The sequence below is a fragment of the Emys orbicularis genome, chromosome 9 (assembly GCF_028017835.1).
Source record: "Emys orbicularis isolate rEmyOrb1 chromosome 9, rEmyOrb1.hap1, whole genome shotgun sequence".
In the NCBI taxonomy this organism is placed as follows: domain Eukaryota; kingdom Metazoa; phylum Chordata; order Testudines; family Emydidae; genus Emys; species Emys orbicularis.
In genome coordinates, this window is record NC_088691.1 from 17122385 (window position 1) to 17244280 (window position 121896).

The 121896-nt window shown below is 41.8% G+C and overlaps 1 protein-coding gene across 1 annotated transcript; it reads right to left on the reverse strand.

Moving 5' to 3' along the window:
- Positions 1 to 52216: 52216 nt before the first annotated feature.
- Positions 52217 to 117133, reverse strand: SMARCA1 (SWI/SNF related, matrix associated, actin dependent regulator of chromatin, subfamily a, member 1). The gene is made up of 24 exons (XM_065411231.1): positions 117026 to 117133; positions 109169 to 109255; positions 104855 to 105021; positions 104014 to 104114; positions 103799 to 103899; positions 101245 to 101424; positions 95457 to 95612; positions 95040 to 95171; positions 92429 to 92497; positions 90424 to 90533; positions 89221 to 89447; positions 88004 to 88125; positions 87253 to 87405; positions 82655 to 82787; positions 81940 to 82088; positions 80971 to 81090; positions 78843 to 78953; positions 78575 to 78688; positions 72098 to 72220; positions 68657 to 68789; positions 66611 to 66729; positions 66033 to 66245; positions 54392 to 54502; positions 52217 to 52887 (listed from the first exon to the last, which is right to left on the reverse strand). Exons 1-24 carry the CDS (start codon positions 117104 to 117106, stop codon positions 52816 to 52818), a joined length of 3084 nt encoding a protein of 1027 aa, XP_065267303.1. The 5' UTR covers positions 117107 to 117133; the 3' UTR covers positions 52217 to 52815.
- Between the last annotated feature and the right edge of the window lie 4763 nt (positions 117134 to 121896).

Below are 121896 nucleotides of genomic sequence, written 5' to 3' on the forward strand. Positions count from 1 at the left end.
GAAGGGGATTAAGGGTGTGGGCTCTGGCCGGGCGGCACTTACCTCAAGCGGCTCCCAGAAGTGGACGGCATGTCCGGCTCCTAGGCAGTGGGGCCAGAGGGTTCTGCGTTCTGCCCGCATCCACAGCTCCCATTGGCCATGGTTCCCGGCCAATGTGAGCTGTGGAGCCAGCGCTCAGGGCAGGGGCATCGCGCAGAGCCCCTGTGGCCGCCCCTGTATCTAGGAGCCGGACATGCCAGCTGCTTCTGGGAGCCACGTGGAGCCAGGGAGCCTGCCTTAGCCTTAGAAGATCTCTTTGTTAAAGTAATATTTGCTAACTACAACGCATGCATTATACGCCAACCGGACTTTTAGTAGCCCGGTCAGCAGTGCTGGATGCCTAGCAACCCTAATTTCCCAGTGGGCATTTAATCCAGTTGACAAGCTGCTTGACACAGCTGGAGCAGGGCAAATAAGCCGGAGCAGGGACCAGTATCTGGCCCATATAATTTTTGTCTCCAACATAAGTTAGTTGCAAACATTTCTCTTGCTCCAACAGTCTGAGCTTGGAAGGAATGAGAGAGGGTAGTAATTCCCGCCGCAGCTGGATAAACCCTCCTTGTCACAGCTGTAACAAGACATACACGAAGGAACAACATGGAGCAAAGTGGAATAATATTTAGACCAGAATGTCAGTTTCAGGCACAAACAGACATAGTGTGGAAGCAGCTGCTCTATCAGTTAGAATTTTCTAATAAATGATTATGAAGACTGACACCTTGGAAGTAATTAAGTATTAGATATTTGTAAGTAATTACTGCAGCAACAACATAAAACGTGCTTATTTTGGGAATGAGGAATTATCAGTAGCTCCTGTTGTTGTGCAAGGTTTAATGATTCATAACAGTTCTGACACCAATGATTATTTTGATTACTCCAGATTTGCAACTTTCCAAACAAACTAAGAGAGGCAAAAAAATTGTTTACAATCTAGAGTGAATTCCATCATTTTAACTTTTCTTAAGTCATATGGAGCATCCTAGAGCAAGAGACATGCGGAGGGCAGGACAAAAAAAAACACTGATGATATAAGACACTCAGATGAACAGCAAGCATATTTCAGCAAAGGTCTATTCTAATGCGCATTAAAGTGCAATTAGGCGCAGAACAGTAGCTATGTAAAAATGTCACCTTCTTATTAAACTGACCTGTTCCCTGTGTGTGTTAGGAGTCATATCTGCTGACTTTACAGATGAAAACAAGCTTTTATTCCAGTTAACCCTGGAGACTGATCTGAATTTGGTTCCACTCCTCTCACTACATTAACTTCCAAACTGTGATCCAAGATTAGATTACAGAATCTTTTTGATTAAGTAAAGGATGTGTAGCTTGATGTTCACATCCCAGGGGGAGTTTGCAAGGCTAGCAGCTAGAAGTGGCAGGTTTAATTCCGTTCTCACTTGCACGGCTGTCAATCCGGAATAGCCCCATTGAAGCCTTCGGAATGGCAGTGCTATAAAATGAATGTGAGGTGATAATCTGGCCCATAGTCCTTTATTCAAAACCAGGAAATGTTATCTGGAAGTCACCAAGAGAGAAATGATTGGACCCAGCAGTGTCATTTTTACAGGTGTCCTTTTTATTTTGTTGTATAATTGTCCTGCTAAGCGACTATAGATAATTTATGAAGTGGTTGCAGGACACCACAAACACACGGATTCTTCGGATTATGATTATACACTGATGAAGAGGTTTGCACAGAAAGCATGTCTGTGAGGGTGCCGTTTGTGAGATGAATGGCCACACAGGATTTCAGTGAGGCTGGTATGCTGCACACTGGGACTATTCCAGAATTCAGAGCAGCAGCAAAGACCAAACTCAGATCTTCCATCTCCAAAAAGCACAGGCTTCTGCCACTGGAGCTAAGGAGGATCTCCATCATGTCTAGCAGTATTAGCATTAAAGCAATTCTCATCCCATCTAGTCAAGGATACCGGTGTGCACACCGGCATATTACTCCACCTGGGGGGAAATCCCCTCCTGCACCAAACTAGTGGAAGGGAGAACATTAAGTTTAAAGAATCCTCTTGAATGACAGTGCAGAGAAATTAGCGGCTGTGCCCATGGGCATGAGCATAGCTTCATAACTAGAGCTGGGCAGGAAACATTTTACCCATCCAGCCCGAACTTTTGAGAGTCTGACAAATTTTTCCAGCCCTGAATTGGGGGGGAGGGGAGGAATGTCAAAATCTTAGAAATTTTCACAAACCAAAAGTCAGAAAACACTTCAGATCGGGTCACCTGAAAACTTTCCAGTTCAATAAATTCAAAATATGTTGATTTTGACTTTTTCATTTTAATTTTTACATATTATTAATTAAATTACAACATGAAAAGTCATTTTGAACGGACAAATGGAACATTTTCATTTCACTTAAAATTGTCAAAACAGGACAATTTCGAAATTTTCTCCAAAAGGAGAAATGTGTTGAATCTGACCCTTTCCTACAAACAATTTTGGTTTCAACAAATGGGCATTTTCCAAAGGAAAAATGTTTTGTCAAAAAATTCCTGACCAGCTCCACTCAGAATGGGGCATCCCCAAGGATACACGGAGAATCTTAACCACAGGTCAGTGGATCTCCGTGCATACTTTTGCAAAACCTGCCCCTTTAGGGGCCTCCTTTGGCAGCATGGCCAGCTCAGTGGTGCCACCATTTATTTATTACCTACTTGTCTATGCCACCTACCCCCTCACCCTGTCCCATCATGGAGTTAGGAAGAAGACACAGGCTGGCCTGAGACTTAAAAGAGCAGCATTAAATAATGTACAATTTGATGCCTGTTTTGCTGGCAGGTAATCACCATGAGATCTGAGCACCTCTTCCAAACTAGTATCATCATTCTTTTTCTCCCCCCTGCAAGGAATAGAGAGGAACATCCAGCCCCTAGATAGCATCCTTCCATCCCCATTAACAGACAATTACAATAGGCATCAAATGAGAGAATAATGATTTGTCATTTATTTTAACGTACTTCCTGGTAGTTGTTGATTTTTTTTTTTAAACTTACCATCTGTGCTTATACCATGATAACAAGGCTGGTGTTCACAAAACACTGCTGTTTCTTTAAAGGCCCAGAACTGATTTAAAATCTAAATTTATCCCCATAGCTGAGAATATCACCTCCAGCTACTAGTATACCTTCCTTGGGAGCTAGCCCAACAGTAGCTGCTAGTGAGTTGGACTGCAATCCCCAAACCTGTGAAAGAAAATCTCTCCAACATTGCTGGGTGCATGAATGCTTTCTGCAGAAGACTGTGTAAAATGCACCAGTAATACTGAGCTCCTTTTACAATTAAGACATAATGAGGCCCAAGGAGATTTTAGTATCAATAGATTAAAAGTAATGGCTGGATTCAGGCAGCTGGAATTGAGACGCACTCTCAGAGAGAGTGCTCATGTTTGTTTTAACCAGCAGACATTGGGATAACCTTCTTTTTAAAATCCCCTGACTCTAATAACGGTGCATTTTTCCTTAGCTACTTTTTTATTTGCGTTTACTCATGAAAAGCTTTAGCATCTGCAATACAAGGCAAAAATGATTAGAAAACGGATGAAAGCTTGGGATTAGGGTGCGAGTGAATTCTCTCTAGATAAACATTTCAAACCTGCATCTAAACCCTGCTTTGGAGGGGAATTCAAAGTTTTATTAAAGATCTGTTTGGTGCTCTTTGTCAGCACATACTCTAGGCAGAAGTCTGAGATTACCATCATGCTGAAGTAAGCAGTCGAGTGGTTTAAAAGGGACCAGATGCCTCTCTTCAGAGAGGAACGCTAAGGAAGTTTCCCAAATATATTTTCAGCAGAAACAAACCCAGATTACACTAGCAAGGTGGTGGATTAATTTCATCTTCTTCAAATGGAAGCACTGTTAAGGATAATGACTTTTAAAAATACAAACAAAACTAAATGACATTTTCTTGGCTAGCAATAGCTCTCGGTGCTCAGAAGTAAGGAGTTTTTTTCTGATTTTGGGGTGGGCAGGGATTTTCATGCTAACTTTAAAAGTCACCATTCTTCAAGGACATGACAAACTAGGGCCTAATTTCCTACTTCTATCTCTGTCTGAGGAGTTTCATTAATGAAACCCTTTGTGACCCCAAATGGAAAGGTATGGGTTATCACATGAGAGAGAGAAATAATAATATCCAGTGACCTGGTAGTGAATAAGAAACTCTGAATGAGATTTTTTTTTTTTTAATTAATTCTGTTTGAAGTTTCATTCTATCCTAAAGTTAAACAGAAAGCATGAACCTACCAAAATATGGAAATAAGCTTGAATTGTGTTTCAAATGGTTTTGTTCATATGCGGTGCATGTTCCCAAATTTCTTATTAAGCCACCGAGGCATTGTTCCATTTGTTAGATTATTTTAAGTTACTCAGAATGATTAAGTTTCTGGTGGAGTTATTTGGACTTGAAAGGCACCTTTATTTACCTCATTTATCATGTACGGCAGCATTCTGCTGAAGTGTGGAGGTAAACAATTTTAAATAGCTAGTCTTTACGGCTTGGAATGCAGTCATCTTGTCTATCTTGACCACAAGTTTTGGGGAAAAAAGCAGATTTAAATGGTACCAATTACTGTTTTATCTGTATTTCAATCTGAATTAATAATTTACCATTAAGATCAGCAATAGAGAAATAGGGGAAGATAATAAATATTCATTCATCTTCAGTGGCTTGCAGGTTTTTAGCAAAAACATTAATAGAGATTACAAAAACAGAAAACAAAAATATAAATGATCCAGTCATCAGGAATGAAAAAAGCTGCCTTCCAAGTACATCAGACAATACTGCACCCTCATTAGTCTTGTGTATTTACAGTAATTCTTACTGTGGAGAAAAATAATTTTCCTGGTGTTAAACAATAAATGTATAGCAGTGCCTTCCAGAAACAATAGTGTTTGCATGCTGTAGTATTAAAAAAAAAAAAAAAGTCCTGGTCAGGTTCCCTCACTTTACTACTCCATTTTTAGGCTGGGGTAATTCCATTGATTTCAGTGTATAGCTTTTCCTTAAAATTCAGTCAGAGTGAAATTTCACTTCCATGCAGACAGCAAACACAAGGCCTATGTGTAATTCACTGTTCAGGCACTCAGATACTAGGGTGATGGGTGGTAGTATCCTAAGGATTTTATACTACCACTTATCACCCTAGTAGCTGAATGTCTAATACAGTGAGTGTTGCTGGTTCCCTTCTGTACGCAGCCAGGGCCTTTAGCTCAAGCTGTAGAAACCCATGCTTCTAACTCCCAAGGTCCTTGGTTTCAACTCTCATCACTAGAGCTGGATAGGAAGAACCGGATTTTCCATTGTGCAACTTAGAAAAAAAAAAATCTCCATTCGAAAATAGAACAAAAACATTTGAAATTTCTCACAGAATTAAATTCTGAAAAAGTTTCATTTTGAATCCACCGAAACATTTCATTAAAATCGAGACGTTTCATTCCAATTTCCACTTTTTTAAACTGGCACGTGTGTTATACAAAACAATAACTTCATTTCGAAAAGTCATTTTGAAACAAAGACATGGAATTGTTCCGTTCTGAAAATATCAAACTGGGGTGTTACGGGATTGCAATGCTGCACCTGGGGGCTTGTTCAAAATGAAACTGTCCAAATCAACATGGGTTTTAAATATTTCGATTCCAACAAAAATGACATTTTTCATCAAAAAGTTGTGTTATCAAAACATCTCCAACCAGCTCTACTGGTCACAACCTTCATCGTGGCCTTTATGGTACAGCCACACTGAAATTTTATAGTCCCTCTGCCAGAGCCTCGTGAGCCTGAGTCTGCTGACCCGGGCCAGTCACAGGGCTTTTACTGCAGCCTACACAGACCCGGAGGCCTGGTCCACACTAACCCCCCACTTCCAACTAAGGTACGCAAATTCAGCTACGTTAATAACGTAGTTGAATTCGAAGTACCTTAGTCCGAACTTACCGCGGGTCCAGACGCGGCAGGCAGGCTCCCCCGTCAATGCCACGTACTCCTCTCGCCGAGCTGGAGTACCGGCGTCGACGGCGAGCACTTCCGGGATCGATCCGGGATCGATTTATCGTGTCTAGACAAGACGCGATAAATCGATCCCAGAAGATCGATTGCCTGCCGCCGAACCAGGAAGTAAGTGTAGACGTACCCTAAGTCCTCACCTCCGATATCCAAGAACTGCCTTGTTCCATTTCTCTGCACAGGGCTGAATTTCACCCTCTTTGCTGCAATGTACAAGGTGCTGCTAGAAGACACAGCTTTTTTAAAACAAAAAAACAAATTTTCCCCCAAATAATCCGTTGGACTGCATTATTACTGTTTGTGAGAAAATGTGCATTCATGTCAGAGGAGGACTAACTGGGACTAACGTTGCTATGAGTCGGGCACAGCGCTGGCTCACCTCCCTCCCCACAGTTCTGCAGTGCTCCTCAATCCCTCCTAGTCCAGGTCTATCCCTCTACACACTCAATCTGCAGCGTTCCCCGCTTCCCAGTCCTGTCCCTCACAAGCCAAGGCGGCTCAGTTCTGAGTCTTCAGTTCTGGACCTCTCCTTAGCAGAAACTAAATCAAGCAATAGGGCTGCTACCACTTCCTTTGAGGAGTCTAGTTGATCTCACCATTAATAGTTCTTTCCTGATATTCAGCCTCTTCCTCACTTCCTTAAGTTTTATCCCATTAGTCATCATTATAACCCCTTGCACCATTCTAGACAATTCCTCACCCAGTTTCCTTTCTGTATTCCCGTTGCTTTTGGCACCCCCTTTCTAGTCTCCAGGTTGCCCTCCTCCACCTGCACTTTTGGGTTTTTTCCCCATACATGTTCTGGGCCTGGGCCTGTGTACAAGGGATTCAGTGCAGTACGGCTTATCTGAAAGATGGTGTGTTTATCTAAGGCAGTGTTTCTCAACCAGGGGTTTGTGTACCCTGTGGGTATGCAGAGGTCTTCCAGGGGGTACAGCAACTCATCTAGACATTTGTCTAGTTTTACAACAGGCTATATAAAATGCACTAGTGAAGTCAGTACAAAATACAATTTCATACAGACAACAACTTGTTTATACTGCTCTATATACTATACACGAGAGGTGGGCAACCTGTCAGGCTAATCTGCTGGCGGGCTGCGAGACAGTTTGTTTACATTGACCGTCTGCAGGCACGGCCGCCTGCAGCTCCCAGTGGCTGCGGTTCGCGGTTCCTGGTCAATGGGAGCTGCGGGAAGCGGCGCGGGCTACAGGGACATGCTGACCTCTATATAAATCCATGGTACGTCCACATCTTGAATACTGAGTTCATATCTGGTTGCCTTATCTCAAAAGATGATGTACTGGAATTGGGAAAGGTACAGAGAAAGGCAACAAAAATGATTAGGGGTATAGAACAGCTTCTGTACGAAGAGAGATTTAAAAGACTGGGACTTTTCAGCTGGGAAAAGAGATGACTAAGGGGGGATATGATAGAGGTCCATAAAATCATGAGTGGTGTGGAGAAAGTAAATAAGGAAGTGTTATTTACTCCTTCTCATAACACAAGAACTAGGGGCCACCAAATGAAATTAATAGGCAGCAGGTTTAAAACAAACAAAAGGAAGTATTTTTTCACACATCGCAAGTCAACCTGTGGAACTCCTTGCCAGAGGATGTTGTGAAGGCCAAGACTATTAGAGTTAAAAAAAGAACTAGATAAATTCATGGAGGATAGGGTCCATCAATGGCTATTAGCCACGATGGGCAGGGATGTTGTCCCTAGCCTCTGTTTGCCAGAAGATGGGAATGCATGACCGGGGATGAATCACTTGATGATTATCTGTTCTATTCATTCCCTCTGGGGTACCTGGCATTGGCCACTGTCAAAAAGCAAGATACTGGGCTAGATGGACTTTTGGTCTGACTCAGTATGGCCGTTCTTATGAATTCATCACAGTTGCCCTCAGTTGCAGTTTTTACTCACACACTCACAGAGACATCCATCCTGCACTAGCTGTTATATCCCATAGATTAGGTGTAGCTCATATCAGCCATCCCAACTACTAGGGATGGACAGCTACCCATCATGCCTGCGTGTTAAAGCTGGTCTGTACTAGTAGATGGTGGTGTTTATAGTAAGAGTTAGTTTTTATTTCTGCAAGAAATAATTGCAGTCTCTGGAAAGAAACAGCAGATCTTTGCTGAAAGAGTTTACTATAAAGGCAACCTGTATGGATGAGTAGGGAGAAAGGAAAAGACACCAGCTACTCTGGACCACAGCTGAAAATCAAAGATAGTTGGGATAAATGAAAAATAACCTCCACTTCACCAGGGTAAAATTTTAATAATGCCCCCCCAAATGTCAGTGTTTACATCACATATGTTCATTTCTTTAACAGGGACCACCATCAGCACGGCATTATAATGGCTATCAAGCACCACAGACACTAAACTGAAGCTCAGACTTATTGCATTACAGTGGATTTTAGGTACCGCAGCTTCTCAAGGGCAGAGACGTAGGGTCAAGAGCATAAAACCCACTGAACAGAAGTCTAATTCCGGAGCCGGCAAAGGCACAGATCTCTCTCCCCATCCCCAAAATAGATTCAGAAATTGAAATGAATCCTCTATTACAGCTCAGCTTCAGTCAAAGTGGAAACTGTGACAGTTTTATTACCACCTTATCAAGTGACTTCATGGTAAAAACAAAACACATATATTCCTCTAAAACCCATTTATCCAGCTAGGATTCAATAGTTCTATGGAGTATGCTCGTTTAATTGAAACTTGTTTCCAGCATATGATTCTAGGACTGTCTACTAATCTGGTATATTCACAACACCACACTGAAGTGTGTCCTTTTATTAACACTGTCTACCTCCCACATTCATAGTCCCCGTTTCAGATAATGTTCAGGCACTTTCCTTTACACTTTTACAAGCTCAGGAAATTACTTTTCTATTTGGGTTAGCTTCAATTTTAAACTTTATTTTTTGAGGAAATGGTTGTCATCCTGCAGCAGAATGACATGTATACCTCTCGTTATGTGTCTATGCTTCTGAATATGCTATTTAGGCCTTTTCTGTACTAGGAAAAAATGTTGTGCTAGCCAATAGACTAAAATCCTAGTATAGACCGGGCAAGTTCTGGTTGTATCTTGGGTTCACCTCAATCAGATACACTGAGGTCAAACTACAACTTGCCCTGTCTACACGAGGATTTTATAATGTGTTAGCTATCACACTGTAAAAACGCACCTTTCTCCCTAGTGCAGACACACCCTTGGATACATTGCACCAACAGTGACTAGTATTTTGTGGCACCTTCCATCTAAGGATCTCAAAACACTTTACCAATATAAATTGGCTGATTAAAGAAGACACTCTGAGGCCTTCTGAGAGATGTTAGTAAACCCATCTAGAAGAGTAAACAGAAATATTCCATCAATCAAATTCTCTGAGTTACACTAGTGTAAATCTGGACTATCTCATCTGATCTTTGGGACCTGTTCAGGTCTTTTTGTGATGGTGACACAGCTTTATCCCAGACCCTGTCATCCTTCTCTGCTGTGGGTTGGCTGGAGGTAAAAATAAAGGGGGTGGAGCCAGAAGATAACATGCTCCACTGCTCCTCAGTTGATGGAAGAGAAGGGAAAATGTCTAGTGGACAGGACATTGAACTGGGACTCAAAAGATGTGGATTTAATTCCCAGCTCAGGCACAAACTCCCTGTATGACTGTGAGCAACTCACTAGATCTTCCCTGTGCCTCAGTTTTCTATCTGTAATATGGTGATAGTACTTCCCTACGTCAAAGGGTTTTGTGAGGCTAAATCCATTAGTGAGTGTGAGGTGCTCAGACAAGGGACACTCTAAGTAAGTACCCCTAGAGATAGAACAATGCCTGGGAAACCAGCCAAACCAGCACAAGTTACAGCAGCTTTGACTTGCAATGACCACCTTTTCCTCCCCACCCCTCACAATGCCAAGAAGCCAGCTAGGGATTATGCCCACTGAGTAACTGAAAGAGAAGACAGTTACCTTTTCCGTAACTGGTGTTCTTTGAGATGTGTTGCTCATGTCTATTCCACAATAGGTGTGTGTGCTCACCACGTGCATCAGTGCTGGAAGTTTTTCCCCTAGCAGTACCCATAGGGGAGCACCCCAGCGACTCCTGGAGTGGTGCCTCCATGGCGCGGTATAAGAGGCGCTGCGCGCTCCCCCCACCCTCAGTTCCTTCTTGCCAGACAACTCCAACAGAGGGGAAGGAGGGCAGGATGTGGAATAGAAATGAGCAACACATCTCGAAGAACACCAGTTACGGAAAAGGTAACTGTCTTTTCTTCTTCGAGTGATTGCTCATGTGTATTCCACAATAGGTGATTCCAAGCTATATCTGTTGGAGGTGGGAAGGAGTTCACAAAGTTTCGGGATGGAGCACAGCCCTGCCGAACCCGGCGCCATCCCTGGTCTGGGAGACGATTGCATAGTGCGAGGTGAACGTGTGAACTTAAGACCACGTGGCAGCCCTACAAATGTCCTGAATGGGTACATGAGCCAAAAAGGCAGCCGATGAGGCCTGCGCCCAAGTCGAGTGCGCCTTCACAATTGGTGGTGGAGGGATTCCCGCCAGGTCATAACAGGTACGGATGCACAAGGTGATCCAGTTGGAGAGCCGCTGAGCGGAGATCGGCCAACCTTTCATGCGCTCGGCCAAGGCGATGAACAGTTGCGAGGACTTTCTAAATGGCTTAGTCCGCTCCAGGTAAAAAGGCAGAGCCCATCTCACATCCAGCGTGTGGAGGCGGCACTCCTCACTGGATGCATGGGGCTTGGGGCAGAGGACTGGCAGAAAAATGTTCTGACCCATGTGATAGGCGGAGACCACCTTCAGGAGAAACGCAGGGTGTGGACAGAGCTGGACCTTATCTTTATGAGATGAGGACCTTTGGCGTCGTCTGCCTCGGTCCCGTGGGTGTTCGCTCCTCGAGGCGAAGCGGTGCCAGGAGTCTCAGTCACACGGAACCCAACCAGACAGCCTGGTGGGCGTCAAGGGCGATCCATGTGGACTTTGCCCTGAATGGACGCTGGGTGGCGAACGGCGTTGGGAACATTCCCTCGACCGAGACTGGTACCAAGCCGGGGGTGACTGCAGAGATCCCAGTGGCAGCTTGCCTCTGGAGCGCGGGGCCGACATTGGTGGTGCTCCTGGTACCGGCATGGACATAACATCCTGGGCCGCCTGCAGGGCCTCCGGTTGGAGGGCATCCGGACATCCGGGGAGGCCTGCTCCGAATGGGCCGGGCTACTCCACTCGACTTGAGTCAGAGGCCTAGAGGCCGCTGGGGATCGAGGACTGCCCGACATGGGTCTAGCCTCTGTCCCGGGTTTACTCCGGTGCCGCGGCGAAGAAGGCCTCTTCCTAGCCCTCTTGGCATGCCCCGTGGACGGGGAGCGGCGCCAACTAGTCGATGGCACCGGAGGGTCACAGCGTACCGACACCACAGTGCCCGGTGCCAACTCGGAGCCGCAAGCCAGAGCCGGGGTCAGTGCCGACTCCATCAGGATAGCCCGGAGCCTAATGTCCCTTTCTCTCTTGGTCCGAGGCTTAAACGACTTGCAAATCTTGCAGCAATCGCTGAGATGGGTTTCCCCCAAACAGCGTAGACAGTCCACGTGCGGATCACTCAGTGGCACAGATCGCCTACAAGTGTCGCACAACTTAAAACCCAGGGCACGGGGCGTGTCCCAGCCCAGGCGCTCTAGCTAAACTAAACAACTAACTAACTACAGGTACCATACACTGAACGAACAAGCAGTTTTGGGGACGAGCTACAGCAAAGCTGGAGCAGAGCAGTTCTAACGCACCTTCATTGGTGGCAAGAAGGAACTGAGGGAGGGGGGAGCGCGCAGAGCCCCTTATACCGCGCCATGGAGGCACCACTCCAGGGGTCGCTGGGGCGCTCCCCTACGGGTACTGCTAGGGGAAAAACTTCCGGCACCGGTGCATGTGGCGAGCATGCACACCTATTGTGGAATACACATGAGCAATCGCTTGAAGAATTTAACAGGACTTGCTCAAGATCATGTAGTGACTGAGTCAGGGGCAGAACTGAGAACAGAACGCAACAGCAGTAACTTCCAGTCACCTGTTCTAACCATGTCTATCTCCCCTATCCTTGTCATTTCAAACATCAAAATCTGCAAGACAACATCCAGATTTGTGACAGGAACGCATTTATTGCATGCAATCAACATGCGCTAATTAGAGATTCTAAAAATCACACAAGTTAAGAAAGATCCTAAGGTAAATAAAATGAGGTTTTTATTAAAACCAAATTGCAAATGAAGTCGCTGATGCTTGTGCAAATCACTGAGCTGCTTTCCAGATAACACTAGCATCCAAAACATCTAGGGCACACATTTCACTTCTGAAAGCTAAGAAGCTTTTACTTTAGTGTGTTGTTTCCACAATATATTATTAGTGTAAAGGATCTGATGTTTCATATGTGTGTCTTTGTCCACTTCCAATAGCAGTGCCAAGTGCATTTATTTGAAGGACATTATTTTAATGAAGTCATTTATGCCCTTAAAATTAATATGTCAGAGCAGTTAAAGTCTAGTGACTGTAACCAAACCAAATAATGTATAATGGAGAACTGTAATGAGATAGAAAAAAATACAGCCAGAAGTCAAGGTTAAATAGCTAACTTTAAAAAAAGAGAGAGAGAGAGAAAAAGCAAAGACAACTTCAGTTATGTGTCCCCTTGACATAACATAAAAGGAAACTACTATACTGTCATCATTATCCTATATACCACAGCCAATTAGGATTTATGGCTGTCACTATACTGCACACTGGAGGCATCCAGGAGTTACAATGATATAAGTGTAGATAAAACTTTGGCTGTTTGGTTCTAGAAGCACAGTCCCCGAATGCTTGATCTGTAAGAGAATCCCCTTTCACAGTGACAATATTAGGGCTTATATCACTGACTCTGGCCTAGGTCTGACATTCTATCCAGTAACTGGACATGGAACTCATCTAAATTCAGCATGGTGCAAAGCTCATGCTTAACAGTGAGTTGTGAAGGAGTACATTTTACACACAAAGTCTATCAAGGTAAAACATGCATTAATACTGCAGAAGTGTTCACTCTTTAGCCAACTCTCTAAGCCAATTAGCGAAGGAACAGCTCTTAATACAGTGAGCAGAAGAAAAATGTTTCATTCATCACAAAAGTACATTCATTTTTGTTGTAAGTCAGTGAAGCCTAGTATTGCTGCAGTTTCTTAAGCTAGAAGAGTTCTGCTTGAGCCAGTGTTTCCCAGCTTCTAATAATGGACTGCTTCTTTCCCTCCCCCCTCAGAAAAAATTAAACAAGTCATGCCCCCTCTAGCCCTAAATGGCAAAGTGAGTAACCAAAGTACATTGTGCAGATATTCATTGTCCTGTCCTCCCTTTTGCTTTGATAGCAGTGAAATAGTTAACCATGTTGACATTTAAAATCATCATCAACAGCACCTGAGTTAATCCCCAGTGAAATGAATGAAGTATTTCATGCTTCAAAGCTAGTGTTTCAGGCACTCTGAAAACTCAGGTCATGTTCTGAAGGGCTTCTTTGCTACTATAACAGCTAAAGACTAACAACAACAAAAAGAAAGCTGGGACCCTGGAGAACAATTGAAAGAACTTTTCGTGCCCCCTATCCCTGCTCCAGCAACCCATGCAGTTAAGACTCCTCCTTCAATGTGTACAATAATAAATATATTACTGAGCCACTAGCTGTCTCTGCGTGCTATACAGAGCTCTAGGCTCGGCATGGACCCTTGTAAATAAAAGAGACAATGCTGGGACTAAAGCTTTGTAGAAACCTGTTCAGGTCTAGAGTTGTATTTGTTTGGCTTTTAATAAATGCCTGCCTGTTTAAGAAAGATTGATTCCACCTATCATGCCAGGACAGAGTCCAACTATAGTCTATGATGTTCTGTATATGTACATGAGCTATTATCTATGAAAAGCATGTTATAGGATTGGACCTATTCATCTGTTTGTGCAGCTTATTTCTCTCTGTTTCTTGCAATTGTTCATATTAGACGATTTCTTCACCATTAACACAGGACCATGTTCATTTCATAAGAACTTCAAATAAAGATACAGGTAGGGCTGTTTGCATTTGCTGAACTGAAGGATTTTCACATGGTCTGTTCCTTGGAATGTAGAGTTCACTAGTGTGATCAACCTCATCTCCAATCCAATGTTACTGACACTCTCAGAGGTCTCTCTTCAAACTGGGGTAATGGCCTCCTGAGCATTCATGAGGCAAGGAAATGTAATTTAATTTGTGATTGCATAACCCAGTCACGGAAGCCAGCAAGTAGCCTGAGTTTTCATTTCTTTCGTAGTAGACATTTAATTATATGATAATTACTTACAGCTTGCTGCTCAGATTCTACTTTTATGAAATATAAATTGCACTTCACTCAAAAGAGCAAGATGAGCATTTAAAAGGCTTCATTAAGTAAGTTTTAAGATTTTTCTTATGACTTTCTCTAAGCTCTAGAATAGAAAGTAGATGTACCTGTAAACAGAAACTTGTTTCACAGAACAACAAAGCAGAATTCCTAATGAAACACTGAGACACATGAGCTTTACAAGAAAAAAAATTAACTTTTAACATACACTTGCTTAACAAACCAAATATTGCCGTCAATCTGGTTTATGGAAAGGACAATAAGCAGGGAAGCCAATGATGCTAAATCACAATTTTATTACCAGGCTCAATATATTTTTTTTTTTTTAAGTCCCAGCTCCTGGAATCATGTGATTAAATTAGCTTATGCACTTTCATTTTACAAAACCAAATCTCACTCATGGTTGCATAGAAAAGTTTGAAAATGTGAACCCAAAAGACTCAAAAACAAGAAGGCAAATAGGAAGAACTCAATGTGTTTGGGGTTTTATTGTTTTGAAAAAAACTCTTCTTTTTTTTGTGCTTGCCTTGTGATTTTTGCACGTTTGGGGTTGGCAGTGTTGCTACGGATTCCCTGTCAGATCTCTCCAGCTACCTAGGGTTAGGCCAGATCATCAGTATGTGGATCTACAACCTCCAAGTGCTGCAGAAAGTCACCTGGCTGATTAGTGTAGGTGACATTCTTCCCTCTTGAGCTGGTACTAATCCAGTACCCCGACAGGATGCTATGGAGGCACTGTGTTGCCACAGGAGCTGGGACAGATTGACAATCAAGCCATAAATATATCCAGAACCCCCTTTTACTGAAGTATTTCAGTACTTGCCATCCCAGGCAGAACTGAGAAGTCCAGAGATGTGCCAAATTAATTTATTATGGGGGAAATCTATCTACAATATTCTGAAGATCAAACAGGGAGGATTTTTTAAAATTATATTTATTGCAAACTACTGCTGCATTCACTAAACATGAAAATACAATAAGATAATAAAGCTAATGCTCACAAGCTGCATGCAGAGTTCTTAGGGATTCTGTTCCTTGGGAAAAGAAGATATTCAAATTTGCAGTGTCTTCCTTTAATTGCATCAAGCTGCCATACGAAAGGCAATTAAGCCATCCTTCTAGAGTGCCTTGTCATTTTGAAGGTTTATGACAAACAATTTGTAAATACACTGACATTTAAGCCACACTTGGAGAGAAAGGCAACAAACAATAATGGCAAGTGGGAGCACTAACTCATTTCAAGAGTCTGCAAAACATATCAGTGAAAACCCTGCCCGGTCAGGGCCAGATTCTAGTCCCCTATAGTAACATGAGGCGAAGTGACCTGAATTCATATCAGTGTAATCAGATCAGAATCTGTTCCACAGTGTCTGTCGATAGGCACATCTACACTGCAAAGTGATGGTGTGATCGGAGCATTAGCAGGTAGACCCATGCAAGCTTTTGTCTAGCATAGCAGTGAAGACGCAGTGGCACAGACTTCAGCACGGGGTAGTTGCCCAAGTTCATCCTCAGCAGGCTTGCACTGTGGCCACTAGCCCACGCTGAAGTCTGTGCCACTATGTCTTCACTGTTATTGTTACCCACACTAGCTAGATTACTGCTAGCATGGAGATGTCTACCAGCACTACGATCACACCTTCACTGGCAGTGTAGATAGGGTGACCAGACAGCAAGTGTGAAAAATCGGGACAGGGGGTGGAGGGTAATAGGAGCCTATATAAGAAAAAGACCCAAAAATCGGGACTGTCTCTATAAAATCAGGACATCTGGTCAGCCTAAATGTAGATGTACCCTTAGTCCAAGCACCTCGCGATAAGGAACAGTATTTGTCCATCAGCTTATACTGTTTTTCCATCTTACACTGTCTCCATCAGCTAAAACAGATTGCAGGGGCAAACTGGGCCTCTTATTTAGCTGAAGAGAATCACTTTCTCACATTAAATATCACTGATTAGCAGCTGTTAATGACATTAGGTCCAGGCACAGAAATTTGCATAGAAATTGTTATATGGCATAGCCACTCCCAATGATCATATTGATTTCCCAATGCTTTTGCAGCAAACGCTGCTGCCTCTAAATTGATTCCTTTGGAGATGGCTATAGATAACACAACTGTTCAACTGTGACACCAGAATATAAACAGATTGAGATTCTATTGGCTCAGTTGACTTGGGAGAGCTATAAATACATACAGTCTTTCATGGTAGCAAAGTATGATAAGTAGTGCTGATATTTTAAGCTTAATATTTAATACATTCTCAAAGTCAAGGTAGTTTTACACTTTTCTATGTTCTACAGCCCAGTCCGAATAATTGCTTAAAATATGTCATCCAACTTTTTCCATCTACCCAGTACACCTGAAGGTCAAATTAAAATGAAGGTCAAACAGCAGTAATTTATTTCAAGAATTGTGGCTCAGCCATTATTTGCCACCTCCCTTTGAAGCTTCTGGCCTTATGTTACAATGGAGAAGACAGACAGCGTCTATGAAACAGAAGAGCACTTATAAAACCGCCATAGATTCAGGGTTTGTGGTGTACACTATGCAGACAAGTGTGCCCCATTCAAAAAATTAATCTGCAGCTATTGCGGAAAGAGATTTTTTTTTGTCCTTCGTCCCGCTGCCTGTGCTGGCAGCGACAAGCAGACATTTCTGGAGATCACACAACTGTAACTTCTGAGGCATGCCCATCATCTCATTCCCTGAGATCTGTAGCCATCTTCAGACAGTAAGTGAATTCAATTTAGTTTTTCACCATGACAGATTGTGGAGATACATTTTTCAAGGAGTCCCTAGCCAGTGGAGTGGCTGAGTTAACCATAACCACTCAAGTTAATATCTGGGTACAGTACAAGCACAACACTCCCAATTTACTGTCATTTGAGGTCAACAATTAATCAAATCAGAAAAACAACAGCAGTGGGTGAGAGTAAATGTGATGAAAGTTCATCTTTATTTTACTGAGTGCACAAATGGGCATGCCACGCCCTATCACTTCATTCTGAAGGGCGTCTTTCACAGTGGCTGCAACGCAGAGCCCTTAACACAGTTACGTAACAGCAAAGGAGGAAATTAAGAGAAGGGAGAGCAATTATATTTTCAGTTGAGATTTGAAATTAATTGGGAGGAAGTGGAAGGCTGTTCTAGATGGCAGTGCTAGAGGAACAGGCAGAGGAATAAAACAATTGAGGGCCTGATCCTGAAAATCCTTAGCCATCTGTATATATTCTATGGGGCCACATTCTGATACCTTTACTTATGTTGATCAGTACCTTGCTCCATCTGTGGTCCCACTGATATCAGCCTAATACAGGAACTACAGTTCCCAGTTAGCTACAAGCTTTTATTGTAAATGAGAAATTTCTGCAGCTTAGGTTTTGTTATATAATAGTCAGCTCTTGAAACTTTATTGTCTCATCTCCCCAAAACATTTAAACAATTCAGAAAGCAATAAATTGCAGCTACCTGGACAAAAAATACCAACTAGAAATCCTAAAAGTGCCCTGACCCAGGCTCTGGGAAGCAGGAAGTGAGAATATCTGAAAGCCAATGGGGCTGGTCAACATTCTTCAAATTGGCAACATACATTTTTGGTGATATCTTGCATTTTGACCACCACAAAAAATAAAAAATAAAAAAATAAAAAGGGGAGGAAAATGTTAAGACTATTTCTGTGACTATTTCTTCCTGCTTTCAGAAGGAGGAAGTGCTGTTGGGGGAGGGGGAGCAGAGAGAGAAGGGAGAGGACATTGGGGGTGGGGGAGGGAACAGGGGGTGTCTGGAGCTCCAGACAGAAGGGCTGCAGCAAGCAGGCCCTCACAGTGTGAAGCAGCCAAGAACCTGCCTGAAGCCTGGGAGGGACAGAGTGGCAGATCGTGGACACCCCAAGACAGGAGTCAGGAGTCACACCGTGCCAGGGAGGAATCGCCTGAGAAGGACAAACTGGAGCTGGACCCAGTAGCACTGCTGCTCAGAACTGTATGGGCTTGGGGCCGTGAATACTGGGGCTGGTGACTTTGCATTGGGAATAAGGAGGGATACTGTTAGCTGGTTAAGTGGGGAGGTGGTCACCCTGTGTGGCTTTGCAGAAAAGGCAGAAGAGGGCACCGGAGGGGTTTGCTGGGGAAAGTTTACTGGTGCCAAAGATGACCAGGAACACCCAAGACTCACCACTGGACTGGAACTTTGCCCAGGACCCCTGAACTCTGGGTGCAGACACCTTGCTGGGTGCCTGCCCTTTCAGACTGTGGTTCCACTGGGCCTGCGAAGCCTGTGTTGAATGCAACCCTGTTTTACCGCACCCCCATCTTTCCCCCTGTTGTTTTTCTCCTTTCATCCCTCTGTAAATAAATATTTCCCTTTCTTATATTCATTGTACTCATCTGGTGAGGGTGTATGGTCACAGTGGGAGTTTGGAACAGGTGCCCCTGGGGTGGAAGGAACTTTCCCTCCTGTGTTCCTGAGCACGCCTTCTCTCGGCCAGAGCTGCTGGCAGAGCAGACTCCATCTTGGCCACAAGGACACTAATGTTACACAAATTTAAAGGCCTAGTACCCAGAAAGGCATGCTGAAAAAAATGTCCCCATAAGAGAGGAACCATGCAGCGGTACAATTAGTGCAGACCAAGCAGTCACTAAGGAAGGTCCTCATTGGGAGAGGGGAGGTCTGCATTGTATATGTACATGCCATACCATCCCACCATATTTAATTTCTCCTGGGAAATCTCATTGGTACAGAATTTTTTAAAGAAGAGAAACCAGTGGGTTCTGTCTTCTTCTTTATCTGTGGTGAAGATAGAGAAGAACAAAACTCTGTAAAGAGAGGTTTTGGGTCACTGGTCTCCTCAAACCACCTTTCAACAAAGTTGGACACCATGAGAAATAATACTTATTTTTTAAAGGACCAAACATTAATGGTTAAAACTGGCTATCTACAGTACTTATATGGCCCCCATCCCCACAGTATCTGATTGCCTAACAAACTTTAATGTATTTAGCCTCAAAACACCTCTGAGAGGTAGGGATGTCCCATCATCCCCATTTTATAGATGGGAACTGAGGCACAGAGAGGCTAAGTGACTTGCCCAAGGTCATGCAAGAAGTCTGTGGCAGAACAGGGAATGGTGCCCACACTACCCCAGTCCCAGCCTAGCTCCCTAACCATTGGATAATACTTCCTTTCTAAAAATGGGGAAATTTTTCATCACCACTTCTGTGAAAAATTCATCCTCTCCCCCGTCAAAATTTTGACATAAAAAGATTGGCAAATAGAATTTAGAAAAATTTCAACCAGCTCTCGGTTTAAGGGCCTGGCCCTGTAAACACTTCCACACGAGTAACTCTACTCAGTGATATCACTAGGACTGATTATATGAGTAAAAGCTAAGGTTTAGGCCCCTGATCCTTCAACCCCTTATGTATGTGCTTAACTTTAGGTACATGAGTGATCCCATTCAATCACTGGCACCACTCATAAGCTTAAAGTTAAGCATATATCCAAGTGTTTGTAAAACAGGGACCCTGGCAAATGTAACTACTTATTATTATAGCGGGGTCTAGGGGCCCATCCGTACAAAACACATAGTAAGAGACAGTCCCTGACCCAAGAAGTTTATTATCCAATAGATAAAAGGTGGGAGGGGAAACTGAAGCATAGAGTAGTAAAGCCCCTCACCTAAGTTCACACAGTAGTTCTGTGGTAGCAGCGTGAATAGAACCAAGATCAGTGTGTTAGCCACTCAGTCGCAGTGCCTTTCACCCAATGGATTATCCCCACAGATCTCACCTTCCACACTCATTCCTCCAGGATGGTCCCCTGGTTTAGAGAATACCAAGCAGAGCACATATTTTGATGATAACTGTAAGACTGTGTGGTCTTTTCTCTCCTGGCTTCTCTCTAGCATACTGCTTCTCAAAGAGTAGTCCATGAATGAGAGTGTTCTGTGGAGCCCATCCTGGTGGCGTGAGAAATGAACCCTTTGAGAACCAAGTAGCAAGGATGTTCAAATAGGGTGAAAATCTTGCAAAGTGCATAAAAAGGCTGGAGAGCTGTTGCTCTAATGACACCTGATACTGCAGTTCTATTGAATTCAGCTGGTGTTCTGTGTCCAGAACAGCCCAACCAGGACCTTAGAGGATAAGCTGTAATTTAAATCTGTAATTAAAATAAAACTCCTAAACTGCAAACTTTTATACCTCTCAATCTGTGCTTCTACCTTTCTGTCAGGCTGAGGCATTTTTAAAGCCCATTGCAAGACATAACACTGCTCTCCTCCCAGGAAGTTAAGTGATAAGACCTCTGATAACATCTGTGATCAGACAGGTGTACTTTGTGCTCCACTGAAGAATGTCCCATTTTTCATAGTAGGATACTGCTTGGGAACCTCATTAGAAACCAAATTACAACCTGCATCAGATTTACACTAATGTATTGACATCTACAGCACTTGTTAAATGAACCGTAAATCCAATACTCTAAAGTCATTTTCAACTGAATCAAATCAGGTTCCAGTCAAAAGAATTGCAATTGTGATATACTTAATGCCTGGCACTTTCATGGTGTCTCTAGCTAGAACATTTCAGACACAGAGAGAAAATTTTAAACCCAGGAACAGTGCAAACTAAATTGGACACACTGCATGCATACTAAAGATGGTGCCAGGAGTCTAAGGACAATAATTGACTCTAATTGACTAGTTGGTAAAGCAATCCAAGCATCCACAGTTCTCTATAGTAATCTGCTTTCAATATACTTTATTTCCTTCTCTCTTAGTTAATTTATACCTTCTTATTGTAAATAACATTTGTTTTCATTTCCTAGAATCCATGCTAAGGGTAGGAATAAATGGTAAATTTTCAGAATGGAGAGGGGTAACTAGTGGTGTTCCCCAAGGGTCAGTCCTAGACCAATCCTATTCAACTTATTCATAAATGATCTGGAGAAAGGGGTAAACAGTGAGGTGGCAAAGTTTGCAGATGATATTAAACTGCTCAAGATAGTTAAGACCAAAGCAGACTGTGACGAACTTCAAAAAGATCTCATAAAACTTAGTGATTGGGCAACAAAATGGCAAATGAAATTTAATGTGGATAAATGTAAAGTAATGCACATTGGAAAAAATAACCCCAACTATGCATACAATATGATGGGGGCTAATTTAGCTAAAACTAATCAGGAAAGAGATCTTGGAGTCATTGTGAATAGTTCTCTGAAGATGTCCACACAATGTGCAGTGGCAGTCAAAAAAGCAAACAGGATGTTAGGAATCATTCAAAAAGAGACAGAGATTAAGACGGAGAATATCTTATTGCCCTTATATAAATCCATGGTATGCCCACATCTTGAATACTGCATACAGATGTGGTCTTCTCATCTCAAAAAAAGATATACTGGCATTAGAAAAGGTTCAGAGAAGGGCAACTAAAATGATTAGGGGTTTGGAACAGGTCCCATATGAGGAGAGATTAAAAAGGCTAGAACTTTTCAGTTTGGAAAAGAGGAGACTAAGGGGGGATATGATAGAGGTATATAAAATCATGAGTGGTGTGGAGAAAGTGAATAAGGAAAAGTTATTTACTTGTTCCCATAATATAAGAACATGGAGCCACCAAATGAAATTAATGGGCAGCAGGTTTAAAACAAATAAAAGGAAGTTCTTCTTCACACAGTGCACAGTCAACCTGTGGAACTCCTTGCCTGAGGAAGTTGTGAAGGCTAGGGCTATAACAGGGTTTAAAAGAGAACTAGATAAATTCATGGAGGTTAAGTCCATTAATGGCTATTAGCCAGGATAGGTAAGGAATGCTGTCCCTAGCCTCTGTTTGTCAGAGGGTGAAGATGGATGGCAGGAGAGAGATCACTTGATCATTACCTGTTAGGTTCACTCCCTCTGGGACACCTTGCATTGGCCACTGTCCGCAGACAGGATACTGGGCTGGATGGACCTTTGGTCTGACCCAGTATGGCCATTCTTATGTTCTAGACTAGAGGTAGGCAACCTATGGCACGTGTGCCAAAGGCGGCACGCGAGCTGATTTCCAGTGGCACTCACACTGCCCGGGTCTTGGCCACCAGTCTGGGGGGCTCTGCATTTTAATTTAATTTTAAATGAAGCTTCTTAAACATTTTAAAAACCTTATTTACTTTACATACAACAATAGTTTAGTTATCTATTATGGACTTATAGAAAGACCTTCTAAAAACGTTAAAATGTATTACTGGCACACGAAACCTTAAATTAGTGTGAATAAATGAAGACTCGGCACACCACTTCTGAAAGGTTGCCGACCCCTGTTCTAGACCTTTAACTCTCTATCCCCTCACAGAAGTAATAAATTGTATAACAAATGCAGGTCTAGTTGTGTGACTAAAAGGAAGGGGCGGGGGGTCATCACTGTATAGGGCTTGTTTGCATGGGGATTTATTCCAGAATAGTTAATCCTGATTAACTCCATGTGTGGATGCTCTTATTCCAAAATGAAAATGCCTTATTAGAAATTCTCTTAATCCACTTGAATTAAACTAATTCAGAATAAGGCACTCTAATTCTGGAATAAGAGCATCCATACATGGAGTTAATCAGGAAAATTAATCCACTTTAAATTCATACCCTACCTTATTCTGGATTAATTTTCGTGTATAGACAAGCCCATAAAGTGCTCCTTGTATTTGCTTAGGTACGGAGAGGTATTAGAACACTTTCTGTGCCTCAAGAACATGATTGTGCTTGAATTTTGTTGTTTTCCCCATTTAACTTCTTTTCAACTTGGCCTACAAAACCCTGAGCATGTGTGTGAGTGAAAGCAGCATGCTGTGCTGCTCTCTCTTTCCCTCAGAGGGCAAATGATTTCCCAAGAAATCTATCATAAAAGTTGTGTCCCAGATTCTTGGCTGTGCCCAAGGAGTTGTACTAATTTTGATGGAATAAATGTGCCCCAAAAGAGTTAACGGTGTTAACATGACCCTGTCACTGTCCACCGTTAATCAGCTTTAAACAAGGTTTGGGGTTTCAGAGAGACCTCAGCCTGCTTAGTACCATGGCAAACACACAATTAAAACCTTTTATTAAAGATCCAGAAAAGAAGGGGTGGAAAAGAGGGGGGGGGGGATTTGTTGAGGTGGGCCATTGTTCCTCTCTCCGAAGGCCCTATGTATTTTCACTAAAAAATACAGGAAAATGGAAATTTAATTGGAAATCTACATGGCCCAGATCTCAGCAGGCATAAATTGGCCTATTTTTGCTGGCTTGAGTGGTGCTTCGCTGCTCTACAGCCACTGAGGATCTGGAGCATTGATCATGATTTCAAAGATCATAGTTCTGGGTCTGGTAAATGAATGGAAAGATCTTTCTCAACTCTCTAGCTCTCTAAATCCTGGGCAGATTATCCGTGTTGACACTCCTCCTCCTGGCTTTGAGCTGTGCTGTCCCTATGGCATTTACTCTCCTAAAGAGGTGTTCATTGCAAAGGTGGCTGTAAGAAGGAATAAAAGGCCATGTTAAATTTATGCAGCCTACAAAGCGGTGACGCTGATAAGTCTGAAATCAATTGATGAGCTTCTATTATGAATAGAAATATCTCAGCAAAGATGGGGGAACTATCCACTGCCATCTCTTTGCAGGGGCCACATTATCTGAAGTGCTGAGGTATGCTGTTCGGCTGTGCTCGCAGACTTCAGGGGTCATTTCCCACTTGTGTTTGCTACTTTTCACATTGTAACATTGCTCTCTGACTGTCCATTGTTCCTTTCCCCAAAGGCCCTAACAGGAGGTCACTCAGCCGGTCGGTTTCAATATATTTTTCAGCCTGCTGACATTCATCTACAATGTCTTACATGAAATTGTGGCCATTCCACATATTGCTTCCTATTACGCTGCTGCTGCCTGGAAATATGACCTGTCCCTTATTTCACTGGGATGTTTCTTCTGATCCTCCCGAATCGTCCCTCATCAGGGCATTCAATATGTCCACTAGCCTGATGAAAACCAAGCCAAACCCAGGGGCAGATCCTCAGCTGATGGGGAGCCATGACAGTTACATGGGCTAAGGATCTGCCCCAGAATGTTCTCCAAGGAGTGTAGGATATTCCACACACCGTGGAGCACATGCCAGGTCCAGGTGGGATCAGGTGCTCAACTAGACTGAAGATGAATGATAATTACATTCACCTTGCTTTTCAACTGCATTTTCCTGATACCCTCTGAACCCTTCCCCTTCGTCTTTCTCTGTCCCACTCACTTTCAGCACAGCCAGTGCCCTTGGTCTGGGCTGTTATCGGTTGTTCTCTCCCCTTCAAACTATCATGCCAAACTGTGTTAAGTCTTATTTCAGTTACACCCATTTCACACTTGGGTACCTACTCTGACTTCAGTGGAGTTATTCCTGATTACACTCCTGATGGAAGCAAGATCAGAATGAGGCACTAGAAGTTCACCACTGTGCTGCCTAAAGAGTAGCAATTCTCTGCATCAGAGGGGTAGCCGTGTTAGTCTGGATCTGTAAAAAGCAACTGAGAGTCCTGTGGCACCTTTAAGACTAACAGATGTATTGGAGAATAAGCTTTCGTGGGTGAATACCCACTTCGTCAGACGCATGTAATGAAAATTTCCAGAGGCAGGTATAAATATGCAGGCAAGAATCAGTCTGGAGATAACAAGGTTATCACTAATTCTCTGCAGTGATCCTATCAGATGGGGTATACAGTGGTTTTCAACGTGGGTCTGAGGATCCCTCGGGGTCTGCAGACTATGTCTAAGATTTCCAAAGAGGTCTGCTCCTCCATTTGAGGGGTCCACAAATGAAAAAAGGTTGAAAACAACTGGGGCAGTATATGGGAAGATTGTACTGCCTAAATTACAGTGGATAAATTAAGGACATCACTCACTAATTTTAAACATTTTACCAGCATTAAATTCACTTGGAAAAAATGTTTAAGGGGAAAAAATTGGGCCTGATGCTCTGTTGCCTTGCACCTCGTGTAGCCAATTACAACAGAGCAAAATGGTCATCCTACAGCCAAGTCAGCATGGTACCATGACAGCCACCATCTTGGCTGGCACACCAGGGACTGAACTGGGGACTAAACCTATGAACTGCTACAGCTTGAGCTAAAGAGTCAAGGCTCTGTAGCTAGGCTGTAACAGTGTCCTCTGTGGATCGGGGCTAGAGGCAACCTATCACACACATGTACCAGTGGGTTACAGTAGCATATTACACCCACTTAGCAGTCACTTTGCACTGTGTAAAGGACCAATAAGGTGAAAGGCCGTGGAATTCCGGGAAAGCTTGTTCCATAGCATAGAGGGAAAATAGCTAGAGACTGCGCCCAGCTGTGGAGAGATAGATACAGAGAAGTTATAGAGTAGTTCTGAGCCAGATGCAAAAGAGTTAAGCACGGTTGGGGTGCAGCTATGCAAGAATTCAAAAGCCAGCAGCAGATCCAAAAACAAAGCCAATCTTAAACCGTACATGAAGGAAACACACAAAATATATAACAATGAAACAGGAAAGGAAAGTTGTTTCAGTACAGAACTCTCTAAAAATAACAGCAGCAAACAGGCTAGTAGAATAATGCTCTCATGGAACAGAATGTGAATAGAATCATGGTAACACAGGATCTTGCCCAGTTAAAGAACAAACAAAGCAAAAAATCCAGGCAGTGCTAATGTTTATAGCCATTTAATCAATGCATGAGGTCATGACCCCATCTCCAAATACCTTTGAGGGACTCTTCTGCCTGTTGAACTGAAGGCTGTGCTTCCATCATTTCTCCTAACAGCTTTTGGTCTTCACCCAAACTAATTATGCCCAAATCCATTGTGAGGGTGGATTTGACATTGATTAAGAAAAGTTCAACATTGCCCACCAATGATAAACAGGTTCCAGTGCATGCAGAGAATTCCCTCAACGACCTCCTCCCTGCACATTGACATAGGGATTTATTTTATTATTTTAATGCACCCATCATTATGGACTCTGGGCATATGACAAAATAGCACAGAGATACAAGCAGCTCCCAGTTCCTATACTGCCCCCAAACACCATAAGATAACCCTCCTCCGCAATGATCCACAGTCAAACAAATATTTGATTTAAAAGATATTGGATCTCAAGGTCAGTAAAGTAGGGCTCCATCCATGAGAGCAGGTTCTGCAGCCAAGAACACACTACTGAATAGGATGACCAGATAGAAACTGAAACTGGGAGTTATAATGGATCACAAATTGATATGAGTCAACAATGCGATGCAGTTGTGAAAAAGGCTAGTATTCTGGGGTGTAACAGCAGTGCCAATGGTAAGACACGGGAGGTATTTATCCCTCTCTCCTCAGCACTGGTGAGGCCTCAGCTGGAGTTGTGTGTCCAGTTCTGGGTGCCACACTTTACAAAAGCTGTGGACAAATTGGAGAGACTCTAAAATGATAAAAAGGTTTAGAAAACCTGGCCTAAGAAGAAAGGTTAAAAAAAACCTGTGCATGTTTAGCCTTGAGAAAAGACTAAGGGGGACCTAATCACAATCTTCAAATGTGTTAAAGGCTGTTACAAAAAGGACAATGATCAATTGTTCTCCATGTCCACTGGAGGTAGAACAAGAAGTAATTGGCTTAATCTGCAGCAAGAGAGATTTGGGTTAGACATTAGGAAAAAACTTTCTAAAAGTAAGGATAGTTAAGCACAGGAATAGGCTTCCAAGGGAAGTTGTGGAATCCCCATCCCTGGGAAATTTTTACGAACAGGTTGGACATACACCTGTCCCGGGGCTGATTAGATGACTTCTCAAGGTCTCTTCCAGCCCTACGATTCTATCATTTTTAGGACCTTCCCAGTGTAGAACAAGATGTGTATCTGATATAAAAAATGGATGTGGCTCCATTGACTTTAATGGCGCGTTGCCAATTTACACCAGCTGAGAATCTGACTCTTAATGCTGAATATCAGTCTTCTGCTGTTTTACGGATACTACTCGAATCAGCCCACCGCCTCTGTTTTTCTGAACTCTTCTCGGACTGAGTACTGAATTGTGAACCAGAGATGAGCAGACCTTACAATGGTCAGGATTACTGATGAGGCTTAGGCTTGGTCTACACTTACCCCCCAAGTCGAAGTAAGGTACGCAAATTCAGCTACGTGAATAACGTAGCTGAATTCGACATACCTTACTTCGAACTTACCGCGGTTCAGACGCGGTCCACACGCGGCAGGCAGGCTCCCCCGTCGACTCCGCGGTACTCCTCTCGTCGAGCTGGAGTACCGCAGTCGACGGCGAGCGCTTCCTGGTTCGATTTATCGCGTCCACACCAGACGCGATAAATCGAACCCGGAACTTCGATCCCCAGCCTTCGAACTAGCGCGGCAGTGTAGACATACCCTTACTAGATTCGTTAGTTAATGTGTTTGTATAGTGTCTTGAGCATGTAAAGTGCTAGACGTGGTATATGTAGGTATAATTCTGTTTTCCATCTGCCACACCTTTACATATAAAAAGTCAGCCTGCCTGTTTAAGGGGGCAGGTCTTTGAGGGAATTCCAGGTGAAGGGTCCTATAGATTCGAAGAGAATCCCTGCTTTCTATCTCCCAGACATTATATTTGTTATTTCTTTTTTTGTTTTCCTTCATTTAACTTAAAGTTACCTAGGCTGACAGTACACGTTTGGATCTTTGCATATGGAAAATGTAATTGTGCAAGTGCAAAGAATTATTCTTACTATCACTTGAAATGATGGGTGCAAAAAAAGCATTCTCAAACATTCCTTCTACATTTGAAGATTGTGTTTGCTTATGAGACAGAACATTAGTCTCAGTGGAAGATTAATTTGCTCTTTGTTGAAGGAAAGTACTCTTCAAGAAGAAAGTAAACGTTCTGGAGACAGAGCTCAGGGGAAGTGGTAATGAAATATTGTATAGTGCATTTCACCTCTAGGTCACTGGTTCAAATCCAGCCTTGGTTGGTAGTAACTGAAAACTGTTAACATCTAATGGCTGTTCAATGGTCTGTGTAATACGAGTTTCTGTGGTTGTGTCTACATTGCAACAGGCAACCTTATTGAGCCTCTTAGCTGTTAGGCCAAGGACTGAATAAGTAATGTGAGTGATGAATCTTCTCCATTTTAGAGAGGTTCTTTTCAGGATAGCATTGAGGCACGTTGTCAGGTGGGGAAACTTCCCCTTCTGCTGGCAGTATTGTACCTGACCTGTGGTTAAACAGATGATTTCAGGCTTCAGAGTTTGTCAACTCAGCATTTCTCACCAGCATTAAGTCCATTTTTAAAATGAATGTTCACATAGGCAGCTACCACCCAAGAACACCTGCCAGAAACAAAGCCTGATTCACTGCCAACAAGTCTTTTCCATCTCAAATCTCTTATATCTATAAATAATGTGTTGTTTTAAAGAAATATGTATTGTAGACTGCAGACAAGTCTGGTCACTTTCCACATGAGCTAGAAAAGACAAATTCTACCTGAAAGGGTCAGCCACAGGTAGAAACCAAAACAAAAACACCACCGTATGGTTTTGCTTAGCATATTCCTGCAACTAACAATAATGCTGCATTAATGTCTGATTCTGCATCCCATTCACATATTGAGTCACATTTACTCACATAAGTAATCCCACTTACTTCAATATTTAGTATATTTATTGTCTGAGGTTTCCCAATTTGAGCTGGAAACTGTTTTTGAGAACAGAATTCATAGTTGTCCTAGCGATCCTAGGGGAAAATAGTTGCTCTTTGTCTGAGTCCCAGCGAGGTTCAGCAACAGCCCAAAGCAGATAAAAACACCTGAGCCAAATCCTCAGGCACAGCTATGTGAAACCCAGTGCTGCTAGGAGGGAGCAGAAAAGGACAGAGGTTGGTATCACTAAGGTAGCTAAAATCCATCTTTGTGGCTCCCTAATTCTCGGGCCACCAGATGCCAGTCTGGTCCTGAGAAGTAAGTAAGAGCAGTTCAAGGCTACTCTATTTTTTCCCTGCTGTAAGGGGTAATTCAAGCAGCTAGGGTGCCCTATGCCCTAGACCCTAGCTACACCCCTTTTCACTATGTAGAGGGACTGGGAAAGGAGGGTGGAGAGCCAACTTTGCACCAGAACAGTGTAAAGCAGCCACAGCTGAGGGGAAAAGTGGGGCTGGATCTAGCCCTATGTGTTTTGATGACTTGTAAACAAACTGTGTGTGGTGGATCCTGCTCCTGTGTTTTATAAAACAGACACCCAGAGGAGGGATAGCTCAGTGGTTTGAGCATTGGCCTGCTAAACCCAGGGCTGTGAGTTCAATCCTTGAGGGGGCCATTATAGAGATCTAGGGCAAAAATCTGTCTGGGGATTGGTCCTGCTTTGAGCAGGGGGGTTTGACTAGATGAGATCCCTTCTAACCCTGATATTCTAAGTAACCAGTTGGTGAAGTGATTCTGTTCTGCACTATGGTCCCATAACAATTTGTGGGACTTTATTTGGGAGCATTAACTTCTACACACAAAATATGTCAGTTCTTATTATTCACTGTAAACTTGTCAGATATGGGTGGAGATATGCCCAGTAAAACTACAGAGACGGATATACTGCAGCAGTAAACAGGTCATTAAATAGAAACAGTAAATGCTACAAAACGTACTCGATCTTGGTCAGTTTTAAAGTACCAGACGGACTCTAAACCTGGAAGATGCTCAGCTCAGTCTAAATCCCCAATTCGAAATCCAGCCTCAGTTTGCTCTGCAAACAGATGATGAGAAAGTAGCCCTGTAAAAATTACACCAGAGCAACACAGCCACTAGCATTTAGCAACTCACATCCAGAGCAAGCCACCAAAACAATGACTGAGCTAGAAGACACTGAGCAGAGGGGCAGGGGAATGGTTAAACTACAGTAAGAGAATATACCTGAGATGGGAGAGAAAGAAGTTATTATTTGTACTATATTATTAAGATGGAAGGCTTTGCTTAAAAGTACTCTTCATGGCACAAGTGGTGTTCTGGTTGGAGCGGACATAGAGACAATGCTGCCAGTTTAGATGGGGATGAATGTATATGGGCCAGATTCTACGGCAGCAGCGCAAAGCAGCCCTGGGTGGGGCAGTTGATTCCCCTGACATAGGGCAATCCATGGATGGTGAATAGTATATATTTTTGTATTTACGGCCCTCTAAAAAATTTTGAATGGACCCCCCCCTTTGGAAATCTATTCTCGGACCCCTTAGACATAGCCCGCAGACCACCGGTTGAGAACCATTGGTATATATAAAAAATATTTACCCCAACGAGTCGCCTGTGTTCTGCTCCTGTTCGTTTTAGGAATCACAAAACAAGGCTTCTGTCTCTTTAAACTGCTGATTTCTAAGCACTCCTCAGGACTCCTAATAGTTTTCTCCCACCAGAGGTGTTATAAAAAAGTGGTCACAAAAAAATCTTCTCTCCCAGGGCACTGCCTGAAGGCTTTGTAAACACTGCTTCCAGCCTCTCCAGGAAGCTAGGGGAGAACACAGCAGCTGCTTTGGAGATTTTACCTGATCACATGGACGTCCACTGAGATTCTAACGACACCACTAGATTGACAGCTCAGTGTTTCTGGAAGGTGATGAACTTCTCAACAGGCCAAGTAGCCTCACTAAACTGCATAGAAATTAGGGATTAAAAACACTGATTAGGTCATAATTTCTGTGCTCTGCACTACCTTGTCTGCTTTGGACTAGTGTTTAGCTTTAAATGACTGAAGTAAGGGAGCCTTCACCCTTATTCCTTCAGGCCACTAATATTTGGGTTCTTCCTTGATCATTACCAGCACAGATTGTTTCCCACTCACATTAAACCGCACTGGCTGTTTCGTGTTACTTACACTTTGCTTTTTAGAGGAATTGTGACAGACATTGTAGCCAGGAGACTAAGGTTTGGTTTACACTTAAAGTTAAATCGACATAGCTACATCATTCAGGGGGTGTGAAAAATTCACACCTGTAGTGTAGACATGGTTGAATCCAGCAAGGGTAACCCTGAACTACTGACATCCAACCACAACAAATCAAGCTCACTGGAAGCATGTACATCATTTACATGTATAATTGTAACCTAGGCCATGTCTGCTCTCAGGACCTTTTTATACTGGATATATTTGACACTGGGCTAAGCCACCGCAGCACCATTTTACGCCAGTGCAGAGTATTTACATTAGAGTTTGCACTATTGTAGTGTAGCTATACTGGTACAAATAACCAGAGCGTAGTTAGGCCAATAGATCCACTCGTGTATCTCAGATCCATGTGCATAGGGACACCAAAGTATCAGAGTATCAAAAGCAAGTATCAAAAGCTCCAGCTTTTTCGCCATCCCAAGCAGCGAAGCGGGGGAAAAAAAAAAAAAAGCCGATTGGCAGCACTTCGGCGGCAGCTCAATGTGGAGGAGAGGGACTGAGGGATGCGCCCCCGAAGACCCAGACGTGCCGCCCCTTTCCATTGGCCGCCCCAAGCACCTGCTTGGTTCGCTGGTGCCTGGAGCCAGCCCTGTCTATCTGCCAGGTGGAAATGAGAGGGGGTTTTTCATTTTAAGATTGAGCCTTTGCATCTCCTGGGAACAGAGAGCCTTGGCCCCCTGGAGGAGGCAGTCAGCACCACACAGGATCTGGTCCTTGGTTTGTAGGACAATTTTGCTAACCTCACAGCAAAACCAGATGCTGCAACTGCATAAGTCGATGCATAAGTCTTTTTTCTTCCCAAATTGCACAAATTACTGTCTCACATGGGTATTTTGGGTTCAAAACCAGCCGCAACTTATAGAAACTTCCACCACTGCCCAGGACAGCAGCCACATGCTTCTTTACCAGACTACAAAAGGTGAACTACTACCCTGATTGTGTTAGCCTAGATGGAATAAAGTAACTTTTAATAAAGTGCACCGATGGCAAAGAAAAATTGATATGATCACAGAGCTGGTATAATAGGATTTAATTCTGCTTCAGATGTGCTAGTTTTAATAAAAAAGGATTGAGCAAATCTAAAATAAATTACACTGAAAGATCAGGCTTATTGCTTGTACGGTTCTGTTAACTCTTCCACAGACATTTTTAGAGACTGTATTTATGAGACCTTATGATTTTTGGAAGAGAGGTATAAAATACATCTGCAATTTTCCCATTATTTGCAACCTTCTTTCATTTTCAAGTGTCAGTTCTCAGCACTTAAATACAGTGCCCTCTAACAGAAGTAATCGAAAATGATGTGTTGTTTATGGAGTGATTTTGTTAAGCAAATTAGTGAAACAATCTTTCCTTCCCTTTGGAAAGCTATAAAATCCAACTAAGGGCTTTTTTTTACTGGAATGAGGCTTCATTTGTGTCTTTTTGTGACATTCACTAATTCTTCATTTAGATTCTAATTCACTAATAATTCTACTGACACGTCATCTATTCAACAGGGGAAACTGTTAATTACCCCCCTTGGGATTAGTACCTCAGATCCCAATCCTGCAAATTGTTCAGTGCCAGGTCTGCCTGCAGATAAGCTTATTATATTACTGATATTCCAGTACAGCCTAGGGGCCCCCATTGAGATATGGGTCCCATTGTACAAGGCACAGTTCAAACACATAGTGAGAGTTAGGAGTTAGGGAGAGAACAAGGGCAGTGGAAGCATGTGACCGTGAGAAGCAGACCAAGGAAAAGGAGGGTCAGTGAAGGGGAAATAGAACTCAGGAACAGGTTTGGGTGTTTGGATAACAAGGAAGGGGTGCAGCAGGTGGTCACTGAAGGGGAAAGGGTGAGGAAGAAGAGAAGAGCGGCTAGTCCCATAGAAAGAGGGGAGGAGTTGATGGAGACAGCACCAAATCTGGGCCCCGGGACGGTACAGGGTTGCATAAGAGGGACTGTAAGGGAAAATAGGAACGGACAGGGGTTGCGACTAGAGGGAACAGGGGATAGATTAGTAGATCGCACTGTCACCAGGCAAAGGCAGGTTTATGTGATTGGGGACTCCTTACTGAGGAGGTTAGACAGGCCTGTGACCAGGGCAGACCCAGAGAACAGAAGGGTGTGCTGTCTGCCGGGCGCTAAGATACGGGATGTGGACCTGCGGTTGAAAAGGATCCTAAAAGGAGCAGGTAAGAACCCCTTGATCATCCTTCACGTAGGAACGAATGACACGGCTAGGTTCTCGCTAGAGAGAATCAAGGGAGATTATGCCAGGCTGGGGAAGACGCTAAAGGAAATCGAGGCTCAGATCATTTTCAGTGGGATTCTGCCTGTTCCTAGAGAAGGGCAGCAAAGGGCTGACAGAATTGTGATGATAAATAGTTGGCTAAGGGAGTGGTGCTATAAGGAGGGCTTTGGGATGTATGGCCACTGGGAGGCTTTCGGGGACAGAGGACTGTTCTCTAATGAAGGGTTCAGGAATAGAGGCAGCGTGACAGAGGGGAATAAAGGAGGGGGGGTTGACATTACAGTACCCGAGGTAGAAGCCAAACGCGAACAGCTTAACAGGACTAAATCGGGCGGACCGGATGATCTTCATCCGAGAATATTAAAGGAACTGGCGCGAGAAATTGCAAGCCCGTTAGCGATAATTTTTAATGAATCTGTAAACTCGGGGATGGTACCGTTGGACTGGAGAATAGCTAATGTGGTTCCTATTTTCAAGAAGGGGGGGAAAAGTGACCCGGGTAACTACAGGCCTGTTAGTTTAACATCTGTAATATGCAAGGTCTTGGAAAAAATTTTGAAGGAGAAAGTGGTTAAGGACCTTGAGGTCAATGGCAATTGGGACAAATTACAACATGGGTTTACGAAAGGCAGATCGTGCCAAACCAACCTGATCTCCTTCTTTGAGAAAGTAACAGATTTTTTAGATAAAGGACATGCGGTGGATCTAATATACCAAGATTTCAGTAAAGCGTTTGATATGGTACCGCATGAGGAATTATTGGTTAAATTGGAAAACATGGGGATCGATATAAAAATCCAGAGGTGGATAAAGAACTGGTTAAAGGGGAGACTGCAGCGGGTCGTACTGAAAGGTGAACTGTCAGATTGGAGGGAGGTTACCAGTGGAGTTCCTCAAGGTTCGGTTTTGGGTCCGATTTTATTTAATCTATTTATTACTGACCTCGGAACCGAATGTAGAAGTGGGCTGATAAAGTTTGCGGATGACACAAAGTTGGGAGGTATTGCCAATTCGGAGAAGGATCGGGATATCCTGCAGGGAGACTTGGATGACCTGGTAAACTGGAGTAATAGTAATAGGATGAAATTTAATAGTGAGAAGTGTAAGGTGATACATTTAGGGATGACTAACAAGAATTTTAGTTATAAGCTGGGGACGCATCGGTTGGAAGTGACGGAAGAGGAGAAGGACCTCGGAGTCCTGGGGGGATATGATTGCTCTCTTTAAATATATCAGAGGGATAAATACCAGGGAGGGAGAGGAATTATTTCAGCTTAGTACTAATGTGGACACGAGAACAAATGGATATAAACTGGCCGTCGGGAAGTTTAGGCTTGAAATTAGACGATGGTTTCTAACCGTCAGAGGGGTGAAGTTCTGGAATAGCCTTCCGAGGGAAACGGTGGGGGCGAAAAACCTCTCTGGCTTTAAGATTAAGCTTGATAAGTTTATGGAGGGGATGGTTTGATGGGATAACGTGATTTTAGTCAATAAGTCAATAACGTGCCATCGCTGGTAATTAGTATCAATGGTCAATGTGGGTCTGGCTGGAGAATCTTGCCCAAATGCTTGGGGTTCTGCTGATCGCCATATTTGGGGTCGGGAAGGAATTTTCCTCCAGGGTAGATTGGCAGAGGCCCTGGAGGTTTTTCGCCTTCCTCCGCAGCATGGGGCAAGGGTCGCTTGCTGGAGGATTCTCTGCGACTTAAAGTCTTTAAATCATGATTTGGGGACTTCAACAGCTGAGTCAAGGGAGAGAATTATTCCAGGAGTGGGTGGGTCAGATTTTGTGGCCTGCATCATGCAGGAGGTCAGACTAGATGATCATAATGGTCCCTTCTGACCTTAAAGTCTATGAGTCTATGAGTCTCTGCCCCAAGGAACTTTCTCTTGCCTGTTCATTTACAGTGTAAGAGTTGGAGAGAAAACAGAGGAACAGACAGAGGAAGTAATTTATCAAGGTCATCCAGCAGCTTAGTTACAGAGCTGGGAATACAACCCAGCTCTCCTGATTCCCAGTGCAATGTCCTGTGCACTAGAACATGGGCATCAGGGTGGTGAAAAGCAGCTTGTAGAATCAGGGCATAAGTAAAAACTGAGGGACAAATCCCACTGTGCCATCACCAGGTGCAGCGCCACTGATTTCATTCGTATAGTTCCTCACCTTTGCCAGGGCTGTGAGATTTTCCGTAACTACACCCACAGCCAGTTGCAACAAAACCCGTTTCCTGTGCATCACCGAGGATACAGTGCCAGTCTTACACATCTGCAGCCCTATGTTCTTGGCTGCTTCCATGTGGTTTTATTCAACTCAGGTGCACATGGGCCCTGGCGCTGAGATGACTGATTAACATTTAAAGTTTTTATTTGAGGTCAAGCCTGACAATTGTATCATTTAGAGCTGGGCCCAGGACATAAAGGGCCTAATTCTCCATTTCAGTTACACCAGTTTTAAAACAGTGGTACTCCATTGAACTCAGGCATAAAGCTAACACAACAGAGCAGAAAATCACACTTGAAATCTCCAGCTGTATCTGCACTTTCAGGGGGGTTAGCTCCAAGGTTTTGGTTCAGTCCATCAGAAATGGGGCCAGCTGCAAGTCTGGATTCACACGCTATATCATGCCATCAGATTTTAATCAAAATACACTACTGGCTTCACTGAGAAGTTATGCTTAAAATTTCATAGTATGATGATGCTCCAGGTTTGTATCCAATTCCAAATTTTCTCAAAGTAGAGGTGTGTTAGGAGCTGTGGTTTTACTTGGCTCCATCTCGGTTATAATTGTCTTAATCTCATATGCCACTAAATTTGATAATGTACCGATAGCAGCTGATCATTCTGAAGATATTGGGCCCAGCTCTCTGGATTGTCAAATCTGCTATGTGCTGTTCCAGAAGCGCAAGGGTGTACTCAAACTTACTTAGCCAGGTCCGATATGGGGCTCCAGGATGATAAACAGCTACCATAGTGGAACCCGTGCCATCTCCTTTGCAGGACACATGGCCAGGATATGGCTGGGGCATCCCGTACATCTCCAGTCGTTACTATAATCTCTTGTGATCATTGGCAGCTGGAACAATTTACAGGAGCCTGGAGACTTCTCTAAGTTTCACTGGGAATTGGACCAGCCCATAGACAGCTCCTGGACTGGTACACGGAAAAGAGGTTAAACTCCACTTTTGGACACACTCCTCCTGAGTTGCACCAATCACTCCTTAGCTGCAGCACAGGATCCAGACCTTAACTTATTCTGAGCCTACTGGACTCTCCCATAATAATAAAATGCTATGTCTGCAACTTGTACATCTTCATGCTGTGGAAGAGGCAGAAGAGCGCTGAAGACTCTGAAAATCCAGCAGCACAGCTCTGATTTCATTTTGATACGAATCTACTGCAACATAAAACTATCTCCAGCTTTCATTATGAAGCAGGCCGAGGAATGAGCTTCCTTGCGTGGTGCTGCAATACAGTGAGGGTGCAAGGAAAAGCTGCACACGAACCGGCCAACATAGAATCAAGATACGGAAGTGTATGTTATACAGCTCCAAGGCAGTAGCATGATCATCTGTACCAATAGTAATGGGACGGTCCTGGATTTTTCTGTGATGTCCTATTGTTCCAGGAACTTGGTTTGAGACACCTGACACATCACAGGTTTTCATTTTTATCAACCATCATGTTTGCCTTTTATAACTTAATTTTTTTTTTTTTTGGTCTGAGATGGATTGCTGCACTGATTCGAATTCACTGTGTTTACCAGGTGGAAACAGGCAGTGGAACAAGAGTTCAGTATGAAAAGTGATTGCAACAAAGGAAAAATGAACAGTTAAACATGTTTATTACAGTAATGCCTAGGAACTAGCCAAGATTGGGGCCCCATGCTGGGAGGCACTGTGCAAACAGAGCAGCACACAATCCCTGCCCCAAAGAGCTTACAGTTTATTGGGTTCAGACACTTTCAAAGCTGTTCTTTTGCACAAAGTGAAAGCCAACCCTCAATACTAGTGCAGTGTTCCATGACAGTACTGCCAACGAATTTCAGTTCCTGGAGGAATTCTGTCACTGAGAAATGTGCTGCAGAATCAGAACCTGGCAGCAACACCACCTACTCGCATTGTTGTAAGTACACTCTTGTCTTTTGTATGGACTATTGTGTGACCCTAAGAGGTCTCAACACAAACTGTCGCAGTTTTTCTATGTTGAAAATATGGTCACCTTCACACTGAGCCATGTTTAGCGATTCCCATTGACGTGAATACTTTCATATTCCATTGGCTGGTTCACATACACCTTTCCCTTCGATATCATTGACTCTCTGACACACATCATGAGAGCTATCTATCTGTATCAGAGATTCAGCTACACACACACAGACACAGTGAGCAGCCTTTGTGTAGCACCTGCTATTTATAACCCGTACAGACGGCTGCTGTGATTGATGTGGAACCCTCTGATCTCCAGCAAGAACACAGTCCCCATCTGACAAAACTGACTCTTGTGCTTTGTCTTTTATTTTGATAGGTTTCCTGCCCGCTGGGCTCTCTCTCTTTTTGATCAAGGGCAATATGTCTTCAATCAATTAGTATCCTTATTTTGCTTTATTTTTAAGAGCACTAAGCCAGGCCAATGAAAGGGGTAAAAATACTGTAATTCCTCAACTTTTATTACAAGTACTAATGACTAATAATAGCAACACTCTCTGTAGCAACTCTCCACTGGAGGTCTCAGAACTCTTTACAAACTTTTATTTATTGGGTTTAGAAAACCCTACAAAAGTGCGGATTCCAGGTTCTAAGCACCCTCACTACTCTAGAACCAATATATATATATATACATATACATATACACATATATACACACACACACACACACACACACACACACACACACACAGAAGGCAGCTGCTCATCCTCACAACACACTATCAGTTTTAATTGGAATATATTTGAAACCAAGCTCACCATACAACCTGTGAAAGAAATCATTCTCCACCTCGAGAGATTGATGAGGATTCCCAAAGCAGATCCCCCCCCCGGGCCTCCCCAAAAGCCCATTCAAATATATCAGTCTTGCAACATTTTCAGGAGTCCAAAGATTCAAACTGTTTGGACCAGCGGTGGGGATCTGAATTCCAAAACTGCATTCTGTTGCCAGCCTCCTCCTCCCACATGAGCAATTCTGGAAGGCTCAGCTGAAGCTGCATGGCACTGGGGGAGAGACAATCTCACTGGTAAGATGCTCCCAGACCACTTACAGGGTAAAATTAATCCCTTAAATTTCACCTGGAAAGTAACAGGCAGCCAATAAAGCTTCACAACCTACCACTGAAGAATGAGACGTGTATAAAAGAATCACATCACCCATAAATGAAATGTAGCCCCCTTTAGGGTGGCATACAGCAGCTGTTACATAGCTCACAGCAAAACTAAATTATGGGGTTCTGAGCAGGAAGTGCCCAAGATACCATATCCAGTTACAACTGCTGGGGGAGTTTAGAAAGAGATAATGTATCCGCTGGCTTGGAATTAAGCTATAACACCTCAATTTTACAAAAAGCGTCATGGGAGTTCTAATTACCACCTGTGGTCAGAACCTTAGTCACAAATACTACTTCCTGCACTTCAGGTGCACAGCTTGTGGGGCTGCTTTCTGTGCTTCGTTGGCCCCAAAACCCCTGATATCAACCTCTGCAATCAAGGCAAAGATTAGTATTCAAACACTTTCCCTACCTAGCACACCAGCTACGCCACTGTAGCGCATCTGGTGAAGACGCTCTTTATGCCAAGGGCAGAGAGCTTTTCCATTGGCATAATAAATCCACCTCTGTGAGAGGCAGTAGCTATGTCAGTGGGAGAGGCTCTTCTGCCGACATAGCGCTGTCCACACTGGCGCTTAGGTTGGTATAACTTACGTCACTCAAGAGGGTGGCTTTCTTCACGCTCCTGAACAACGTAAGTTATACCGAAGTAAGTGGTAGTGCAGACCTGGCCTAATTCGCCTTTATACTGCTCTGGAACCTTCTCTTTGTTATGCCTCTTAGCAGTCACTTATTTAGACCATCGTAAGAGAGAGTTACACTAGTGTAAAATAGGCATAAGAACCAGGCCCATTATCTTCATATTGCTGCCTTAGAGCTAGAAAGCCAGAAAGCTGGTAGGCTGTGGCTATGTTGTGCTGCTCCGGTGATGCCAAGCAGCCACAGACCTGGCTCCTCTGGCAGTGAGCTGGGCTTTACGTAACCAGAGGGGTGCCAAGCAACTGGAACACATTGTTGAAGCTGGCTCTGATTCCCCACTGCCCTGCATTTCCACCTGAGCACAGTGAATACCAAATGCTACCAAATCAGAATATTAACATTACACACCGTGCAAACAACAGGGCCAAATCCACTAGGTTTGCATCACTGGCATGGCCAGAGCGTGGCCCAGGGTTGAGGCCACTTTACACCAGTGTAAATGCCTAGATGTGGTGCAATGTGGAGCTAGTCACAACATTTTTCAATGAAAAAAGGGGACATATTTTTCACTAAAATGTTCCCATTTTTCACCAGTTGTAGTGCAAGACAATGTAGAATCTGGTCCCGTGTCCATATAACGAACCTTTCAGCCTTCTAGGCCCCCTCGATTATTTTTCTAGGAGAGTTTCTAAACTCATAGGCCTGCCAATGAGCAATCTAGGGAATCTTGCTTTCTAAGAAAATCTTATTACCGTACAAGAGGTACATAAGGTAACTTTGGCCTTGTGTTTGTATTTCTGCCTTTCAGGTTTATGAGCAAATAACTTGCCCTGAATAGGCTTTGTGATATGTTTTTATGCTATTAAAAAAACCAAAGTCGGGAAAGACTAATTTTTTCATTTTTTGCCTTGTGCGACCCAAATCAATAATTACACCTATCGATCCAGGACATAAATTCAGAACACTAATTTACATTGAGTACCTTAACCTAATAAAAAGGCAACAACTGTATTTGCTGAAATTGATTTCCCTTTTGTTTTCAAGAGAAAATCTGCAGACCCGTGGAATAATGCATCAATAAGTCTTAGTGCAAAAAAAAGCACTTAATTATCAGCAAATATCACAAAAACTAAAAAACCTCTCTGAATATGAAAATATAGTCTGACCAAGTTCAATGGGGTTTAACACCAGAATTTCTTGTACCTCTACTAGATGCCATGATTCACATTGCACAAAAGCACAAAGTGAATTTAAGAGTCTAGTAAAATCGCTTTGTAAGGGAAACAGGTAAAATTATTTCAGTGATAGCTGCTTATATGGGTTGCAAAGTGTTACTGAAATATTTTGTTTTGAAAGGGTACCCTTTTTATTTATTCACACTTTTGCAGGATTCTGAGGACATAATTACAAAAGTAAGTCTTACAAACCCAAAATTCTATAGGGGCTAAAATGTTCCGGTGATGTTTATCAGCCTCTGCTGTACACACAGAATCCTATCGTCAAGTATCAATTAAGCTGACATGAATATAGAGTGAGAGAAATCACTAGAGGCTGGCTGTGGAGAAGTTTGGAGCATTTTACGGAGGCGTTATATCAGCTAACAACTTGAAATTGAAACTATGCACAGATCTTTGTAACGAATGAAATGTGATGCTGATTTTTGGTATAACTGCCTAGAAGAGTCAAATTCACTCCTTATGTCAGATCTATCTATTTTAGGGTTTTGTATGAGCTCTGGTAAGTAGACATTGGAAGTTACCATTCCCTAGTGAAAGCGACTTGCAGATTTTGAGGAGAAATCTACATTGTGCCATATAGTTGCCTAGACACAGGAATCTAGGCAAATACAGAGAGCATTTTAGCATTGCTGTGATGTGATGTGGGTGTTGAACATATTCCCTATGCCCAAATCCAGCAATGTCATGAAAATCAGCCACATCCTCAGGCCTGCACTGGTAAAAGAGAAACTACAGCAGCTTACCCAAAAAAGCAAAAATGTATTTAATTGTCTAAACAAACCACTATGGTCTTGAAGTTTAAGGGCTAGATTCTGCCTTAAGATATGAATGGACGCATCTCTCAGTGTCTTCAACAGTAGCTGCACTTATCTGAAGCAAAGTACTTTCGTTTTAAGTACTTTAAATTTCAGTTGAATTTAGTGCTCTTTAAAAATACAGAGTGAAGTCCTCAATCCACAGACCAACTAGAGCACAGGCAGTCACACAGCAAGTTTCCCCATGTGTGCCCCAGCCCTGACCTGGGGATGAGTAATTGTTTCCCAGTTTCAACCTTTTGCCCTTCTGCTCAAAATGCCAACGAAGGTACCACTTGTGGCGGTTTCTGTGTAATGAATAGGACCTGCATTGAGACCAACCCATTATTTCAGCGAGGCCTCCTGCTCCTTTTGTACTTAGTATTTAAAAACAAAAAAAGTTTGCATTAAGGGTCTGCTCTACAGCCTATTAAAGGAAATGGAGAGATTCCTATAGACTTTAATAGGCTAGATCAGGGGTTGGCAAACTTTTTGGCCTGCGGGCCACAGCAGGGTATGGAAATTGTATGGCAGGCCATGAACGCTCACAAAATTGGGGGTAGGAGTGCGGGAGGGGGGTGAGGGCTCCGACTGGGGGTACAGGCTCTGGGGTGGGGGCAGAAATGAGGAGTTCAGGGTGCAGGAGGAGGCTCCGGGTTGGAAGGGGGCTCCAAAGAGGATGGATCTAGACTGTTCTCAGTGGTACTAGATGACAGAACAAGGAGTAATGGTCTCAAGTTGCAGTGGGGGAGGTTTAGGTTGGATATTAGGAAAAACTTTTTCACTAGGTGGGTGGTGAAGCACTGGAATGGGTTACCTAGGGAGGTGGTGGAATCTCCTTCCTTAGAGGTTCTTAAGGTCAGGCTTGACAAAGCCTTGGCTGGGATGATTTAGTTGGGAATTGGTCCTGCTTTGAGCAGGGGGTTGGACTAGATGACCTCCTGAGGTCCCTTCCAACCCTGATATTCTATGATTCTAGGAGGCGGCTCCGGGTTGGGGTGCGGGGGGGTGAGGGCTCAGAATGATGGGTTTGGGGTACAGGAGGGGGCTCTAGGCTGGGACCGAGGGATTCAGAGGACGGGAGGGGGATCAGGGATGGGGCAGGCTGTTGGGGCACTATGTTGATGACTTTACTATAAAATGAGAATGCTTTATAACCAGTCCCTCAGTTTGACTGACACCTCATTAAAAATTTACTAGATTAAACTTCTTCCAGGACCCCAAATTATGTTAGAGTCAGTGCTTCAGCAAGAGAGACTAAATGTTATGATTATTTAAAACCATAGACTGATCATTTATTAAAGACATGGAAATACCCTTGGAAAAGCTGCATGAAATCTGATGGCAATCTGTACGTGCCATATTTTGCCTCATCTGGTTATATAAACTCAACAGTTCACAACTTTTGCTGTGAGGATTTAAGGCCTAAACTTTAGGCAAAACTCCCACTGCTGTAAAGACTGAAAGGTCAGCACCTACATTAAATAGTGTGATGTTCTTAGGGTTACTTTAATGAATTAAAATATCCACCGATTCAAAATAAATAAGGGTATTTATTATGTAAGGGAGATATTTCCAATAACTGAAAGTAGCAAAAATAAAAATATATTTGTAAATCAAAAAAGGCACCATGTATGGTGTCATCTTCTAAAATCGGAGTCCTGCCTTTGATTCAATGAGCTTTGGGATCAGTCCTTGAATGAGTACGATTTGCTTTCTCCTGAAAAGATATTAGTGGAGACTAAACGCATTAATCACTTACTGCTCTCTAGCGGTGCACTCATTCAGAAGAGGAGCATTGAAAAGGACGCATAGGAAAGCTTGTCTTAAATTGCCTTTGAGGAAACTGGATCTGTTCAATGAATAAAGCAGGTACTTCATTTTCAAAGGCTGGCAAACCAGCATCTATCACAAGTACTTGTATTCGTGTTAATACATTAATTAAAAAAATAGATTTAAAATATTCAGTCATTCTTAGAACTCTGGCTGGAAGCCCCTAGTGGTATATATAGTGGAACTTCAGATTTTATATAAACAAAAAATATCAGATACTATAAACATTTTAGGAGACAAACCTGAATTGGAACTACTCTGTACATAGAGATATCTGAGTCAACATTGCAGCATATTCCTATTAATTCTAAAATGAAAGTATGGATATTATGCATGTGTAAGAATATGCACATCAGAACAGATAAACTGAGTTCAGCACAAGGGCTTATCTATATAGTGCAGCAGTGCATACCAGAGGGGCGTCAACTGTAGAGCACTCCTAAGTTTTGTGCTCTGACTGCCCCATGTAGACCCTGATGCACTCTAAAACAGTGGTTCTCAAAGCCGGTCCGCCGCTTGTTCAGGGAAAGCCCCTGGCGGGCCAGGCCGATTTGTCTACCTGCTGCGTCCGCAGGTTCGGCCGATCGCGGCTCCCACTGGCCATGGTTCGCTGCTCCAGGCCAATGGGGCTGCGGGAAGCGGCGGACAGTACGTCCGTCAGCCCGAGCCGCTTCCCACAGCCCCCATTGGCCTGGAGCGGCGAACTGCGGCTACTGGGAGCCGCGATTGGCCAAACCTGCAGACGTGGCAGGTAAACAAACCGGCTCGGCCCACCAGGGGCTTTCCCTGAACAAGCGGCAGACTGGCTTTGAGAACCACTGCTCTAAAAGGTCCTAGCTGCATATTAACATAGTACTGGACTACATCAAGTCGCATGAGGTACCTTTTAACATGTCAACAGGGTCTACAAGGGACCATTAGAGAGTAACACTTTATAGTGCTCTAAAATTTACACCGTTCTGGTGAGCATTGCCACACCATGGAGACAAGCCTTATGTCTTTCATCAGGAATGGGTCTCTTCTTTAGAGTTTGACTCTGCAAAAAACACTGAACACTCTGGCCCCAATCTGGCAAAACACTTCTGTACATGCTTACCTTTAAGCATGAGTAAATTCATTAATGTCATTGTGACTATTCACATGCTTCAGTGTTTTCCTGGATGGGGACCAGAGTGCTCAGCTCCTAGCAGGAGCAAGCCCATAGTCTGTGGAAAACCAGGACCAATGTCTAAACCAATATGTAGCTGTGATTTTGCATTCTGCAGAATCCACTGCAGGCTGCAAAATTTCAGATGCCTTAGCATGTAAGGTCCATGTCTTTTTTATAGCTTTGGAATTATTTAGCGATCAGTAAATTTACTTAATCCTTTCATTGCACATGGACAAGCAGCATATATCTGCAGAAAGAGCCTTTGTACAATCCTGTGAATAGACACTGTCCATCTTGACAAAGCACTGCAGGAAATGAAAAATTGCCACAGCATGTTGCCCAAAGGTTACTTCCATCATGGCACTGAAGGGGTTCTGATTAATTTGCTTATACTGTACCACTCACTCCACATTTCAACGAGAACTGGATTCTTATTTGTCCTTCTATGTAGCATTAACACCAAATCAGCCCAGCAATGCTAATTCATCACAAGAGAAACTTCCTAGCTGATACGTATATCTACTAATGCAAATTGGGATAGCAAGAATTCACAATACTATAAAATTGTCAGTACAGAAGGAATACTATTTCTTCTCTCTTTGTTTTGTAGTAATACAAAAGCTTGAATTTTCACATGATGTATTTATTGGTTGTGTGTTTTGTTGTTGCAATCCCTAACCTAAGATCAAAAGCAAAATGAACTCAAGGATTCAGTATACCCAGTTTAAAACATTAGGTCTGTTCTTTTCCCTTCCAGAAATATACGTGCTGGACCTTTCCCTGTGCTCCACTCTCCCATGTCACATGAATAACCTGAGCTGTAGAAGGTGCTAAACAATTGCAGCATTTATATTCCTTTCCCAAAGACTAGCACCTCCATAACACACACACACACACACACACACACACACACACACACACTCCAGATGCCTGCTCAGTGGGAGACCTGAAGTCATTCCTGAAACGCTTCATATGGCACTGCCTCGTTTCTCTATTACACCACTTATTTAATTTTATCTAAGGGCTCAGAATTTTCAAATGCTCCTCGTAAGAACTGGATGTAATACAAGTTATTCATATTCAGTATTTTTTTCTTAAGAAAATACTAGTTAAAAGTAGGAAGATTCCTTTAATTCAGTCCATCTAAATTTGAGTCCCTGCAGCACATGATTTAGATATTGCTAGGTGCATATTGTGTACACCTCTGCAACAACAAAAGAAAAAAAAATGATCCATTTTACTTTAATCCTGACCAGCAGCTGTTAGCAATTTTCTTTAGTTATCACTGTGGGACATGATGGATGGGACACTCCATTTGCTGAGGAACTAGTTTATAATACACAAGTGTTCTCAAGGACTGTGGTTCAACAGCACATTTAGTCTAACCAGGAACTACAAAACACAATAGAGAACAAAGTTCCTTCCTTGGAGCAACTATCATTCTTCAGAGAAACTGTGCTGTCTGATCAGGAAGATAATCTCTAGAACAACTGCACGATCTTGTGCCATTCAGCTGGTATACTACATCAGTCAAAAAAAAAAAAAAAAAAAAAAAAAAGTGCATAGCCTCATGTGGCAAGTGATGTCAAGACCACGATATAAAGGAGCGAGAAGAGTTCCAGATATTAGTATTATCTCAAGTGCCTGACAGTTTGCCAAGCAATAATGCATCATGAAATTGGCCATGCAAAAATATATATAAATGAAACAAAGCAGATCGAGAGGAATCGAGAGGACTTGCAGCCAAAGGAAACAGGGGATAGACTGGAGAATCGCACCATCACCAGGAAAAGGCAGGTCTACATGATTGGGGACCTCTTAATGAGAAGAATAGACAGGCCTGTAACCAGAGCTGATCCAGAGAACAGAAGGGTGTGTTGTCTGCCAGGTGCTAAGATACGGGATGTGGGCCTGAGGCTGAAGAGGATCCTAACGGGAGCGGGAAAGAATCCACTGATTGTCCTTCATGTGGGAACAAATGATACGGCTAGATTCTCGCTGGAACGTATCAAGGGAGACTATGCCAGGCTGTGGAAGACGCTCAAGGAAATCAAGGCTCAAGTGATCTTCAGTGGGATTCTGCCTGTTCCTAGAGAAGGGCAACAAAGGTGTGAAAAGATTATGATGATCAGTAGATGGCTCAGGCAGTGGTGCTATAAGGAGGGCTTTGGGATATATGGCCACTGGGAGGCATTCACAGACAGAGGACTGTTCTCTCAGGATGGACTTCACCTGAGTAGGGAGGGAAATAGACTTCTAGGATGCAGGCTGGCACAACTGATTAAGAGAGCTTTAAACTAGGAATTTGGGGGAGATGGTTGGGAGATGTCCAGGTAATCTCCACGCCGGATTTTAACATTGAGAGGGAAGAAAATGAAGTAAGAAAGGATACAGACGTGGGTAGGAGAATGGACATAAGGAGGAAGGGTAGTGTAGATACCAGTCTAATAGGTGACACTGGCAGTAGAATGTCTGTGCCCAATCGGGTAAAGAATGTGAGCTAAGCCAAACAGCAAAAATCAAGATGTTTGTACACTAATGCGAGGAGCCTAGGTAACAAAATGGAGGAACTAGAGTTACTGGTGCAGGAAGTGAAACCAGATATTAGAGGGATAAACATGGTGGAATAGTAGTCATAATTGGAGTACAGGTATTGAAGGGTATGTGCTGTTTAAGAAAGACAGAAATAAAGGCAAAGGTGGTGGAGTAGCATTGTATATCAATGATGAGTAAAGAAATAAGAAGTGATGGAATGGAGCACCAGTGGCTGGCGGCACAGCCACGCACCGCACAGCTCAGAGCACCGGGTCAGGCCGGTCTCTGCAGCGGCGCTGCCCCAGGAGCTCCCGCCGCTCAGAACATTGCGGGCCGTTGTTTGCCCACCTCTGTACTAGAGCCTCCCCTGGGATAGTGCTTGGGGTGTGCTATTGACCACCGGGATCTGATTTGCATATGGATAGAGATCTCTTTAACGTTTTTAATGAAGTAAATACTAATGGGAATTGTATGATCATGGGAGACTAACTTCCCAGATATAGACTGGAGGACAAGTGCTAGTAATAATAATAGGGCTCAGATTTTCCTGGATGCGATAGCTGATGGATTCCTTCACCAAGTAGTTGCTGAACCAACAAGAGGAGATGCCATTTTAGATTCAGTTTTGGTGGGTAGTGAAGACCTCATACAAGAAATGGTTGTAGGGGACAACCTTGGTTCGAGCGATCATGAGCTAATTCAGTTCAAACTAAATGGAAGGATAAACAAAAATAGATCTGTGACTAGGGTTTTTGATTTCAAAAGGGTTAATTTTAAAAAAATTAAGGAAATTAGTTAGGGAAGTGGATTGGACTGAAGAACCTGTGGATCTAAAGGCGGAGGAGACCTGGAATTATTTCAAGTCAAAGTTGCAGAAACTATCAGAAGCCTGCATCCCAAGAAAGGGGAAAAAATTCATAGGCAGGAGTTGTAGACCAAGCTGGATGAGCAAGCATCTCAGAGAGGTGATTAAGAAAAAGCAGAAAGCCTACAAGGAGTGGAAGATGGAAGGGATCAGCAAGGAAAGCTACCTTATTGAAGTCAGAACGTGTAGGGATAAAGGGAGAAAGGCCAAAAGCCATGTAGAGTTGGACCTTGCAAAGGGAATTAAAACCAATAGTAAAAGGTTATATAGCCATATAAATAAGAAGAAAACAAAGAAAGAAGAAGTGGAACCGCTAAACACTGAGGATGGAGTGGAGGTTAAGGATAATCTAGGCATGGCCCAATAATATCTAAACAAATACTTTGCCTCAGTCTTTAATGAGGAGCTTAGGGATAATGGCAGGATGACAAATGGGAATGAGGATATGGAGGTAGATATTACCACATCCAAGGTAGAAGCCAAACTCGAACAGCTTAATGGGACTAAATCGGGGGGCCCAGATAATCTTCATCCAAGAATATTAAAGGAACTGGCACATGAAAATGCAAGCCCATTAGCAAGTATTTGTAATGAATCTGTAAACTCAGGGGTTGTACCGTATGACTGGAGAATTGCTAACATAGTTCCTATTTTTAAGAAAGGGGGGGAAAAAGTGATCCGGGTAACTACAGGCCTGTCAGTTTGACATCTGTAGTATGCAAGGTCTTGGAAAAAATTTTGAAGGAGAAAGTAGTTAAGGACATTGAGGTCAACGGTAATTGGGACAAAATACAACATGGTTTTACAAAAGGTAGATCGTGCCAAACCAACCTGATCTCCTTCTTTGAGAAGGTAACAAATCTTTTAGACAAAGGAAATGTAGTGGATCTAATTTACATCGATTTCAGTAAGGCATTTGATACAGTTCCATATGGGGAATTATTAGTTAAATTGGAAAAGATGGGGATCAATATGAAAACTGAAAGGTGGATAAAGAACTGGTTAAAGGGGAGACTACAATGGGTCATACTGAAAGGTGAACTGTCAGGCTGGAGGGAGGTTACTTGTGGAGTTCCTCAGGGATCGGTTTTGGGACCAATCTTATTTAAATCTTTTTATTACTGACCTTGGCACAAAAAGTGGGAGTGTGCTAATAAAGTTTGCAGATGACACAAAGCTGGGAGGTATTGCCAATACAGAGAAGGACCGGGATATCATACAGGAAGATCTGGATGACCTTGTAAACTGGAGTAATAGTAACAGGATGAAATTTAATAGTAAAAAGTGCAAGGACATGTATTTAGGGATTAACAACAAGATTTTTTGTTATAAACTAGGGACTCATCAGTTAGAAGCAACAGAGGAGGAGAAGGACCTCAGAGTATTGGTTGATCACAGGATGACTATGAGTTGTCAATGTGATATGGCCGTGAAAAAACCAAATGCGGTCTTGGGATGCATTAGGCGAGGTATTTCCAGTAGAGATAAGGAGGTGTTAGTACCGTTATACAAGGCATTGATGAGACCTCATCTGGAATACTGTGTGCAGTTCTGGTCTCCCAAGTTTAAGAAGGATGAATTCAAAACTGGAACAGGTACAGAGAAGGGCTACTAGGATGATCCGAGGAATGGAAAACCTGTCTTATGAAAGGAGACTCAAAGAGCTCGGCTTGTTTAGTCTAACCAAAAGAAGGCTGAGGGGAGATAGGATTGTTCTCTATAAATATATCAGAGGGATAAATACCAGGGAGGGAGAGGAATTATTTAAGCTCAGTACCAATGCGGACACAAGAACAAATGGATATAAACTGGCCATCAGGAAGTTTAGACTTGAAATTAGACGAAGGTTTCTAACCATCAGAGGAGTGAAGTTCTGGAACAGCCTTCCAAGGGGAGCAGTGGGGGCAAAAGACATATCTGGCTTCAAGACTAAGCTTGATAAGTTTATGGAGGGGATGGTATATGTGATAGCCTAATTTTGGCAATGAATTGATCTTTGATTATTAGCGGTAAATATGCCTAATGGCCTGTGATGGGATGTTAGATGGGGTGGGATCTGAGTTACTACAGAGAATTCTTTCCTGGGTGTCTGGCTGGTGAGTCTTGCCCACATGCTCAGGGTTTAGCTGATCGCCATATTTGGGGTCAGGAAGGAATTTTCCTCCAGGGCAGATTGGCAGAGGCCCTGGGGGTTTTTCGCCTTCCTCTGCAGCATGGGGCACGGGTCACTTGCTGGAGGATTCTCTGCACCTTGAAGTCGTTAAACCATGATTTGAGAACTTCAATGGCTCAGACATAGGTTAGGGGTTTGTTGCAGGAGTGGGTGGGTGAGATTCTGAGGTCTGACTAGATGATCATAATGGTCCCTTCTGACCTTAAAGTCTATGACTCTATGCAATGAAATGAAGAAAAGTCTATCTTTCTCGTTGCAAGACTAAAAACATTAATTAGCCACTTAATTCACCAAAGATTCAATTGATTCTTCACATCATTTCCTTCCCCTCCCTCCCCGTTGTCTACTTGTTTTTATAGCTTGAGGCAATAAAGTTGTGACATGGGAGCTGGAGAGCTAATGTAAAGGCGGTGTCTTGCTCCCTAAGACTGTTCATAGTGATGCCTCATGATTATTTGTATGTTGTTACATAACCATTTTTCAGCCCACCTTGTTCATCCCTGGCCTGGGGAAAAAAGAGCTGGTGGAAGTAGGATGTCAGTTGCTCTAGCTGTCTAGCATAAAGCGAAGATTATTTGAAAAGCTATTCTCCTTGTCTTAGAGCCCTTATCTTATGGGGCCCATTTGGGTTACATTACAAATATAGATTGACAACCATCACAAAGCTGTCTTTGGTATTAACTCCTCATAATAGTGAGGTGATGATCTGGGCATTTTACATCAATAAATAGATTTAAAAAGTGCAAATCTTACAACATACAAGACTCAGTAATTGACTCATGTCCTGCTCCCAAACATGAATGAAACCAATAAACTTCCAAAAGCTTAACCAAAAAACAACACACATTTTATCCTGAATTGTCTCAAACTCAGGTTGTGGCAGAGAGAGGTGCTGTGCCTTTGCTGAGAAGTCCTTGTCATCAGCCTCGGAGAGATGAACTGACAGCAAGGGCAACCCAGTTGATGGTAAATTCCACAAAGGCATATGGGTGGAGAATCAATATCTTTACACAACTGTGTCCTGTATCACAGAACTTTACAAACCCTGAATTTTACCCATAAACAAAACCAGTCAGTGCAGAAGTCTATTGGCTCCACCCACGCAAGAGAGAAGCTGCTGCATTCTACACTAGCAATTCCTTAGTAGTCCTCTTCTAAAGTAGCACTGAGTAAAGTACATTGCCTTAATCAAGACAAAGTTATACGGGCATCTCTCACTACAGTGAGGTCCACATTAGAAACCAAACAGTGACAGCCTTTGGGAAATTAAAGAAAGGCAGTAGGCCCAGATCCTCAAAGATCTTTAGGTGCCTAACTCCCATTGCTCTCTGCTAATCTAGGAATGACAAAGGAATCCAATATGACCAGAGACTGTGAGCCATCTTGAAAAAGGCCAGGCATATACACCACAGAAAGTGTGTTCAGGACTCTTGCCCATTCATCCAAATGGAAACGCTGAAGAGGAGCGTTACCCCTATTGTTTCCTAGTGCCTGATGTGATGAAACTAGGGTAGAGGGCGCAAGCAACTGTTTTATCATAAACAGGATTTGCCAGCTTGATTCTGCAGCTGGACAGCAAACCAGCCCACCAACATGCAGCTGAGTTACTTTATTCCTGAACAAGTCCTTAATGTAGTAACCAGTACAGCTTAGTAGAAAAGAATTACTGCAATAGACCCTGATCCAGCAACGCACATAAGCATGCTTGTAGTCCCACAGGAATCTGTGGGATTACTCACATGCTTAAAGTTATGCATGCTCTTAAGTACCTTGCTGAATCAGGGCCTGAGCACACAGAAAAATATTTTTTACAGATATTTTTCTGCCATGTCTTCCCTCCTAAATATTTCAGACAACAATTTAAATGTAATGTTGACAGCAAGCATAAATGCTAGTTTTTATCATTTTTCCTGCTCCATATCTTGATCCTATCCTAATACTTTAGAAACAAGTATCTGGCTGACCAGTTGTTACGCTAATGTTCACATACTACAGAGCAGGTAGAGCTGATACACAACGCAAAACAAACAAACAAAAAGGGTAAGAGTATATTTCTCCTCAAATCACTTTAATTTCCCACAGCCATATAAATTTAAAGTATGAAACAACAATACAGCTATAGAATCTAGGTTCTCTTTTAAAGCAGCAGCATATAAAACATATAAAAGCTAAAAGCTCAGCACGAGCTTCAAAGAACAAGGACTGAGTGAATTTTGCTGAAGACATGTAATTCACAAAATACGATACACTAAAGCAGTGGTTTTCAACCTTTTTTTCATTTGCAGACCCCTAAAAAATTTCGAATGGAGGTGCGGACCCCTTTGGAAATCTGCTTCCCCCCCCCCGAGCTCCGTGGACCACAGATTGAAAACCACTGTTCTATGGTAACGACAACCTTTCAAAGACCCCTTAGTCTGGAGACCCCAAGGGGCTGCGGACCACAGGTTGAAAGCCACAGCACTAACGTACTGGAATGCATAAAATATAAAGCTACACATTATTTAAGTAAAGAAAGGCATTGTATAATATACAAAATTTGCAAAAATTAAACCATGAGATTTTTCTGAGAGTACCATGAACACAGAAGCTGGCAATTAACGTTTGTAGATAGAAAGAAAAACTGGCAGTTTTATATTTAGCATTCAGTTTCTCCACTTTACGACTTCACTTTCTTAGCATCCTTCTTCCCAGAGCTCTCTGTTGCTGAATCTGCTTTTCTTTTCTGTGACTAAAGAAACAAAAACAAACAGTTTTTCAAATGTTGAAAAATATGAAGGACATGACTATTCAATCTGAAGACAGAGGTTCTAATTTACTATGCAATGTATATTTCAACCATTCATATTCATAGTGCACAACAGAGGGCAAAAGAGAACCCCCTGAAAAAAAGTTAAAGTTAAAATAAGCACAAGGGCCTGATTCTGCCACACTTTTTCATGATCAGCAGTATCTTACTCCACAAAGAGTTTTATTGGTTCAGTATTACACATCATGAACAAAGGTAGCAGGGTTAGGCCCCTGGTTTGTGTATGTGGCTTTGCTTGTTCTATTTAATTCATCTGAAGAACTATTTAATTCATTACTTATCAAGTATCTTCCTCCAGTAACTAGTATTTTAGAGCAGTAGTTTTCAAACATTTTTTCTGGGGACCCAGTTGAAGAAAATTGTTGATGCCCGTGACCCAACGGAGCGGGGATGAGGGGTTTGGGGTGTGGAAGGGGCTCAGGGCTGGGGCAGAGGGTTGGGGGTTGGGGGGTGGGGGTGGGGCCAGGAATGAGGGGCTCTGGGTTTGGGGGGGCTCTGGGCTGGGGATGCACACTGTGGGGTGGGGCTGAGGGGTTGGGGTGCAGGAAGGGGTTCCAGGTTTTGGGGGGCTCAGGGTTGTGGCAAGGGATTAGGGCATGGGGTTGGGGCGCAGACTTACCTCCGGCGGCTCCCGGTCAGCGGTGCAGAGGCAGGCTTCCCGCCTGTCCTGGCGCCGCGGACCGCGCTGCGCCCTGGAAGTGGCCAGCAGCAAGTCTGGCTCCTTGGCAGAGGCATGCAAGCAGCTTTGCACGACTCTTGCCCACAGGCACCGCCTCCCCTCCCCCGTGGGAGTCTGTGCTCGGGGCGGGGGTAGCGCGCAGAGCCCTGTGGCCCCCCGCCTATAAGACGGACCCGCTGCTGGCTGCTTCCTGGCCGCAGCGCGGTGTCGAAACAGGTAGGCACTAGCCTGCCTTAGCTGGTCAGTACTGCTGATGGGACTTTTAACATCCCGATCGGCGGTGCTGACCAGAGCGACCCAGTGCCTGACATGCTGCGACCGAGAACTGGGTTGAGACCCAAAGTTTGAAAAACGCTGTTTTAGAGGCTGGATAACAATGTGAGGTTAAAGTTTATGTAACACTATCTACTTACATCTTGTTGGGGTGTCGGGAGGGGGAATATTTTCTCAAGGAATTCATCACACTCAGAAGACAGGTATCTCTATGCTACCTATATGGAAACCCTTTAAAGGGAATCAAAGAGTTGAAGTTCTGATCTTCAAGAGAGTTATTACCCACATCTCCAGGGAGACAGAGATGGACACCTATGGTATGCATGTAATCTCTTTCTCGGCCAACTAAAACTTTCATTTTGAAGAAAATCGGAGGTTACAATTACCTTACTTTGCACTTCATTTTAACTAGACAAATCAATAAAATGTTGAATCATGCCCCATTAAGAGGTAAGTAAATGCTGATAAATTTACCGCTGGAACTTTTGTTCCCCTTTTCTTCTTTTCAGCTCTCTCTTTTTCCTCAATTTCCATATTTTCTTTTTCTATCAATGATATGAGAGTATTGCAGCGTCTTTGGAATTCCTAAGAAGGGTAATAATCAAACATTAAATTCTGCAGCAGAGACTGCATCACTATATACACTGAAAGTCACTAAGGATTTCAAACCATCCTGAGACATTTTCAAAGGTGCTCGATTCCAACAATATGAACCAGATTATCTGAAGTGCTCAGGTCCCATCAAAAATTATGGGAGTTGTTGGGTCCTGAGCATTCTTGAATATCTGGCCACTTCATTTAAGTGCCTAAATGGGAGTGAGCAGTTTTGATACCCTGACCCTTTATTGTTTATTTAAAAGCATCTAGATACAGAAAAAGGTGCTGGTCATGGTTGTGATTTGAACAGTATTTCTATAGATACCAAAGAAGTAATGTGTCCCTATGCGTCTCACATACATGAATTTGGCCGTTTCTTGCGGTGCTCTGTAAGCATTAGCACAAGGGGTTATGAAATGAAAAATATTAACTGACATTAAGCAGTGGTAGAATATCTGAGCATGAGTACTAATTGATTATTATTAAAAAGTTTATGTAATAAGTTTATATGACACCGTGTCCCCTGCTCTTAAGGACTTACAGTTTAAAACAGAGAAGGTAAACAGGAGACAAGAAACAGGACGTCATTTATAACAGCGAAGAGATTTCTGGTAAGAGGAGAAAGGAATGAAGGATTCATAACAGAAATGGTTCCAAGGAGGGTTAAGACGGAAGATTTGATTGGGGGCTGCCAAGATAGGAAGCAAGACACTGTTCCAAACTTATGAAAAACATGACATGAGCTGAAAGATGCAGGAATGAGGGAATTATGTATGTAGGTTTTTGAAGGTGAGGTGATATGGTAAGAGACAGGAAAGCCAGCTCGTTAAGTGAAGTAAGGAGGGGGCTGTTGTGGCAAGAGATTGCAGTCTAAATAGCCAAAGCGTGGGGAAAAGCAAGCATTATTATCCCCATTTTACAGATCAAAGTGTTAATTTCTCTTTGGCCCCTTGACCTGCGCAAACATCTGGTTCATGAGGGTTCCCCATACAAAAGATACTGGGTTACAAGGTCAAATTGTGATCGGTTAGTGAAACTTCCTAGAGGAAGAGAGGAGGACTCACACCAGAGATTTTCTGACATTCCCTGGAATGGAAAGCTAGGTTCTCCTGCAAAGCCAAGTTTTGGTTTCAGTGTGAAAGTGGAGAGAAAAAGCAAAGATTCACTAAGCTAGGACCAATGTACTAAATTTAGCAAAAGGAGCAATTAAGCCAAATAGCTAAAGATTTATCTGATTTAGTCTCCTGTATATCAAAGAACATTCTGATTGTTACTGCACATTTTCTAAAGCTTTCTGTAGACAATGCACATAGCCTTCTCTAGTACTGAACTGAGCTCCCAGATAGATCTACAGCACTCATGTGAAGATTTGAGACAGTAAAGTCAGTTTACTGCAACAGTAAACCCGGAGAGCACACACAGCCTCAATCTGGGCTTTCATCAGAGATTTGGATTTTACCAGCCAATTATCTAAATATAACACACCATGAACCCCTTGAATCCTTATGGATGGTAGCTGCTACTTTGGTTAGAATCTTTTAAATTCACAGAGCTGTGGCAAGACTGAAAGGATGGTCTCTGTACAAAAATGCACTGGCTGTTGATCAGAACTATCAAACACACAAAAAAGATATGAGGCATGGGTATATGGAGATGTGTCTAGAAGACCTATGGATGCTAAAAAAAAGCTCCCTTTTTTACAGCTGCTACGCAGACTCAAGCTATTCTAAATGGAATTGTTTGTTCTTCTAAAAGCAGTTTAGCCATTTGAGATGTAAGACTGCCCTGAAGCCTCTTGAACGCTTTGGCACTAAAAATAGTGTAGACAGGTATTTTTTGTCTTTCTCGGAGGAGCTGGATGCTCTTGTTTATTGCATTTGTGGGGGACGGGGAAGAATCCGACAGATAAAGTGAAAACATTTCTTAAGCTTCACAGAGGAGAGAGAAATTCTATACTAACGATGGAAATAATCTATTCTCTGATGTCTCGATTTCCCACTCAAAAAAAAAGGTGGGGTGAAAGAGGTCATTCTGCCCCCAATGAATAAGTGGGGTAAGGGACAATCAGAGGTTTGCATGTGCTGGAATACAGGCCTCCCAAAGATCTTCCCGGCCCAATTAGTAATTAATGTAATACATAGACCCACAAGAATTAGCTTTAAAAAAATTATATATGATCTTCTGACAAAGCCTAAAAGAGTCTTGCTTGGCTTTACTTTTAGTTTTAATATTTACTGTGGGGGGGTTTTCATATCACCAGCAGGAAATCTGCCTCCCTGAATGGGAGACTGATAACCCAATGTTCAGAACAGAGTTCCTGAAGGCAGCCTCCATGGAAAGGGAGAAGGCAGCCCGTCAAGTTTCTTAACATAAGAACAGGGCATTTCCTATGGTGAAGAACTGTTTTTTGTCCTTCCTGTGTCTACAGGGGAACTGATTTCTGTGGTTAGGCTGAGCAGAAGGGGGCCGAGGCCAATAGCAACTGCAGAGGAAATGGCTTCACTGAAGATCTTGTTGAGGTAGCTTGCCAGCTCCAGATGCAAGGCAACAAGGGATACGGTCAGATGGCAGAAGAGAGGCCAACAACATTTGAGTATATCTGTGGTATCAGAATGTGAAGCAGCCAACACTGAGGGTTTTACCTTTTTCCTGTGGATACTGTCAGAAGTTTGTGGAAGCCTGCTGATTTATGAAAAAGGGAGGGAAACCCCCCATTTTAGCCTCTGCAGCAGCATCCTGGCTCCCAGCACTTCCCAAGGCCTTCTGTATCCAATAGATGGCCATTTTAGACAGAGCAATTTGTAACAACCCTCCTATTTTTCTGGTGGAGGAAGGTTCTCTGTACTTGGTGGTATCTTCTGAAGCAAAAAGATTCTCCTAAGAAGAGTGCTGCTGGTCAGCTTTCGTTCCTCACAGAGGAGCAGTGACTGGATTCTGTGTGCACCGAAAGTAGTTACTGCTTATTCATCTGTTTATCAATCATTTGGTGGGGTGGGGGAGAGGAATCTCATTACCTCCTGCAGAAACTAGTACTTTCTCAAAGTCCTCATATACAGCAATGCAAATTACCTCCAGTGGTTTATACAATTGAAAAGAAGCTGCAGATTATTGTGCTAACTATTCTAAACATAGGAAAACAACCCAGCTCTCAAGGGACATGGGGGTGGGTGGATACCACTATCCTACAATTTCAACTACAGATAATGTCAATTTCCCTATGATGCATATAGCCTCCACTGATTCACACTCTTGGAGACTATAGAACTAAAAAAATGTCTTTCTAAAAAGGACTTTTTGGCTTTATATCTGCTTAAAGCCTGAACCGATAATATGAATGAAAAAATGCACCACCTCCAATGAAATTATGAAATCCAGTAAAAGACAATTTTAAAGTGGGAAATGATCACAAAACATTTTATCATTAAAATAATACAAAATAGTTTCTAAATAACTTAAACTGAATAAAATAGATAACATGGCAATATTCAATACTACATAAGGATAAAAAAGATTAAGAAAAAGCAAAGGAGCTACAGGGCACTGTACATTAGTCCAGTAACCCTTCACATCTGAGGACCTAGATTCAAGTCTGAACTTAGATTAAGAGTGAAAGTTTATTAGTCAAATCTCTGGATGTTCATATCACTAAACTGCTAGATTTTACATGACTGGCACAGGAGTGGAATTGCAATGGTATGGTATATCTGGGGAGTGGGGATATAAGCTATGGGTAATTATGCACAATCCTACCCATGCTATGCCTGCCTCAAACCAGCATGATGAATCCCTCATTTTGAGGGCATTACATTCATTCACAATTTTTAAATACAAAACAAGAAAAATGGGAAAAGAACTGAAGCCTCATCTTAGAAATAATGCACACAAAATAGATCTACCGATCTGGGAATCTTTCTGCAATGCAGTATCTATGTAGGTATTTTGAGTTATTTTTAAAAGTATGCCATGATACTACATTGCCTTACTGCTCTCATATGGCAGAACTAACTGGAGTCTGCAGACCTGTGCACATGGCTTTTATTGAACAAACTCAATTATCAAGTAGGAAATACATGAAGATAAGCATTTGGGAAGGGGTTTGGACCACTTATCGTACTTTTTCTGTCACATAGCCTCTTTTGCAGTTTCCTCAGTCTACCTAGAAAAGGCAGCTAAATAATCTTTTAAACATGTACAGACAATAGGAAACTTAAAAAGACTATGCCAACTTCAGTGCATGCCATTATGCTTGGACTGAGCACTACTTTTTGAACTTTTTGTAGTAGATGGGTCACTATTAATATACGCAATACCCCCCTTTCTATATCAATCAGTAGTCATAAAGCTGCAATACAACAAGCACAGAAAATATCAGTAAACTTGGGAGACTTATTCAAAGAGATTAAAGACTCCACATTACATTTCCTGTGCACTGAAAATCCTAGACACTAAGACTGCCTAAGTCTGAGTGACAGAAGGTCTGAATAACTTCTCTATGAAAGTCAGGGTCAGGTGAATAACAAAGGGCAAAGGAATTGCATACCACATTTGTGTGCCTCAACCTGACTTTAACAGACGGTACAACCTCAACGTCAGACATTGAATCAAGCTCCTGCTAAGAACTGCATTGAAGTGGGATACTTCAAAGCAATGTTCATAATCCCAAGGGGGAAATCACTTCATTTGGACTTCTACCCTCTTTGATACTGCAATGAAAAGAGTTACATTCCACTGAGCTGCCAACGTTAAATTGTTACCATTTAATCACTTCTACTTTGTGGGTATCAAACACAAACATTTACTTAGTATAAACTGTTCATATATAAAGGTTACAAGGGGGGGGGGGAATTAAATATTTGACTAGAAAGATATGTAATAAAACCCACCAGAATTCATACAATCAGAAGAAAAATCTTCTGACCACCAGTTCTTTGTTACGTGCTATCTTTGGGCTACGTTGTGCCATTGGTGCGACTGTGAGTAAATGTTCAACATTGGGCTACGCTCCCCAGAGGGAGCTTCTAGAACATTTACACTCAAATAGGCATAAATCCCTCCCAGAGTTTCCAGATGTGCACATAAGGGAGGGTGAGCTGCCTCTCACTTCTATCCATAAAACAAACCCTCAGCACAATTGGGGGTGTGGCTTATGCCACCTTCACGGCTCCAGAATCCTGTTATTTATAGCAATCTCATAGATGGTCTAAGTTACGTATAATCGTCCCTGGCTCCAAGGAGGTGGGTTTCTGTTGAGACGGTCAAGTTAAAATGCTAAAGGAGAGAGAGGGAGACTTTAAAAACAGCATTCAGCACTATTTTCCCAACCTAACACCACTGTAATCAGTGGCAGGTTGGCCACGGATTCAAAATACTGGGGTTGGGCGCTTGTTCCCTCCCACCCAATCTGTGCAGGGAAGGTATCCTTCCATGTGTGCATCTTCTTCCACCTATTCAAGAGAAGAAAAGGGACTCAGCTGCCTCCACTGCTTCACACCCACCCAACAGGTCCTGTGGGAAGGACAGAATGAAGGGTATAAGTTGCTGCCCTCTCAGCTACTGGAGGCAGGTGGCCAAGTGGGGGCACAGAGCCACATGAGGACAGGGTGGTGCAGGGACACATGGGGATGGGGGCAGATGTGCCTGACTAAATGAGAGAGGCTAGGGGTCAGCCAGGGTCGGTCTGCATGGGGGAGGCTCCCTAACCAACTCTCCTCCTCCCCCCCAAAAAAAACCAAAACACACACCTGTTCCATACCTTTCCCACCCAACAACCCTCCATGTTCACATCCAGTCTCCTTCCCAGCAATTACTTCCCTCTCCCTTAGCTCCTCCATTACCCGAGTCCCCCCAAGCCTTTGCACTGCTTCTGAGGGCTGCAGGAAATAAGTTTCTGCACTGTAGTTTAAATTAATTACTTAAAGTTCTGTATTAAGATGCCTAGTAAGGAATGTATTTGTCAAAACACATTTCCTGAATCTTTTTTGTTGTCTGTGTAGTTACAAACCTACTTGCTGACAGGGTATTTTGAAATAAATTACCAAAATAATTAAAATTGGTGTGATTATATTGTGTTATTTTGACAAATAAAATATGCAGAATTTTAAAATACCATGCACAGAATTTTACAACTTTTTAGCACAGAATTCCCCCAGAAGTAATACACATACCGAACCTGTGGCTTTCACAGGTCACTGTATGTAAAATGTACATAAAAGAGTTCTTTCCCCTTGTTAAGTTCTGTTCCAGTCATTTATTAAGGTTTTTAAACTGCACAGATTTTTCTTTGCACTCATTTTGTTACCGAATAAAATTCTACTATTTGGAAAATCATTCATCTTTATTAATTCACAACAGATGCTGCAGGGTGCCTAGCAGTTTTGAAAGCACCCACTGACTCCTTAATATATAGTATGACAACTCATAGGATCAATGACAGCATAATAAGCATAAGTGTGTAGCTAAAACCACAAAATTAATAGGTGCATTGACAGTGTTATATTCATACATAGCACCACACAAATTCCTAATAGGCCCCAAAATAGCTGAGCCAGGTAGAGCACAGTCCATCAGAACACATTACTGTGGCTCACTGTTAAAGAGCTCTTTCAAAGCCTACCTGAGACAGATAGCTCTGTGTTAGTGCTTCTAATAGCCCTTGTGTCTGGCTTTTCAAACTCAGTAGACAGCCACTCCATCTCCACTCCTGCAGCAGCTTGTTCCCCCCTTTGCTTCAGGGATATTATAACAGGCAGTTACAACTATTGAGATTTTTTCCCCACTGAGATCCAGTCTTGTGAGTAACCACCACCAGCATCTACCAAAAAGCACATTTAACTGTCATTCTGCCTCTGGTGAGAGGGTAGCTGAATCTTTCCTTGGTGCTGTTAGGTGTCTGGTGTATAGCTTCATGAGCCAGGGGAGCAAGGGGTCCCCCCAGGTTCACTATTGGCACTTCAACATCACCAATCTTAATTCATGAGTCGTGAAAGAAAGTCTCTGCTTGTAGTTTTCTGAACATTCCTCTGTTCTTAAAGATGCAAGTGTCAGGTATCTTCCCTGACCAGCCAACACCAATGTTGGTGAAGTGTCCCCAGTGTATCAATGCCTGCATAACCATAGAAAAGTAGCCCTTTGTGTTGATGCACTACGTGGGGCAAGGTTGTCTAATGCCAAAATAGGGATATGTATGCCATCTATTGCTCCACCACAATTCAGGAACCCCATTGCTGCAAATCCAACTACTACGTCCTGCACATTGCTGAGTCACAGTCCTGCATAGCAGGAGACACACTTGCATGGCAATGGCCCCAGCAGTGGAATATCCAACTCCAATTTGATTTTCCACTGACCAGTAGCAATCTGGCATTGCAAGTTTCCACTGTGCAATCGTTACTGGCTTCTCCACTGGCAGTGCAGCTCTCCTCCTGGTGTCCCTGCGCTGGAGGGATGGGGTGAGCTCAGACAGATAGATCCAGGAATGTAGCCTTGCGCATCTGAAAGTTCTGCAGCCACTGCTAGTCATCCCAAGCCTGCATCACAATACAATCCCACCAGTCAGCGCTCGTTTCTCGGGCCCAGAAGCAGCACTCCATCTGCAGCTGCTCAGTGAATCCCACCAACCAACCTTGAATTGACTCTCACTATGTCCCACAGCAATCTGCCCTCCAAGAAATCCTCAGGTTCCCCACTGATTCAGTTCTTCTTACGCCTCTTCAAATACTGGAGGATCGTGCGTCCTGTGTTTGCAACGTTTATGACAATAGTGCCGAGCTGTGCAGGCTCCATGTTTCTGACAGCGAAGACGGCCATTCGGAATTTTTTTTAAAGGCAAGAAAATTATGGTATATAGATGACATTATGGGATGGACATAGTTGCACTTGGGGAAGTTAACCCCTTGCTCCCAGTCACCCCCGGCGTGACTCATTTCTCCCCCACCATATGTTGCCAAAACTTCGCAAAAGACAATGCGCTGGACGATGGCAAGTTGAAAATTGGTATACTTACTTATGGTGCACTGCATTCTACTGTGCATCAGTACAGCACTCCTGGTGCGTACATGCAGTGCCAATACAAGGAGCCAAGTAAGCAGGTGCAAAAGAGAGATACTAACTGCAACAGCTTTATGCCAATGTAACTTGCATTGACCAAAGTTTGTAGTGTAGATGTGGCCTTAGAAATTGCTGATGGGAGAATCTGATTGGCCCATGCAGATAAGCTTCTGCCAGGATATTAGATGCTTCTACTAGAAGCTAGAATCTCCATCATGAATTTTGTCTTCAACCTCATGTGCTCTAATATGGAATAATCCATATACTGTATTTTTCTTACAGGGAGTCAAGTCTTGAGGGAAAGGCTCTACTGCCCCTTGGTCATTTCTTTCAAGGTCATTTGATATTTCTTGTCCAGGTTGGAAAGAGGAAAAAGAATTTTGTTCGCTCTTGTCATAGCTACAAAAACTAGGATTGCAACAGAGAAAGGAGGAGCACTGAATCATCACTGTTTGCACCACTGAAGATAGAGAATCTATCATGAGAGTAAAAGGGCATAGTCAAGCCAGAAGTTGTGGGGACAAGTCTGGACTATCTCCTATATTTACAGAAAACAGGCTCTCGGTCAGTCCAAAGGTCTTGGACTGGCAGAGAGCTCTTCCTCTGGAGAAATGCAGAAAAAAAGTTTCAGAGAACAGGCACAAATTATGGCTTGGTGAGAATAACTATGATTCAGTAGGTCATGGTATTTTCCATTCCTGAAGAATGAACACAAATAAAATAAAGAGGAAGATAATAATTACTAATCCTGAACACTTAAATAAGTCTTTATGCAGTTAAGAAAAACTATTGTTTTATAGAAGCTCTCACTCTGTGAGCTTAACCTGGGTAGGCCATCTGCTTAGGGAATAAAGAAATGCAGCAGAATTTATATTTGTTTTCTGAAGAGAAATCTTCAGAAGGAAATGAATAGGAAAGAGAAGATGGAGGAAAATTAGGCTGTTTATATGGAATTCAAGAGACATCTAGTGGCTGGTAAGATACAGTGAAGTTTTTCTTGGACCAATATATAACAAGTCCTTTTCAGAATTAAACTGCCTTGCCTACCCTATTTAACACAAGTTTTGGCTATAAAATGCAAAATAAAATAAACGTCACCACCACTTCAACAAAAATCAGGATTTTCATATGCAAACAGAAACTACATCACTAATGAAACCCTAAGCATATCATCATGAGTCTGACAGAGTTTTGAGAGATTAAGAAAAATGAAAGTAATAAACGTTAAAAATAATAATTACCTCTAAGAAGGTTTAGTTTAAAAATATTAGAAGGTTATGAATAGTCTGTAACTGGAAGGGGGCTTGCAGCCCAAACATTACCTCTGATTTTATCTGTGTTCACTATGTATTGTTACTACTCCTTTATAGCCTGTATACTCATGCATTACTGTATTATAATAGTAGAATAATCAGCTTAATAAATAAACTAATTTTAATAGACTAAGTTTGAAAAAGACTACTTAAACCAAAATATTCACTACATTTTGGGTCCCTCAATTTCTAACCACTCACCACATTTCCACCCCCTTGTGTGGCCAGGAGAACAACTACTATATAATAAAACTTGTGACATTCTGGCCTATGTTTTACCCTGATAAATTTACCCACAGGAGATTAACAGGCACGTAGAAATAATTTAGCTGACTAAATTAGGTACTATAGATGTGACCCTGTATGTTTATAGTTTTAAAATCCAACACTACCTGAAAAGGAAATTTAAGTTAGTAAAAATGGTAGCTTCCAGTAGTTAATAAGGGCAGATTTGGAAGGTAATCAAGGGGCGAGGGGGATGGTTGAGGGGATGAGGAATACAGGGATAGAAAATGTTGCTGGTAGTTGGTATCTCAAGCAGACCATCTTTGCTGTGTAATTATAAGCAGCTGTGGGAGTAGTCGGGGGCATTTATGGCCTTTTTCCTACTGAAATGTACTGCTCAAAGACGTGTTCAAAGCCCTGGATGGGTATTTTATAAATAAATAAACCCTGATGGTGCTGCATGAACATGGGAGGCTGGGTTTGCGATCACTAGAACAACAGGTTAAAAAAGAAACATCCAGGTTTGCATATGGAACGGTACCAATCTCATCTGGCCATTTTGTAGCATCTAGTCACTGATCTGCTTTGGACAACAGGCTATGGTGGCCAGGCACAGACTGTGTGATGTGCTCCTTTCTCTGTTATCAAGGAGCTCTGCTCCCTGTCCCCCCCCCTTTTTTTGGGCAGTGGGAGGGTTCAATTCAAGGAGCCTTTGTGAGGGGATAGATACCAGTGATCCCTTACTTCTTCCTCCCTCCCTCCTAACAACTACACTAGTGCCAAGGACAATATGGCCTGTTACAAAGGAACTGTTGTGTCCAAACTTCCCAAGCTCTTTTTGCAAACAACTAAAATATGAAAATTATTTTAAAAGTTGTGTCCTCATCTTTGTAACAAACACTTTTTCACTAAAATAATGTTATGTTTTCTCTTTATATTGGGCTCTGTCCTGCAATGTTTACTCAGGTAAACCTCTCACTGAAGTCATTGCCAGTTGTGCCCAAGTGAAGACTGCAGGACCGAGACTACAGTTGCACAAGAAGATTATACTGTCCTACTCTGAGGTTGATGGGTATTTTAATATTTGTACTCAGCAAGTCTTCCCCTAGCATTGCTACTAGTTAGTCAGTGGATAAATTCCATTAGAATGGCTATATTCTCCAGACTGAAGAAAGAATGCAGCTGAAATGCAAGGTATTAATTTGACTGATACCTTAGTCAAATTGGTACTGTGTCTTATTTATGATCCAACTGTTCACAAAATAGTCTACTGTAATATGATCGAGGTAAAGTGTCATGACTTTTTTAAAATGACTACATTATAGAGGAGAATCCTTCTTTAATTTTAAGTTTTACCTACTATAACATACACTAAGTCACCTGCCACAATAACTGGTTTTTGTAGAAACACTCAGCTACTAGACTTCTCATTTTAGTCCTGAAATACAAATACAAGAGATAAAGTATTGTAAAAGAAAATTAAAATGTTATTTTATATTTTATCAAATTCTCTTCATCTTTTGATAGCCTGTCAGCTAATTCTGAAAAGTGATTCAATTCAAGACCAGTTACAGACACGCTGTTTGGATTATTTATTTTTAGCGTGGAGTGAGCAAACAACAGATTTGTAAGGGCAGTCTATCTTTGCATTAATCTCTTTGGCTGACATGAGACTCAGACTTGCCAGGTTTTGTAATCTGTTTGTTTCGATTTCATTGTAAAGCATTGTTTAGCTGTGCTGAGAAAAAGGCCACCACATCTTATGCTAGGAACTGGTGGTGAGAACATAGACCAAAATGACCACTCTCATACCTAATTGTTTCCCTCACTCCAGTGTTCTGGTACAGGTCCAAATTCCACATAATTCTGCTTAAAGAAACATAAAACATTATCTACAAAAATCTAAGCCTCAGGTAATTGATGCTTGAACATACCATAGCAGTTCTCGATTTGATAAACCAGTCAAATCTGAACTGGGGAGCATTGCGCACACACTGCCTTAGTTCTTCATAGACATTTTCTTTGTCAAAGCCCATCTTGTGTAACATGCATATCAAGAATCTATCTTCTTCTTCTGTGTAGTTTTTGCCTTTGTTTGTTCCATACTGAATACGCAGCTGATGAAAAGGGGCTTTATACCTTGCAATCTGAATGCAAAACAAAAATAAGACTTTTTATTGGTGGACATATAACACTAAATGAAGGCTTTATCACTTCATTGTTACAAGCAGTATGAGTTGTTTATGACAACAAACAATATTTTATATTTTTATTCTGCTTTTCAACCAAAAGGGTTTATAAATTTAAACCACTATTCAAACTATATACAGGGATCACTTCCTCTCCCACTGAAAAGTAGCCAACTTTGGTGTGGAAAATACCAACACTTCCCAACTGCTTTCAGTTCCCTTTAGAAAGAAAGACACTTCATCCAACTATAACAGCAGGCAGAATTTAGTACTAGAAAATTAATAGTAAGACTAATTAAAAGAACAAAAATTGCAACTGTTACTTTGGCATCCAGAGCTTTCTTGATACTGATCCTTCGTTGGATTCTTGCCTCTCCTCGTTCAATCTGAGCCATAATCCTCTCAATGTCCTGCAGTTCATTGCAACGTTCCCAAAAAACAGCTAAAGGAACAAAACATTAAATCTGTAAAATAATATTTTCATTATGTCCTTGTTTGATTGAAGAATTCTATAGCAAAACAACAGTGTAATATTAAACAATGCCAATTTTCTGTTAGTGATATTTGAAGATTTACCAAACACTATTTCACTAGGCTATGTGAAAAACGAATTAAGACACATTCGTGTTTATCAGTATCTTTAGAGGTGAGCTACAAATAACTCAAATTACACTGACTTCAGTTTATTTACTTTAATGAGGTCTGTGTGGATAAAATCCTGCACAACTCTGTTTATTTAAAGGGAGTACATATTACATCAATAATAGTGGAGACAAGACAAGGCTTGTAGTCTAGTGACAGTGCAACATTCTGCCATGTAAAGGAACCAATTTTTGGTCTTTCACTTGTGCTCTGTCTTAGGTCAGCAGGGTCTAAGCAAACCAACTCATTCTTGGAGTCCTCTAAGTGACATCCGCAGACCCAAAAACAATTTAAATAAGCTCTGGAGAGACTCGAGTCCAGCCTTCTTTGACTATGGGAAGAACACTCAAACATAAGATGTTAGGAGAGGTTGTCTGGTGCAACAGAATAGAGGGATGCTCAAGGAAATAAAGTAAAAAACTATTGACCCCCACTTGGTAAGGCAGCTCCCATTTTTTCATATGCTGTGTATTTATACCTCACTACTGTATGTTCCAGTCCATGCATCCGATGAAGTGGGTTTTAGCCTACGAAAGCTTATGCCCAAATAAATTTGTTAGTCTCTAAAGTGCCACAAGGACTCCTTGTTGTTTTTGCTGATACAGACTAACACAGCTACCACTCTGAAAAACTATTGTGTACTTCGCCACAAGCAGAGGGCCTGATTTAGTACATCAATTTATGTGGTATTGCCATTTTGAGGAAAAATTTCACAGAGCCATTGACCTGCATTTATATTTTCCTCAAAGCGCTCAGTTTGCTTATTGCTACTGCATATTCACTCCGGTTCTGATGTTAATACCACAAATATTTATTTTTATTAATGGCTATTATACAAGTCCAGAAAGCTACTTCAAGTTACGGCTCCAATCCCGCAAAGAATTGTGCATGTGCTTAACTTTACACAAAATAAAGCATGTTTCTTTGCAGGATCAGGATGTAAACCCAGGAAAAATCCCGGAATAGAATAAAAAAGAAATCACATCCATCTATATTAGTATTGGACTAGACTGAGATGTGAAAGTTTACGTGTTGAATTCATCCCTGGTGTAACCCAGTGACTTCAAGAGACTTACACGAGGGATGGATCTGGCCCTCAGATTATTTTGAGATTTCATAATATGTGTGTCTTTGCTCATTGAATATTTGCATCGTAGTTTGGTTTGATTCATATGTATTGTATAGGTTGAGTAATTCTACTAATAGTGTAAATTAAATAATCTGTTCTTTTTGGTTTGTTTCATCCAGTTCTGACATGTGCACCTACTTTGCTTACTCCAACGTCGAAAATGTCCTGACTGTGGGCCAAATTCAACCTTGAAGTAAATGGGCACAATTTAATTTGCTTCAACAGAATAGCCTTTGTTTACATCAGAGCTGTATTTGGCTGTCTATTATGTCCATATACCCACAGTAGGCAATGTCAGCTCTATAATCACTGCCAAGAAAACTGGAGTCCCACACTGAAAAATAAACAAGTCAGCCCCTTGTACAATGACACTGTCAAATGTAGATGAAGCAAGTCATGAACTAAAAATCAGCTAGTGCAGAATAAGAATACATAATCACAGCATAATCCCCCCCAGGACTTCACGTTTTCTAAGAGGGAACACATTCTTTTAACCTTTCACATTCTTCCAAGCTCCGGACCCTGTAATTTCAAAAGTCATATGACAAAAGTGTTATATAGATATGACTGTTAAAAGATATACTTGAATTTAACAAACCTGAATACTCTATGACTTCCTCTGGTGACTTTCCTTCCACCTCACGGGCAATATTATCTATATCATCACGTCCATATTTCTCATTAGCTTTAATAAACTGATTAAAGTCTCTTTTGTTCCAGTTTGTAAAACCCTGAAAGCAGAGAGATAAAGACGTCACTATCAGGTGCAGGTAGAAATATTTTGCTAGAACTTTTGTCTTAGAATGTACCATTTGCTCCAATTGTTAATGCTTCAGTACAGTGTCACATAATAATTAGAGTGGTTAATGGTCTTTCAGGATTTCCATACACTTCTATTATCCAGGGTTTATTACTCAGTCATAAAAATCTCTAGTGAGTTATTTTTGTGCATAACCCCTCATGCATCAGTAAGAACAACTTTTTTTCTTACCTGTAAATGGTATTTCTCCAACGAAACAAGCTCAATCCACATCCTAATGGATTTTCATTTAGCTCACACTTCAACAGGCACAAGCAACAAATAAAATATGACAGGAGTTTGGGGAGCACCAGTCCTGGTGCCCTTGAAAGTCACCTAACCAACCAAACACTAAATGTAATAGCACTTATTTAGAATACTTACAAAGTATGAATAAGACACACCTGGATGGAAGCAAAAGTGTACCAAGGAAAGATCTCTGTTCTGACATGATGCAATCAAATGGAAACTCTCCATAGCACTGTCAAACAGCAAGCCAGTTATACATTGTAGAAATGGAACCAAAACTACAAAACAGCTAAATGAGATACAGTGCACAAGATCATCATCCAAGATGATGCATTGGTTGTTAGGACAGAGGCAACTAAAAGAATCAAGAATAAGCAAAAAAACACAAGCCTGAAGAGTGGTTTGTACTGCACTGCACTTGTTTAATCAGAGAAATACCATTCACAAGTAATAAAAATTGTGGATTCTCCAAGTGAACAGGCTCAGCCTACAAACTTAATGGTATCTGTATAAAAACAGTCCTATGATCACAATACAGGATTCTTTTTTAATCAATGAAGCTAGTACTGATGGCTACATCAGTAGAGGCATATGTTTTTACCCTGCTGTACCTGATGAAGTTGTGAGTAGTAAACAAAAACTGTGGCCTTGCAAATCTTTTCTAAAAAACGTAAAAGATAAATAATAAAAGATATTACCTCTCCCACCTTGTCTCTCGAATATCCCAGGACCAACACAGCTACACACTGCAAACAACTAAAGCAGCATGGTTTCTCTGTCCATTAGATTGCAGCACCTTTGGTACAATACGTCCATTTCTCTACAGAGGAAGGGTTTCTAGATTATACAACTTCTACTCTTTCAGACAAATTCTCCTCCTCAATAATTAATTGTTAATATGCCAAATCATCAGGACCAGCATTCAGCTATCAGGGAATTGGTCTCATCCAATGACAGTGTTAGGTACCTGCAGAAGCCAAACCTATCCAATGACATTTGGTTAAGATGAATGAGATTTTAGACCATGTCTTATCTGGCCACGTGATAACATTTGCCTGTCCTGTGTGACTTTTTTTTAAAATATCTTTGGTAAGAGTGGATAGGGTAGAAACATACTGGAAACCCGCAGGACTGGGAATGTATCCACTATATAAGTTGTGGTACCACTTGCAGATATTCAAGAGAATGGCAGTTGGATAGGAGAATCCATTGAGACCTGAGGACCCAAAAAACTTGGGGAAAATACACCTCACAGTTTGTGGGATTGTGATCAAAGATCAGAGTGCAGTACTTTCAGAGATAGTATATATGACAGCATCTGTATAACAGCATGGTTCAAGTATGTTAATAACTAATCTTGGTCTATTATGTAGTTTTTAAAAGAATGTTACACTTTCTACCTTAAATGTAATGAAGGGGGGGGAAAGTATCTTGTTAAAAAAACAAAAAACTGAAGTGGGTAACATATGTTAACCTCTATGGGCCAAATCCAGCTTCTTTTACTCACACAAATATTTCCACTGATTTCATCAAGAGCACATTAGACAAGCAGGATGGCCTTAATTTAATACATAATGTATCACAGGCAAATTCAATTTGAGAATGGGATAACCATGGAAGATGACAGCTAAAGCCCCTAACTCAAACACAGCCCCTTCCACATGCATTTGAGGTTGTCAGAAGTATATACATAATGGGGGAAAACAGAAATTTGATCAACAGATCTTCAATCCAGCAGACAAAGGTATAACAAGATTCAATGGCTGTAAATTGAAGATAGACAAATGCAGACTAGAAATAAAGTGCAATTTTATTTTTTTTAATAGTGAGGGTAATTAACCATTGGAACAACTTCCAAGGGTTGGGGTGGATTCTCCATCACTGAACATTATAAAATCTAGATTGGATGCTTTACTATCAAATATACTCTAATTCAATCTCAGCTACTGGACTTCAAACAGTAATTAATTCATGGAAGTCCTATAGCTTGTGTAGGAAGTCAACTAGATCACCAGAATGGTCCCTTCTGACCTTAATATAGGACTACATCAAGAAATCCTAGGGAAGAGAACCAAAGGCCATCTTTTCCAAAACACAGGCATCTCCCTGATTCTAAGAGAGGTCACATAAAAATCTCATGGTATTTAGTCCTGTGCAGAAATTAGAAAGTATCCAAAGATATTGTATATTGTGCTGAAACTCAGATATTAACTCATGGCATCACTACTGCATACTACCTAACACATAGATCAAGTTAACAGATTAAAAGCTAGAAACCTCTGCATGAAATTCCTGAAGCACCTTCCTGGTATTTAATCAAGCAAAACTAAACACATTTTAATGACCCGTTGGCTTCAGTAAGGGCTAAAGAGACACTGAGTAAGGCAGATTTCGCCCCTGATAGGGATACAAAAGCTACAATATCAAAGGATTCTGATTTTATTTATACCACCAGAAACCCAAGTTGGAATTACAGATATACAGCACGCACACTCTGGAAGTGTATTACTTGTTTAAAAGAAATATAAAACATGCTAAAAATGTCCTTACATTGCTTAATCTGATGATCAGTTTGGACTCTCTCTCCTCACTCTTTACCCCGTTTCTCTTATCCTCTCTCCTCTTCCCTATTCTGTGGACCTGGTTTCCTTTCTTGAGTCTTTCCCTCTCCCACACCTGATGAATTTCTAGTCAAATATAACTGACAAGATGGCTGGATAAATCAAAGCTCCATTTAAATATCTTTAGGGTAAAGCATCACTGCATTTAGACTGGAGGGATATTTTTCATTACACCTAAACATTTTGTGCATGTGTTGTTTTTTTAACTTTCATAACCTTTTAATAGTTTTGTTTTACTGTATACAATACTGAATGAAAAATGTGAACTGCCATTTTTATAAACACACTGCAGTCTTCCATGTATATTTTAATAGTCATCTTTTGATGAAACGCTAGGCACTAAATACTTCAGCTACTTTTATCATTTTACTTGTGTGAGCAGCTTTTCTTTTTCTTCAGTTTCTTCTGGAGTATGAGGTGCAGACTCATCAATCTTCTTTTGTTCCTCTTTTTGTACCTGAGCTGCATTTGGGAGGTCAGGATTCCTAGGGACCTGAGATCAGCAATAACAGGATGAGCAAGGAGTAAAAGAACAGTGTTATTAAGGGTACTGTACATACTCGTATCAATCTCACGTCACAATTTACTCTATAAACACAAGTTAAATTTGACAGGATTGATGCAGTCCTCACCACTGAGCATTTGTTACAAAAGGAAATGTTTCTGATGCCTTGATATACTGGTAGGGAAAAAAATTAAAACATGCCACATAGCTACTGGAACATTTTTTTTCAGCTGGATTTACAGTTTACAGAAATGTTGAGGTTGAAAATATTATCCTTTCAGGCAAGGTGTATATCTCAAATCATAAGTCATTCATCGACATTTGCTTTTTCTTGGCTTTCAGGCTCTTGTTTCATTGAAGTGTAATGTTAAACCTCACTGGTAAGCAACCAAAGGATCTAAGTTAATTAAGTTCCTTAAGGGTGAAGCAATTCCTCTCTATGATAAGTGCTGTTAGATCCCATAAAAATGATAAAGGTATATTTCTCCAGTGATTAGGAACTAAAACAGACAATGACTTTTATAACTATTATCTTTCCACTGTGAATAGAACAATTTAAACGTTATTTTTTCCACCATTGTTGCCTAAGAGACAAATGTTTTTTAAAAAATGTTATTGCTCAACCCTCTCACACAAGAGGGCCTGATCCTGAAAAATATTAGGTCTGCTTTGCACAGTGCCAGGTCCTGTGCCAAGCACATCTTGGGCCTGACCTGCAAACAATGAAAGGAACAGATCTCAGCTGGTGTAAATTGTCACACTTCCATTCAAGTCAGTGGAACTATGATCATGTAAACCAGCTGCGTGTCTGCCCCACTGTGTATAACAGAGGTGTACTCAATATAAATGTACACTGCACCCTATTTACAAAAAGAAGTTTTGCTGATTTAAAGATAGGAGATTACAGCATTTAGGTAGAGCAAGGCAGGTATCTTTTTATGTCCCTGCCCAGACTGCAGCAGGTTTCGGATTTTGTGACCTCTGTACTGTGTATTACATTCCAAAGCACATACTGATTTGAATGTGACTGTTGAACATGCAAGCAAGAGTTTCTTCCCTTCATACTCATCAGTATCAAAAAGGAGTTCTACATGCATGCAGGTGAAGTTCTTAAAACATGCCTATGTGGTAGAACAGCATCTACTACCCTGTCGACCTATTAAAAAGTTCCCACCTATTGGATCCACGCATGTGGACTCAGGGGCTTGTTCCCTTCTCACAGCAACACTCCAATGTGCCCCAGTACGTCTGAAGCCAGCACAAAATCTCCTTCCTGACACAAGTAAGATCCTTCACACCTCCTCTGCAGCCACTCCACCCATGTCTTTCCTGCACAGGGTACTGCTGGAGATCTATGGCACACAGAACTTTGTTCTGGTCCTTTCCCTCATTGCTAAGTAGTGATCTTGCATACCACATATTCTGTGATGGCAAGGCACAAAGGGATAAATAAAGAATGAAATTTAAGCCTTAGCTAAGAATTTTCTCTTTTGTTGTTTTTAAGTTGAAACATAACTTCTATAGTTTGTTGGGATTTAATATGAACTATAATATGATCAGCACAAATTCACCCCCCGACATTTGTTTTTTAAATAGATCTCAGTTTTAATACTAGTTTTGCTTTAAACTGAGAGAACGCATCTTTATAATAAAGATTTTACATCAAACATCTTCAAGAAAATCTCAGGTTGTCAAGCACATTGCATCAGCTGCATAACAATATCAAAGAGATGAGCCTTATATACTGCTCTGTTACACTGATAGTAGACAAATGATACTCCATTGATTTCAATGGAGTTATGCTGGCATAATATTGGAGTAAAGGAATGGTGATTTGGGCCTTTAATATGAAAACAGTTTCTTTACAGGAGTTCAGTGTGACTGGCACAATTTAGGACTATCAAAATAATCTGCAAGAGAAAACAATAACTGATTTTATGGCTTGTAATATATAGGACTATGTAGAAATGCCAGCTACTGAACATCTCCATTTGAACTTCAAGAGTCACAAAAGCAAAGTTAAGAAACAGTGATTTTAAATTTCCCTTTACTTCAAGGAATGAAATATAAAATGTATTCTTTATTTCTTTTTCAACCAAACAAAATTACTATCAATGTCATATTTGTTACTCTTACTCTCATTAACAATTGCACTACATTTGGAAGTTAACCAGTTCGCAGGTTTAACTTAAGCAAACTGATGGTTCTTCCATAGTGAATAGGCAAGTTTAAGAAAAAGTATGTGCCACATTCTGCTGCTACTCATAATCCGCATCCCAAAACTTTGGTCCCCAAGTAATACAATGAACTAATGTAGTAACTTTCATAATAAAACTTTTGAAGAGTTACTTTTTATATTTGAAAAATGTAGTAATATTCTGCAATAACCAACAGTCTGTAAAAGAGTGGAAAGAGGGCACATTTTGTCCTTATTCCTGGCTGAGATTTTAGCAAGCTTTTTACAGAAATATAGAGTGGTGTATTAAATGTGATAGTGAGTTCATCACACACAAATTTAGTTCTACTGCTGCAAAGTTAGTTGCCTACAATGATGCATTACCAAAATTCAAGCTTAACAAGTCACCTGTATTTATCAACTTGCTATTTTTCTCCTTAATAGATTATTAATATTTCAAAAAGCTAGGAAGCTTTCGTATTTTCCTCAGCCATGTATAAAGCAAACCCTTCTCACTTAAGACCCCAAGTTAGACATACTGGAACAAGTTCTATGCTATAGCACACAGGAGCTTCAAAAAACATGCTTGGGCTTAACAGGTTAGAATTTGGCCCACTACTAATAACCAAGGACACAAGGTACCACACTATTTCCTTAGAAACCTAGATCCAGGACTATATTTATGATCGGAGATCAATACATCATATTCAAAGAGATTTTGTCAACTGGAATCTGAAGTAAAGCAACAGTTATGAGACTCATTATTAAAATACCATAAATGGATCTGTTTGAAAGAGAACAGACTTAGAACACAAGTCTCAATTCCAGCCAAGGCTCACTTGGCAAAAGTCCAGAAAGGGGGAAGCAAAAGGAGGCTTTATGCCATTTTTGTGCTCCTTCAATTCTGTGGCTGACCAGATGGTCAGACCCCTGAAAGCTGCTAATTACCCCTACGGGCTGTTATAGCAACAAGGGATCAGCTGGGTGCAAGGATGTCCTGGTCCCACCTTCTTTTCTCTGATCAAACATCTAGGCAGAAGGCTGTGGCATATGAGCAATTATGCCAGCTCTATGTCACCAAAAGGACACCCTCAATGACTATTCAGTGGTCAGCTAAGCCAAGTACTGCCTCATACTAAGGCTGCCCAATACTTCCGATTATAAGACCCTATTTTCTGTTGCTTATAACTTTGCCAAACTTAACCATTCATGTTCAAATCCTCCATGCCAGGGGGCTGCCTCGGGATACATTTTGTTGGGAAAACTTCAACCAAAACTATTCAGTAGTTTTTCAGAACAAGGCTATTTTAAAAAATACACATTTTAGCTGTGTGAAATCCTGGTGACCTTGTCTTTGAAAAGCTCTAGTGTCCACATGTCCCTGGTCCAGGGACTTGAAGTTTGGCAGCAGGTGGGCTTTGTGTCAAGGATGTGCTTTTTTGCTGTCCCCATGAAAACCTGGCCAAAATTATAAGCCTTTGAAAAACTGCAATTTGCACATGCTCATTTGTAGATTTTAGTAGCTGAATTCCCCAAAGATTCCATTTACACTGGGCATGCTCCAGCTCATGGCTAAGCAGGTCTTTCCCTACAATTGCAGCTCTGGGCTGCGAAAAGTTTTGTTGTAGAAGATGGATGGTGTGGAGTGGCAGAGAGAAAAATCACAGGGAGAGAAAGGGCAGTCTCATGGCTAAGGCAATTAAATGCTTCTTTGGAGAACTGGATTCTATCCCTGCTTTTACCACAGAGTTCCTATGTGATGCTAGGCAAGGTATCGTGGAGGTAAATTCTTGAATATCCATGAAACATTCAAACACTGTAGTGCTGAGCATCACAGAAAAGCCTGTAAGGAAATTAATAATTCTGCCCACTGAATTCCCACATCAGAGTTCATTAGATCAAAAGAACAAAGGAATAAGAAATTGAAAGAAAACTTAAGAGGAGATATGATAAAGAGGTCTTAAATTAAGAATGACATACTAAGCAAATGGGCCACTCCTTCCTGCCCTCTCTTATAATTCAAAGTAGAACTATGAAATTAAAGACAATCAAGTTGAATGGACAAAAGGCAATTTTTTTTCTTTAATTACACAAAGTACATAAATATGTAAAAGTCACTTCTATAGGATATTATTCAACTATAGCATTGTAAGAGTCAAAATGCAGTTGCACTTACATATAACTAAGAAACAGCAGTTGCACAAGCTATGACAAAATTACAAACTGTATCATCCTCATACTTCTGGGCATATGGTAAGGTAATAACCAGCTGAAGTCAGCAAGACATTTCTTGCTGTGGCATATTACAGTATTGCACAAGTGGCAAATTGCAGTGCATGCTGGGAGTTTTCCCACCTTACTCTGAAGAGTCCAACATAGGCTGCTAAATCTGAAGACAGGATAAAGGACTATACCTATTTTCACTGACCTGTTCCAGTAAGGTCTGTTATTAAATAGAGAAAGCTGACAATGTGTTTCCCTCCCATTCAAGCAACCAACACTATAGTTATACCATTGTGCTCAAGGTGCTTAGTGTCTCTCAAACTGTGAGGTCCACTAATCTTGAGAGACATCAATCAGGCTTAGTAAAGTGAAAAGATACACTGATTTTTATCTACAATGCAACTGAAGCTGACTATATATAATGAGCACATTGTTAGGAAGTTTCTAATTTGCTAAAATTTCTAGGCTCATTTTAGCTCAGAACTCTGCAAACTGCCCTCTGTCAATAGTAAATAAAAACACTTTCATTATTGCTATTTATTTTACACTGTTCATAACTGTGGTAGGTACTTCACAACAATGATGAGATGACATGGTCACTGCCCCAAAAGACTTTACAATCTATGCCACCTAATGTATTTTTAATTGTATTTAACTCTAGAGGAGAATCCCATTGTATCCCCTTTTCTAAATCATACACTCAGGGGAGATACAATATTACAGGCCCTCTTTACCTCATAAGTGGAATGTTAGGGCAAATTTTACTACGTTAAAGGTGTTAAGGTTAATATACACAACTCCTTTAAGTCTTTGTATTTTCCTGGAGCGTCATTTTTCTTTAAGAACTGCTACTACATTTGCCTTTCACCTGTTCTCCATGAGTTCTCAAAAATGATTGCCAATGGCTGTGGTATCACCTCCTTCCTTTAGAACTCAGACGAATTTAATCTAGTCCTACTGATTTAAATATATTTAAGTTACCTACGTGTTCTTTTACCTGCCTCTAGTTGATATTCTAGTTCTAGTTTATACTTATATCACTAAGCCTCTTGCTTTTTTCATTCTTTTTGTTGAAAGTGTTAAGCACATGCATTGGGAAATTACCTTTTCCTCCTCTAATTGTGCTCACTCCTTATTTAACAGTAGTCCTACATTTTCCTCCATACTTTTTGCTCCCAAGTAGCTACCCCCCTCCCGTCAAACATTTCCTGCATTTTTTTTTTTTTTTTAAATTAAAACCAAATTTTGGTAATACTACATCATTTTGCCCTTGTCATTTCAAGATCATATTTGTTGCCAGGTAATCCCATCTTCTGACTTCTCCTGCATTACATTTTTAGATCACTTTGTAATTTCATGTTCCGACTATATCTTTTCCTGGACAAATCTCTTTCCTGTGTCTCTCATGTTGTCACAATTGGCCTGATTTCTGCACTAAGTTATACCTGTGTAAATAAAAGAGTAACTCCACTGGAGTCAATGGAGTCACATCAGTATAAAACTAGTTAGTGCAAGTGCAAGAGAGACGAGAATTCAGCAGCTGAATAGGGGAGATGCAAGTCCTAAGGCCTGTATTAGGCATGAATCCAGTTGCTAGGGCTCAATAAGGGGAACCAAACGTTGTTGGTGTCTGTTTTAGTCTTTTCTTAGTATTAATGAAGTAGGATTGTTATTTTGTAAAACAGGAGACTGTTCTCTTGGTTACATTTCCTGGATCTTGTTAACTCCACATCACAGGAGGTCCAAGAAAATGATGAGTAATCAAATCTACAGCAAGTCAACACAAATACAAGATTGCTAGAAAGCCTCTAAATTACCTATTAACATGACTTTAGTACTTTCATTTGCCTTAAGAATTTAGCAATTCTCACTATTACAACAAATCTGGATACACTGATGCTAATATATTTCATTCATTTGAAATAAAGAAAAGTCATTATTACCTTATAGCCTATAGTCTTGCGATAATAAAGAATTTCTTTTTCCAGAAGCTCAAACAATCGTGGTGGAAAAAACTGGAAATCTTGAATATTTGGTTGTTTGGGGGGTCGTGGAGCCTTTAAAAATACATATATATGACCATTATGTAATTTTCTATTACTTTCAGTTGCCATAGTCCAGACAGTAGCAACATTTTACACTGTATAACACATATTGATTTTACTACAAGTTGAAAAGAGTGGTACAGATTAAAAATCTATATTCTTTTACCTTGGGAACTTTCGGTTCACTAACACGCAGGGCTTCTCTAAAATATGCATCCACTGCATAGTTTGCTTTGCGCTCTCGTTTTGGAGGCTCTATCCATTCCATCATACTCATCTACACACAAACAGAACAGAACAGTTTAAATAACTCCAAATATCTTCCTGAAATCACAAAAAAGCAATTATAGTAGTCAGTTTGGGTTGAACTAATTAAGACAGTGTCCACCAATAGACAAATAGTATTTCTATTGTGAGCACTAGTTAAAGCTTATGTTTCAACAGAATTCATGCTACTACAAGGTTCATCACTAAGAGGCAAATTCTGATGAAAGCATTTTAAACAAACATACAAAGAGGATCTCAAAGGGGTATGGGGGGGGGGGGGGTTTGAATAGGTAAGTAGCCATGTGGAGAAGACAAGGGATATGGCCCTTCATTCCACCACTACCTCTGCCAAGACATGCTAGAAAATCTACATGGAGGGTTGTACATATGCCCTGCTTCCGGGCCTACTCTTACCTCTGGCAGCATTACTCACGCACATGCTATATTCTAAGCAATATTAGCTATTGAATGGAAATCTGCCAGAAACACCACAGATATCCAGGGGATAGTGCCATATACTAAGGCTACAGCTCAACTCCATCCACTATTGTCTGATACACCACCGAACACAGAAGAGAGGTGACAATGTTGTGCTAGCTTTGCTCCCTCCCTGTGCTTTTTAAGGGACTTTCCAGAAGAAAATGTTATTTATCCCCACTGCACATGCAACTGAGAGCACGACAGAACCTTAATTAGCAAGGTGCATTTTTCTACCATATTTTCAAAAAGTTATGAACACAGCTTCAAAGAGATCTGAAATATTAATTACCATTTAAGGCTCTGAATCTTCAATGACATCTGCATGGATAGACTCCTGCAGTTTTACAAAGCTCCACCAACGTCAATGAAGCTCTGTGTGAAGGCAAGATTCTATCCGTACCAATATTTTTTGCAGCATCAGAGCCTCAGGCTGCATTCAAGAATTTGTTAGTTTATATCTCCACATATGTATCATGGCCAAGCTCTTCAGTAATCACCAGTGTTGGTATAACAAATGTATTTGACAATGGTGAATTAACCATAAATCATTCAAACAGTTTCTACAAAATCAATACCACTATTAGTGCTGGTTAAGCTGGCTCGTTCCAACACAGAATAGAAGATACTAGCAGGAGGAAAATAGAATGCTGAAAAGATTTCCAAAATGGTTTCCCCTACCCCACTGTCTGGATTGGTAGGTAAGCAAGGAAGCTTAAGGTGAGAATAAATATATGACGTTCCTCCCGTGGTGCCTCGCTATAAAAAGATATTTGCTTTGGAGTGCAATTTAAAAAAGTCAAGGGCCCTTATTTTTGGTTCCTGCTAAGGAGCACTCGACAAAATTCGGTAAGGAGCACAAAGGTGGCGCAAAGCCACCTTAGTCTCATACCCAACCTGCAATGGATGCCTAAGAGGCTGTTAACAACAGATGGGAATTCTGGAGGTGCAGGGAAAACTTTGGTCACGTCTCCTGCACCAGCCACAAGGTAGGAAGTGGCATCAGAGCTGCTACGGTGGCTCCACACACTACTGGACAACACCCTTATGCTGGGGTGATCCTCCCGTGGCCAGCTAAGCAGTTGTAGGAAACCTATACACTACTGGAGTGGTGCAAAACCACCCTAATGCCAAGGAGAATCTGGCCAGTGTTCTTTTGAAGACAATGGGTGTAATTTTTATCTCAGTTACACAGGAATAAAATCAGTGTAACTCCAAAGACTTCCAAGAAGAATGAGGCATAATGGAAGTTTTGCCTCAGTCAGAACTACAAGATTTGGACAACAGCAGCTTTCGTCTTTTGAAATGGATGTTTGTAAAGAGTAAGTTTTTTGATAGATGAACCTGATCAATTTTTCTTTTTAAATAGTACCACAGATAAAGCGAAATTTTAGAAGAGCAAAGTAAAAATTAAGTGAATTCCTAGCCTCTTATTTACAGCTATGGCATTCCTAATTAAATGTTTTTATGCTTGTGAAAATCTGATTCATTACAATCATAAGACGAGTTAAAGTAAACACATTGTTACATGTATGAGAAAATAAAGTTACCTTTTGTTTTTCTCTATAATCTTCACCTTCAAAGTTGTATAAACTCATCTCTGTATCCATAGTGAAGTTCCTTAAAGAGCTCTCTCCCATTTTTTGCAAACGTTCATTCATTTCAGCTGTCTAAAATAAGGTACAGAGATAATAAAAAAGTTACCTTTATCAACACATCTGAGATGTTTTAAATTCTGTATTAAGTTTCTAAAAATAAATCAGCATCGCTCACTTAAGTTTTCTCCCTTCTTTTTTACTTTCATGCGTGTTAGTACCCATCTTTCATGACTAGTAGTACCCATCTCCTTCATTAGGGTCTGAAGCACACCTTTTATTCCAGTCCTTTGGTCTCGTGCACTGAGACTTCCTATTAAGCTAAAGTTTAGTATGCTGTTATAATGTGGCCCAACATCTCCTATACATTATGCTGGTACCAAATAATTTCAACAAAATTTATGTACAACTCTTCTGAGCTGAAAAGGTAGTTCATTAGCCTACTAAGCTACCTATTGCCATATATAGTTTCAAAAAGATCTTACATCTATTAAAAAACTGTCATAGGATTTCTGACCAATAGTTTAACAATACACACTTCTAAAAGCTTATTTAATGAAACAGTGCTAAAACTAACATTTTATTAATTTTTTTAGACTTGAAAAAAATAACTGCTGCTTTTGGGAGACCTTAAAAAAAAAAAAAAAAAACTCTTCTGAAAAATTAGATTGTAACATATTCAGGTAACTTACTGAGAAGCAGGAAATGAGAGCACAACTAAACAGATCTACAGCTTTTTCCCTTCAAAGATGTTTCCTATTATATAGAGAAATGGCAGATAGCTGCTAGTACAATAAATACAAATTCTGTCTGATTTTTTTGGGGGGAGATGAGCAACAAAACAAGATTTACAATTTAAACGGATTTGGTGATTCTTAACTCTTTTCTTTTACAATTATGTTGCAAATGAAACTATGCTCTCACCTTCTTTTCACCTCTTTCTAAAATAGTGGTAATATCTTCCTCTGTCAGTTCACTGTCCTTGGAAGCAAAAACATGTGTGGCTCCATGCCGGATCATCTGCAGCATTTCATCTTTTGCTAGTTTGTTAGACTGCTGATCTATGAGTCTTCCTAGCATTAGAAATATATTGAAGGCTTTAAATCAAAATGGTCAACCTTTCCCATGCCAAGCCCAACCTGAAACACCCTTTCCATCTAGTGAGGACCAGCTTCCCATTTAGCAACACAGGAAGGACGGGGAGTCTGACACTGGGCTTAAACTGAAATTGCAATGCAATTTTACAGTTCAATATATTACAGAAATGTAAATAAATGCAGTACCTACTGAACTGTAACTGTCATGGAACACATCCTTTTTTTATAGCATGCGTATTCAGAGAAGCACCATTCAATAGCTACTTTGCTTTTACTAATTCAGTTTCTTAGGAGTAGGTGCTCTGTCCTGCACTCTTTACTCAGGCAAAACTCCCATTAATGTCAAAGAAAGCTCCATCTGAGTAAGAAGTAAAGAATCAGGCCTTTAAACGGAAGCTTGCTATTTTAGGTTCAATTAATATTCCACTATTACAGACATCGGGCCTAATTCTTCAGTGCCTTGCACTCTGTATGGTTATTTAATCCTGTGCAAAGTGAATGAACCAAATTCTGTCCTCAAACGTGTATACAGTATTTGATACCTTGCTGTATAACTATAGAGTCCAGTCTCAGTTTTATCTCAGCTCTTTCTACAATCCTGTCTTCAACAGTATTGTCAGTGATAAGTCGGAATACACGAACTGGCTTCTTTTGACCAATACGGTGTGCACGATCCTAAATAAAATTAAATTAAAAAAAAACCTTTTAGGTAATAGCAACATAGCAGCAATTTGGCTGAAATATCTTAGCACAAGCATCAGAAGAAACTGTCTAACTTCAAATTATTCTAGATTATTTTCTTGGTTTCCTATTTACTATTGAATAAGTATTACGTCTACAGAACTGATTTTTTTTTTAAATCACTATTAGTGTAATATTTATACATACTGGGAAGACTGACTGATCTCAGATACACCAGTGTAAATCTAGAGCAAATGAACTGAAATCAGAATTACTCTGGATTTACATCAGTGTAACGGAGTATTGTATTGTATCTAATCTAGCAAATATTGTGGTGATTCAGTATAGAAAATTTACACAAGTTACAAACAAATATGACAAAACAAATATGAAGGAATTTGTTCTTCTGTTCGATTTAAAAAACAAAAAACAAAAACAAAAAAATCTGCTTTCTAGTGGTCCATAAATCATTGGTACAAGAAATCTGGATTGTGTTACACTAAATCCCTGATACTTGGAGCTGTTTAATATTTTTTTAGGGTCAGGCCCCAAATGCAGAAAAGGGATTGTAATAAATAATAAATTAGAGTATCATACAATAGAAAAATGGCAAATCCCAACTCCAATGCCAGAGAGATTTAGACATGGTTTTTCTACTTGTGGTTAAATAGTAGAGTGATTAGAGAACTTAGAAATACCTAAGATAGAATTATTATGTTAGTCTATGTTGTACTGTAATATTTTACATTTGATTCCTTTTAATGCCTCCATCTCCAGCTCTTTTGCTCTCCTGCATAATACTAATATAGCAGCCTTCTTTCTGAATAATCTCAAAATACCTCACAAACTATGCACACATTGCACCACAGAAATTTAGCCTACATCTGCAGCACAATGTAGTAGTCAACATGCTTCACAACAACATGGTGAAAAGATATTTTCACTAAGGCCACCAAAACAAAATCATATAGGTAGCATTATATGATCTTTAACTTCCATGTGAAACAAACTAGAGGCCTTGGTTGTAATGTATCACCCAAAAGAGGATAACTTTTTTTTAGATCAGAGCTGATCTTTTTTTCCCCAATGGTAAGATTATGCCTGGATCTCTGTGTCCCTATACAGGAGCTGGGCACAATCCAATTGGGCAATAGAGGAACTACCCTAGCCTAGTGCACCTATAGTACTAGGCTCCCAGGAAGGGCAAAAAGAGGCCGTGCTGTCCTAGAACAGAGGTAAATGCTTCATTGCACCCTGTAAAAAGGTGGTGGAGATGTTGGTCCAGCATGTGATTTTCCTAGAACCCAAGTCAGAATTCTGGCTACGCCTCTTCTGATGTGTCTCGAAGCCAATCTGCCCCTAAAACTGTATGTGCCTTTCATCGTTTATTGCAATGCGTTTTTATAGTCATTGAATTCTGCATTTACTGGAATGACTATTGTCAATGTTTGTGTGACAAAACAATACTGCTGGACTAAGGTGAGGAACGTAATAACACTGCTCTACAGCCAAAATGCTTCTGAAATAAATGTAGTCAAACTTTACTAATTCTGGGTCACGGAGAACGAAAATGATGCTTAAAATTGTTGATTGGCTCTAGTTTTCAAGATATGCTAGTGGGTCAGTATATATGACCCTTGACTTGGGAATGGCGGAGGATAAGTGAGTTATAAAGGGAAGGGATCTCAATTTAAACCAGAAATGACTAAAATACATCTTTGACTGGATCTATGAATAGATCTATGACTGGGTTTGGACAGTACTTGCTTTTTAGGCAAAAGAATGAAGGATGCAATCTGAAGCTGGTATTGCGTCATACATGATATGAATTGTATCATGTTATTCCTAGAAGTCATGGATGATGCAATCATAACGAAGCTTACATCACTCTGCTGAACAAATTGCCCTATATCAGCTCTAGAAATCATACAGTGTCGTGCTCTCTTATTTGTCAGTGTTTGATTTTGCAAAAGGACACATTTCTGTTTAGCCAAAGTGAGCAGAGATGCCTCGTACTTGTGTGAACACTGCAGATAACTTCTGCTATGTTTGTGGTGAAGTGACTTTTGCATCACAAAAGCACAGTATAACCACTATGGTTAAGAAAGCCTATCACCTTTCTTTTGGCTGCAAAATTGGAGATCAGGACAAGAGGTGGGCCCCACACATATGCTGCAACACTTGTGCAGCAAATCTTCGCCAGTGGTTGAACAGGAAAAGGAAATCTATGCCTTTTGCAGTGCCAATGATTTGGAGAGAGCCAACAGATCATACCAGCAATTGTTACTTCTGCATGGTGCCTCCAGTTGGGAAAGGTGTGTCAAAGAAGAAAAAGTGGACTGTGCATTATCCAAACATTCCATCAGCTATACGCCCACTACCCCACGGAGAAGGACTGCCGGTTCCTGATGCACCAGAATCATTCTCACTTGAGTCAGACGAGGAAGAGGATGAAACTTCTGGTCCTGAACCATCAATGTCACAGGACCCACATTTTCTCCCATCCTCCTCCTCTGAACCACACCTCATAATACAAGGTGAACTGAATGACCTTGTCAGGAATTTGGAACTACCCAAGAGTAAGGCAGAGCTGTTGGGCTCCAGACTATAGCAGTGGAATCTCCTGGCAGGTGATGTTAGGGTTTCCATGTTCCGTGACCGTCAAAAGGATCTTGTCCCATTCTTCTTCATGGAAGGTGATCTTGTAGCCTGCAACAACATCGGTGGTGTGATGGCAGCCCTCAACATCGTTCACGATCCAGATGAGTGGAGACTGTTCACTGATTCATCCAAGACGAGTCTTAAAGCTGTTTTACTGCATAATGGCAATGTTTTGCCATCAATTCCAGTTGGTCATGCAGTCCATATGAAGGAAACCTATGACAACATGAAACAACTTTTGAGGTGCATAAACTATGACCAACATCAGTGGCAGCTTTGTGGCGATTTGAAGGTTGTTGCTCTCTTGCTTGGTCTGCAGACTGGATACACAAAGTACTGCTGTTTTCTCTGCGAATGGGATAGTCGTGCAAGAGATTCCCAGTACATCAAGAAAGATTGGCCACTCCGACAGCCATTGGAGCCTGGGAGGAAAAGTGTTCAGCATCCACCACTTGTTGAATCAAGGAAGATTTTGTTACCACCCTTACACATCAAGCTGGGTCTGATGAAGAACTTTGTCAAGGCCATTGACAAAACACAAGCAGCTTTCAAGTACCTCCGTGGAAAATTTCCAAGGTTAAGTGAAGCTAAGATAAAGGAAGGTGTCTTTGTTGGTCCTCAGATTCGTGAACTTCTTCGAGATGATGCATTTGACCACGCACTGCGTGGCAAGGAAAAGACGGCATGGAAAGCCTTCCAGTTAGTGGCAATAAATTTTCTCGGAAACAACAAGGCAGACAACTATAGGTTGTTGGTGGAAAACCTCCTCAAGGCATACAAAAGCCTTGGTTGCAACATATCACTAAAGATACATTTTTTGCACTCTCATCTAGATTTTTTTCCACCGAACTGCGGAGCAGTGAGCGACGAGCACGGCGAGCGATTTCACCAGGACATTGCAACAATGGAGAAACGCTATCAGGGCAAATGGAGCCCATCAATGCTTGCAGACTATTGCTGGACAGTGACAAGAGATGCTCCATTTAATGAATACAAGAGACAAGCCAAGAAGCGCTGAGTAGACACTGAATAGGACTAAACTATGTACATAATAGTTTTTTGCCTTTTGTTTCATAATAAATTTTATTTATATAACCCTTTTGCTGATTTTTGAAGTGTTACATAAACAGGACAGGTGAAATATTATCATGTAAAGCAACCATAAACACATGAAAAGACCTAGGTTTACAATTTATGATTAAAACTCTACTATCTACACAATATACATAGACATAAAATGTAAAAACTTAAATATCTTAGAAACAGTAGCCAATCAGTTGTTTTAATTGTCATATTTGAATTCAGCACATCAAAATACATAATAAATAGCACATTTTATCTCTGAAGCAGACGACTTCTCAAAAAATTGTAGACCAGTGTAATTTATGAGACACAATTTCAGTATTTTTTCTTAGATGGATATTTTTGGGGGGGCAAGAAATTTGCCATTTCTTCCATAATTCAGGTTACAACTTTTTCATCAAACTGCACACTTTTTGGAATTATCTATAAATACTAAAGTGGAAAACTCTTTGCCAATAGCCATTTTTACAGGAGAAGATTTTTCCAAAACTGCACTTTCGAACCAGAACGAGGATTTAAGGGTTCCCCCCCTCCCTTTTGTTAACAGGTACTTGAAAATGGCATAACTTAACATGGAACCTGCTTTTCTTTCCCCTCCTCCCTTTAATCCACACTACCACTTTAACAAAGCTGTAACGCTGGAAAAGTACTACCACTATATTCCTTCATAAGCCTTTGAGTTCTATCATATGTATTATTTTATATGGATACTCACCATAGCCTGCAGATCCACTTGTGGATTCCAGTCTGAATCATAGAGAATAACCACATCAGCAGTTGCCAGATTAATCCCCAGACCTCCTGCCCTGGTACTGAGCATAAAAATGAATTTGCTACTGTTGGGAGCATTAAAGGTGTCTATTGCTTCCTAAAAGAAAATAGAAACTCATTAAGAGAGCAGAATCCTCAAATAAATGATTTTATTAGTGACTTTATTTGGTGTCCATATACCATACCAACAACTTTAAAAGGCCAGGTTTGCATAGGCAAACCAAATAATTTCTCAGTCACTATAATGAAATGTTTCATCATAAAAAAGTAAAGCCCCACAAGTCCTACACTGTGGCCCTGACCTTGCAATTTACAATACAAGCACATCACTACACACAGATGGAGCCCCAGAAGTCAGCAGGGCTCTGCACAGTCACAATAGCCTACTGCACACTGTAAAATTATAGGATTTGGACCTACATTCCCAACCAATTACTCTAAGTACCTCAGGTTACTTATTCTATTTCAGCCCACTTTTCTAAATTTCTAAAAGTTAAACATATTCAGGGTATATTAATATTGCCTCAGATTTTCCATAAAAGAGTTAGTAGTACTGTAGCAGACCGTACGTTTGTCCTTAGGCAAATCTAGAGACTTTACTTTCAAATTGCATGCAGGTATCCAATGGCAGAGTTTGTCCAACTCTAAATAACTGGCTTAAATAATGAAGCAGTCCTTGCTAACACATCTCTCACCTCTCTTTCTTCATGAGGCGTCTGTCCATCTAGTCGGCAGTACTCATAACCACGCCACATGCAATAATCCTCCAAAATATCCAGTAAGCGGGTCATCTGACTAAAAATGAGAACTCTGGAGCCTGACAGATTGGTACAGAAAACAAAGTAATTTTAATATAAATCTTATCACAGAACCAAAACAGGAATAGGTTAAGTGCAAAGAGAATTAATGTGAAATACAGTACCACGTTTACATAATATTCCTCCCTAACTGATGATCAGTTTATTCAAACGGTTCTATTTTCTTTTGTAAGTTTATTTTTCAGTAATTGATTATAAACTCCTATTCTGCAATTTTTTCCAGTAAGGGTCATTTTTACTATTTATACAACAGTATACTGATATCAACTGAAGAAATAAAAGAACATTCTTAAAGACAGTAACAGAAACACTAGATTCCCCCCCTACAAGAACCATTTTTTAAAAGATGGAGATCACTAGTCGTCGCCCCCCCCAGTGCATGCATTGTGGGGAATTTTAGTTTGTTTGGGTTTTTTAAATAGGGCTTCTTCCAAACTTAAAATCCATTAAATTCTACATTCTCTACCCCACATATTGTACTGACATTCCATCAGTTAAGTGATGTTTTTTTTTTAATCACAAAAATATCACGTGACAAAAACATACAGCACAACAGCACACAAAATTCCATTGTCAATATATGTAAAAGCAGTGGTGGAAGAGACCCAAAATGTTTGGAGCTTGAACAAATAATCTAATATACAGAAGTTTATTCAAACCTACTATGGCGCCAGCCAGTCCATGCAACCACGAACACCAGCACTCTGAACAGGACCTGGCTCTCCAATTCTTATCCTCAACTCCCATGGAAGCCTATTGGCCTACAAGCCATATCAAACATTAACCTGACAGGTGGTCAGAAGGTCTGGTCTCTCCTGACATATCCCCTTCTCATCTCCCAAACTTCCCTCTTAATGGGTTCCTATTCCACTCTTATTTTTCTTAACTCTTTTCATTTTTTCCCCCTCCCACCTTACCCCTCTTCGTCATTATGAAGTTCTCCCTCTATGCCTTGCCTGCCACTTAGAAACTCCACAAAAACCTTTTAGTTTGTAACAAATAAGACTTTATAGATGGGAACGATTTTTAAACTGGGCCATTTTATTTGTTATTAATACTCTTCATATAGCTATTGTCCTATAGCTTCAACTCACCCTGTTCTTTGAGTTTTGCTAGCAGTTTATCCAGAGCTACCATTTTACCACTGTTATTGACAAGATGCATGTCAGTAGTATAAGGAGGTCCAGGTTCAGCACCATCAAATAGGTATGGATGGTTACAGCACTTTCGCAACTGCATCAAAATATTCAACAGCCGCATCTTATCCATTTTCCCAGCGGAATTTAGAATGTCAATATCTTTCATCAGGATCCTTGTATACCTGAAGTTTTACAGACAATAAATAAGGCGTTTACAGCATCTAGTTTGTGCACATTTCAAACAAAAGTAAGTCTCTAAAATGTCCTGAGGTTACTGTGCTTTGTTTGTTTGTTTTTTAAGCTGGATAATTAAAACATCCACTGTTACATTATGCAGGATTTGACAAAAATTAGAAGGGACATAAATTCTTATGCTCCAGTATGTAAGTCAACATCTGACTAAAAAAAGTTTCCCTTACAAACAGTTTATTCCATAATTATTAGCCATTGGGTTTCTTGCATTTCTTCTGAAGCATCCAGTTAAGGCCACTGTCTGTCAGCTTTGGGATTAGATGGACCACTGGGTCTGATCTTGAGAAACTCCTGTTTTCCCATCACTATGTTTGAAAGCTACATAAAAAGAGATGTATGAAAAACTTCTGATTTTTAAAAAAAAGAACAAAAAATAATCAAAAACCTTTTTCCATTTCACACCTCTGCACAACTGCATCATGCTTCTATTTTAGATTTAGTTCTACTCCTGTTACTGTAAATACACTTTTGGCAGGTACTGGGGAAAAACATTCATGTAAGCTGCCCCCTAAAAACAGGGAAGGAGAATCAAGTCAGCATGTTAGCACATAATTCAGATAGTCCCACTGTGCATCAACAAAAGAATGAAACTGACTAAACACATTTTATTAAATGCACAAGTTCTTAAAAAAAAAAAAAAAAAAACTTGACAAAATAGAGAAAAATCCAATTTTTGTCTAGTTCCTTTTAGTTTCAGTAGTATTGTGTTGTTTTTTTAAACTAGCAGATACAAATATTTCAGGTGGAAATGTGCTTTTCTAATTAACCAAGCCCCTTTATATGCTGACCATACCTATCGTAGAGACATGGCTACAAAAACAGAAGAAAAATATATTGAGTCTAATATAAAGTACTCTATTATTAGTTATAATTTAGAGCAATTTTACATTAATGTAAATAACTCACCATTCTCTCTGCATTTTACTGAGCCCAAGGTAAATCTTTACTTCCTTTTTCGGAGGCAAGCTCTTTTCTACTTCAGCTTTTATACGACGTAACAAAAAAGGCTTCAAAACCTACAAAATAAGATGTCGGTGTAAACTATTTATAAATACAAGACTGCTTCAAATGTGAGATTAGTTGGCTTGATCCTGCAGCATTTGCTCAGCTCAAATTCTGAGCAACTCATATTGCTCCCATAGTGACTCCATCAGACCAGCTCTGCCGCAGCCACCGTCTGAGTGAAAAAAATTAAGCTGTCCACTGGTTCCAACAGCCAGCTAAGTTCATGCAGAGAGTGGGAAGGACTTTAGCAAGGCTGCTGTAGAGTTTCCCAAGGGTACCTCTTCAGAAAGAGGCCACCTACATGCTCCCTATGACATTTAGGTCAGCTGATGTGGAGCAGATGGCTGCCCTATCTCTCCACAGAACAGCAAAGTGGGAACCACCCCTCCTATCTCTTCAGAGATAACAATCACCACAAAAAGTATAGACGCACAGGTGATAACGGTCTTAACAAACGCTGTTAAGCAGAAGAGAGGGCATCATCAAAGTCATTTCTATAGGCCTCTCTGGATCAAGTTGTTAGATAGTTCTTCTTTACTCCCATAGCCACAGAGGGAATCTGGCCCCACATTCATCCATGTAGCCACAGGCAGGAGAAAGAAGAGCAGCAATTGAAGTAGCCTTTTCTCATGGCTTAGTAAGAGGGACAGAGCCAAAAGTAGACTGGCCCATGCAGTCAATGTTACCCCACAGTGATCGCTCCAACATTCACAGACATGCTGATGTGACTAATTTATTCTGCTGGTTCCCTTCAAGTGCTGACGGGTGAGGCTCTATTTTATTAGGCATTATGTATCTAAGGAGTGCATAAAATGTAATAAGGGGCTTCTCTTTTCAACTAGATAGGCACATCCAAAAATACACTACTCTAAATCAGAAATACACAAGTTACGACAGCCCAGGTGTTGCACTGGAACTTATGCTTCCTAACATATCAGTTCAGATCGTCCACACAGATGCCTCTTTCTGGATTCAAGGTCTACATTTAGGGACAGAGCAGGAACTGGACAGGTCAGGGAGAAGAGTGGGTGGGATGAGGACAAGGACAGAGGTGAGGGAAGATGAACACGGTCCTCCTCATTTTGGCTCCCAAGAGACCCCTCGGGTTATATTATTTCCCCCTCCTCCAGATCCTCCCCTACAGACTTTTGGTCCAACTGCAACCAGGGCGAGTCTTTGGTAACTCAGCTCCAACATCGGAGGGGGGAGAAGAGGATGGGGCACCAAGGCCCTGAGCCAATGAAGAAGCACAAAGCCTTTGAACGGATGACCCTACCTTCAATGATCTGAGCCATGGGTTTTTAAACATCTAGTTACTCAGATCCAATAAAATAAAAATACCATACCATTATAACTGTATTAGAGCCAAACAGCAAGATTTCTTAGTACAGAATTTCAAAAATAAATAAGTGTTGTGAACTTTTCCTCTTTTTAACATCCTCTATTAATACACTAAAGAAAATGTTAAAAATGTTGATTCTAAACTAACCTCAGTAAAAGGGATATTCACAGATAAAACTGAAATTCTGTCTTGACTTCACCCCAGTGTCAGTGCAGCACGTCAGTAATTCAATATAATTAATAGTTTCAAAACTCCTTGCAATTCTTAGTTTATTTAGGGATTAATAAGTTTTGATGTTTCTATTGCAGACAGTAATGTTATAAAAGAAAAATTTGGAAAAACTAACAGAAATGCTGATAGATATTATATATATTATGGCAGATACTACTGTAAAAACAATATAAATATATGCTAATTCTAAAATTAATGAGAATACAAACATTTATATACATTTGCCACAATACATTTTATAGTAATTTGAGGAGAAATAACAGACAAGAATTAGATTTTTGTTTTAAAGTTATTTTATAGCAATAATATATTACCATCACTGCTATTACTTACTGCATGAAGTCTTTCTACAAGCTTTTGATCACCAAGACAATTTTTAGTATCAAACCATGAGTCAAAGTCCTGTAGGAAAAACAAATCATTGTTAGTATGTACAGTTTCATCTTTACTTTCAATAACAGACACACACGTTAACATAAGAACAGCCATACTCGGTCAGACCAATAGTCCATATAGACCAGTCTCCTCTCTCAGCAGAACAAGGACACTTTCAGCGATCCATCCCCTGTCGTCTAGTCCTAGCGCCTAGCAGTTGTAGGTTTTGGGACACCCAGAGTCTGGGGTTGCGTCCCTGACCTGCTTAGCTAATAGCCATTGACGGATCTATCGTCCATGAACTTATCCAATTCTTTTTTGAACCCAGTTAGGTTTTTGGCTTTCACAATATCCAATGGCCACAAGTTCCACAGATTGACTATGTGTTGAATGAAGAAGTACTTCCTTATGTTCACTTTAAACCTGATATTAATTTCATTGGGTGACACCTGGTTCTTGTGTTACGTGAAGGGCCAAACATACTTCCTATTCACTTTCTTCATGTCATTCATGTTTTATAGACCTCTACCATACCCCCCCCCCCAATCTCTTTTTAAGCAAATATCTCCTCACATGGAAGCTGTTCCATGCCCCTAATAATTTTTGTTGCCCTTCTCTGCACCTTTTCCAATTTTAATAACTTTTATAAGATAAGTCCACCAGCACTGCATGCGGTATTCAAGGTATGGACATACTATGGATTTATATAGTGGTATTATATTTTCTGTTTATTATCTATCCCTTTCTTAATGGTTCCTAACATTCAGTTAGCTTTTTTGACTGCTGCTGGACATCGAACAGATGTTTTCAGGGAAATACCCACAAAGACTCCAATATCTGTCTTGAGTGGTAACAGCTAATTTAGACCTCACCATTTTGTACATATAGTCAGGAACAAGATTTTCCAATTACTTGGTTTGCCAGAGTTTATGCTCCTTTCTATTATTCTTATTAGGATTTGACTTCCAATTTTTAAAAATGCTTTTTTACCTCTCATCACCTGTTTTACTCTGCTGTTTAGCTATGGTGGCATTTTTTTTAGTCCTCTTACTGTTTTTTTTTTTCTTTTATTTGGGGTATATGTTTAACTTGAGCCTCTATTATGGTGTTCTTTAAATAGTCTCCTTGCAGTTTGCAGGCATTTCGCCCTTGTGACAGTCTTTTAAATTTTCGTTTAACCAGCTTCCTCATTTTTGTGCAGTTCCCCTTTTAGAAGTTCAGTGCTACGAGGGGGGGAGAAAGAGGGTTCTCTTTGGCATTTTTCCCCTACAAGGGTGTTAAATCTCATTACATTATGGTTGACATTCTCTCACTGTGATGTAAAAATGAAGTCAATGGAGTTACAACAGTGAGAGAAGACACAGGCCATTGTTCTCGGCAAGTTTAACAGCATCCATAAACTTTCAAGCCAATTGAATAACTCCACTGGTAACACGCAGAACCTCTTTTTAACAGAAATGCCTACTCTGTTCCATCTAGGAATTTATTCCAGGCCTACCACTGTAACATCTGAGTGCCTATCACAGCGTGTCAAGTCAGGATGCATAATGAAAAGCAGGGGGAGAGACAAGGAAATGGGACCATAAAAAGTGAGATCAGATAGAGACATGAAGCAAGAAGAATGGGAGTAACTGAACCAATGCAACAGGAAGATGAGTAGAGTGACAGGAAAAAAAGCAAAGGGAAGGGATGGTCAAAGGAAAAAGAGTGATAATTCTAAGTGAAAAAGCATAAAGTTTACTGTGCAAATTATATGTCACAACTTGGTTTAACTCACGTTTGTAAGCAACAGTGATATAAGCAAAGATTAAAATCAATTTAAGTTTATCCACTTTAATTTAGCAGCATTTTACACCCACATTGCACAGGTGTAAGTGTTACTCAAAAAGCAAAATCCTAGGAAAACAGGCCCTAAAGCCTTGTCTAGACTATGATTTAAACGTGTTAGCTAACACATGCTAACTGAAACGTCTTACAAGTCTAGTGTAGACAAAGCAGTTTTAAAATGTGCTGGTTCATATGTGTTAGCCAACATCACACCTTTAAATCCCAGTCTAGCCAACAGCTGAGCATTTGCAGAATTAGGCCCTCAGTTTGAAAGTGAACTACCAAAACGTGGATTTTGACATTATTAAGCTGGCATGAAAAATTCAGTGTGTTCCCTCTAAGGATAAGGAGGGAACTGTATTTTACCATATGAAAACTTTCTGCATGGAAGAATTTCAACTGGCTCTACCCAGAATTGAAATGATAGGTAGAAGAGACACATGGTATCCATGATTTTTAAAAATATTTATCTATTTATATGGCACCCATTACCATAGTGTCTGAGCACCTCGTAATCTTCAACGTATTTATCTTCTTAACACCACTGGGAATTAGGGAACTGATGCACAAAATGACTAAGATTTGCCTATGGTTACACAGGAAGCCTATGATGAAACGAAGGATTGAATCTGCATATCTCAAGTCCAAGGCCACTCTAACCACTGGGTAATCCATCCTCTCTGCAGAATATATCATCAGAATTATGCTAGGAAAAATATATATATATCGGGCACCAGCTTACATCTGCAGAATTGAAGACATCAGGTAAAAGAAAGTTGAGTAATGCCCACAGTTCATGAAGGTTGTTCTGTAAAGGAGTTCCTGTCAGCAGCAACCGATTTGTTGTCTTGAACTCACGTACAATCTCAGAGAGCTAGGAAAAATAACGAACAGCATTTGTTATCTGTGGCTTAAACACCAAGAGCCAGATTTTCAAAAATCCTGAGCACCCATCACTTCAACTGATGTCATTGAGAGCGCCATGTGCTCGGTACCTCTGAAATTCAAGCCCCAAAAGATCAAGCTATTATTTTCAAAAAATGACCTTCAGGAAGTATTTGAATATTACTAAAATATAATCTAACATTTAAAATCTGAAAATATTTTGCTACAAAATGCTCAAGCAAAGGTTAGGAAAAAAACTGAAATTGAAGTTTACCTTAGATTTTTCATTCTTTATTCTGTGGGCTTCATCTATCACCAAGTATCTCCAGTTAAACTTTTTGAAAACAGATTTCTCCTTAATTACCATTTCATATGAGGTAACGCAAACATCCCACTCTCCAGGCATCATAACATCACGGATAAAAGCAGCCTAATGTAAAATAAATATCTATTAATTAATAGATATTAAGTAACAACAACATGCGTAACTTATTTGGAGCTGTCACTTATGTCTGCCAATATTATTGAAACAAAAGGTTAACAAGATTTAAAAACATAAAAGATTAAGCACATATGAAAAAGAATACCTGGAGTTCCACTAATTCAAGTTAAACAACAAAGGCTTTCAATCTTTGTGTTTCAGGGCATAAACTGATCAACAGCTGGAGTTAAGATGAAGGGCATAAATTGTCCCCATTCACCTCAGTGGATGTTTATTCTTAAGCAGAACTATGTATTTTTAAAAGAAATATTTCCTGTTAAGTGATCAGCAGTGAAATAGTTAAATGAGACACATGCAACTATTCAGTGTGCTTTGATATTATAGAAGAGGGGAAAAACCTACTAGGTCATCTAGTCCATCCCCTCAGTAGCATGTGAAGGAGTGTTTTCTACAACGCTGTATATCAAATGCCCAACTATTGGGTTAATGTAGAGCTAAGGTTGCCCAGTGATGCCTTGTGCATTTCTAGAATATGGAAGCTAAACTTAAACCCCCTGAAAACCAGGAAATAAAAAGAGGTAAGGCAACACAAATGTAAACCAGGACACACAGTTAAGATACATGCCACCCTGCAATGCAACCTTAGCTACCTGCAGTTTTAACTCCACCCCCTGCCCCGATACACACACTTTGGGGCTGGCAATAGTCATGGTCCCATTATGGTGGTGCAAAGATTAACAAATTGCCAAGGCAAATGGGGATTCTCTATCTCTTGCAGTCTTCGGCTCAAGACTGGATGCCTTTCTGGAAGATCTGCTTTAGTCAAACAAGTTATTGGACTCAATACAGAAAGAGCTGGATGAAATTCTATGGCCTGTGTTAATAAGGTCAGACTAGAAGATCTAACGGCCCCCTGTATCCTTAAAAGGTATAATACAAAGACATGAGGAAGGACTAAAAATGTGCTATGTTTGTATTATGTTCTAGAGATCTGAATTACAGCATTGTCTGCACACACTCCACCTGCATTCACTGTTAGGTGCAGCTGCATTTAGTGGTGGAGTGATTGGTTGGAGCTAGTATGCAAAGCTGTGACTGGTTCATGACAAGAGGCACATGTGTACCTTGAGACACCAAGCATGCCCCACTGAATTTTGGAGGTTGTATCTGCAGAGGTACATAGGGTCTTCTTGTCATGGGGACTGCCAGCAGTCTGGTAGCATACAGTGGTCTCCAGGGTTTAGGAGAATTAAGTGAAAGCAATGCAAAACGTAGATACTGTCTCAAAAGCAATCTGCAGGCCAAGAGCAAAATGGTGGTAATATTGTACAAGCATGGGGTAGTTTGTGTGGAGTAGACTCAGTATTTGAGTGTAGGCAGCTCCTGTCTAATGTCAAGCATAGCAAACTTTGCCCTGCAGTGCTCATGTGCTCTATTCCCACGTTTTTCCGTGACATTTGTAAAGGTAGGAGTGCTAGCATGTGTGTTAGTGACATGTTAGGCACTGCCAAAGAAGTTGCACTGCAGGGGTGGCATGTACCTTATCTTTGCATTTCTAGGCTTTCAGAGAATTAAGTTTAGTCACACTCCATATTCTGGAAGGGCACCAGGCACCACTGGGCAACCTTAACACTGCATTAGTGAAACTTTGGAACATTTAATTTCTCAGCAGCCTCCGCCCACCCATAATTCTCCCTCCACCCCACCCCACCCCAGTCTGGCTCCTTAGCCACCATTAACCCTGCCACAGAATGCACTGGCTGCATGATAGTTCCTTTACTGCCCCTGCACCATCTCATCTTTTTGCCTCTCCAGCATAGCTCAGTTCTTCCTCCGCAGCCCTCTTCCCCTCAGAGTCAGGTGTCCACATGGGATCTGCCGGTTGAAGAGCTAGGGAAGGATGCAGGTACAGTGCAGGGACCTTAGCATGAATCCATGGAGACTTTTTTTTTTTTTTTGGAAAGGAAGGATAGATTCAGGAGGACACAGATGCAGTTCCCCCCCCACACACACACACACACGGATGAGCTCAGACCCCCTCCTTCCCACCCCTCTACCCTGTGCTGCTACAACACTCCCCCACCACCACACACACTCTACTACAATTCTCCACATCCCCCCGCAACTCCTCAGATTCTCCTAGCACTATTCTGATGCTGCCCCAAGTCCTACATCATATTCATTGCTCTGACCAACCCCACACCTCATGCTGTCCTGAGCTCCCCTATTCCAAGACTCCACCCCTAAACACACAAATGCTCTGCCCTCCTGCTCACCATTCTAGGTCCCTGGTAAGCTTGGAGGGGTGATGGGGAGGTGGCATGGTGGTGGGGCTGTGAAGAGTGCCTGCAGCAGCTGGAGACAGGAAGGAGCCAAAAAGTGGAGATGCAGAGTCCCTACCCCAAATCTGGGCCTAATGTATGGGGAAGGGGCTGTCCACATGCATCTGCAGCACAGGAGGCTGAGAGAGATATGAAACAGTCCTTTCATTCACTGAAACGTTCTCAGCTGAATAAGAACTTCCCATAGAAGTGAATACAACCGGCAACAATAGTGTCAGAGGTATGAATTGCTCCAATTCATGAGAGTGGGTATTCTCATCCCCGTTTTCCCCCGCTTCAGAGCTCGTGGGTCTGTGCCATGCACCGAGTTTGCCTAGCCTCAGCTCCCGAGTCACGACTCTGGTCTTAGCAGTGCATGCCAGGAGCATGTTCAAGCATGCCTGTTCTCAGCTCCCCATTCCATCTCAGTAATGATCACATGCCATGCACTCAACATGCTTATTCTCAGCTCCCCATTCCAGTCTAAGCACTGTGGGTCATGTTTTGAAGGGGGGACAGAAATAGGTGGTATGAATGTGGGAAGGGTTGGGAAATACCCCATACCCAGATCTAAACTCCTCTCTTTTCTGCACAGCTCTGGGCTGCCCTTTTCCCCTAGAGGCAATGGCATTAGGGGAAGGATGAGATTGATGCCCCTTCCCCACTGCTGGAAGCAGCATAGGGAAGATTATCATTTCTGGGTTAATTTGCCAGTTGGGATGCAGTAGAGGAAAGGGGAGCCGTAGAGCACCCTGGAGGAATTGTGGGGGAGGGACCAGGTGGCTCCACTTCTCTTCGCCTTAAGTATGTCACTATAGGAGAAAGTGCTTAAGTTCCCCCCTTATGGCTCTGCTTTGTCACTGCTTCTGAGCTTCTAGAGATCAAGGGTCCTTTTTTGAGGATAATCCTCTATTCATCGAGGGACCTTAAAAAAAAACAAAAACAAAAAAAAAACCACCACACACACAAAATCTCCTTTTTTAGAAATCCAATTCTTTATCAAAGCTCTGTCATAAGCACAATGGTTGTGAAGGATCGTTGTCTGGTGATGTCCTGGATCCTCAGTAGCTGTGCCAGAGCACAACCCTAAGGAGCAAGGGTCAGCAATGACGTAAAGCCTCCACTCTGCAGGCTGCCAAACCCCACATCCCCTGCACCACTCCAACAGCACCTCCACAGCTGCAACTACCCATCTTCCTTAGGCTCTGAGCCAAAAAACTTACAAGACTATGGAAGTATTATGAACAGCTCAAGTTAGGGGGCTGCGTATCTGGAACAAGTGACCCAGGACTTACCTCACCCACCTTGTCTCTCAGAGAAAAGTATTCGCTTTCATAGACCCACTTCTGTTGGTGGAAAAGAAGCTTTCAAGATGCAGAGCTTTTCCACCAGCAGAAGCTGATCCATTAAAAGCTATTACCTCACCCACCTTGTGTCTCATATACCCTGGGACCAGTACAGCTAAAACACTGCAAGCAACTTGTTTTTCTTGGGTCTTGCTCAGAATGTTTACATTATCCCAATTACTTCCCAGTCTTTCATTTTCATTCTGGTTAACTGTTAGTTTCTTTGAAAATACTTCTCAAGTAAAATCAGAGTCTGCATGTAGATTTTAGAGCACTTTAAACTATTGCATTTATCCAGTACACGTGGGCAAGTGGGCAACACCAACTGTCACATGCACACATCCTGGGGATGGGGAGAGGGAGTTCAAAAAAATCAAGAGTGACCAAAAAAACCCACAATATTATCTTTTTTTATAATGTCATGGTTCGCTCTCCATTACAAACCCAGGAGGCTCTCGGAGTGTGCTCGCAGATCAGAGCTCAAAAGAAAATAGGCTGACCTGAGCAGCTGCAGTTTTCAAAGGGGGCAAGAGGAGGGGACACTTCCATTTTCAACAGTGTGGACTGAAGTTGTTGGGACAGAAAGGACTAAAAGTGGTCACATGGAATTGTGAGACACTTCCAGATGACTCTCAGGACCTGAACCAAGCAGGGCTGTGCCTATATGCAAAGCAACAGGGGCACAGACCCTGGGTCCCTGCTTAACTCGAGCTCAGACCTCTATCCCTTCAGGTTCTGGGATTCTGGGTCAGTGCAATTGAAATGTAGACACAAGGGGAGTTAGGCTTGAGCCCGGGCTCCAGCACAGGCTTACGCTGAAGTGCAGACATACCTGTAGTCGCTGTGGGGACAGACTGCCTGGAAACCCTTTAGGTGTTAACAGAGCCTGAGTCTTGCTGAACATGGGCATTTCATTCCCCTTGGCTTGAGCTATTAACATGCTGACCTGTAGTTTTAAACTTACCTTGAATAATTTCTTCAGCATAATCACCCCCCATGCCCAGAGGCAGAGTGGAGTGGCTGCCATGCAGTAGCTAAAATAAATCCCAAGTAGCTGAGATCCGCGTCGGGAAGACAAGAGCCATGGCTTGAACCCTGGGTATTTGTCTGTGCGCACATTAGAAGAACCAGACAATTTTATAAAATGGTAGTTTTTAGAATGATTCTATCTTGGGAACCCCTGGCTCAAATGTCCCCAAATTTGGAGCATTAACTAAGCCACGCCGCATGAAGCACAGTGAATTTCAAGACCATCTAAGTCATGTGGCTTTTAGAGCACTTATTTGTCTTTTAAACGGTGAGCAAGCTCTCAACCTCAACTATAGCAGAGCTGCTGCTGTTATAATTCACCCAATTCACTCTGTCCAGTATAGGTTTTAAATTACACAAATAATGGCTCTTCCACCAGTTCCCTTCAGAGATTCTATAATCAAGTATCTCTATTGTGCCCATCAACATGTCTTGAGTACCAGTCAAACAGAAATAGGACATCTTTCCATCTTTATTAGCCAAAGTTTTCCTCTTAATATCATCCCATTACAATTAGGTTCAAGGAATAATGGAAGCCCAGAAAAGGTGGGGAGAGCAACCCGAGAAAGGAGACAAAGGGAAGGTGACAAGGCTGAGAAGTAAAGAATATAATCAGTAGAAGGGACAAAGGGAATACAAAAGTGCAGTAGTCACCAGAGAAAGGTGAAACCAACCAAGGAAGGAGTTTGGCAAGTGGGGTACATTGTTCATCAATTTCTTTACAGTTAAATCCCTGTCTGTTATTCTACTTTAGCATTTCCTATAGCACCTATTGGCATAGCGTCTAAACACCTCCCCATAGTAAGATGGTTAAAAGCTACAGTATTTTTTCCTGCAGCCAAGGAAACTACTTCAAACAGTTGTATTTCCTGGAACACCAGTTTCTGACACGCAAAGCACAATACCGTTCAGTTGTTCACTTACTCTGGCATCCTTGTCTCCAATAAGACAAACCGCACGTAAAGATGGAACCCAGCGTTTAAATTCATTCATCCAATTGTGTAAAGTTGATTTTGGAACCAGGACCATGTGTGGTCCAGGAATGTTTCGGTAATGCTTCAGATAGCCTAGCAATGCTATTGTTTGCAAAGTTTTACCAAGACCCTACGTTAGTAAAGAAAAAAATTGAAATGAAGTGCCATCATAACATTAAGGACATCAAAACTATTTTCCAGCTATTTAATGCTGCTGCTGAAACTGCTTATAGTGAAATGCATAACATGCAAGTCTACAATGGAGATAAATTAAAAACCCATGTTGCTTCAATGTATTATAATATCCAAATTACAATTCTGAATACAGCCATTTTGTGCAAAGAAAAAAATAGTTTTATTATAAGAGTTCCACTGTATATAAATGAATTATAGGGACTTCAATGTTAAATTATAGTATGGCTCAGAGCAAAGTTTAATAAAAAATTCAAGTCCCTATAATATTATGCATCTCTTGTTTGAATTACACAAAACTGTTATTTCACCGTTAATGAAACTGCATCTATTATGATTTTTTTATTTACACAGAAAGGGTGGAAAGAGAAAAAAGGGACCTCATTTGCTGAAGCTAGAACATAACATATCCTCTCCTACAGCCCAATCCAATTGCCATTTAAGTCAATGGAAAGACTCATTGACTTTAATGGGAGTCAGATCAGTACCAGAGAAATCTATTCTTTCTTCTATGCACATGTGTAACACTAACTTTAGTAACTTATGCATGTGTTAATGGGAAAGCAGATCACTGGGACAGATGGCAAACTCCAAGAGGACCTATCCAGGAAAAATGTTTGCCTCTGTAATCAATATCCAAAATGAAGCAACAACCAAAACAGGCATATTACGGCCCAGATCCTGTTTGCCCTAATCACAGGAGAAACTCAGCTAATAGGGAAATTCATGTGATTAAAATGAGCTGGATTTGGCCCTATACCAGGGGTGGGCAAACTATGGCTCACGGGACCGTCCTGCCCGGCCCCTGAGCTCCTGGCCCAGGAGGCTAGCCCCCGGCCCCTCCCATGCTGTCCCCTCTCCCCCGCAGCCTCAGCTCACTCACTCCGCCGCCAGCGCAATGCTCTGGGCAGCGGGGCTGTGAGCTCCGGGGGCAGTGCAGTTGCAGAGCTGAGGCCTGACCCAGTGCTCTGTGCTGCGCAGTGGCGGCAGCGTGGCCCGGATCCAGCCACCGGTGCTCCAGGCAGCGCGATAAGGGGGCACGGAGCAGGGGGGGTTGGATAGAGGACAGGGGAGTTCGGGGTGGTAGTCAGGGGGCAGGGGTGTGGATAGGGGTCAGGCAGTCGGGGGGGGGGAAATAGGGGGTTGAATGGTGGCAGGGGTCCCAGGCGGGCAGTCAGGAAGGAGGGGGGGTTGGATGGGGCAGCAGGGGTTCCAGGGGCAGTCGGGGACAGGGAGAAGGGGTGGTTGGATGGGGCAGGGGTCCCGGGGGGGCCGTCAGGAATAAGAGAACGGGTTGGATGGGGTGGCGGGGGTCCGAGGGCAGTCAGGGGACAGGGAGCGGGGGAGTGTGGATGGGGCAGGGGTCCCGGGGGGGAGGAGACGCCCCCATCAGGGAACAGGGAGGGTTGGATAGGGCAGGAGTCCCGGGGGGGGGGGGCAGATAGGAGGTGGGGGGCCGGGCCACAACCCCTCCCCTCCCCTCCCCTCCATACAATTTCCGAAACCCGATGCGGCCCTCAGGCCAAAAAGTTTGCCCGCCCCTGCCCTATATTATACATAGACTTTTGCGGTCAACAACTTCAATGAGGACTTGTTTTTTTTAAAAGATCTAGTATAAAAAAGTTAATTCCATTCCACAAAATAAAATATATCAAGCATAACAATTTTTCAATATTGAAATAGAGCATCAGAAATGCCAGATGCAAAGAAAAAAATATTTATTTATTTAGCAGCAACAGCAGCATCCTAAGTTAGCTAACAAATATTGTATGGCATTTTCTTTCTGGAAAGCATCATGAGAGAATAATTCCCATTTTCATTTTTTAAGACATATTAACTGTATATAGCAACAGAGAGTCCTGTGGCACCTTTAAGACTAACAGATGTATTGGAGCATCCGACGAAGTGGGCATTCACCCACGAAAGCTTATGCTCCAATACATCTGTTAGTCTTAAAGGTGCCACAGGACTCTCTGTTGCTTTTTACAGATCCAGACTAACATGGCTACCCCTCTGATAATTAACTGTATATAGAATAAGAACCAGTGTCAACTATGCATGTGTTATGCTCAAATATAGGCACTAGCTTATAACTATGTATGCAATAACTAGTCAAAAGGCTACAAAGCAATATCCTGCTTCAGTAAGTTTATCATTCCATGTATTTCTTCCTGTTAGAGTAAAATAGTGCACAGAGCATGCAATTTAAATCCATGAAGAAAGTCCTTGGACTAATGCAGGTCACACATGTACACAAAAAAAATCAAAATAGAATGATTACTCTACATAAATTCCAAAAGCTTGCTGCTTACCATTTCATCTGCCAGAATTCCATTAACACCATTCTCATACAAGGAGATCATCCAGTTCAACCCTCTAACCTGGTAATCTCTTAGCGTTCCTCCTTTCACATCTGCAAATGTAAGATTCCTCTAACTAGAAAATTTTTAATTTTATTGTGATCTACTTATGAGATCTTACTTAAACCAATCAAAACAAACAGAAAACTTCCAACATGGATACTCACATGAAGGCGACTCCTCGAATCGAACACACACATTAGATGTTTTTCGACTCTCAGACAGCAGCTCTTCATCTTCCTCTTGCTCAGTGCGTCTGTGACGATAACTGAAGAAGGAAGAAAGTTTGCACATGAGTTTGGATTCTAAATCTTTTCATCAACAGAGCTAATGGAATATACCCTGACTACATTTTTGAGAAAAAACAGTAAATTATAATAGAAATCACCGTTGATCCAGCTAATCTATATTCTATCACCTGCTCTTCCACAGAACCAGTTCACCGTTAAGTAATTATTCCCAGATATTCATTCCAGCTCTGAATTATTTAGGCTAACATCCAGCCCTTTCCTCCTCAGCCATGCTTGTACTGTGCAAGGAGGAAGCAAAAATTCTGCAGGTGGCTGTGCGGGGAGTGAGGCAGAGGGGCATAAGGTACACACAATCTTCCACTTGATCAGTATATACCATTCAGAAGGATAAGAGAAAATTTTCAGTTGAATGTTCAATTCCAAGAATTTTTGCTTGGATGATTACTAAAAATTATTCCAATTTAAAAAAAAAAAAAAAACAATCCAAAAAATAGCATTTAAGTGCCTCATAAAAAAAACCCCCAAATTAGGGGGAAAATCTCACACACACACACACACACACACACACACACACACACACACACACTTACACTTTCTCCTGTTTAGTACTACAACATTACTTTTTCAAGGAGTTCTGGCATACTTAAGCCACAATTTTTCAACTGCAATTTAAAGATAGATAATAAAAATACATAATTTTGGTTGAAAAAATAAAAGCTTTGAACTTTGAGATAAGAATAGAGATACGAAAACATACTCCCCAGCTGAAAGTAAACTCTGTTTTTCATCTTTCTTTATCCGTGGTCGTCCCAATTTGACTTTCAGTGGTGATGTTGGCGATTTCTGTGCTGCAGGCTGAATAAAATGTGCAAAAAGTTCCGTCTGCTTCAGGAGAAATTCAAATCTTTTTGCCCGATCTGTTTTCTAAGTTACAAAACAAAAAAGAAGAAATGTGCATCTTTTCTCCACCAACAATAATTTTATTTATGTTAAAACAAGCAACTTACATACTGCAGTACTGATCCTGCAATCTGAGCAGGTGAACTTTGCAGGAGAACTCCATACAAACGTTACATACAGGAGATTGACAAAAAAAAAATTTTTAATTTACAGTGAGGGATGAAATCCCGGCCCCACTAAAGTCAATGGCAAAACTCCCCATTTAAGTTATTGTGGCCAAGATTCCACCTGAGAAGTGTTTGCATTGACTAGGAATATGTTGCTGTTTCAAAAACTAAAGCAACTAATACACAGTCCTGCTCCCACTGAAGTGAATGAATTTTTCTGTTGGACTTCCACTGGAGCAGGCTCAGGCTCTAAATGTTTCTTAAGTCCATGAGTCATACCTGCTACACTGTCTTTAATAGACTATAAATAACAGCTATAACAGTTAGTTGCTGTCTTCTTTAAAAACACCATATTATTTTCCTGTCAGTTCTTAAACAGTGTTTACAAAACCTTATGCAATATTACATAACTTAAAACAATTTCTTTGTGAAATCCTTTAACCTCTCAATATGTGTTTGTTTCAAACACTAAAGTAAAAACATAAATTAGTATCATAACTTTCTTAAGCAATACGTAAACTACAGAAGATTCCTCTAAAGAGCTGGGTAGCTGTTAGATGCAAACAGCAGCAGTCTATCCGTGGCAAGAGAGAAGATTCAAAAATTAAGCTGAAAAGATGCTGATACATCCTTTTTGCCACATGAGGGCAATATAAGTTTCACACAAACTCTTCAAATCTTGATGGCAAGCACAGTTTAACAATCACATAAGAACAAGTCTTTCTAAAAAACTCAGTACAGATACCATTATAGTCAGTTATTATTCCCCCTTGAATTTATAGCTACTGAATTGTTTTTGTATAAAGGTCTTTATTATTGCTGGCCTATACAATTTTAGTAGTTTTCATATACATATGGTTTACTTTTATATAACCTCTTTTTTAAAAAAAATAAATAAAAAAAAATACACATACAATATTATTCTGCACTGCATGAACAATGTGCAAATAACAATAACGCCACTTTATAACTAACCACAAGTATTTGTTCCCAACAAATAAAAAAAACAAATTAAGGTTTTTAGATGTTTGTTCCTACAGTTTCTCTTACTCACTTTATGATTTCTTTCTAAAGAGATGTGTTCTATAAACAGTACATGACACACAAAAGGCATATAAATGTACTGACCCCAAATGTATGCTTCCATTCTCCTCTCCCCAGTTCAATGAAACATCACATTTGTGGGAGGCTGGACAACTCAGAGGATGAAAAATGTGATACAGACTATTTGCTGGTTCAAATCCAGCCCAGGTCAGCAGTGATATTAGCATGGACATTTGGGATATGCCTACACAGCCTGGGGCAACAAGCCTCCCAACATGGGTCAATAGACTTGCGTTTGTAGGGCTCACAAGAGCGCTCTTAAAAATAGCCATGCAGTTAGTGCTTTGAAGTCGTGGTTTGGGGTGAAGCTCAGGCTTCAAGACCAAAACCCTGCCTAGGCTTCAGGGCCCGAGCTCCAGCCCAAGCCACAACTTCAACGTGCAGTCAAAGTGATTCACCCTCATCTCAGCTGTTTTTAGACCAATAGGAAGAGCCCTACTAACCCAATGGATCCAGGCTGGGAGGCTTGCTACTGTGGGCTGTGTGGACGTACCCTTGGTGGCTTTGGAAAAATGAGCTGGTAACAAAAGGGATCAGCTGCCTTTTATAACTATAACAACTTTTGGCCTCTTTGTTGACAGTCTCAGAGAACAGGGCAGCACAACACAACAACAGAGAGCAGATGACAGTGGAGAGGAGCAGGGCACTGGGGCTAAGGGACTAAGGGGCAACAGCAGCAGTATCTTCTGTGCATGCTGCAAGTGAGACAGTGCAAGTGAGACATAGTGCAAGTGAGACACTGACAGTGGGCGTGGCCGGCAGCGAAATAGCCCAAAATACCGCAACCCACAGCTGCAAAAATAATCTGAAACTGTCAGTTAGAAATAGCCCAACTGGGCTGGGAAACTGCTTACTTGGCACCCGGAGCAAGCTAAAAACTGAACAGAGATTATATTACCATCTCAACCTCTAGAGGTGGTCTCTCCAGAACAGGGTTGGGACTCTCTGTGGGAATGATGTAGATAAACTTGTATTACTGCTGCCCATGCCTGTCCTGTGAGTAAATAGAGGTATAAGCTTCTAACATGCCTGAAAACGTTGCCTAAGTAGAGATGAGACAATATATTACTAAGGGCTAGATTCTGCCTGCCTCCTATACAGGGGAAGAGGGCACAAGGATACTCCTCCCCAGCTCATGCAGCCTACATAAAAGCCAATCAGAATGCCTGCCTGGGTTCAAGGATCTGAGACGGCTTCCTCCCTATTGTCTTTGGGGGAGCTGTAACATGGAGCCCCAAGGGAGGTCAGGAAAAGAGATAGGGCCACGGCTATACACGTTCAGCCTAACACTAACCAGAAGAGCTGGTCAGACAGGCAGAGGGAAGTAAGCTGCACCATACTATCACCTCCAGTGGAGTACCCTTGTCTGAGGGGCCAAATGAACCTGCAATGAACTCAGATAACACCTCCAACAGAGGAGAGGGAAATAAAGCAGTCCAGGGTCAGGAGGTCTAAATCAAACTGACAGATGACTATGCTGACCGGGAACAAAGCCAGCCACACCTGATTTATAGCCAACAATTTTACAGGTCAGACGATATTAAGGGGTGAACCCTGGAAAATAATATCACAGTTCTGTTGCTTTCTTGCCTGACTGCTGAAAATACAGGCTCTTTGATGCATATTCCCTCTCTGCTTCCAAGCAGCAGAAGGGTACTATTTAGGGAAGCCTGGATCCGGACCACATATCCTTGCAAAACACAGGTGGTACTTTTGGGGATCAGTTATTTGTATTACCATAGCACATTGATTTTCTTTCTAACCATTGACCTGTGCTTAGCACTTAAAATGAAGTATTCACTCAGCCAAGCAATCATTTCCTTAAGCCTCTCTGGCAGTGGACCTCTGTCCCTGTTCCTATCTCATCTGGCATTTCCGTCTGATTCCACCACTCTCTAGAAGAGCATTAATGAAAATGTAGCAGGCCATTGGTCACTGGCATCCACCAAAATCTGACCCTGTGAGTGACATTCAAGAGTGGGCCTTGTGTGTTCTGCTATGGGTTTCTCCCTTTCCTGTCCAGCATTCTCCGTTCCCGAAACCTGACCTGATGGATCATAGTTTGCCATGTTATGTTGTGGAGGCTGCGCAGATTTAAAATTATGTGGTGTTTTCGGAGACGTAGTGTGCAAACACCAGCTTCTTGTTTTTCTCCCATTTAAGAAGTGAAAACTCTCAATTTGTGTATAAAGAATGTAGAGCTATGAAGTTATTTGCTTTGCATTCTGAAAGCAGTACAAAATTCTTGCATGGACTCAGGCCACACAAAATCAAAAAGAAATAAATATATATTATATATGCTAATATCTTTTCTCTCTCTCTCTCCCAAACCTAACTCCCCTTTGTCATGTGCATTTTAGATTCTGGCCCTAGTTTAAAAATATGCCAAGCATTTCATTTGTCTTGTCCATCCTCCATGTGCCCTTGTTAGATTCTGGATGTTCACATCAGTGTGGGTAAGCTGTGCCCATGTGTCTTCCAAGGTCACAACACACTCTGGCTGCCATCTCATGTATCCCAGCTTTCTTTCAAAAATCCTTAAGGGCTGCATACATGTCCACGTACATAGGGGTAACCAAAGTATACACAGAAGGCAATATCTTGGATGGATTTGTGGAAAGTTAAACCCCACCCACTTAGGCTTTCAAAGTGTATACCTCAACCCTCCGGCAAACAAGTCAGTTTCATGATTCACTATCTCCCAGCTTTGAAAATTCCCCTGCACATAGAGATGTACTTCGAGAGCAAGAATTGTATTTAATTAATATTGTTATCCTGATTCCATTTTCCTTCCCTCCCATTGACATCCTGTCTGCAATTTCTTGTTTCCTCCCATTGTCTCTACTTAGCTCAGTCAAACAAAAAGTTAGCCATCTGTTATGCTATGAAACTACACTTACCATCTTCTCTTCATATTCTGGATCAATTTCTTTTTCAGGTCTAGATGCCTTGGGCGGAAGTTTGAGTTGAAATGGAGGATCATTTTTCTGAAATTCAAATTTTAAACATTTATTAATATCAATACAGTGAGCTACTGAAGCAAGAGAGTTGCCAAATTGAAAAAAGTGTGCAGACTTCAAAAAACAGTATCAGAATTCTTTGACCAAAAAAAAAAAAAAATTTCCAAATGCCAAACAAAAAAGAAAATAAGCACTGAAAGAAAATGCACCATCTCACCCTAATCAGAGCCTGAAATCCATGAAGAAATAGCCAATGAAGGGCAGATATGACCAAATTAAAACCTAGCATTAGCCTTATCACTTCCTATGTATCACCTCACAAATAATTCCTCAATTCATCCTGGGGGTGGGAGGTTTGTTTACTCTTAGGAAAGGCCATGGCTTACAAAACTGTCAGCCTGATTCCTAAATATAAAATTCCTAACTGTTTACATTTCTGGCAGCCGGACGCTGATCTCCTTCCCTCCCCCGCAAGAGAACAGTGCAAGGTCTGAGATAAAGGCTTAACTTGCCTCCACCATACACATCAAAAAAATCGCAGATTAAATTTCATAGATCCCCCTCCATGGGACACATTCAGCCATGTAAGGGAAAAAAGTCTGTAATTCAGGGCAAATAGTTTGACATTGTGATCACAACTGCTCATTTTCATGATTCACACAGTTTGCAGATATTCACAAAAATACTGGACAATCCTTATATACACAAAACTTCTACTAACTTCAATGAGAGTTTTGCCTGAGTAAAGATTGCAGGTTTAGGAACTTGTATGGACTTTCAATCTGTTATTCAAAAAAGATACAAAAATTCTTATCTGGCAGGTTTTTTCCAACTTAATTGAATCTTTTTAAAAATATGTCTTTTGCTCCTGAAAAAAGGACTCACCTGCAAAAAAAGTTTAAGTACTGGCCTTTTTGATGTCTTAATATTAGAAAAGGTATTTTTGAAAGGGTGTGCATCATTTCAAATAATTGCTTTAAAAAGGCTTTTTAAAAAAGTTGTCTAAGATATTCATATTTGATGCGATATGTCCTCCATGCACAATGATCCCATTAACCATATGTTGTACAGCTCTTAACACAATGGAGTCCTGACCTGATTGGCCTCAAAGCACTATTGCAATATAAACGTTAAACAATATATCTGAATGTTTATTGTTTTTTCAAAAAGGCTCCCGAGGTGATCCCGGCAATTACAGACCAGTAAGCCTAACTTCAGTACCTGACAAATTGGTTGCAACAATACTAAAGGACAGAATTATCAGACACATGGATGAACACGATTTGTTGGGGAAGAGTCAACACAGCTTTTGTAAAGGGAAATCATGCCTCACCAATCTATTATACTTTTTCAGGGGGTCAAACAAACACGTGGACACGGGTGATTCAGTGGCTTGGACATTCAGAAAGCTTTGGACAAGGTCCCTCATCAAAGGCTTTTAAGCAAAGTAAGCTGTCATGGGGTAAGAGGAAAGGTCCTCTCATGGATTGGTAACCGGTTAAAACATAGGAAACAAAGGATAGGAATAAATGGTCAGTTTTCAGAATGGAAAGAGGTAAACAATGATGTCCCCCAAGAATCTGTACTGGGACCAGTGCTGTTCAACTTATTCTTAAATTATCTGGAAAAAGGTGTAAACAGTGAGGTGGCAAAATTTCTAGATGATACAAAATTAATCACTATAGTGAAGTCCAAAGCTGTCTGTGAAGAGTTACAAAGAGATCTCACAAAAGGGCAACAAAGTGGCAGATGAAATTCCATGTTGATAAATGCAAAGTAATGCATATTGGAAAACATAATCCCAACTATCCAAACAAAATGACGGAGTCTAAATTAGCTGTTCCACTCAAGAAAGATCTTGGAGTCATTGTGGACAATTCTCTGAAAACATCCACTCAATGTGCAGCAGCAGTCCAAAAAGCTAACAGAATGTTAGGAACCATTAGGAAAGGGATCGGTAATAAGACAGAAAATATCATTATACCTCTATATAAATCCATGGTAAATTCACATCTTGAATACTGAGTGCATATCTGATTGCCTTATCTCAAAAGATGATGTACTGGAATTGGGAAAGGTACAGAGAAGGGCAACAAAAATGATTAGGTGTATAGAACAGCTTCTGTACAAAGAGAGATTTAAAAAACTGGAACTTTTCAGCTTGGAAAAGTGATGACTGAGGGGGAAATATGATAGTGGTCTATAAAATTATGACTGGTGTGGAGTAAGTGAATAAGGAAATGTTATTTACTCCTTCACATAACACAGGAACTAGGGGTCACCCAATTAAATTAATAGGCAGCAGCTTTAAAACAAACAAAAGGAAGTACTTCTTCCCACAACACACAGTCAATCTGTGGAACTCTTTGCCAGGAGATGTTATGAAGGCCAAAACTATAATAGGGCTCAAAAAAGAACTGGATAAGTTCATGGAGGATAGGTCCATCAATTGCTATTAGCCAGGATGGGCAGGGATGCAACCCCATGCTCTTAGTGTCCCTAGCCTTGGTTTGCCAGAAGCTGGGAGTGGACAACAGGGGATGGATCCCTCAACAATTGCTTGTTCTGTTGATTTTCTCTGAAGCACTTGGCATTGGCCACTGTCGGAAAACAGGATACTGGGCCAGATGGACCACTGGTCAAATCTTGTATAGCCATTCTTATAAGTTCAGGTACTAAAACTAGACAAAACTATGCTGACGGTTTTAAAAATCCTAAAACTTGTAAATGGAACCAATTTAATGCTGAAATCTAAGAGATGATGAAACACTGAACTCAATGAGCCATTTTCACTTGCTTTCAGGTAGCCTGGTAATTTATTCAGCTCTTGAAAAAGCTTAGCTAGCTAAACATGCCCACCTGTTTTTAGGGACAAATCGGAGAATCAGAATATTTACGATAGAGGATGTTTTTTTCGGTTTGGTCATGAATGTAGGACTGCTCTGCCTTACTTCATTATGCTTGAGTTCAGTACATCAGCTACAGTACTTAGGAGGGTATATTATTGTTTTATTAAATTTACAAAAAATCCCATGAGTGCAGCATGCCATAAGTATGTGTAGAGGGTGGCTAAGGAAGAGTTTAAATGCTGCTTCATAAACCACTAACATTTGACTTCTATGCTGCAGGGCCCAGATAAGTATTTAATGCTAGTCATTTGTAACATGTTTATCTAACATAAAAGACCTACGTTTTTTTTTCAGTCTCATAGATCAGTGGTTCTGAACCAGGGGTCTGGGGCCCTCTGGGGGCTGCGAGCAAGTTTATGTGGGCCCCCAAGCAGGGCCAGCATTAGATTCGCTGGGGCCCAGGGTAGAAAGCCGAAGCCCCATCACATGGGGCTGAAGCCCAGGGCCCTGAGCCCCGCCATGCGGGGCTGAAGGTGAAGCCTGAGCAATGTGGTTTTGTAAGAGCCCATGTGGCTTGGAGCCTGAGGCAATTGCCCTGCCTGCTACCCCCCAAACGCCGACCCTGGCTTTTATATGCAGAAAACTAGTTATTGTGGCACAGGTGGCCTTTGGAGTTTTTATAGCATGCTGGGTGGGCCTCAGAAAGGAAAAGGTTGAGAACCCCTGCCATAGATAACACAGTTGCATCTGACAACGTGAGTATTCACCCACGAAAGCTCATGCTCCAATATGTCTGTTAGTCTATAAAGTGCCACAGGATTCTGTCGCTTTTTACAGTTGAACATCATGACCGCTCACTTAGGGAAATGGAAATTAAAATAGAATTATTATTATTAAAACACAAAGTGTAAATACAACATTACTCAGCTTTACTTCGGAGAGAAAACTACTGTCAACACTAATATTGGACACAATCTTCTTGTTACAGAAGATGAGTACTCCTTCTAACAGACAAAAGTGAAAATGACAGCATCAAATGTCAGATGCTTCCTGCAATTCTTTTAGGAACAAATGAAATGGGTAAATACAAGCGACTTGTCTATCTACCTGCAGTGAGCAGGATACTTCTCCTGGAAAGGGAAGAATTCTAGATCTTTGTTAGAAATAGCTTGTAGCCTTTATGGCTGTAAAAGAAAACCCCACAAATGAAAACTAATGCAATACTGTCATCCCAAATCTGAAGACAGATGGCTCCAGTACCTGCCTCTGGTACTCAACTTTTCCACCAGCATAGTGAAATTTGCCAAACTCATTTCAGTGTCCCTTTGGATCCTTATGGGCAACAGTGAAAGTAGGCTTCAAAACAAGAGCTGGGAGTTGCAAATGTGACAGATGAGAAATAATGGGGAGAACATGTAAGGAGTGTAATTTTGGAAACAAGTGCACAGCACATTATGCCTTCCAGAAGCTGATGTGGAAGATAAAGAACCCGAGCAGACTCATGGGACAAGTACCTGCTAACATTCCAACACCCTTTCCCTCCCTGGAAGCTTAAAAGGGTGCAGAGAGTCCTATACCTCTCATAAGGATATTGCTCCTTGTTTGTTGAGACAAATGGAGAGTGGAGGTGAGGATCATGTTTGTACTTGCCTCTGGGTAACATTTAGAGTTATACAAGTTTATATTTTGCTATTTTACTGGAATACAAGTAAAAATACTTCCTCTCATACCACCAAGCACAAGCACATACCCTAATCAGTCACTTAAACACATGAGCTTATATTCTTAAGTATAGAATGTATTCTTACAAGTCTACACAGAAACTTTTGTTGGTACAGTAATGTAGATTACAGGTTTGATTTATTTTATTAAAAAAAAAAAAAAAACCACCACACACACACACACACACATTTCTATACCAGCAGAAATCCTAATGTAGAAACAAACATATTAGCAAACAAGTGCTGTTCATTCAGGGAACTGGTATAAGCTATAGCAGAAAAAGAATGCCAATACAAGCATGCACCTTCTACAGAGAGGGTTTGCTATATAGCATACCAGTAAGCTTGGTCTTGTAGATTAGCCTTAGAGCATTGGTTCTCAACCCGCAGGCCACTTGCGGCCCAATCAGCACACAGCTGCGGCCCATGTGCCATCCTCAGGGCCATTCAGGCAGCATATATATTGTGTGCATGTGGCCCACATAACACACAGAGAGCTGCATATGCAGGCCACAATGGTAAATAGGTTAAGAAACACTGCCTTAGAGAATCTATTCAAAGCCTATGTAGTTTAAGCATCCCAAAACACGGAGGACTATCCAAGTACGTCACAATTTTAACAGTATAGCTTGAGTAACCCCAGAGATCCAAAACATTTTCTCTGACAATCTCTGCTCACTAATTAAGCGAAGATGCTAACTTTAGGCTATGGGAAGGCATTCCAGCTAATGGGAAAGTGCAACGGTGCATCCTAAACTGAATCAGTCATATGTCTGGCACGCAATGGGTGGGAGTAAGAAGTACTGCTGCTTTTGTTGTTTTTTACTTTGTCTTTCCTATGTTGAGCTTTTGTATGTACATATGTAAAGAGCATCCATCTAGGTGCCCTTTGGTAGAGAGTTCATATATAAGAAAAAAATCTATTCCAAGTAACTAATGAAAACATATCAAATTAATACAAGCATTCAACTGGCTGTTTACAACAAAGCATTAAAATAACACAAGGTGTAATAGCATAGTGACACAGCTTATCACTATCTAGGATTTCCAGACACTAACATGTACCTGTGCATTGTATAATGTCGCTTGTGCATCTGAATTGCAACCCAGCCCTGGGGGCACTTTGCTAAAGTGAAATCTGTAGGAGATGTAGCTTTCAATTTCTCAGCTATTCATGATTCCAGCTGAACTAGTACTAAACAGCAGCAACCAGCTTTGTTTTGTTAGAAATGTGTGACCTTCTGACATATACACAATGCTAATACAATATTTAATCCACTCACTAGCATATGTCAACTTCTCCTGTTCCGTCTAGACACTGTGTCAGGTTTTTTTGCCAGTTGACAGATGGAAAACTTTATAGCACAAATTGTACCCTGTAGGTAATTCTTGCTCACACTTCTAACTCCTTTACTGTTCCTTAGTCTTAATGCTACAATTACACATTGCACAGTTCACAGCCAACTAACTACTACTACATCATGTTTTTTCACTTCTCTCCATCAGCCTAATTCTTTCACCCAATACATCCAGCGGTGAAATTTCATCATTTGGAGCTAAATTCTGGTCACAGTGAAATCAAAACTGCTACCATTCAGTGGAAGAGATTTGGCCCTTCAGGGTTAATCCTAAAAGACTTTTGAAGGGATTCATTCTTATGACTAAATCTTGTTTTCTAATGACACCTGAAAATTTCACTTTTGACATTCCTAATGATCTCTCAAGAGTCCTGGCTTAGTATCTCTTCAGAAAACTGAAGGGAAGAGGAGAGAGACAGTCACACATGCTCTCTTGAGCATCTTGTTTTGGATCATGGAAGCAATTTAAACTGCATGTGCAGAAGAGAGCAACTCTGAGTGGAAGGAATAACAGAAAAACCTAAAAGCGCCAAGACACCAGCAAACAAACTCCCGCCAGTCGGTTATTGCTATTTTCACCCCTCCAAACAGCATTTAGCCACTGGCAATCCACCCCCTACCCCTTTGAGCCAGATACATTAAGCAATTAGTGGGGGAGGATTGAAGTATCATACACTTTTGAAAGGGAGTAGGAAGTGTATCCCAACAGCTCAAATCTCCCCACATCCCTGGCACTAACTGTTTACACAAGCTTAGCTAAATGGCTCTGCATATAGGTAACCTGCTCCCCACCAGGTGGGGCCAGCTAGGACCCTTCTCCCTCACACCCTGGTGTATCGCAATCATTGAGCGCCTCCAATTAAACCCAATGGTGCAATTCACTCTCCCAGCCACAACCCACCCACTCTCCAAATGTCCAGCTTTTGGTTAGTTAGGCACCCTAACTACCTGTCACTGCTCCCCTCCCACATGGGCAGACAGACCCCCTCCCCAACTGCAGCTCTTCACCCAGCTCTAAAGCAGGGAGGGGGGCTATGGATGGGACTGGTAGTACCCAAGGGGAAGGCTGACAGATAGGGAGGGGCTATAAGGGTGCATGGATGGACTGTGCACAGGTGGATATGGAAGGGGCTGACGGGCTGTGTGCAGTGGTAACAGATGGGTTGGGTGGGAGGACACAGAGGTGGTTGGCAGGGTGAGCAAATAGGCTGGCTGTTTGGGTGGGTTGTAGGGGATGGATAGGGCTGAAGGTACTAGATAGACTAGGGGCACAACCAGGGCTGGTGGTACGGGGGGTACGGATAGGTGGGTGTAGATGCAGCTGCCAGGTTATAGATGGGCTGGGAACAGGGAGTCGATAGGGCTGGCAGTATGGGGGGAAGGAATGGCAGGGGGGGATATCTGGATGGGGCTGAGGGATGCAGATGGGCTGGGGGCACAGGGGGGTACGGACAGGTTGGTGTGTAGATGGGGCTGAGGGTTGCAGCTGGGCTGGGGGCAGGCAGTACTGGGGAGAAGGGGTGTAGGTGGGTGGGGGATATCTGGATGGGGCTGAGGGCACAGCCAGGGCTAGCGGCAGGCGGGTATGGGCGGGGGAGGGGGAAGGTAGCTAGATCTGTAGATAGACTCGGGTTACAGGGAGGCTCGGGTGAGCGGGGGCCCAAGGAGACTGTAGCCGGCCGGGGTGGGGGGAGAGGAGGGCCGGGGGCAGCGCGGCGGAGGGGGCTGGGGACTGTAGCCGGGCGGGCAGGGGGTAGAGGGGGCTGCAGCAGCCGGCCGGGGTACTGGGATGGGGCTGGCAGAGGAGCAGGGCTCGGGCTCCGGCGCCCCCTCCCCGCGGACTCTGACGCCCGCTCCCCCAGGCAGTACCTCCTCGGCGCCGGGCTCCCGCGAGGAGGCGGCAGAGGTGGATGGCTCCTCGCCGTCCGAGCTGGCGGGGCCGGGGTCCATCTTGTGTCAGTACCGGCGCGGGGTGGGGGCCCCACCGCCCCCAAAACACCGCACGGCCCCGCCCCCTTCTCCCGCTCCCAGCAGAGATCGCGAGATTTCCGAGGCAGAGGCTCTGCGAGAGCAGCGGACAGCCCGGGAAAGGGAATCCGGCTAATCGGCCATTACTGGGCATGCGCGGCAGCGCTGAGCGTGCGCAGTGACGCTTGCTGAAGCCGCTGTGCCCTGCGGGATGAGGGGAGCGGACTGGAGCAGAAGGGTCGAAATACCGGGAATGGGGGCGGGGCCCGAGGCGGAGAACGGGGCGAGAAGCGGGTGCAGCGAGCCCAGACTGGGGAGCGGGAGGAGCAGGTCCCGCTATCCAGTCCTGGCCTTTCTGAACAGGAGAGTTGGGGAAGATCGGTTTTGTCCGTGTTAAGAAAACAACCTCGCACCAGCTTTGCTGAGACGCTCGAGCAGGGCTCGTCCTTTCAAACAGGGACTTGACATGGGGCGTGGCGGGGGGGGTTCTGGTGTCTGGGATGTGCCTTGTGCATCCTCATGGTCATTCACCCAGTTCGGGTCCAGTTCTCAACCTCAGCAGCGATCTCGGTTTGCACAACCTCTGCTGGGCTGACCGGTGTGTGTGCGTGTGTGCAGCACCTCCCCGCAGAGTGACCTGAGCATGCTCCATCCCCTCTCACCTCTGCTGTGCTGACCGGTGTGTGTGTGTGCAGCGCCTCCCCGCAGAGTGACCTGAGCATGCTCCATCCCCTCTCACCTCTGCTGTGCTGACCGGTGTGTGTGTGTGCAGCACCTCCCCGCAGAGTGACCTGAGCATGCTCCATCCCCTTTCACCTCTGCTGTGCTGACCGGTGTGTGTGTGCAGCACCTCCCCGCAGAGTGACCTGAGCATGCTCCATCCCCTCTCACCTCTGCTGTGCTGACCGGTGTGTGTGTGTGCAGCACCTCCCCGCAGAGTGACCTGAGCATGCTCCATCCCCTCTCACCTCTGCTGGGCTGACCGGTGTGTGTATGTGTGCAGCACCTCCCCGCAGAGTGACCTGAGCATGCTCCATCCCCTCACCTCTGCTGGGCTGACCGGTGTGTGTGTGTGTGCAGCACCTCCCCGCAGAGTGACCTGAGCATGTTCCATCCCCTCTCACCTCTGCTGGGCTGACCGGTGTGTGTATGTGTGCAGCACCTCCCCGCAGAGTGACCTGAGCATGCTCCATCCCCTCTCACCTCTGCTGGGCTGACCAGGGTGTGTGTGTGCAGCATCTCCCCGCAGAGTGACCTGAGCATGCTCCATCCCCTCACCTCTGCTGGGCTGACCGGTGTGTGTGTGTGCAGCACCTCCCCGCAGAGTGACCTGAGCATGCTACATCCCCTCTCACCTCTGCTGGGCTGACCGGTGTGTGTGTGTGCAGCACCTCCCCGCAGAGTGACCTGAGCATGCTCCATCCCCTCTCACCTCTGCTGGGCTGACCGGTGTGTGTGCAGCACCTCCCCGCAGAGTGACCTGAGCATGCTCCATCCCCTCTCACCTCTGCTGGGCTGACCAGGGTGTGTGTGTGCAGCATCTCCCCGCAGAGTGACCTGAGCATGCTCCATCCCCTCACCTCTGCTGGGCTGACCGGTGTGTGTGTGTGCAGCACCTCCCCGCAGAGTGACCTGAGCATGCTACATCCCCTCTCACCTCTGCTGGGCTGACCGGTGTGTGTGTGTGCAGCACCTCCCCGCAGAGTGACCTGAGCATGCTCCATCCCCTCTCACCTCTGCTGGGCTGACCGGTGTGTGTGCAGCACCTCCCCGCAGAGTGACCTGAGCATGCTCCATCCCCTCTCACCTCTGCTGGGCTGACCGGTGTGTATGCAGCATCTCCCCGCAGAGTGACCTGAGCATGCTCCATCCCCTCTCACCTCTGCTGGGCTGACCAGAGTGTGTGTGTGCAGCACCTCCCCGCAGAGTGACCTGAGCATGCTCCATTCCCTCACCTCTGCTGGGCTGACCGGTGTGTGTGCAGCACCTCCCCGCAGAGTGACCTGAGCATGCTCCATCCCCTCTCACCTCTGCTGGGCTGTCCGGTGTGTGTGCAGCACCTCCCCGCAGAGTGACCTGAGCATGCTCCATCGCCTCTCACCTCTGCTGGGCTGACCAGGGTGTGTGTGTGTGCAGCACCTCCCCGCAGAGTGACCTGAGCATGCTCCATCCCCTCTCACCTCTGCTGGGCTGACCAGTGTGTGTGCAGCATCTCCCCGCAGAGTGACCTGAGCATGCTCCATCCCCTCTCACCTCTGCTGGGCTGACCGGTGTGTGTGCAGCATCTCCCTGCAGAGTGACCTGAGCATGCTCCATCCCCTCTCACCTCTGCTGGGCTGACCAGGGTGTGTGTGTGTGCAGCACCGCCCCGAAGAGTGACCTGAGCATGCTCCGTCCTGGGAATGCAAGTCTCAAGTTGGGCACCCAAAATTAGTGGACACTTTTGATAATTTTGGCCTTATTTGTAGATTAAAAGGGCAGATAGGACCACTGTGATCACCACCTGCATAACATAAACCATTGGACTTACCTAAATTGATTTTTGTCTGAAATAGAACATGTCTTGTTACACCTTTGACAGCAGTACTGAAGAGCCATCTATTACCAAATTTCCCCATGTAGGTATTTGTGGACTGTGGTCAAGTCATCCCTTCCCTTCTCTTTGATAAACAAATTGAGTTTCTTGAGTCTCTCTATATAAGGCATGTTTTCCATTGTTTAATCATTTCCATAGCTCTACTCTGATCTCTCTACAATTTTTAACATCCTTCTTGAATTGTGGACACCAGAACTGGACACTGGATTCCTGTAGTAGTCACACCACTGCTAAATACAAAGGTAATATAACCTTCCTACTCAAGATTCCCCTGTTTATACATCCAAGGATCACATTACCTTTTTGGCTATAGCATCACACTGGGAACTCACGTTTAACTGATTATCCATCATGATCCACCCTTTCCCTCCCACCCAAGTTTTTTTCAGAGTTCCGAGGATAGAATTTCCTATCCTGTAAATATGGCTTACATTCTTTGTTCTTAGATGTCTGATTTTACATTTGGCCATATTGAAATGCATATTGTTTGCTTGCACCCAGCTTACAGAGCCATCAGGATCAGTTGGGTATCAGTGGCCTATCATCTTCATTATTTATCATTCCCCCAATCTTTGTGTCATCTGCAAATTTGATCAGTAATGATTCTATGTTTTCTTTTGAGTCATTGATAAAGATGTTAAATAGCATAGGGCCAACAATGGGACCATGTCCTCTCAGTGGTGATTCCCCATTTACAAATATATTTTGATACCCATCAGTTAGCCAGTTTTTAATCTATTTAGTGTGTGCTATGCTGATTTTGTTTAAGAAATTAGAATGATACAAAATGTCCTGTGGTACCAAGTAAAATGCCTTACAGAATTTGTAATCTCATAAAAAAAAAGATACCTAGTTAGCTTGACAATATCTGTTTTCCATAAATCCATGTTGATTATATTACCATCCTTTTATACTTTATTAATTGAGTCCGGCATCAGATATTCCATTAATTTGCCTGCAATTGATGTCAGACTGACAGGCTTATAATTACTCAGCTCATCCTGTTTACCCTTTTTAAATAGTGGCACAACTTTAGTTTTCTTCTAGTCCTCTGGAATTTCCACAGTGTTCTAAGACTTACTGACAATAAGTATTAATGGTCCAGAGAGGGCCTTGGCCAGCTCTTTTAAAATTCTTGAATACAAGTTATCCTTACCTGCTAATTTAAAAATATCTACCTTTAATAGCTGATGTTTAACATCCTCCTGAGTGACTCTTGTAATTTAAGTTATTTCATCATCAGATATAAATACATCTTCTGGCTTTTTCCCAAACAGAACAGAAATATTTATAGAACACTACTGTCCTATTATTGAAATTCTACCATTTCCAATACCTTCTAATAATAGGCCAATACTATTGTTGGGATTCCTTTTTACTGATATACTTAAATATTCTTTCCTCTTGTCCTTAATTCTGCTGGCCATAGATTTCTCCTTATGTACTTTTGTTTCAATTTTCTACAATTTCTAGCTTCTAACTTATATTCACAGTAATCAAATTCCTTTTTTCCATTTGTTTTGTGTGTGTCTGTGTGTCTGTCTTTTATTAGTTGCTTTCACTTCCCCTCTGAGTCAACTTGTTTTATTAACCGGTGTAGCCTTCTTTCTCAATTGTGAAATTGTGGCTTTTTAGGCATCCAGTAAAGAGTTCTTAAACAGTTCCCAATTATCATTCATATTTTTCTTTTTAAAATGTTCATCTCTCTGTGCCTCAATTCCCCAGCTGTGAAGATAAATTAATCAGAGAATCTTAAAAATGTAGCAGACTGGAAGAGACCTTGAGATGTCATGTAGTCCAGCCCCCTGTGCTGAGGTAGGACAAAGTAAACCTAGACCATCCCTGACAGGTGTTTGTCTAACTTCTTCTTAACCGCCTCCAAAGCCAGGGGGTTTCACAACCTCCCTTGTAAGGCTATTCCAGTGCATAACTATCCTTATAGTTAGAAAGTTTTCCCCCCAATATCCAACCTAAATCTCCCCTGCTACAGAATAAGCCCATTACTTCTTGTCTTACCTTCAGTGGATTTGGAAAACAATTGATCACCACCCTCTTTATAACAGCCCTTCACATATTTGGAATCTGTTACCAGGTCCCGCCTCAGTCTTCTTTTCTCAAGACTAAATATGCCCTTTTTTTTAGCCTTTCCTCATAGCCTTTCCAGGTTTTCTAAACC

Excerpts from the sequence above, each read along its gene's own strand:
- SMARCA1 (XM_065411231.1), bottom strand. The coding sequence starts at position 117,106 with ATGGACCCCGGCCCCGCCAGCTCGGACGGCGAGGAGCCATCCACCTCT. Across the intron at positions 105,022-109,168 it reads CAGAATATGAAGAGAAGATG|AAAACAGATCGGGCAAAAAG; the intron begins GTAAGTGTAGTT and ends TTTGTAACTTAG. Across the intron at positions 90,534-92,428 it reads TTGTAGAAAGACTTCATGCA|GTTTTGAAGCCTTTTTTGTT; the intron begins GTAAGTAATAGC and ends CTTATTTTGTAG.